The 129,727-nt window shown below is 44.5% G+C and overlaps 2 protein-coding genes and 3 pseudogenes across 2 annotated transcripts; 4 read left to right on the top strand and 1 right to left on the bottom strand.

Annotated features, from left to right (window-relative positions):
• The first annotated feature begins 8,160 nt into the window (after positions 1-8,160).
• Positions 8,161-71,142, top strand: Smad9 (SMAD family member 9). The gene is made up of 6 exons (XM_045154923.1): positions 8,161-8,211; positions 47,892-48,499; positions 51,806-52,063; positions 59,984-60,205; positions 63,850-64,106; positions 68,084-71,142. Exons 2-6 carry the CDS (start codon positions 48,088-48,090, stop codon positions 68,225-68,227), a joined length of 1,293 nt encoding a protein of 430 aa, XP_045010858.1. The 5' UTR covers positions 8,161-8,211; positions 47,892-48,087; the 3' UTR covers positions 68,228-71,142.
• Positions 28,561-28,668, top strand: LOC123462392 (annotated as a pseudogene).
• LOC123462479 lies at positions 50,854-50,949 on the top strand (annotated as a pseudogene).
• Positions 58,909-59,528, bottom strand: LOC105944103 (annotated as a pseudogene).
• A 24,247-nt stretch (positions 71,143-95,389) lies between the features above and the next one.
• Ccna1 (cyclin A1) lies at positions 95,390-112,814 on the top strand. Its single transcript, XM_004660014.2, has 9 exons — positions 95,390-95,474; positions 95,917-96,111; positions 106,090-106,336; positions 106,507-106,631; positions 107,831-108,054; positions 109,405-109,609; positions 110,740-110,853; positions 111,808-111,941; positions 112,663-112,814. Exons 2-9 carry the CDS (start codon positions 95,944-95,946, stop codon positions 112,712-112,714), a joined length of 1,269 nt encoding a protein of 422 aa, XP_004660071.2. The 5' UTR covers positions 95,390-95,474; positions 95,917-95,943; the 3' UTR covers positions 112,715-112,814.
• The last annotated feature ends 16,913 nt before the right edge of the window (positions 112,815-129,727 follow it).

Below are 129,727 nucleotides of genomic sequence, written 5' to 3'. Positions count from 1 at the left end.
GTTTCACTTTTGCAAAATGAAAAAATATAGAGATCTCCTGCTGGGGATATAGACTGCTGAGATGTATGTTTGACAGGCTTAAGATGAATCAATCTCTTAAGAATGAATTTGAAGGCTGGAGAGGTGGCTTAGCAGTTAAGGCACTACTTGCCTGCAAAGTGTGAGGACTCAGGTTCAATTCTCCAGTACCCATGTAAGCTAGATGCACAAGGTAGTGTGTGTGTCTGGAGTTTGTTTGCAGTAGCTAGAGGCCCTTGTGTGCCCATTTTCTCTCTCTCTCAAATAAAAAAGAATATATTTGATTAATTCTAATAATAATTTAAAAATAACAAATAGGTCCTTCAAAAAGTTGAAAAGAACAGTCATATTCATGCTTGAAAGTCACTGGTGGCCTCTAAGAATCAAGCAACAGGAGTAGAAGATAGAAGCCATGTGCAGGAGTAAAACCAAGAAGGGCCAGGTGCAGGGCGAGAAATGAGGATTCCACCATCGATGTGACACGCTCGGTGGAGGGCACAGGTTACTGGGCTCTGGGAGAGGGGTTGCTGCCATCACCATAGATGAGGACGCGCTGGCTTGACTGAAGCAGTGACCTTAGGTGTTTCCCTCAGAGAACAGGAGAGATGCGGTGTAGTGAAACCCAAAGAAGATAAAACACAGTGAGTTGTGCACTGCTAGCCAAGTTTAGGTACACTATTTTCTTTGGTCTACACTTAAAAAAAAATTCTGGAGGCTGGAGAGGTGACTTAGTGGTTAAGAGCTTGCTTGCAAAGCCAAAGGACCCAGGTTCAATTTCAAAGTACCTACGTAAGCCAAATGCACAAGGTGGCGCATGTGTCTAGGGTTTGTTTGCTTGCAGTGGCTGGAGGCCCTGGCATACCCATTCTTTCTTTCTATCTATCTATCTATCTATCTATCTATCTATCTATCTATCTATCTATCTATCTATTATCTATCTGTCTATCCATCACCTATCTATCTATCCATCCATCACCTATCTATCTATCTCTCTATCCATCTATCTATCTTCCTCTCTTTCTTTCTAATAAATAAATAAATAAAAATTTTGGAGGATCGTTGAGTTCAAGGCCAGCCTGAGGCTACATAGTGAATTTCATGTCAGCCTGGCCTAGAGTGGGACCCTACCTCAAAGAAAAAAAAACAATGAAAAAAAATCTAGATTAGTAAATATTTTTTCTTTGCAAATTTTTTTATTAACAACTTCCATGATTATAAAAAATATCCCATGATCATGCCCTCCCTCCCCCCACTTTTCCCTTTGAAATTCCATTCTCCATAATAGCCCCTCCCTCTCTCAATCAGTCTCTCTTTTATTTTGATGTCATGATCTTTTCCTCCTATTATGACGGTCTTGTGTAGGTAGTGTCAGGCACTGTGAGGTCATAGATATCCAGGCCATTTTGTGTCTGGGGTAAGCACATTGTAAGGAGTCCTACCCTTCATTTGGATCTTACCTTCTTTTCTGCCACCTCTTCCTCAATAGACCCTGAGCCTTGGAAGGTGTGATAGAGATATTAGAGTATTAAGCACTCCAGTCACTTCTTTCCAGCACCATGATGCCTTCTGAGTCATCCCAAAGTCACTGCCATCTGAAAAGAGAAGATTCTCTACCAAAAGTGAGAGTAGCATTAATATAAGGGTATGAACATTAAGAGAAGTGCTTACTAGGTAGTTTGATAAGCATAGTATATACATTTAACCAGGCAGCAGCAGATGTTACACCCCTAGGGCTCATGATTATCCCTGTTTTAAGTTTTCTGTATCAGGGATGTATTCCCTCCCTTGGAGCGGGCCTCCAGTCCAATTAGAGGGCAGTTTGTTTCCACCATGACAGACATGCCACTATTACACCTGTTGGCTCATTTGGCCTGGCTGGCCAAATATAAGGCTTGCCGTGTCCACTGTTGAGTATCTTCACTGGTGATTTCTCTCTCTTCCATTGAGCTGCATGCAGAATGGCTTCTTCCAGCTTTCTATCAGCTGGTCTACATGGAGGAGGTTATCATCTCAGTTCCAGCAGGATTTCTCAGTGGACTTGCAGCCTAAGTATGTGGGTCTTACCATCTATTCCTGGTGGGAAACCAAGGGCCTTGGCAATGGCCTATAATGTTTTGGGGGCATCAGGGACCTCCCTGGCCAACAACTCACTGGAAGGTTGGATTAGTAAATTTTTTAACTTTAAGAATTTCTATAGAATTCTGGATGTCTGTTATCTCTCGAATGCCTATCACCCTTCTCACCGGGCAGCAGCTGTGACACAATAGCTTCTTATAGAAGAGTCAGGAGCGCTCAGTCCCCACACTTGCACACTGGCCCTCCTGATCTGGTCCCCGGCCATTTACCTCTGGGAAGATCCCTGCGTTGTTTTTTCTTTTTAAGTGCTGAGGATGGAACTGGAACGTGCTGGGTAAGGACTCTACCACTGCGGTACACCTCCAACCCCCCTCAACCCTTTTTGAAGACTTCACTTTCCCTCCTACTCCTCTTATGGATGTGACCTCATCTCTCCATGCCTCTGCCACATTCTGCCGTCTTCTGCTGTCACCCCCATGGATACATCTCAGAGCTCCATCTCTCCTTGAGTCGCCTTCCTCATACTCGTTACCACACAGAAAACCAGCATTCACTCAGCAACTCTGCTGAGCTTTTCCTTCATGTCGGGCACCATTCAGGCCTTGCAGGCATGGTTTCGACTGGCATTCTTACAGAAGACACAGCCCCGACAGAACTGGCTCATATAATCTCACGTAGAGATGCTGTTACAGAGGGAGAGGAAAGTAGCCAACACATTTGGGGGACAACTCTGGAGAGAAAAGGGTGATTTTATCTTGTTAGTTTCCCCCAAAGCAGTTTCTTGCTTTACAGTGTACATTTCTTCCCAAACCAGTATCTTCTCCCATTCTTGATTTCTCCACCTACCCCCTGCCCACTTTCTATTGATTTTTCCCATCCAAGTGTCCAGAAAATGCAGTGCTCTGGGTTTTCTAGAATTCCGTAGACATTGTTGTGGCTAAGGTTCATTACCTTAACTCATGCACAGCTTCCTCTTGGTCACCTTTCCTCATATTTTGACCAGCTCCCCGGATGTCCACTTAATCCAGGAATGTCTGAGCCCTGTCACATTCTGCTCAAATGCTTTGCAATCCCCCAGGAGTTCCAGATACTCAGGTGTGCAGATTTGGTACCTGAGCTCTGGACTCAGGGAGACTAGAGCATGAATTCCGAGTCAACCACCTGGGGATCTGTGGCCCTGATTCTTCAGCTGTAAAATGGGGATTGTAGTCCTCATCCCATGACACAGACCATGCTGGTGGAACTACAGATGTGTGTGCAGCACTGGCCTGATTCGGGGCCACGGAAAAGTTCCAGTAGGTGCCTGTCTGCTCTCTGCCGCTAGAGCAGTCAAGGCGACCAATTGTTTCCTTGCCCCAGCCCCTTAGCGTTTATTAACGGTGAACCACTGTGTAATATTATTCTTACTGATAGAGGTAGTTTGACAGTTCTCTCAGAAAATCTGAGGTTGCCATTCTCAAATCCTCATGGAGTTATGCACATAGTAGGCATTCTGAACTTGAATTATTCTGAATTGCATTAGAGTGCCTGACCCAGGGGCAAGAAGGGCTGACATGTAGCCTGCGCTTGTTTTGAGGCCAACAACCGCAGAGCTGCACCCAGTCATGTGGGGTGGAGACAGAAACCCTTGATGTAGGCATTCATGCTCATTTCTCAAGGTGTGGCTGAAATTTCACCTCTGTAACACTTTTTTTTTTTTTTTTTTTTTGGTTTTTCAAAGTAGGGTCTCGCTGTAGCCCAGGCTGACCTGAAATTCACTATGTAGTCTCAGGGTGGCCTCAAACTCAGTGATCCTCCTACCTCTGCCTCTCAAGTGCTGCGATTAACGGTGTGCCCTACCACGCCCGGCCTCTGTAACATTCTTTCTGACAGCATCTCCCTGTGTCCACTCCCTGCTACAGTAACACTGCATCTGTGTGACAGTCATGGATATGTGAATGTCTCCCAATCAGAATGAGCGTAATATAATGCTTTGTGTCCGTGGGGTCCAAGTACCAGGTGCTCAAGGAAATTAGCAATCCTGGGTAAGGAATGAATGATGGCTTCCAAGGAAATTTCCAGGGGAAGCAGAAGTCCAGAGTTAGGTCAAAGTTTCAGGAAAAAAAAAAAAAAATGTAGGAAGGAACCGGGCCTGGTGGTACACGCCTTTAATCCCAGCACTCAGGAGGCAAAGGTAGGAGGACTGAGGCCACCCTGGGACGACACAGTGAATTCCAGGTAAGCCTGAGCTAGAGTGAAACCCCACCTCGATAAACCAAAAAAACCAAACAACAACAACAACAACAAAAAAAACAGTAAGGGAGCCCTTAGTGATTGACTGCCATGAGTTTGAACATTTGGCCCCAGCTGGTGGTGCTGTTTTAAGAGGCTCTGTAACCTTTTGGTTAAAACTTCTGACTGGGGCTGGAGAGATGGCTTAGCAGTTAAGCGCTTGCCTGTGTGCGGGGCTCCTTCCCGCTCAGGTAGTGCCCAGGGAAGGACCAGGCCTGCTGGTTCCTCCCTAGGTGTTGAGGGGATGATGAGCATCAGACGACTCAGAAACCTCTCCTGGCCACGGGAGAAAAACCACACTGAGTCGGGAGTCTTTTCCACGCAGGAACAACTCGCTTTATTACTCTGAGCAGTTGCCTATATCATGTTGGGGGCGAAGGTGGGGATTTTAGGGTGGGAGAAGAGGTAAGGGCCAATAGTAAACTTTAACTATTGAAATGGTAATTACAATTGCCATGGGGAGGTAGCAGGCCAGAAGCCATTAGTCCTAGCTGGCCAGAGACAGGTCGCCAAACTTTAGCTAGACTCGGGAAGTTCCACTAGGCCTCACGCCTGGGCCTTTTAGGGCCCAACATCTGTGAAGCTTGTGGACCCCGGTTTGAGGCTCGATTCCCCAGGACCCATGTTAGCCAGATGCACAAGGGGGTGCACGTGTCTGGAGTTTGTTTGCAGTGGCTGAAAACCCTGGCGTGCCCATTCTCTCTCTCTCTCTCTCTCGCTCTCTGCCTCTTTCTCTCTTTCCCAGCCTCTTACTCTCTGTTGCTCTCAAATAAAACAACAACAACAAAAAGAAAAAAACCCACTTCTGACTGGCAGAAGTGCCTTGGGGATGAAATGAGAGGGCTTTGGACCACTGCTTTTCCTGCCACAGTTCTGGGCTTCCTCGCTACCATCAGCTGTCTTGTGCTTTGGCTGGCGCGGCCACACTCCTTCCACCGCGCATTAGCAGCTTTGCCCTCCCAAACCCTAAGTCTCAACTTCTTCCCGGGCATTTGGTGACAGCAATATAAAAGTACTGGAAGTGGGTCAGCTGTGAGTCCTGGCTGTGACTGAGTGGCACCACTGCAAAGCCAGTCATATATAAGCTCCAAGAGATGGACACTCAGAATCTTGGCATGGACTGGTGACTACAGGCCTCCAGCCTTGTTGTATGCTGAGTCTACTAATCAGCTTCCATTACTGTGACAAAATAGCTGAGATAATCAATTAAAGAGGAGGAAAGATTTGTTTTTGTTCCTGGTCTCTGAGGTTTAGAGTGCTTGGCCCCCTTCTCTTTGAGCCTGAGGAGCAACATATTTCATGGTGGACGCCCATGGCGCAGGTGGAGTGTGCACGTCATGGCTTCTAGGAAAGAGAGAGACAGGAAGGGGCTGGGAAACTAATCTCCTCTTTTAGGCCATGCCTCCTTGACCTAGCTTCCTCTAGGTAGGCTACGCCTCTTAAAAGTTCCACCAACCTCCAAATCACTTCAATTTGGAGGCCAAGCCTTGACATATATGGACTTTGTGGTGGTGGTTGGGGCAGGGGGGTTGGTGGTGTCATTTTCTAGTCCAGCTATAGAAGTGTGCGTGTGGCAAGTTGAATAATAATAATGGGACGCCCACCCGTTGCTCTTTGATGGGTAAGAGCATGCATAGTCTGCCAAATTCTTAATCTTTTGGAAAGGGTGGCCTTCTGTTGTCCTCTTCAGGTCTTGAACCAAAATAATATTGGAAGTTCCACCAAATCACAGATGCTGACAAGGCTGTCCTCTCATGCAGCTCCCATAAGCACGCATTGACAGTTCTATTAAGCAGTAAAACGGCGCTCAATCAAGAAATCACAGAGGAAAGACAGAGCAGATCCGGGTATTCTCATAACTGGGGCAGTTGCAAAGGATCAGAGTCAACGCAGCTTTCTTCCTCCAGGCTGGTGTTTTCCTCTTTCTTGAAAATCCACTAGATCTCCTTGTTCTCCAGTGAAATTAATTATCTTTCTTTGCTAGCTTTGAGGAGCTCGTGAGGATGGAGACTGCGTCAGCGAATTGTATCAGGCGTTGTATGTAGCTCCCTAACATTTAGGGGAGGAAAAGTCACCCCAGTGCAAACAGTTCCTGGTATGTAAGTGAGGTTACACAGAGACGCAGAGGACGCGCGCCCTCGTGGTGACTGTAAATCAGAAGTCCTGCCAAGAGCAGAGAGAATTCCGTGAATTTACAGCCGCCCTGCCAGCAAACACGAGCCAGCACTGCGGACGGTACTTTCTGTCTTTGCCTTGCGTCCAGCGCCTTGTGCTCCCACAAAAGAATAAGAATGATCGATTGGGCCATTTCTCAATATCATCTCTGGAAAACAAAACACAGAACCCTGAGCCACAAGGCATCCATTCAGAACCCCCGGTTCTCTTTCTTCCGGTCAAGTACACACAAAGCACAATCTTTGCTCAGATACACTCTGCAGCTTTTAGCAGTCTCCACCATCAGAGGGTGCCCCCCACCCCCCCAATCACCCGGGTCACTCCCAACACTGCCTGGAGCCTAGATGTATGGGCCAGGCGTAGAAAGATTATTCGAATTTCAGGTTAAAGACTGGTTAGTTAAGCTTCTGCGACGGTGTGTTTATTTAAACAAGGTCATGTTCAGCTATCACAGTATAACAACACAGAAATACGATGTTCCTGAAAGTTGTGCTGTTGAGAACCGGGAAAAGCAGTTCTACTGAAGAGTTTTCTGTTTGCCTCTCTCTGAAGTTCGTGCACGTGTGAGCATAAGCTGGGCCTTTCGTGTGTGTCCTCCTCTGCAAGAACTGTCTCTTCGGTGAAGAGCTCTGAGGGTTGGTGGGGGAGTCAAAGACACGGGGGAATGGGGTTGCCATTTCCCAAGCAGCATTTCCTAGTGAGGTCTGGGAGCCCACAGTGACCGCAAGAGGCAAGCTACCCAGGGGACAGTCAGTCCGCTAGGCAGGAAGGTTGTACGCATTAACATGTGCTCCCTCGGAAGGTTGCATCTTTATTAGATAGATGACATTACATATTATCCGCTTGGTAAGGAAATTACAGCCCACATAATGCTAGGACTAGTTTGAACCACTCACTCCCTGACACTTCCTTCTCTGCTAGTGCGAACCAGTCACAGCGGTATTGTCGTGGGTGGACGAATCTCATTCAACCCCGGGAAGTAAATTAATTCAATAATTATTTTAAAGAGGAGCTCGTAAGCACCAGGGTCCCCCACTGGCTGGTGATCTTGGATGCTCTTTCTGGATAGAGCCATCGGCCCTGTCTTTTCAGCCTCAAAGCTCCAGGTAGAGGCCAGAAGTGTCTGGCGTTGCAAGTGAGCAGAGAAGCTGGGGAGGGCGGGGGGCTTCCCCCACTCCCCCGAGGCGCGCCCCCTTACAGGGCGTGATGGAGGGCCAGGGAGTTACTGGGGCGGGCGAGGGCGGCGGGGAGGAGGGAGCAGAGCGCGGCCCGCGGAGACCAGGCGCACACCCCTCCTCCTCTCCCCTCCAGGGGTCACCCCGAGGGGGACTCGGGGCGCACGTGGCAGCGCTGGACGCGAGGGGAGGAGAGGGGCGGGGCGGGCCGCGCGCTGGGCTCCCTGGCGGCTTTCCAGGTCGGCGCACTAATACGGGCGATGAGGCTTCGCGGCTCCAGTCTGGCTGACGCCGGCTGGGGCCGCCGCCACCGCCGCCGCCGCTGCAGCCGCTGTCTCGGTCCCCGCCGCCGCCGCCGCCGCCGGGCTCTGCAGGGGCCGTGGGCGCGCGCGGCCGGGCGGAGAGTGCGCGGCGCTCGGAGCGGGCGGGCGGGCGGCCGGGGACCCTCCGCGGGGGGCGGGGAGGAGGTGGCGTGCGTGACTGTCCGCCGGCCCAGGTAAGCGATGCTGTCCCGGGAGCCGGTCGTTGGGGCGCCGTGCGTGCACGTGTGCGTGTGCGTGCATGCGCGCCTGCGGAGCCAAGTTTTGCTCCCTGCGGGGAAGTCTTAGAGGTCTTCGGGCGTGTGTGGGAGGGGAAGGGGGGGGGGTGGCCTTTGCTCCGGGCACTTCGGGGGTGGGCGTGGGGTCGGAGGCTGCAGCCCCGGGGACCTGTCAGGGGACGCGTGTCCCTCTGGGAGGGGCTGTGGGCCCGGGGCGTGGGCAGGGATGCGCCTCGGCCGCTGGGCACGCGCGCGCGCGCGCACGGGGGTCACCGCGCACCGAGGGACAGGCGCCCCGGAGCCCAGACTCACAGCTGAGTAACTGTTTGCACTGCGTGCGTGTGTGTGCGTGTGCGTGCGTGTGTAAGGTAGTCGTTGTGACTCGCCTTTGGGGGAGATTTAAACATTCTACTGGGTTCTCTCTCTCTCTGTTGCTGTCGCTGGCTTATTTCATGCTCTGTTTTTTTTTTTGTTTTTTTTTTTTCCATTCTGCTTACCTTTCGAGGCATGCTAAGTGAGGAGAAAAAAAGTTAGGAATGCTGTTTCAAGTGTCTCTGGGCGGGCGCTGGGATTGTGTTAGGTGCCTGGCTGTTTGTCGTCCCCCCACCCCCCCCCGCGCCCGTGCGGTGCCCAGGGAGGGGGCGAGCGAGGTGGGGGACAGATGCAGGAGACTGGCTGACGCCGGCTTTGTGCCAGGAAGGAGGAGCGCGGGGGAAACCTTTTTATGGATGGCTAAATCTGACAGGTCTTACGGTTCCTGCCTCCTCCCGCTACGGACCGCTGTCGACCACCGTGGAAATTGGAAATGATAGTTTGGAGAGAACTCCTGTTGACTTGTTTCTGGGCTAGAATTGGTCCTTGTTTTTGAGAAAATCACCTACAAATGATGTAGATCTCTTTTGGGGACCAAAATTGTAGGTAACTCAGTTGGATATACACACTCACGGGAGTCTGAATTGTTTTTTAACCGACCCAGCTGACAAGTACCATGCCTTGCATGATCTGTTGGGAATGGAGTTTAGCCGGGGTTAGTAGTCGGTAACGGCAGTCAAAAGACACTTAATAACGCTAGGCGGGAACTTAGGGGAGTATCTGTGGCATCTGTCTAGGAGGTGAAATGGGAAAACATCAGACAGGGCTTGGCTTAGGATGCCTGTCAGTGTGAAGCAATGGATGCCTTCGGATATGTATATTGAATAGCTAGTGATCTATATTTTAAAGTAAGTACATAAACCCCAAACACATTCTCCCACTGCAGACCGACAAGGATCCAGTGCACGCGTTTCTCTGTGCTTGCAGGCAACCGTGAGCATGATTTTGGATCACCTTCCAGCTTCCGCTTCTCCAAGGACATTGCAGATAAGAAACTGGACAAAGTAGTTAATAAATACGGACCATTTTAAATACGATAAGATGGCAGAAGTTTCAAATAATACAACTCTTCCTGGCCACACTGCCTTCCCTTGTGGCCGGACAACTTTCGATTAGACAGCCCTCACCTCCATCACTCTGACACAACCAGCCTGTATTTTCATGCTTGGCCAGCTCTCTCTGCCAGGGTTGCTTTGTGCCAGAGCACTGGGGTTTCAGCCGTGCTTAAAGGGAATGCCAGCACACTCTTGATCTGGGCTAGCTCACTTACCAGCATGTGTTTGCTAACAATCATAGACAAGTTTTAGGTTAACCCACAAAGTACTGTAATTACAAAGTCATTTAAAGTTAACATGAGCTGTTTGACATTTTCCTTCAAAATCTTTTTCTCTTGCTTACAAGACCTAGTAAATGAGCACTCAGAATCACTCCAAGGTCCCACATCAGCTCCTGCGTCTCATCCTTGGACAGGAGATGAGAAAGAAGAGTTTTCGTTTGGCTTTAGTAAGGCATTCTTAAGGACATCTCCCAGTACTAAACATGTGGTAAATATGTTTATCCTTCCTAATCATGTGCTCAAGTTGGAGGAGGAAAAAAAACCTACTTTATTTCATAAAAATGAAAATATCAGTCATGATGTCGCAATCATTAGTTGAACTTTGATGCATGAGAGTGTAATACACTTTGTCATGTTTGTCACTGGAGAGATGCTGTTTAGTGACTGGTCACTATGTCTAACACTCTCACTACCCTGAGTAAAAGCAGTTTCATCGTGTTCTGCTTTAGTTTAATATGAGTAATACTTAACCACAGGACAGACTCTGGTTTAAGGGAAGGTCAAGGTTATGATCAATAAGTGTTTTCAGTTTTTATTTTGCAAGACATATGCATTATGCTTTAAGGTTTTTTTTAAATAGAATTCTAATATATTTTTTGTTGTTTATTTTTATTTATTTATTTGAGAGCAACAGACAGAGGGAGAAAGAGGCAGAGAGAATGGGCACACCAGGACCTCCAGCCACTGCAAATGAGCTCCAGACGCATGTGCCCCCTTGTGCATCTGGCTAACGTGGGTCCTGGGGAGTTGAGCCTCGAACCAGGGTCCTTAGGCTTCACAGGCAAGCGCTTAATCGCTAAGTCATCTCTCTAGCCCATATTCCCTTATTTTTCTGCTGCAGTTAAAAAGAGTGAGTTACAGCGTTTCATGCGCACCCTGGCTTTCCCCTCCTCTGCATGTTTACTCACGTTAAGGCCCAGGATGTTTTCCTCTGTTCTCGCCTCCCATCAAATCCTCTTGTTCGCCGGTGCAAGTTCCACCTACATGGAATTTTCTAGGATGGCCTGAATGCCAGGTGTACCCTCCCGTGAGCTCCTGTGGCTCTTCGCACTTTCTCTCTGGCCACGTATTTATTATCTTGCATTAAGTTACTCACACTAATTTATTTCTTCCCCTCTGAGGATCCTCACCAGATTGGTTCAGGAGGGGACTCTGTTTCCTCTGCCTTCTTTTTTTTATTCCTTTAATCTTGACCACACTGTTCTGTAGAGCACTCAGTCAATAAATGCTAATTGAATGAAAATTCTTTTTAGTGAAGCCCTAGTCTCTTCTGAGATAAAATCTATGAAAGCATGAAGACCAGAGAAGGTCTTAAAAGTCCATCTATCAAAACACTGATGTTGAACTTGTGTTGGGGACTTGTGGAGAGGCTGTGAGAGGAGGCCTGACCCCCAACCCCAGCCCAGTTGGGCCTCCTCCTGAACATTGTGGCTGACCATTACAGGTAGGAAAGCTTCTATGGTACTTTTGTTGAATTAGCAATTTCCTACATTAGAGTCACTAAATACACAATGGGAGCGATTTAGACAAAACAAACAAACAAACAAACAAACAAACAAACAAAAATCCAGATTTTAATATGACACATCCCCAGGACCCATGTTAGCCAGGTGCACAAGGTGGCACACATGTCTGGAGTTCAGTGGCAGTGGCTGGAGGCCCTGGCATGCCCATTCTCTCTCTCTCTCTCTTTCTCTCTCCTTCCCTCCCTCTTTCTCTCTGTCAAATAAATAAATAAAATATTTTTAAAAATTGCTAACAGTTTACTGTTTCCCCCTTCCCACTGATACACACGGATTTTAGTGTGTGTGTTTCACTTGACACTTAGGAAAGAGAAAGTAGACTGTCTTTGAGATGAGCTTTCACCTTGTTCAGGTTGGATGTCCAAGATGTTGTCACTGGTCTTGTTCAGGGATTTAATTCTCTGAGCTGTGACTTGGTTGTGGGCATTACCAGTCAGCTCTATATCCCACCTTAAGATGCCCCGTGTTGTGTTCGTTGAGCATTAACAGAGTTAATACAAGTATTCAGGAATGAAACAAGTGGAACTGTGTATAATGCCATGCCTGCATAATGTTTGACTGTACAGTTTCAGCTGGGAAGCTCTAACCAATTTAAAACCAATTTCCAAGAATCAAAGATATTATACTGAAAAATTTAAATTCAATTAGGTTCTAAATGAAATGCATAAATATTGATAAATTGATTATAAATGTAACTGTATATGGTTGTGACACTAGAAATCATAAACACTGAAAAAGACTATGGCTCTCCTCATTCTAAAGCCTAAATTGATTAAAGAAAACATGCAACCCATAAATGAATATAAAGGACACCTACATAATTCTGATTTTTTTTTCCAGTGACCATTTCAGTTTTCTTGTTAAAAACCACTAAATATAAAAGTCTCTCTCTTATTCTGATGGCTGATGTTACCTGTGGGATCATCTATTTTTGTGTGCCTGTATACATGTGTGGTGTGTATGCATATTCACACATGTGTAGGCACATGTATGTGTGCATGTTCATGTGGAGACCAGAGGTTGGTGTTGGATGTCTTCCATTGCTGCTGTACACCTTACTTATTGAGGCAGAGTCTCTCGCTTGAGCTCAGGGCTCACTGATTTGGCTAGACCATCTGGCTAGCTTGCCTTAGGGATCCCTTGCCTCTGCCTCCCAAGGGCTGATGGGCTGCCATGCCTGTCCAGCAATGTATGTGGATGCTGGGATCTGAACTCAGCTCCTCACATTTGCACAGCAAGAATGACATCTCCCCAGGCCAGGATTCTCATTTTGTGAACGTCCCCTTGGAGAAATGCAATCTTTATTTTTCTAATTATTTGTTGATTGATTTGTTTAATTTGATGTAACAATGTTTCTTTTCAGGTTTTCTTTTTTAAAAAAAATTATTTATCTGAGAGAGCGATATAAAGAGGGAGGGGGGATGAATGGGCACACCAGGGCCTTCAGCCACTGTAAACGAACTCCAGATGCATGTGCCACCTTGTGTGTCTGGCTTACGTGCGTCCTGGGCAATCAAACCTGAGTTCTTTGGCTTCACAGGCAAATGCCTGACCACTAAGCCATCTCTCCAGCCCTATTTGTTTGGTTTGAGATGGGATCTTTCTATGTAGCTCAGGCTGGTCTTGAACTTAGTGATCTTCCTGCCTCAGCTTCCTGACTGCTGGGATTGTATGCATATACCACCATGCGTGGCTGAGAGGTAATATCTAATATCTGACTACTTCCTTCTTTTTGTCAAATCTAATTTTAAGGAACTATCAGTAGGAAATATATGCCCATCCATATGCAGTGGTTTGGGGCTGGGCAGTACAAGGTCATCTTTGGTTGGCAAACACTGAGGTTACCAGAGATCACCATTCATCTCAGAACACCATTTTCCGGTGTTCTGCCACTCGGCTGAAGAGTCTGTAAGTACATGTGTGCTCTTGATGTCACTCAGATGTACTGTTGACATCTAAGATCCTAAGGTAAAGTGACAACTTAGAGAAGGTTTGGGGATGGTGGATGTAGGAACAAAAAGGGAGGAAGAGCTCCTGGGAAAATCTGCTTTCAAACGCAGTTTTAATCTATGGGCTATCTTCCTCCACTCAGCCCAATATTTTCCCCTTTAATTCCTAGAAGCCTGTCTCTTCTGTGTGTGTATGTGGTGTGTTGATCTGTTTTTTTAGAATGCTGGGGTAGGGAATGTTAGTACAGGCCAACATCCTGTAGGCTGTAGAAGATACAGAACAGATTTGTTGATCTTTCTTTTTGAAAATAAAAATTTATTAGAATATGAATGAAAATGAACAAATTAATGTGGTCACACCAGGGCCTCCTGCCACTTCAAATGAACTCCAGACACATGTGCCACTTGTGCATCTGTTTTTTTGTGGGTCCTGAGGAGGTGAACCGAGGGCTGTCAGGCTATGAGGCTTTGCAAGCTAACACGTTTAACTGCTAAGCAATCTCTCCAGCTCCTGGAGAGCTTTCTTAAAGCACCTTCAGTGGGTGGTCAGTGTTCGCCTGTAGGATGCTTTTTAGACTTTTGCATCTAAGCTTAGCTGACTTGGTAGTACTATCTTTCAGAAAATAATGATACCCCAGGAAAGAACTTGAAGATTCTGTCCACTTTCTCCTTTGTGGTGGAATGTTTGATACCTTCCATCACTCATACTTCATTATAAATTCATGAGTTCATCTTTCTGTTTGCTTAGAATCGTACTGGAGAGGTCGGCTCTCTGGAGGAGCAGGTGAGAAGAGTGGGTCATTTTAAAGTTGGAACATGAGCACAGTTGAGAAGATGTGGGGTCTGAGGCATGGGGAGGAGAGCTATAGAGAGCAGGTTGGCAGAAGTCCATGGTAGACATCACCTCTTTGGCCTTGGAGTTAGCAGGGTTAAAGGCCAGCTGCAATTGCACGTTAGGAGAGTCTTAGGAGCGTGACCAGGGGATATATTCGCAGTCATTGTTTCTGTGGGAAAATGAATTCTCATCTGCAAATGATTCACAGAAACAGACTACAATATGCTCATAAATTGAGACCACTAGTGTCTAGGGGTAGACTATTATAGCTAGTTATTTTTATGTTACAGCTAATGATATTACTGACTGTTAGAAGCTAAGAATAGTGGCAGTGAATGTAGAAGGTGAGAAAATGTGCCATAGTAAAACGATTTTCAGTCCCATGTGCCTTCCTTTCTCTTCATGCACGTTTGTCACTCTTTCTTTCAAGAACAGGAGTTGGATTAGAAGTTCACCGTATACAAAGCTTTGTGTACATGAATGCTTCCCTTACAGCCTTATAGATAGATGATGTGTTGGCACAAAGCAGTCATTAGGGGTTTCCTGTGTCTGCAAACAGTGACAATTGGTACCTAGATATTATTTCAAAGAAGCAGCACCTTCCTTGCTTTCTGTTGTGATTATTTCTAAACCAATTGCAAGATATTCTATGTATACTTCTCTTTTGCTGTTTCAAAAGCATAAATGGCGGGGCTGGAGGGATAGCTTAGCGGTTAAGGCATTTGAGCGAAAGGACCCAGGTTCGATTCCCCAGGACCCATGTTAGCCAGATGCACAAAGGGGTGCACGTGTCTGAAATTCATTTGCAGTGGCTGGAGGCCCTGGCGCACCCATTCTCTCTCTCCCCCTCTCTCTCTTCCCCTCTTTCTCTGTCAAATGAATAAGTAAATAAAATATATTTAAGAAAAGCAAAAATGTGGGGACATTGAAGAAGTAGCAGTTGCTTTAGACTGTAAGTGCATGAGGATCATGCATTTAATCTTGATTTACTCTGTGACTATTGTAACTAAATTACTTATGAAGCCCCAAACTAGGCTTTGAGAACCACACGGCAAAATAAAGTAACAAAATAAAAATAACAACCTGGACTCCAGATTTCCATAGCCTAGCCCTAGATAGTGAAAGATATTGGGAAAACAGGCATGAAAATATTTCCCGGATGGTGAAATAGCCCCTCCCCACTTCATATAACTAAGTGGCTATCTTTCTGTTGTTCTGCGTTAGGATTTCTTTCTTTCTGTGCATGAGTCTTGAGTTACTGTTGGTAAGAATAGTGAAGATTGTCTCATTTGGTTTAGATATATAAATAGAGATAAACTAGATCTGTGATTTTCTGTGACCCTTTTCTGCCTCCGCAGTGATGTTGAACCCCTCCAAGAAGCCTCCTCACCCCCATCCTCTGGCTGGGGGCTGCCACACCTCTGGAGCAAACATTTCTAAGGTGCAGCTTCTGTGGGGTGCAAATAATGCATTGCAATCTGTCTGCCTCCTCCTGTAGATGGTACATTGTAGTGGAAAGGGACTGTGGTTCATCCTGAACCAACCACCCTCATCCCCCAGCATGGGTCTGGCTCATTCTTAGAACTTTGTGTTAGTTACTGCCTTCACCCACCCTCTTTCCCTTCCTTTATGGGGTTTTGGAGGCTGAGGTGGAAGGGGTGGGGTAAAGAAATTTAAATTTTTCATCTTTGGACAAAGAAGAGCTACTTAGTTTTAACCTGTGCCAAAAAGGAATTTTTCAAAGTGATGAGTAGGGAAATTTACTTTTGTTTTAAAAAAAAGGAGGGCTGGAGAGATAGCTTAGTGGTTAAGCCACTTGCCTGCAAAGCCTAAAGACTCATGTTTGACTCTCCAGGTCCCATGTAAGCCACACACGCAATGTAACACAAGCGTGCTGGGCCGCACATGCACACGAGATGATGCGCATGCACGCACACATGTCTGGAGTTCACCTACAGTGGCTGGATGTCCTGAGCCAATTCTCTCTCTCTCTTATTAAAAGAAGAAGTGTCTAGGGCTGGAGAGATGGCTCAGAGGTTAAGACACTTGTCTTCAAAGCCTGATGGCCCTGGTTTGATTCCCCAGTACCCATGTAATACCAGTGCACAAAGTGGCACATGCATCTGAAATTCATTTGCAGTGGTTGGACGCCCTGGAGTACCCATCTCTCTTGTCTGTCTCTATTCTCTCTCTCTGCTTGCAAATAAATAAATAAAAATATTTTTAAAAAGAAGAAGTGGTATCAGGAGGATGGGAAGACCATCTGAAGTGGTACACACACTTCTAATGGCCATCTTGCCACCTGGCCGAACAGGTATTTGTAATTGGCGTCCTTCTATGTTGGTCTTTGTCAGTTAAAAACTTGAGTTTTCTTGGACAGCAACCTATAACATGGCTTATTAGTGATTTGCTTGTTTGTTTGGGACAAGGTGTCCTTATGTAGCTCAGGCTGGCCTTGAACTCACTGTTTCATCTTCTCCAGGGCTGAGATTATAGGCAGATGGTACTATGCCTGGCTTATGAGTTATTTTTGTCCATTATTAGAGCATAAACTCTACCTCTCAAGCAGCCTCTGGCCAGGAAATTCAGCAACCCCCCTCCTCACATATACATCTATAGAACTTTAAAAATTGCCCACACATCATTTAAAAATATAAAACTGTGGGGCTGGAGAGATGGCTTAGTGGTTAAGGCACTTGGCTGTGAACCCTAAGGACCCGTGTTTGACTCTCCAGATCCCACACAAGCCAGACACAGAAGGTGATGTGTGTGCAAGGTTGCAAATGTGCACAAGGTACCGCAAGAGTTTAATTGCCATGGTGGGAGGCCTTGGAAATTTGGGTGACATTAGCCAAGCAATGGGCTTTGGGGCAGAAGGGAGACTCATTACATGGGACTTAATAAAGCAATAGCTGATGTTATTAATGAAACAACTTTACCTGCTTCCCATTTGTTGATGCCCCCGTCATGTGGCGTGGCTAGTGGCTTTGAGAAGATGCTCGTCATCGCTTGGGAAGCATGTAACCATCCAAGGACTCAAGCATGATGAGTGTTGTTATGGAGTCACGGGTGGGTACGCTTGGCTGGAAGTTTCCAGTAAGTTGGTTCTCAGCTCTATCCTAAAGGAAGAGCAGAAGCCTCCAGAAGAATGGAAGGGGTGGTGGGCAGAGAGAGTGAGAAGAGAAGAGGCTGGGAGTGTAGGATGGGTGGCCAGAGGGAAGAACCTTGATTGAAACAGACACTACAGACGTCAGTGTACACCCTACCCATGGTGTTTCCTGTTATTGGTTAGATGAAAATACATAAAACATAAATTCATAGAAGTTTGGGGAAATAATCTTTAAGCACAAATGTAGCCCCCGCCCCCCTTCTTTTTGGTTTTTCAGGGTAGGGTCTCACTCTAGCTTAGGCTAACCAGGAATTCACTATGTAGTCTCAGGGTGGCCTTGAACTCAGAGAGATCCTCCTACCTCTACCTCCCAAGGGCTGGTATTAAAGGCATGTGCTACCACACTCGGCCAAATGTAGCACTTTTCATCTTTCAGAAATAACGATGGTCCCATTCTGCCGCAAGGTCACACAGCGGGGTGTCATAATAGAGTATGGCAGAATGGTGAAATCTATCCTGGAATTTGAGTGAAATCCCCCGAGGGCTCCAAGGAGGAGGAAGCTTTCTGGGGGTGGCTGGCAAGGGAGCTGGCAGAGGCAGTTTCCTGGGATAGACAGGCTTATTTGGGATGACTGTGATGGGACATGTCTGTGAAATAGGCTTTCGAGCCCATCAGGGGATTTGGTGACCCACTGAACATGGGGTTGAAGACAAAAAGAAATGTGGCATGGTGGTGGGAGCCTAGCACAGCTCTGTGCTCTCTAGCTGGGCCCATGGTTCGGGTCGGCTGAGTTCCCTGCTCTCACCCCTTGCATCACGGCACCTGCCGGAGCACCGTCCTTCCTGCCCGGTCTGCTGTTGAGGAGGCTTGGAAGTCATGTGAATGCGTGTCTTTCTTTCTTTCTTTCTTTCTTTTTTTTAGTTTCATTTCTTTTTTTTAATTAATTAATTTGTTTATTTATTTGAGAGCAACAGACACAGAGAGAAAGACAGATAGAGAGAGAGAGAGAGAATGGCGTGCCAGGGCTTCCAGCCTCTGCAAACGAACTCCAGACGCGTGCGCCCCCTTGTGCATCTGGCTAACGTGGGACCTGGGGAACCGAGCCTCGAACCGGGGTCCTTAGGCTTCACAGGCAAGCGCTTAACCGCTAAGCCATCTCTCCAGCCCTCATTTCTTTTTTCAAAAAAATTTTTATTAGCATTTTCCATGATTATAAAAAAAAATCCCATTGTAATTCCCTCCCCCCCACTTTCCCCTTTGAAATTCCATTCTCCCTCATATTATCTCCCCATCTCAATCGTGAATGCGTTTCTTTATACTCAGTCTGAAATAATTGCACTAGCTATGTGGATATTTATTTTGTTCATCTGTTCTGCTTCTTAGGTTTTCTTTCTTTTTCTGTTCATTTTATTTAACTCTCACCATGAAGCATACAGTAGGAATATAGAGAAACACAGCTACACGGGAAATGCTTTGTAGTCTCAAACTGCTTGTGCCCTCCTCTTAGTACCTCTGCTAAGGTACCCTGGTTATTTGCAAGGAGAGGAAAGCACATCAAAGTGAATGACGACTTTCCTAAGAATCCCCGTCAGTGGTGGAGCTAGTACGCAGGCTGGTCCTCTTTTCGCACATCCTGCGTGGGATCCATCACATCATATCAACACTTGCTTGTGGGCCCTTCCACAGTGGAAAAAAAAATCCACCAGGGCTGGAGAGATGGCTTAGCGGTTAAGCGCTTGCCTGTGAATCCTAAGGACCCCGGTTCGAGGCTCGGTTCCCCAGGTCCCACGTTAGCCAGATGCACAAGGGGACGCACGCGTCTGGAGTTCGTTTGCAGAGGCTGGAAGCCCTGGCGCGCCCATTCTCTCTCTCTCCCTTTATCTGTCTTTCTCTCTGTGTCTGTAGCTCTCAAATAAATAAATAAAATTAAAAAAAAAAAAAACAATCCACCACACTGCAGCGATTCCAGGCACATAGCAGAATGAATACAGATTGGAATGCTAGAAATATGAGCCATGATATCCATAAGGAAATGTTGGCATATAGTTCTTCCTTATCTGATATACTCCTACTGTTCAGAGTGCTCCGTGGAAAAGCCAACAGCATTCTTCTTCTTTACTTTTTTTTTAAATTGAGAACTTTAATAATATATGAACATATTGTAAATTGATCATATTCTCATCAGGTTGTTATGTTCCCACTCCCCTGCCCCCATTCCATTGAGGACCCTCCTCAACATTGGGTTACCAGTATCCACTGTGGGAGCATGAATGCACTGCTTAGAAATAGGGAGGCCGGGCCTCAGAATGCACCTTCCCACCCTGTGGCTCTGGCATTCTTTCACCCTCTGTGCTGCATGCAGTGTTCTCTGAGCCTTGGGGGGAGTGTTCCTGTTGAGCTCTCAGCAGCCTCTGACTTTCTGCTTTGATGGGTTTTGCGTCTCCTCAGTGTCTACGGACATCTCTTTGGAAGAGGTTGTCAGGCTAGCAGTCAGAGCAGCACTCATATTTAATCCCCTGCTTCCTCTGTAATGTTTGCTGGGCCCTGGCAGATGTGGTAAAGATGACTTAATCTCAATCTAGGCAGTTGATGGATCTAGAATCTTTCCAGTATTCACTGCCATCTGTAAGAAGCAGATTCCCTAACTAAGGGTAAGAGCTGCATGGATCAAAGGAGATAGATAAAGACATTTAGAAGGCTTTTTATTTGCTTTTTAAAAAATTTTTTAAATTTTTATTAACATTTTCCATGATTATAAAAAAATATCCCATGGTAATTCCCTCTGCTTTTTTGTTTAATAGAGAGCAAGAGAGAGGAACAGAGAAAGAGAAAGAATTGGTGTGCCAGGGCCTCAGCCAGTGCAATCAAACTCCAGATGCTTGCACCACCGAATGGGTATATGTGACCTTGTGCTTGCCTCACCTTTGTGCTTCTGGCTTGTGTGGAATCTGGAGAGTAGATCATGGGTCCTTATGCTCCACAGGCAAGCACCTTAACCACTAAGTCATCTCTCCAGCCCTAGAAGACTTTCTGTCTTCTTCCCTCCCTTCCTCCCTCCCTCCCTCCCTCCCTTCTTCCCTCCCTCCCTCCCTTTCTTTCTTTTTTTCTTTTTTTGATGAGCATAATCTCTCCAGTTAGCTAATGAACAGTGAAAACTTCCCTCTAGGATTGACCTTCCAAGCCCAAGTTTCTGATTTGGTTCTCAGTCCCAGGCATGAATTCTCTCTCGCTGAGCGGATCTCATATCCAATCAGAGAACGGCCGATTACCTGCGCAGCCCGTGGCCTCTTTCGCCCAGGTGTGTATGTTTTGCTTGCGTGGTTGGTTGTGTAGCTTGCCGGATCCCCTGCGTGCTTGTGCTGCCCCCGACCGCTGTCCAGCAGCTCACAAAGCACTTCCCAGCGCTCTGAGCAGGAGCTGGTTTCCATCTCCATTCCAGTGTGATCTCTTGGTTCCTGTGACTGCAGCTTGTGGAGTCTTCAGCAGGAGGGTCTTATAAAAAGCAGGCAACATTCTGTGTCCACCTTTGAAGTGCCTCAGACTACTAGGCACACCCTCTAGATTCCTTCTTTGCTGCTTTCGAGCTGATTTCTACTTCCTTTCACTGTATATGGACATGGATAAAGTAGCACTAGACTCCTTGTGTTTCCCACACTGACCTGGAACTTTCTCTGTAGCTGATTCTAGACTCAAACTCATAGTAATCCTCCTACCTTAGCCTCTGAGGTGCTGGGATTAAAGATGTGAGCACACCGCCTAGCTGAATAAATTGCTTTTATGAAAGACTGAATTTCACATTGTGTGAACTTACAGTTGATCTGAAATCAAGGAGATTATGAGGTATTAGCAAACACAACTATAAGTATTAGAAGCATTAGTACCTAAAAAGAAATATACATATACATATATATATATATATATATATATATATATATATATATATATATATATTTTCTGCTTTCTGTCAGAATATTCATAGTCGTTGAATCTAGGAAAATTTGCTGCATTTGTACTGACAGGAGAATTGTTTTGCTTTGCAGTATAAGACTAATGGATTCAGAGAAAATGAAGCTGAGTAATATTGATTAGGGGCATACAAAATTGCTGTTGGTTGGTTCAGAGGTTGAAAATAGATCTCATTTAAAAAATAATCCCTCTAGAGATTGTGCCATACTTTCTTAGTATTGAAGCAAATGTCAAATTAAAAATAGCCCTTCCCTCTAACCCTCAAACCTCCACTATCAGAGAAAATTGATATGTTTACATGAGTCTGCATTTAGTGGAAGAAAGGGCCTAACGGCAGTCAGAGTGCCGGGGAGCTGACGACACTGTGGTCCCGGTGTGCGCTGCTGGAAGGAGATTGACTTACATACTTGCGTGGAGACTTCCCGGCATCATACGTTATCACTGATTTGTATTTCTGTGCACAAATGGCACATTATTGAAAATTTCTCTTAGTTTTCCAGGGTGGGAGGGAAGGTGGCTGGCAAAGAAAGAATGCTAAAGTGCATACTGCAGCACTTGGATTTTTCTTTACCGTTATAAACTATTGGTCAGATTTACCCCTTTGTCCATTTTCTCCCATGGGCAGCTCTGTGACATTGACCATATTCATGTGGGATAGCCATCGCTACTATCCACTTTTAGAAAATTTCCATCTCCTTTTTAGAACTAATGCTGTAAAACTATATACCCCTTACAGACTGGTTCCCGTTTCCTCTCCTTTTCCTCCAGCCCGTCATTCAATTCGCTGTCTCTGTGAGTCTCTAGCAGATTGGATCCACATCATTTGCCCTTTTGTGTCTGTCTCATGTCATGAGCACTATGTTTTTAAGGGTCATCCACATTGTGGAATATAACTTGTCCGGTTTTGTGACAATAATTTCCATCCTAAGTAAATAGCACAGTTTGCTTATCCATTCATTTGTTGGACATTCAGGTAGTTTCCACCTGCTGGCTATTGTGAAAAATGCTGCCATGAACAGTTGTCGTGAGTCATTTGGGTCATTCAGTTGTTGATGTGTGTGTGTGTGTGTTCACATGTGCACGCACACACGCACAATGTGCCATGTTGGGCATGTGAAGGGCAGAGGACACCTTCCGGTGTTGGTCCTTGCCTTCTACCTTGTTCGAAGCAGGGTCTCTTATTGTTCACTGCTCTGAATGCCAGGATACCTGGCCTCTGAGGTTCCAGGTGATTCTCCTGTCTCTGCCTCCCTTCTTGCTCTGGGTGCACTGGAATTACAGACATCTGCCACAGCATCCTGCTTTTATGCAGAGTAGCAGTCACCTTCTTATTGCATGGACAAAACACCCAACCAGAAGCAGCTTATGGGAGGAAAGGGTTTATTTGAGCTCACAGTTCAGGGGAAGGTTTCGTCCTGGCAAGGAAAGCGTGGCATGAGAAGGAAGGTGGCTCACAGTGTCACTTATCGGCAGGGAGGCAGTAGAAAGTGTGGGCTGAGGTAGCTCTGGAAAGCAAAATTCAAATCCCACAGCTAACCCCCCAGTGACACTCCTCCTCCCCAAGCCTCCACCAGGTGGGAATAAGTATGGGCTTAACTACAAACACACGAGGCCGGGGGGGATATTTCACATTCACCCCAACACATGTGGGTCCTGGGACTCTGAATTCCGGTTCTTGCCCTGGCGTGGAAAATGCGCCATCTCTCCAGCCCTGTTTAATGTTTGAAGAGCCACCAGTGGCTGAACCATTTTTACATTCTCACCCATGGTGCTGAAAGATTCTAATTTTTCCATGTGCTTTCCACACTTGTTATTTTTGTGTGTTTGTTGAAATGGCCCTTCTAATGAGTAGGAAGTCACACCTCATTTTGGTTTTGGTTTACGTCTTCCTAGTGACAGTGCTTATAATGATTTTCCCACATGATTGTTAAGGATCACTCAAGCCAAGAGCTCAAGATGGATCTAGGCAACACAGTGAGTCTATAGTTCAAGAGAAGAGGGAGGGAGGAAGAAAGAGAGAATGAAAGAGAGAGAGAATTGGCATGCCAGGGCCTCCAGCCACTGTTACTGAACTGCAGGCATGTGGACTACCTTATGCATGTGTGCAGCCTTGTGAATACATCATCTGTGTGTTTGGCTTATGTGGAATCTGGTGAGTCGAACATGGCTCCTCAGGCTTTACAGGCTAGTGCCTTAATTGCTAGACCATCTCTCCAGCACTGAAATATTGGTTTTTTAATGATTCATTTCTAAACAAATTTTATATATTTCCCTATTTATGTGTATGTATTTCCATACTTAAGAGCACTAATCCTGTAGAATTTCATAGCATATGGTGATATGAATGAAAAAATTAACATTAAAAATATTCAAATAAAATAAATTTAAAACCGAAAATACTGTTTGGGCTGGAGAAATGGCTTATAGTTAAGGCACTTGCCTGTAAAACTAAAGGACCCAGGTTCAATTCCCTAGGACCCATGTAAGCCAAATGCGCAAGGTGGCACATGTGACTGGAGTTTGCAGTGGCTGGAGGCCCTAATGCACCCATTCTCTCCCTCTTTCTCCGTCTCTCTTTACCTCATCTCTCATTAATATATAAAAATATATTTTTTAAAAAAGAATATTCATTATTTTTAAAATCACCCAATCTTTGGTCACATTATTTTTTCAAAACAAATTTGATTAGATTAGCAAGTACCTATTTTGCATAAAGAAACAGTCCAGTGGGTGATACAACATTCAGTGACTCAGCAGTTATTCTTTTTTGTTTTTTTTTTTCGGTTTTTCATGCCTGACCTGTAGTTAACTTTTCTTCAGTGACCCACATCACCACAATGACAAAGGCCATGTAAAGAATAAATGCTGAAGCCGGGCGTAGTGGCACACACCTTTAATCCCAGCACTCGGGAGGCAGAGGTAGAAGGATCGCTGTGAGTTCGAGGCCACCCCGAGACTACATAGCGAATTCCAGGTCAGCCTGGGCTAGAGTGAGACCCTGCCTTGGAAGACCAAAATAATAATAATAACAAAATAATAATAAAATAAATACAAAGAAAAATTAACTCCCATCTCCCACAGTTTTCGCTATCATTCCTGGTATCCGTATTTAAAGCTCTCATATGAGCTATGTGTTGGCAATCAAGTATATTAGTAATAATAATCTAATAATTCTAGAAACATAGAAGTTTTGTCTCAGTTCTATTTTTGAAATATTGGTTGATGTTACTGACATTCCAGCTGTGGACCCTAAACTGAAGATATTCAGGATCAGTACGACAGTTAGACTGGAATAATGGAGACTTTTATGAAGAACACGTAAGAACGGGGAAAGGTTGGGAATGGGACAGAACAACCAGGAGCCGATGTCGTGGGATAAACGTGCGCATGAGGTTTTCCTGGCCTTGATGTTGTTGGCATCTGAGGTCAGAGCGGTCTTGCTTGGGAGGCTGCTGTCAGCGCTGTGGGTTGCTCAGCAGTAGTGCTGCCTTCACCCACCAGAGCCCCGTGACACCTTCCTATTCAGACATTGCCAGCTGAACCCTGGTCGGGGGGGACAAAGTCAACCTCGTGTTCCCCCACTAAGAAGGGTGGTAAGAGTGTGGGCTGCGTTTCACGTCAGAAAGCTAATAATGAAATTGGCAAAAGAGACATCCTGAGAAAAGGAACTCAACAGAGGTAAATGTTTATGAAGCATCTACTATGGCCTGAGAAAAAAAAGTGGGGCCCATAGTCATTTCACATAAATGATAATACATACTGGTTGAGTATCCATTTAATGTGAGTAATTAGAGCTATCAAGATAAGACAGACATGAGCTGGAGAGATGGCTTAGCGGTTAAACGCTTGCCTGTGAAGCCTAAGGACCCCGGTTCAAGGCTCGGTTCCCCAGGTCCCACGTTAGCCAGATGCACAAGGGGGCGCACGCGTCTGGAGTTCGTTTGCAGAGGCTGGAAGCCCTGGTGTGCCCATTCTCTCTCTCTCCCTCTATCCTTCTCTCTGTGTCTGCCACTCTCAAATAAATAAATAAAAAAAATTAAAAAAAAAAGATAAGACAGACATTGTCCTTAAATGGTGTTATCTTTCAACAGAGAAATATATGAACAAGTTAATTATAGTCCAAAGTGGAACAGGGATTGTGTACAAGGTCCATTTGGTGACATCACAAGCACCTGTGCTGTGTGAGCTTGGTTTGAAGGATGAGAATGGTGTGCCTCCTGAGCAGATGGGGAAAGAGGCACTCATAGTCTTTTAGAGGCTAAGTTGAAGACCAACCTTGGAGCAGCTCTCCCTAGGCTGTCACCTCTGTCTTGGGAATCAGAGGTCAAAACCATATTAAAGCGGTGATGATTGCATAGACCAGCTTCACGTTTCTCTGGGGTCTGAGCAGAGTGCTTGGTGCCTGGCACATCCCATAGCGGGGCAGTTCTAGGGACGGTCTGTGTGCTGCACGCACTGTTTTAAATCATCACCAGAGCTGGAGGAGCAGGAAGTGCATGGCTAGCTTCTGCCATAATCAGGCTCCTTGCTGAGTTATATTGACAGCATCTTGCTGGGTTTTGAAAAGGTTATACAGCAAGAGGCACATTCACATCCTCTGGTTAGCATTTCCTTTATTAATCAGAAGTAGTCATGTTAAGTGGAACCCAGAAACACATGGGACCATATGGCTTCATTTGTGGAATGGCAATATATTGCTTAATCTCGTAGCCACAATATTTGCTGTCACGAAGACAAATACAATTATTCCCCGGCAGCTTATATAATACATGCTCCCAACAACGATGTGCTTCATGCTTTCGTAAACTTTTGCATTTCAAATAATCTATGCAGCAAATAGAATTTCTAGTGGATTTATTCAACGACAGCCCCTGTGCCCCGTGGCTCTGCCTTCCCTCCACTGGTGCTTGTCCTTCATCAACAATAGTGCCCAGGCTTGCTGGTGTCACTGTCCAGCTATTTAATTTGACTGAAATTGATAAAAAGTGCTTACTGGAGATTTTTTTTTCAAGAATTTTTGAAAAAGGTCATTATGGTACTTTTCCACTATAGTGTGTATTCTGATATGACTGTAAAATTATATCAACTTATCAAGAAGATTACTTATGCACACCAGAAGCTGTTTCAAATCTTAAAGATTAGATACAAAAGCTAGTTTCTCAGCTCAGAGAAAACAATTCATAGTGGCTCATTCTGTTTCCCTTTACTTGATCTTTTGCTATTGCGAAACAAAACAAAACAAACAAACAAACAAAAAATAATGAGAGAGAGGGAGAAAGAAAGAAAGAGAGAAATGAAATGTTTAGTGTAACAGTTGCTCAGTGATTTTGAGCTTTAGCCCAGTGGAGTTACTGTGCACCAGTTGCATGCAAGAATAGCTACTGGTTTTCTCCTGCCATATGGATTGGAAGGTGTTCACGGGCACCCAAGGCCTAGACTCCTCCTTCTTCCTGCCGCTTGAACTCTTCTCCAGTAGGAATTGCACCATCATGGTACCTTCCTCCATACTTCTTATGTTCTACCCCCATCCTCATCCTTAACTCAGCTGTGGATGAAGGTATCTTCTCAGGGTCCATTCATTCACTGAGCAGTGTTAAACACCTTGTGCCTGCCTGGCACCATACTAGGCGCTAGGGTACAGTGATGAACAAAATAGTCAAAAATCCACATCCTATGGTAAGAGAGAAGGCTCTGTGGGTAAGGGGCTTGACACAAGTGTGAGGAGCAGAGTTTGGACCCCCAAGCAGCCATTTAAAATTCTGAGCATGGTGGCATGCTCTTGTAATCTAAGCTCTGAGGAGGCAAAAATGGGGAAGCCTGGGGTTCACTGACTAGGAATCAGTGAGCTCTAAGGTCAATGAGAGACCTTATCTCAACAAATGAATTGGACAGCAAGTGAGGAAGACACGTGATCTCAACTCCACCCATACATACATGTGTACCTAAGCACACATGTGCTTACATACATATGAGCATGCAGATACATATGCATGCATAACACACACATATAATTTCCACATCCTAAATAAAGCTTACATTGTCATAGGGAAAGAAAGTAAACAACAAAACAGTAAGTTGTAATACAACCTTGAAAAAGTCTTTCAGAACTTACTGTAGCCACGTGTAGTGGAGCTTGCCTTTAATAACAGCACTCCAGAGGCAGAGGTAGGAGGATCACTGTGAGTTCAAGGCTACCTTTGGCAATGGGTAAAAGAATAGTGCATTCAAGAAATGGTGGTGTGTTAACAGACAGCACATGCAAAAGAATGAAGTTGGACACCTGATTCATACCATATACAAAAATCAATTATACAACTTTTAGAAGATAACAATGGGAAGTCTTCATAACATTGACTTTGATATGGATCCTTACGTGTAACATTAGAAGTACACATGACAAAAAAAAAAAAAAAAAAAACTAAACAGGACACAATTGAATTTAGTAGCATTTTTTGCACCAAAGAATACCATGGCAGTGCAAAGACAACTTATAAAATGATGTCTAGCCAGATGTGGTGGTACACGCCTTTAATCCCAGCACTTGGGAGGCAGAGGTAGGAGGATCATCATGAGACGCCATAGTGAATTCCAGGTCAGCCTGGGCTAGAGTGAAACCCTACCTCGAAAAAAAAAAGAATGATGTCTGCAAGTCATATGTCCAAGGATGTATACAGCCAGAATAAATAAGGAGCTTTTACAATGCAACAACAACAACGAAAATAAACCGACTGGTGGCACACATCTGCAACCTCAGTACTCAGGAGGCTGGGGCAGGATGATCCCAAGTTCAAAGCCAGCCTGGACAACATAGACTGTCTCAAAAAACCCAAGTCAATCAATCGATCCATCCAACAACCCAGTTTTAAGATGGGCAAGGAACTCTGGTGTCACACACACATGGGAAGGTGCTCTGGATTGTGGTATCACTTGTCACTGAGGATATGCAAAGCCACAGGGAGATACCAGTCCATACCTTCCAGGGTGGCTGCAATAAAAAGTGACTGACGGGCTGGAGAGATGGCTTAGCGGTTAAGCACTTGCCTGTGAAGAAGCCTAAGGACCCACGTTAGGCAGATGCACAAGGGGGCGCAATTCACCTGCAGTGGCTGGAAGCCCTGGCGCACCCATTCTCTCTCTCTGCCTCTTTCTCTGCCTGTCGCTCTCAAATAAATAAATAAAAATAAACCAAAAAAAGTTTTTGAAAAAGTGACTGACAATTGCTTCTTGGCCTTTTGGCTGAGGTCAATTGTAGTATTGGTTCTTGTCAGTTTGAAAAGTGACAGAAAGTAACTGTTAGTGAGGATGTGAGGGAACTGGAACTCTCGTGTATTTCTGGGAACGTATAATGGCTCAGCTGCTGGAGAAAATAGAAACAGACTTGTCCTCACACCTTCATACCTGGCAGTATGCGCCAAAGAACTTTTAAACAAATATTTCATTTTGTTTATTTATTTGAGAAAGAGAGAGAGAGAAAGAGGCAGCTGCTGCAAATGAACTCCAGACACATGCACCACCTTGTGCATCTGGCTTACGTGGCTTTTTTTACAGTCTTTTAAAAAAGGGGATGGAAGGAAGAAAAGTTTGGTCATCAAACATACTACAGGGAACACTATCCCCGGTTTTAAGTGAGAATGGTGGGATCTGCTTTGTGTTGCGGAAATCTGGCAGTCTGCAGACAAGATTTGGGGGTGTGTGAGGGAGGTCAAAGGATGAGGAAAGGGTGATAGTGCTTAAAGACTGTACATGAGCCGCGCGTGGTGACGCACGCCTTTAATCTCGACACTTGGGAGGCAGAGGTAGGGGGATCTCTGTGAGTTCAAGGCCAGTCTGAGACTACAAACTGAATTCCAGGTCAGCCTGGGCTAGAACTAGGCCCTACCTCAAAAACCAAAACAGGGCTGGAGAGATGGCTTAGCGGTTAAGCGCTTGCCTGTGAAGCCTAAGGACCCCGGTTCGAGGCTCTGTTCCCCAGGTCCCACGTTAGCCAGATGCACAAGGGGGCGCATGCGTCTGGAGTTCGTTTGCAGAGGCTGGAAGCCCTGGTGCGCCCATTCTCTCTCTCTCCCTCTATCTGTCTTTCTCTCTGTGTCTGTCGCTCTCAAATAAATAAATAAATAAATAAATAAATTAATTAATTAAAAAAAAAACCAAAACAACAACAACAACAAAAACATAGGGTTGGAAAGATGGCTTAGTAGTTAAGGTGCTTGCCTGCAAAGCCAAAGGACCCAGGTTCAATTCACCAGTACCCACGCAAGCCACGTGTACAAGGTGGCATGTACATCTGGACTTCATTTGCCCAGGCTAAAGGCTCTGGTATGCCCTTTCTTTCCCTATCTCTGCCTCTTGTTCTCTCTCTCAAATAAATAAAGAAAATACTTTTTTAAAAGACTGTACATGATCAGCCACAGATGGCCAGAGTGGAGTGAGAGAATGAAGGAGAGGATAGTCCTCTCCCTTTTATACTTGTGAATTTTAAGTGAAGTCATTTGGTTAATTTGTAAGTGCACATTTTCTTGATGGAGGCAGCATAATATAAATAGGAAAGTGCAATTCTTCCTTCTGTGTGACAGTCCAGACTCTTTGGTCCTTTGCTAAGATGGTTCAAAATAACCAGAATCAGTTTCCAGCCAGCCAGGAAAGTGCTATTTCCTTCAAGTGGATTAATATACAAATATAAAATCCATGTTCCAAATCCTTTTTGAGTCTTCAGCCTAAACAACTGCCCTGGTTAGCATTCCTTAAGTTAACTTTCAAAAAAGTGGTACATTTTTACCTAGCATTTAAAACTTAATGTTTGTACCATCATTGGTGGAGCAAGTTCTCTCTGATCTTTTAAAGCTTTTTAAAAAAGTTTTATTTATTTATTTGCAAGAAGAGAGAGAGAGAATGGGAGCACCAGGGCCTCTAGCCACTGCAATGAGCTCCAGATGCATGTGCCACTTTGTGCATCCGGCTTTATGTGGGTACTGGGGAATCGAACCCAGGTTGTTAGGCTTTGCAGAAAAGTGCCAAAACTGCTGAGGCATCCCCTCTCAGGAGACTTAAGTTCACACTAAACACATTTTTATGGAATTTGATTTCATTTTTATTGAATGATCCTAATCTAAGAGACCTTGTTATCACTACAGCATCTTAATGTATGCTAAACCAGTGGTTCTCAACGGAGGGCAATAGATATTTCATGATGTGTGAAGAGACTTTTGGTTTTCACAAGTTTTGTGGGGTAGGTGCCAGAGAGTAGAGGTCACTGGTGCTGTTAGATGTCTTCAGTGTAAAGAGCAGTTCTGCCAGGCGTGGTGGTGCACGCCTTTAATCCCAGCGTTTGGGAGGCAGAGGTAGGAGGATGGCGGTGAGTTCAAGGCCACCCTGAGACTCCATAGTGAATTCCAGGTCAGCCTGGGCTAGAGTGAGACCCTATTTTGAAAAACAAAAACAAAAACAAACAAACAAAAAAGAGTAGTTCCACACACATCCCAGATACCAGTAGTGCTGAGATTGATTGAGACCCTTTGAGGGATGGAGATGTTTGATAGCTCCCCTTTAGTAACAGATCGAGTTCCGAACAATGTATTCTTCTGTAGCAAGGATGTTGTACATATTGCTGAAGAAAGCGGAGACTTCGTTAGACAAGGGCTAACCTGGTAACAAAGTAAGGTGTAGATCTGGGGGCTGCTGAAGTGATAGGAGACTCCAGGTGACCCAAGGCTCACAGACACCACCTGGAGCCAACTGCAGGAGACAGAGTGGGTGGTGGGCAGTTTGGAGGCCCTCACTACCAGGCCATTCATGGGAAACTGATAGCCATCTTTATTATGAAAATGCAAGACAGTGTGACACAGTGAAGCCCTGATGAAGGCCAGCTAGAGTGCCCTTGTGGTAGTGAGATGCGTCAACAAGAGATGGATTCTCTGCCATTCTTTGTAACTAGTGAGCTCTGGGTTCTTAGCTGAGCTTCATGTGGGGATTAAGAAAATCATGGCCTCAGGAGAAGTAGAGATTTACTGGGCTTCCAACAAGCTATGTGAAAAATATGAAGCATCAGGCAGAAGGCAGCATAAAATAACTAGGATCAGGGCTGGAGAGATGGCTTAGCCTGCAAAGCCAAAGGACCCCTGTTCGGTTCCCCAGGACCCATGTAAGCCAAATGCACAAGGGGGCACATGTATCTGGAGTTCGTTTGCAGTGGCTATAGGCCCTGACATGCCCATTCTCTTTCTCTCTTCTCTCTCAAACAAATAAATAAAATATATTAAAAAAAATAGCACCCAGCACTCGGGAGGCAGAGGTAGGAGGATTGCCATGAGTTTGAGGCCACCCTGAGACTCCATAATGAATTCCAGGTCAGCCTGGGCTAGAGTGAGACCCTACCTCGAAAAACCAAAAAAGAAAAAAGAAAAAGAAAAAGAAAAAGAAAAAGGATCAGACTGGGGAGATGGCTGATTGGTTAAAGGCACTTTTGCTTCACAAGCCTGCCAACTCAGGTTTAATTCTCTAGCACCCAAGTAAGGCAGGGCGTCTGTGATCACACCCAAGAAAATGGGAGGCGGAGACTGCAGAATCCTAAAGCAGCTGGGGCAGCTAGATTGGCCTATTAAGTGGCAAAATGACAAGAGAGACCCCATTTCAAAAAGATTGACACCTGGGCTGGAGAGACGGCTTAGTAATTAAGGGGCTTGCCTATGAAGCCTAAGGACTCATGTTCAACGCTCCAGATCCCACGTAAGCCACACATACAAAGTGATGTCAGTGAGCGAGGTCACACAGGCACACAAGATGGCACACACACCTTGAGTTCAGTTTCAGTGGCTGAAGGCCCTGGTGCTCCAATTCTCTCTTTCATAAAAAAAAATTAAACATTTTTTTTAATTAAAAAAAAATGACTGACACCTGAAGGTTTCTCTTTGACCTCAACATGGCATTGTAGCATTCATGTGTGCGTGCGCGCACACGCACACACACACACACGCAGAGAGAGAGAATGAGAGAGAGAGAGAGAGAGAGAGAGATTGATTCTGGAGGTGAGTGACTTGGAGGAGGGGAGAAGAGATTTGGAAGCGGAAGTCAGGAAGGGTTCACAGGCCACAACTACTAGTTTAACTCTTTTTTTTAATAAGGACATTTCCATACTAGCATGAAATGTGCTTTGATGATGCTGCCTTCCCTTTCTTTAACCATTCTCTCTTCCAGCAGTTGTATATATGTACATTCATGTCATATATATGTACAGCATCCCCTACTTCCATGTCATATATACGTACATGATCCTGTAGGTAAGAGAAAACATGCAGTATTTGTCTGAGTCTAACTGAATTCACTGAACATAAACTCCAGTTGCAGTCAGTTTCTTGCAAGTGACACAATAAATTCACTCTTTATGTCTGAATAAAATTCCACGGTGCTTACGTACCATGGTTTCTTTTCCTAATCCTCTGTTGACAGACACTTACTTGGTCTCGTAACAGCTTTTGTGAATAGGTCTGAAGCAAATATTGATGTGCAAGTATGTCTAGGACATAGTGACTTACGACTCCTTTGGGTAAATATCCTGGAATAATTCTGAGGAGTATAGTGGAGTCATACAGCACATCCACGTTTCGTGTTTTGAGGAGCGTCCATGCTGGTTTCCATAGTGCCCGGCTCGCTTACTTTGCTGCTTGCAGTGTGGAAGTGTTCCTGTCCCTCTGCATTCTCCCCAGCAAGTGGTGCTTTCCTCTGCCTACCGTTCTGACTGCAGCAAGGTGGAATCTCAGTGCAATTTTATTCATTTTTGCATATGTAGGTGTGTGACATGGATACACGTGTTTGCAAGATCGTATTTGTATGGACGCACATGTGTGTGCAGGTGCATGTAAACGTGTGAGTGTGCACGTGGAGGCCAGAGGTCAAAGATGGGCATCTTCCTCACTTGCTGTCCACTCAGTGTTTTTGAACTGGAGCTCACTGATTTAGCCAGACTAGCAAGCCAGCAAGTCCCAGGGATTCTTTTGTCTCCTCCCCACCGCACATGTTGAGTTTAGAGGCACAAAGTCCCCCTCCATACCTGGCTTTCACAAGGGTGATGAGGGTCTGAACTTAAGTCCTCGTGTTTTCACAAGTACTTTTCCAACTGAGCCGTCTTCCTCAATGTAATTTTGTTAAAAATTAAATGTTTTATTTTTATTTATTTATTAGAGACAGAGAGAGGGAGAGAAAGAGCGCACACGAGAGAGAGAGAATGGGTGCGCCAGGGCCTCCAGCCACTGCAATGAACTCCAGACACATGTGCCACCTTGAGCATCTGGCTTACGTGGGACCTGGAGAATTGAACCTGAGTCCCTAGGCTTTGCAGGAAAGCACTTTAACCGCTAAGCCATCTCTCTAGCCCCCTCAATGTAATTTTAAGGTGCATTTCCTTGTTGGATAGTAATGTTGGCAGTTGATATTTTATGTTTTTTACAACTTTTTATTTATTTTACTTATTTGAGAGAGAGAGAGAATGGGCACGCCAGAGCCTTCAGCCACTGAACACGAACTCCAGAAGCATGCGCCACCATGTGCATCTGGCTTATGTGGGTCCTGGGGAATTGAGCCTGGGTCCTTTGACTTTGCAGGCAAGCACCTTAACCACTATGCAATCTCTCCAGCCCTGATTTTTTAAAAAAAATAAATTTTATTTATTTACAAGGTGTGGAGAGGGAGAGAGAGAAAGGGAGAGAGAGAGAGAGAGAGAGAGGGAGAGGAAGGGAGGGAGAGAATGGGCATACTAGGGCTTCCTGCCTCTGCAAACAAACTCCAGACACATGTGACACTTTGTGCACCTGGCTTTACATGGGTACTGGGCAATCAAACCCAGTCAGTCAGGTTTTACAAGCAAGTGACTTTAACAGCTGAGCCATCTCTCTGGCCCTTGTTACTTGATATTTGAATTCTTTACATCCCCTACATGCTAATCCTTTGTCATTAACAAAAGTGGCTTTTCTTGCTTTCTAGAGGCAATCTCTTCACTTTACTGATGGTTTTAGCTGCTGAACAGAAGCCTTTTTATTTCATGAGGACCCATTTGTCCTCATGATATTATTTCCTGAGCTCTAGCTCTTTTCAGAAGCTCTTCCCTATGCCTAGATCTTGATGTGTTTTTTTTTTTCTATTGTTTCCTCTAATAGTTTCAGAGTTTCAGGCTTTACATTAGGTCTTTGATCCATTTTATGCAGTTAAAATCTCTCTAGAGCTTCTCCCTAGTTGTTGCATGTGTTAGTTTTGTGGGTTGTGAATGATTAAGGAATACTTGTTATTAATCTTATCCATGTAATGCCATTCTAGCTAGCTATAGTACAAATATAAGAAGTTGTTAACTTAATAATAGGGACCATGTAATTAATATATATATATATTACATACATACATATATATTCTTAAGTATTCATATCATGAATTTTGTGCTTGCATAGTATTCACTTTAAAATATAATTTAATTATATACATATGTATCTTCATGATGTTCAGTTTTTAGACATTATAAAAATTATTTCATATTCTTTGTAGTCTTATAGGCTTTGCTATTTTAAGTTCATATTATGTTTCTAAGATCAAGTGCTGGGATTGCACTTGTACCATCACTCCCAGATTCCTTGCTATAATTTTTAAGGTTGAGAATGTCTAGGCTAACCCTAAGGCTGGAACTGTCTTTGTCCTTGCTAGGGTTACATTTCTGTATGCTGGCCTGGCCCTCTTGGCTCTTGCTCTTCTCTGTAGCTCCCTAGCATGTAAAGCCCATTGCTCATGTACTGTCAATGACTGTGTCTATGTAGGAAGGAGTTTTTGTTTTTTTTTTCCCCCTACAGGATAACTGACTTCCTTATTTATCGATGTTCTCATGTTGTTGGTTGATCATTCATTACTTACTTTGAGAGGTACCTGCCCTACTTCTCTCTAGGTGGTTCTAATAGGTTCTGAATTCCCCTCCAGTTTACTCTTTCGGATCAGTGGTACTCTTTTGGATCACCCAGTCATGCCCATATATATCTGTTTTTTTTTTTTTTTTCCAACATAGCTTCATTGTCAACAAAAATATCCACAGCACGGTTTGTACTCTGTCCTCCCTGTGTGTTCATCTGGCTCGAGAAGGCACAGAGCTCATGTATTCCAGGGCAGATTTCGTGTTTTGCTTTGAGAATCCAGACTGCGAGTTTCAGGAAGGGGCTCGCTTGTGCGTTGAAGCGCAGCAGCGGAAGGGGATGAGTACACTGCAGAAACCTCAGATGGCCACTGCTGTCACCTCTTTGGTTACATACCTGGTTTTCCAGGGAGGCCCACATCTGGCTTATGTGGGTCCTGGGGAATCAAGCCTCAAACTGGGGTCCTTAAGCTTCAGAGGCAACCGCTAAGCCAGTTCTCTATCCCAAGACTCTCAATATTTGAGGTAAGTTGATAGGTTGATGGTTCTGTGTCCTGACTTGGAGCTGTGATTGTTTAGGCAATGAAGATGCGACTCTAGGGAACCACTGTGCAGTTGTGGCAAACTGCATGGCACCCAATGCATTGTGGGATCTCCTGTGAATGAAATGAAAGTGTTGAGAAGTACTTCAGAAGGCTTGCTGGAAAATATGTTTAGGAGACATTTAGAAATAATTTATTCTTTAAGGAAAAACATTAAACTATTTTTTTAAATTTTAATTTAATTTATTTATTTGACAGAAAGGAAGAGGGAGAGAAGGAGGGAGGGGGGAGAGAGAGAGAGGGAGAAAGAAAGAAAGAAAGAAAGAAAGAAAGAAAGAAAGAAAGAAAGAAAGAAAGAAAGAAAGAAAGGAAGGAAGGAAGGAAGGAAGGAAGGAAGGAAGGAAGGAAGAAAGAAAGAAAGAGGGCTCGCCAGAGCTCCAGCCACTGCAAACAGATTCCAGATGCATGCGTCCCCTTGTGCATCTGGCTTACGTGGGTCCTGGGGAATTGAACCTGGGTCCTTTGGCTTTGGAGACAAATGCCTTAACTGCTAAGCCATCCCTCCAGCCCACATTAAACTATTTTTGGTAGGAAAATAGCTATTCATTCTTTTGGGGAGTTGTCTTTCTCAGAGAACTGAAATGAGAAAGAGAAGACTTGAAGTGACTTTACAATGAGGATAAAAAGGTTGAAAAGGCCTAGTTACTCATAAGACAAATTTTAAATATTTATTTAAAAGGGAGAGAGAACCGTCTATTTTCCACATTTGAGCTAAGCTGCGCTACATGGATAGCATCTGATGTTTAGAGTAATATGGCTTATCTGTTTTCTCATTCTGGGAATATTTTTAAAAAGTGGCTCATTGACTATGATAGTAAAATAATACTGCATCACTTACATAAACGCTGGGATGGTTATAAAATTCTTAATATTTTAAGGGTGTTTATTGTTTTGATGGGCAAAGAGTTTATAAGATAAAATGTCCTCAAAACTTATTTGATTTGTTTTGCAGTTTGCTGACAATGGTTCTTCAGTGTCCAACAAAAACATTCAGATAACACGGGCACAATATATTTTTAAGGTTAAAATTATATATATATTAAACATTTTATTTTTATTTATTTGGCAGAGAAAGAGGGGGAGAGAGAGGGAGAGAATGGGCATGCCAAGGCCTCCAGCCACTGTAAATGAACTCCAGACATGTGCGCCCCCTTGTGCACCTGGCTAACGTGGGTCCTGGGGAATTGAACCTGGGTCGTTTGGCTCTGTAGGCAAACGCCTTAACCGCTAAGCCATCCCTTCAGCCCTAAAATTATATTTTGAAAATAAAGTGAGATCTCTTAATTTTGCAGAAGGGCCTAAACTGGTATAAACAAAAGAACCATACCTTTAGCAGCTAAATGTTTATGGTTTAGCATCAACTCTAAGAACTGAGACATAGAACTTGGCAAATATTTGTTGAATGCAAGGATATTTATTACTCAAAAAATTTGTATGTGAATCAGATTTTTGGAGATAGAATCATACTCGTGCATGCTTTATGACTAAGCTTGTAAGATAAATAATCTTTCCCAAGTTTATATTTGTGGTAAGCCTGGATTTTCCTGGTTAGAATCACTTGAGTCAGGACACCTTGTGTTGCTAAAGATTTGTATTCTTTTTGAGGTTGCTAAGGTACAGATTTTTTTTTTTTTCTTGAAGGGCAACAATTATTCACAAATTTATAAACAACTCAGTAAAAATAGATTTCTAATTTGTAATTCATAAATCATTCAGGCTGAAACACTTGGCCTCAATTCTTATTCTCCTTGAGAATGTGGAATATTTTATAAACACAGCAAGAGTTACAAATACGCCAGTGGAGAAAGAAAGAATTGCATTGTCAGGAATGTGATGGTATAAATTCATGTACACATGGAATTTCAATCAAAACACTAATACAAATAAAGAAGCAATTTGAACGAGGTCTATATTAGGAACTCCTATTAAGGTTCTTCTTTGTGTTAAGGGCCAGTTTTGCTTCTATTACATTGTTTCTCTGTTCAATAATGGCATTTCCATTAATATTTTAAACAAATAAGGACCAGTAGAGGGGCTGGAGAAATGGCTTAACAGTTAAGGCACTTGCCAATGAAGCCTAAGTACCCAGGTTTGATTCCCCAGAACCCATGTAAGCCAGATGCACAAGGTGGCACATGCATCTTGAGTTTGCTTGGAATGGCCAGAGGCCCTGGCACATCCCTTCTCTCTCTCTGTCTATCTTCTTCCTCTTTCTCTCTGTCTCAAATAAATAAAAAAATATATATATTTTAAAATTGGTAGATGTAAGATGGCCACAGGCCACTTTCTAACTAGAAGCCCAAGATTTGAAAGTAAAGGAACCACAGTTAGGAGCAAATAGCACATTTTTGTTGAATGGATATGAAAAATCCTATTTTCTTATAGGTTATTTTATTTATTTAATTAAAATTTTTTTGAGGTAAGTCCAGCAGACTGCTCTTTCTTTAGTGCAAGAGAGGAGAGAGAGAGAGAGAGAGAGAGAGAGAGAGAGAGGGAGGGAGGGAGAGAGAGAGAGAGAATTGGTGCACCAGAGCTTCCAGCCACTGCAGTTGAGCTGCAGATGTGTGCGCCCCCTTGTGTGCATGTGCATCCTGTGCGCTTGTGTCACGGTGCTTCTGGATTATGTGGGACCTGGAGATTTGAACATGAGTTCTTAGGCCTCACAGGAAAGCACCTTAATTGCTAAGCCATCTCTTCCGCCGCTGCTTTGTTTATATTACATATATTTTAGTCATGCCTGAGTTCAAAGCCAGGGCCACACACATGCTAGGCAAGTGTTCTGCCTCTGAGCTATCCTTTCCCATGGTATTAACAAGAACTAGAAAACAATACATGGGCATCCCATAGAGATAATCCAATGAAACCACTTCAGAAAGTGTTGAGGAAGGGGCAGGACAATAATTAACCTTTATAAAACAAAATTGGGATTGTTCTGAGTTGAGAGGTATTTTCCAGTGGGTGGAGAACACAAAGTGAAATGTCTTCCCTGTTTTGTTTTCTCCTCTAGCTGCCTTTCCTTTGCCAAAGACAGCAGACGCACGTACCTTTTTAGTGCGTCACCTCAGGGATGCGGAAAGGTTGCTATCCTGTTCTTCCCACTAAGCTGTTATTTCAAAAGGGTTTGTAGTGGTTTAAATGTTAAATGTCTTTCATAGCCTTAGGTGGACCTCCTACTTAGTCCTCAGCTGATAGAGCCTTTGGGAGGTAGATCCTTGTTGGAGGAGGTGTCTCTCTTAGGGGAGATCTTGAGGTTTGTTAGTGCAGCCCAGTGGGTGGTCAGAGCTAGCTCACTCTAAACTGTGTCCCTCCTGCTGCTGTGATCAGAGGTGATGCCCTGGCTGCCTGCTCTGCCACGCTTTCCCCTCCATGATGGAAGTTCTCCAAACCATAAGGCCGAGACGAACGCTTCCTTGCCGTCAGTTGCTCCTAGTTGGGTGTTTCATCTCAACAATGAGGAGCTAACTGCTACAGGGTTCCCAGGACAATGAATTTAGTCATTGCTATCTGTGAGAACATCAGCATCATTCTTGCCATTTCTGATCTCCTCTGGCTTCTTTGCTGGTAAATAGAGTCATCACAGAAAATGGAATGTTATTTTTTTTTTCCCACTTGAGGGCGCTGCCAATTTTAGTAGGAATGTGGTGGATACACATTTTGAGATTTGATTGCTGTGACATTTTTGTGATTCATGTGCTTGGCACCTGTCTGTCTGTCTTGCTTCTTTATACAACTTTCTCTCTGTAAAGGGGCAAGAGTCTAGCCATGGGGGACTGAGGTTTTGGACTGGGGCAACCTGAAACAGCAGTATGCATTTTTGAGGGTTGGACTGAATTTTCTGAAGCCTCTTGGAGGAATGTGACCCTCATAGTGACTTTGTCCTTATCTGTGTGTGCAGGCTTCCCAACCACCCCACAGGAGCTTGCCTGTTGCTTTCTTTATTTTTAAAAATCCTTCATTTATTTAAGTGAGAGAGAAAGAAAAAGGCAGATATGTATATATAGACAGAATGGGCACACCAGGGCCTCTAGCCACTGCACATGCACTCCAGATTCACGTACCACTCTGTGCATCCAGCTTTACAAAGGTACTGGGAATCAAACCTGGGTCCTTTGGCTTTACAGGCAAGTGCCTTAACTGCTAAGCCATCTCTCCAGCCCTTGCCTGTTGCATTCTATCCAGGTTACACTCTTATTTTCTATTTCTTCCTTCTTACTTTTTCTTTCTCCCTCAAATCTTTTAGTCACCTCCTGTTAGTCTCATTCAATTCAGCGAGACCTTAGAAACTTCCTGTGACCCGTTGGATGGACTTGCTTGCATCTCTCTTGCCCTCCTCTCTTCTGTCTAGTGTCTTCTTTCCACCCCACTCCCTCCTTTTCTCTCTCCCTCTATCTTTTGCAACGTGAATCTTTATTTTAATTTCCCTTCAATCTGTAGGATGTCTTGTAAAAGCCCATCTTTAAGAAAAACAAAGCGGGAAAGTGTGGGGGGGAGGGAGGGAGGGAATTAACACGGGATTTTTTTTTATAATCATGGAAAATGCTACTAAAAATTATAAAAAGAAATAGAAATGATCAATAAATTTCTTGAGCCCCTCATAAAACAAATAGTAATTTAAACCACAATAAAGTACCAAACCAATTAAAAAAAAAAAAGAAAAACAAAGCCCCTGCCTGCCTTTCATCTGTAGCTCTGCAATGTCTGTTGGTCACTCTGTCTTGCTTCTTTCTCATTCTCTCCATCTCCACACCTGTGTCCACTGTAGTCAGCTGTTCTCCTCAGTTCCTTGTTCTCCTTTCACTTTCTCCTTATTTCAGTGAAGATTATGTATATTTAGCATTTGTGGCATGGTAGGGGGTGTCAGGTGTCACAGGCTCTTTTGAGAATTTGGAAAAATACAATCCATGGACTGTCTCTGAAAAATCTGTATTTGTATAACCACCCCCAAATGAGCAGATAATCCAGCAGTCCCCAGATGGACTGAAATCCCTCCACGCTGTGACAAGATGCTCATTAGGACATCCAAGAGTTAGTACTGTCCCTTCATAGATTGTGAGGGACTTGGGCCAGAGAAAGCATCCTGTTGGGAAAAGTTAGAAAACCATCCCTGGGGTTGTCCACAGGTGAATACTAAGTAGATATGTGTGTAAGTCATTGTTATGCATTACATTACAGCTTTCTCATGGTCACTTGGATGGCAGGCTACCGTGAGGACAAACAGAACTTGATCAAGTGTGTGTGTGTGTGTGTGTGTGTGTGTGTGTGTGTGTGTGTTTTAGGCCCAGTTTATTTTCAAGTATATAGTAATAAGACATTTATGTTAATGGTGATACTAACATCCAAGAGTTTCTTAAATGTTCTTTTGGACCTAGTTTTATTTTATTTTATTTTATTTTATTTTATTTTTGTCCATTTTATTTATTTATTTATTTGAGAGTGACAGAGAGAGAGAGAGAGAGAGGGAGAGAATGGGTGTGCCAGGGCTTTCAGCCACTGTAAACAAACTCCAGACACGTGTGCCCCCTTGTGCATCTGGCTAACGTGGGTCCTGGGGAATCGAGCCTCAAACCAGGGTACTTAGGCTTCACAGGCAAGCGCTTAACCACTAAGCCATCTCTCCAGCCCTGGACCTAGTTTTATAATTTAAAAGCACTTCTTATTGTTTCATTAATTACTGTTGTACAAAATGTGCTATTAATGTAGTGGAGGAGACAATTTGTTCCTTGAAGGGGGTTAAATGCTATTTCAGCAAATGTGTTCACATTCTGAATTTGGGCAGTAAGGTTTTTTGTTTTGTTTTTTTTTCTTTTTTCAGAAGGGCCACTGATGTATAATCACCACTGGCCATAGGGTAGAGGGTCAAAATGGATATTTGATTTTTTAAAGAAACTAAGCAGTGATATCCTGTTGTGGTGATTATGAAATCACTGTCCTTGCAAAACAGAGATGTCCCCTGACTCCCTGGGCTGACTGTAGCATGCAGTCTTGTAGGTGACGGCGGAGGCTTTTCTTGGTCACATGGACCACAGAGCAGTGCCGGGGAGGGAAGGGCTGCTCAGAGACTGCCAGTAACCAGGGGCAGAGGGAGGCGGCAGAGTGCAGGAAGACGCGTTCGTCTTCCTGTTTTAAGATTTTAGTAAGTGGACCTGTTTACTTCAAAAGCTCAGAAATGGGAGGCTGTTTTGTTCACTCAGTTGGGGCTTGTTGTAAAAGTTGGATCCCACAAAAAGAGGTGTTGTTTTTGTGTTGGATGTGTGAGAAACAGGACACGTGAGAAGCAGGCCAAAAGTGAACCAGAAACAGCACGGCCCTGGCATTTTTTTCTCTGCCTGATGTGTTGGCAGAAGGCGCTTGCAGGCTCTCGGTTTGTGTGTGAGTCTGGTCAGTGATCAAAAAAAGTCACTTCTACAATGTCACACCAAACATATACTTTTTGCTCTTATGCCTCTGTGGTAATAAACATAATTCTAGAAAGAAACAGTTGAAAGCAAAATAAAAGTTGTGTTATATGACTATATTTGTTATCCAAGGGCCCATTTGATGCCCCGGAAAAATGAGTTGTTGGTTTGCCCAGCACTCTACCATGGGGCGGCGGGGGAGGGGGTGGGCTGTGTGGTCTCATCTCCTGGTACCTGTTGTGGAGCATCAGCAGCCGTTAAGTGAGTCATGTCACAACTAGCCACACCACACAGTCTTGGAGCTGTCACTCAGTCACCGTGCTGGCCCTTGCCTGTGGGGCTGAGCCCCTTCTGATCTACAAATTGGAAGTGAGGAGCTCCAGGGAAGCCATATGACTTGTCCATATTCCCATAGTTCATCTGTAACAGGACTGCACAGTCTTCATGTAAAGTGAGATTCGAAGTACACACACCCACATCTTAGGAAATTATCCTAATCTGCTGTGGACTTTCTAATTTTTTTTATTTTTTGGAGGCAGGGTCTTGCTCTAGCCAAAAGTGACCTGAAATTCACTCTATAGCCCAGACTGGTCTTGAACTCAAGACGATCATGCTACCTCAGCCTCTAGATTGCTGGCACTATATGCATGAGCCAGCATACCCAGCTGAGTCAGTGTATTTTATGTGTGTATGTATGTATGTCTGTACATATGCAAAAGAAAGGGTGGGGGGGGAGAGAGAGAGAGAGAGAAAGAAAGAAAGAAAGAAAGAAAGAGAGAAAATGGGAGTGCCAGGGCCTCCAGCCACTGCAAATGACTCCAGATGCACACACCACCTTGTGCATCTGGCTTACATGGGTGCTGGGGAATCAAACCTGGGTCCTTTGGCTTTGTAGGCAAGCACTTTAACTGCTAAGTCATCACTTCAGCCCAAGTCAGTGTATTTTTAATCCACTTTATGTCTTTCTAAGTGCAGCTCAGTTATCCTCTCAGGAATCCTTCTAGAACTCTAGGTTGAGCTAAGAACTCTCTTCATACACTCCCGCCTACTCCTCTTCTCCATAGCTCAAGGGATAGCGTGAAGGAATTTTCTGGTTATGCTTTAGTGTGTAAACATCTCCTGTACATTCAAGGCACCTCATTTGTGTTTTTATTCCTACTTCATTAGGTCCAGGTAACTGCACTCCATCTGTTGCAACAGCAGTTTCCTTCATGACCCATGAGAATGCTCTGCTTGAGTTCAGATGGAGAGCTGGGCAGTAGCACCATCAGGAGGTCATGTGGTTGAGAGCCCACAGTCTGTTCTGCCACACTGGCAAGCTGCTGGGAGCCAGGTTGGCACTACTGAACAAGCATAGGGAAGAGGGACCTGCACCGTTGATACTCCAGCTGGAGATAAACAAGGGTCCCTTGTTCTTCTGGTGACTGAAACACCAGGGGAATGAGAATGAAATAACCTTTTCAGACCCTAAATGGCTTAGCCTGGACTAACAGAAGCTATTAGAATAGACAAGAACTTCAGTGTTCAGGAGAGTCTGAGCTTGATTCATTTTTAACACTTTTTGTAATAACACTGCATCAAGCAGCCAGCACAGAAAATAAATATTTTGAATATCTGCGTATCAGCCCAACTTACATATTAACTTTTGGATATTTTCTGTTTTTCTTCCTACTGTTATTTGGAGGCCACAGTTATGAGTTTGATACTTAACACTCAGATTCTAAATTTAAGTCTTCATGGCCTTCCTTAGCACAAGGACTTCTTCTTAGTGGGATAGGAACTGCCCTACAGCCAGGAAAGCTTAGTTGGGGAGTCACTGTGACACTACCAGGAGGAGTATTTGAAGTGTAGCAATGAGATCAGAGTATAAGGGCCAAGGCTTTGCCGATGCTGGATTCTGGATTAGCTGGGATTTTCTCAAAGGACTAGGACGGTGGCCCCTGAGGGTCACTCAATGTAAACCGTAGGTGGTTTGGGGTAATAGGTTGAGGAGCAATGCTTTTCAACCTTTCTTTTCCAAACCACTACCATTTTATTTTTATTTATTTATTCACTTGACAGAGAAAGAGGGAGAGAGAGAGAGAGAGAGAGAGAGAGAGAGAGAGAGAGAGAGAGAGAGAGAGAGAGAGAGAGAATGGGTGTTGCTAGGGCCTCCAGCCACTGCTAACATGGTTCCCGGGGAATCGAACTTAAGTCCTTTGGCTTTGGAGGCAAATGCCTTAACTGCTAAACCATCCCTCCAACCTGCTTTTCAACCTTTTAGACTGAAGGATATTATTCCAAGACATACATCTTGGAATGAAAGTTTTCACCATCTTATTATAAACACAATTATATTTTATATTTCCTCTTTGTTAGCTGCCTCTCTTGGTTGGTTTTGTTTTGTTGATTTTACCAAAGCTATTCTGTTCCAATAAGTTGGTTTCCCATGACATTAGTAGATTAGGAGCCTACAGTTGAAAACTAAAAAGCCAACCCAATTCCAGTTTAGGGAACTGTTATTTTGTTCCATGGAGCAAGAATTGTTTAAAAGGTATGTTTAGTTGAACTCTGCTGAACATCTTTATAAAAGGCTCTTCTCTGCCACTGACCTAAGAGTAAAGATTTATGTGATAAGTTACTCATAACAAATCCACAGAAAACTAAGCAGAATGCGCAACTCTTTGGTGGCTCATGTTTCTCATGTCAAGCTCTGTCTCCGAAAGCTCCTCACCACTCAGGCCACTGCTATGAGGCAGCCTGTCTAGATTGAGTAAAACCATCTTGAACACAGAGACTGAACTATATTTTAAATTCACAATTGTTAAGCCACAAACTCGACATTCCTAAATAAAACTAAGCATAAGTCAAACTGCTGCCAAGTGAAAAGGCCCAGTTTGGGGACCCTCAACTCTCTTTTGCATCACACTTGACTCCTGGACTGGCCTAAGTAAGGACCATGTGAGACATCAAGTGATGGAAAGCATTGCATTCTGCCCATTTAAGGTCAGCAATTTTGTGGCACCTGACTGCCTCCACGTTCACAGGAGGTGCTGATAATGACCACCAGAGCTGGGCCTCAAATGCTGCTCTTGTTGAAAAGAACTTTAAAGTTTGGGAGAGTAGCTCTGCAGTGGGATTGTAGCCTAGCATGCACCAGCCCTGGGTAAAAGTTATGGTTAATGCACATTACATAAGCAGCCGTTGGGGTATTTCTGAGTTACACTGATTCCAAGAGACTGGAATGTGTCACCTTGCTCCACAGTGTGACCAGGAGCCACTTCACAAGTTAACAAGGCAGCAGGTTTTTGAAATCTGGACGGAGAACGTTTTGTTTGAACCAGCATTTGAAAGAAGAGGAAATGCAGTTCTACCTCAGGAAATTCTGAAGTGTCTGATGAGTTTCAGGGAAGGAATGTATCCATTGGGTGAGCAGTTGAAGAGGAGAGCTGCTGAAGGCTGGGGAGATGGCTAAGCAGACAAAGTACAACTCTGAGTATCTGAGTTCAAATCCCCAGGCTCCACATGAAAGCTGGATGCTGTGGCAGCCATCTGTGATCCCAGTGAGAAGTGAGGTGGAGACAGGAGAATGTCCTGGAAGCTCCAGAACCGAGCAGTGAGCAACACAGAGACCCTGTCTCCAGTGAGGTGCAGGGTGAGGGCTGACCTGAAAGTGGTCCTCTGAGCCCTGAGCATGTCATAGCCTGCATGTGCCCGCACTCACACGTATGACAGGGCATGCCCACATCTGCCATGATGCATTTGCATGCCACACATACCCAATAAGTAAGTTAAATAAAAAATAATAATTTCTAACAAGGGAGTAGAGCTGATTTGGGGGTATAATAGCACATGTGTTGTTCACATTTATCTTTGGTGTTCACTGTATGTGATTAGTGGAAAATAAGTTTTTAAAATGTTTCTTTGCCGGGTGTGGTGGCGCCTGCCTTTAATCCCAGTACTTGGGAGGCAGTGGTAGGAGGATCACCAAGATTTCGAGGCCATAGTAAGACTACAGAGGGAATTCCAGGTCAGCCTGGGCTAGAGTGAGACCCTACCTCAAAAAACTCAAAAAAAAAAAATGTTGGGAGACGACTCAGTTGTGAAAGGACCTGGGTTCAGAACCCCAGGACCCACATAAATACCAGGTGGGCATGGTGGCCTGCCTGTAATGTTAGCACTAGGAAGCAGGGAGAGGGGATCCCCAAGCTAGCTAGCTAGCTGGTCTCGCTGAATTTGCAAGTTCTGGGCACTTGTGTCAATAAATAAAGTGCAGGGTGATTGAAGAAGACTCTTGTGCACCCACATACATACCAACACACACAGGCTAATTCATTAAAAGCAAATGCATCATGTATGGACACAAACATAGTTTTGTATTTAAAACCATGCTAAGGGCTGGAGAGATGGTTTAGCAGTTAGGACCCATGTTCAGTCTCTCTCCAGATCCCATGTAAGCCAGATGCACAAAGGCAAGGCAAGCACAATATTGCACATGCCCACTAGGTGGCACAAGTGTCTGGTGTTCAATTCCAGTGGCTGAGGCCCTGGAGCACTAATTTCCTCCCTCCCCCACCCAAAAAAAAGAAATTAAAAAAAAACCTGTAATGTGGTGAGAAAAGTGTTATTTGTTTCCACCTTTAAAAAATTTATTTATTTATTTATTTATTTATTTGCGAGAAAGAGAAGAAGAGGCAGATAGACAGAAAGAGAGAATGGGTGTGCCAGGGCTTCCAGTAATTGCAGATGAACTCCGGATGCATGTGCCCCCTTGTGCATCTGGCTTATGTGAGTCCTGAGGAATCAAACCAGGGTCCTTAGGCTTCACAGGCGAACACCGTAACCACTAAGCCATTTCCCCAGCCTTTGTTTCCACCTTTTGCATATCTCTTTAAGGACTGGATGATCCAAGTTTCTCTGCTTCTGTATGTGGGATCTGTTGTTTTGCTGATGTGTGTGAATAAAATTTAGCTCATACAGCTGTAGAATTTATAGAATTGGAAAAGGGAGGACCTCATGGAGCTGGGAAAGGGTCTCAGACCCCCATGGAAACTGGGGACACACTTTGAAAACTGACTAACAGTTTAGCAGACTATATGTTGAGTGGCTCTCCCTAAATAATGAGGATTGCAAATCCTAATATTGTGTGTGTGTGTGTGTGTGTGTGTGTGTGTGTGTGTGCATATATCTACTGCAGAAAGAAATTAGGAGGAGTCCTCCTAAATCCATCATATCAACACTATATTTCCAATTCAGACGAAGCTTATATGTCTATTGAAATGATAGCATGGATTACTTACTCAAGCTAAAAATAAAGGAAGTCGTGTTTGCTGAGGGAGATGTTCAGAGGCCTTGGGAACCTGGGCAGAGTTGACATTTGGCAAACTAAGGGGTGTGATTTGATGAAAGTCGTGTTTGAGGTGTGAAGAGATTGGCTTGGGCAGAGGAGGGAAAGAAAGAAGGCACTCTGAGGTCATTGTGGTGGTAACGACGCTGGCTGGACCTTGGAGACTGGAGGTAAATAGAAAGAGAAATTCTAGGCAGAATCAGAGATTGTGAAGGCACTGGACTGGGAAAGAAAGAAAAGGGTAAGGTCCAAAAATGACTCCATTTTTCTGAGTTAAAACATTGGGAGTGTGAGTCCTTGTTTGAAAAGCTATCCTCCCTGCTCACAAAGTCTTGTCTTGTCTTCCAGAGCTGGCCAGCCCATTCAAGGGACTTGGAGGGGCTTCCCAACTTGCATCGGTCCCCATCGATTCTAGAAGAAAAGGCAGCCATGTCCCTATGACATCCCCAGACTGTCACCTGCGCCTGACCTGCCCGGGGCCCTGCAGGCAGTGAAGTCCCACGCCTGGTTTCTGTGCGCCCCTGGCACCTGTGGTCCCCCTCCTATGCACCCCAGCACCCCCATCAGCTCCCTCTTCTCCTTCACCAGCCCCGCAGTGAAGAGGCTGCTGGGCTGGAAGCAGGGAGATGAGGAAGAGAAGTGGGCGGAGAAGGCTGTGGACTCTTTGGTGAAGAAACTGAAGAAGAAGAAAGGAGCCATGGACGAGTTGGAGAGAGCGCTCAGCTGCCCTGGGCAACCCAGCAAATGCGTCACCATTCCCAGGTCCCTGGATGGCCGTCTGCAGGTGTCTCACCGCAAGGGTCTGCCCCACGTCATTTACTGCCGAGTGTGGCGCTGGCCAGACCTCCAGTCCCACCATGAGCTGAAGCCACTGGAATGCTGCGAGTTCCCCTTCGGCTCCAAGCAGAAGGAAGTGTGCATCAACCCTTACCACTACCGCCGAGTGGAGACGCCAGGTGGGTGCCCGTTGCCCTGTCTTGGCAGAGAACCAGAGGATATTCTCCAGAAAAAGACCTCTGCTAGGAGGGAGAGAGGGGTGTGGGGAGAGAGAGGAGGGGGGAGTTCGAGGTTATGGATTGAATCCAAACTTGGGTAGTCGTGAACGTTGTCTTTAGGCAGCATCATTTCAATGTACACATAAGCTTTGTATGATTTTGAAAGATGCCATTTATTCACGTGGATTTAGGGTGCTTCCTAATCTCTTCCTAGTTCTTAAGAGATTTGAAAGGTCTTAAGATGGCTTGATAATGATTAACTGTAAAATAAATAAATACATAAATAAACACGCTCTCCCTCCATCCCACACACACTGAGTGAGTGAACCTTACGGAGTTAAGGGGAAGAATGGGTTTGGGTTCCAGCTGCTAATCAGGTACATGGAAGGTGGCCCAGTTTTGGTTCTGGAAACAGCCAGTGAAAGCTGTTGGAAGTCAGTTCAGGACTAAAATAATAGAGTGGGGAAGATGGGCCATTGCTCTTAAATAAGGGTTTGATTTGTTTTGTTTGAGGGGATGGAAAGCAGACCTCCACACACTAGGCAAGTGCTTAGCCACTGAGCTACAGCCCAGCCCCTACCTTACATTTATTTATTTATTTATTTATTTATTTATTTATGAGAGAAAGAGGCAGATAGAGAGACAGAGACAGAGAGAGAGAGAGAGAGAGAGAGAGAGAGAGAGAGAGAGAATGGGCACATCAGGGCCATCAGCCACTGCAACTCCAGATGCATGCACCACCTTGTGCATCTGGCTTTCATGGGTCCTGGAAAATTAAACCTGGGTCCTTTGGATTTGTAAGCAAGTGCCTTAACCTCTAGGCCATCTATCCAGACCCACGTTTCTTTCTTTCTCCCCTCCCTCCCTCCCTCCCTCCCTCCCTCCATTCATTCATTCATTCATTCATTCATTCATTCTTTCTTTCTTTCTTTCTTTCTTTCTTGGTACTGGGGACTAAACCCAGGGCCTTTCACATGCTAGACAAGGTTTCTCCTTCTAAGCTACAGTCTTAGTCCTTAAATACTTATATTTTTAAGTTTTAAATATAGAAAAGAGGGCTGGAGAGATGGCTTTGTGGTTAAGCGCTTGCCTGTGAAGCCTAAGGACCCTGGTTTGAGGCTCGATTCTCCAGGACCCGCGTTAGCCAGATGCACATGGGGGCGCACGCGTCTGGAGTTCATTTGCAGTGGCTGGAGGCCCTAGAGCACCCATTCTCTCTCTCTTTCTCTCTGCCTCTTTCTTTCTATGTCACTCTCAAATAAATAAAAATGAACAACAAAAACAACATTTTTTTTAAATATAGAAAAGTACTGCTTCAAAACTCTTCACACACCAGTACGCCTGCGTGCGTCCATTTAGCCCCACCCCCTTTGTGAGAAGTCTGCTTGGTTTTGTTTCTTCACACTGGTGCCACAGTTTTACTGAGATTCTCTTTGGATAGAGACCATATCAGATACTAAATTTGTAGGAACAGATTCCACACTTGCTCTTAGCCAAAAAGCTGAGGAGCGATGACAGCCTCTTTGGATTGAGTGTTGTGTGGCTTTCCAGGCAGGGGCAGTGTTTATAGGAGCCATCTCTCTCTTATTGGCCATGTGCCTGGTTCCAAGAACTCAGGACACATTTGCTCAGAGAACTCATCCATGTCCTGTTAGGAGACAGACACTTCTGCCACTTGTTTGCATCTGGCTTATGTGGGCTGCTTGAGATGAGCCCAGGCTGGTGGGCTTTGAAAGTAAGCACCTTCAACCATTGAGCAATCTTCTTAGCTCTGCTCCTTCATATTGTTATTATTTACTTTTAAGAATGAAGAAGCCGGGGGTGGTGGCACATGCCTTTAATCCCAGCACTCGGGAGGCAGAGTAGGAGGATCACCATGAGTTCGAGGCCATCCTGAGACTACATAGTGAATTCCAGGTCAGCCTGGGCTAGGATGTGACCCTACCTCAGAAAACCAAAAAAAAAAAAAAAAAAAGAAAGAATGAAATAGAAACAAGGCTCAGCCTGATGGCACAGTTTTATAATCCTAGCTGCTCAAGAGGCGGAGGTGAAAGCATTTCAAGTTGTAAGCCTGCCTGGGCTAGGTAGTCAGTTAAAGGCCCGGCTTGGTAACTTAGTGATATCTCTGCCTCATGGTAAAAGGTAAAAAGAAGCCTGGGGTTTAACTCACACGTAGAGTGCTGGCCTAATGTGTGAGGACCCTTGATTCCATCTCCTGTACTACAAAAATAAATAAATAAGTAAATAAATAAGGAACCCCTGAAGGGACCCACTAAGATGAACAAACTTAATTTTAAAAAAATATTCTATTTCTTGTGCTCACTTCGGCAGCACATATACTAAAATTGTAACAATACAGAGAAGATTAGCATGGCCTCTGTGCAAGGATGACATGCAAATTCCATATTTTTTAAAAAACAAAGAAAAAAAATTTTTTTATTTAACAGAGAAAGAGGAAGAGAGAGAGAGAGAATGGATGTGCCAGGGCCTCCAGCCACTGCAAACAAATTCCAGATGTGTGTGTCCCCCTTGTGCATCTGGCTAACATGGGTTCTGGGGAATCGAACCTGGGTCTTTCGGCTTTGCAGGCACATGACTTAACCGCTAAGCCATCTCTCCAGCCCCAAACTTAATTTTTCTTCTTTACCTTTCCACCTTCACTATGACTTAGCACTTGTGTTTTACTTCGTAACTTTTGGCTTCTTGCTTTTAGATCATTCTGATGAGGGCAATAGAACACTATTGCTTCAGGCATCAGCAATGAGTTTGAACTTGAGGCTAGTCCTCTACATAATTAAACATGATCTCTGACGAAAAACATTCTGGACCCCACTTAGGATTTCACTGTAAGCCATAGAAGCCGATTGTGTCTTAAAAAAGAAAAGACTTGATTGGTAGAATTAAAGAAAGATGCAAACACACTGGTCCCCATAAAGTCAAGGATTGGGTCATTACAAGTGAACAGGAAGTCTTAGTGACACAAAACAAAATCCAATTCTGAACGTTGTCATAAATTGTGATCTTCTGCTTGAGATGCAGGTGGCAAGGGAGACGGTGGTTGATTCCACAAAGTTCACATAATCTTCTTGGGTGGAGATGGGATGTTCACGGACAGGTTCACCAGGAGTAGAGGTAGTGGAGAGGCAGCTCCCACAGGGTGAGCAGTTCTGTCATCAACAAACGGCCCAGTGAAACAAATCAGCTACCCTTCTGTCTGTCCCGATGGGCAAAGTTCAGCTCTGCCTCTCTCCCTCTCTCTTTTCCTAGTGTTGCCTCCAGTGCTGGTGCCAAGACACAGCGAATACAACCCCCAGCTCAGCCTCCTGGCCAAGTTCCGCAGCGCCTCCCTGCACAGCGAGCCACTCATGCCGCACAACGCCATCTACCCGGACTCTTTCCAGCAGCCTCTGTGTCCCACGCTGCCCTCCTCACCCAGCCACGTGTTCCCGCAGTCCCCGGGCTCTGCCGGCTACCCCCACTCGCCAGCAAGTCCTTCTGAGCCAGAAAGTCCATATCAGCACTCAGGTCAGTGGGCGCCATGGTCTCTGGGAAGATGGGAGCTGCGGTGGACAATCGTAATTGAGGTCACTGCAGCTAATGCTCCCATCGTGCTTTACGGTGTATGGATCGGAGTCCTCTGGACTGTGGGAGGCACACCCCCCTCCCCAGCCTGATCGTGGCTGGACCCATTTTGAAACAGGTCCGCAGATGAATGTTTTCACTCTTTGTTTCTGGTTATGAGCCTCTGTCTTAGAAACTAAATGGATTTCAACTCCATCCCTAGAAACTTCTAAAGTCTTTTTGTAAACTTTTCAGTTAGCAGTTTTCATACATGTGCATAATAAAGTTTGATCCTCCTCTCCTCCCCTGTCTCCCTTTCACTGAATCCCCTCTTCTAACTAATCCTTTTGTATTCTGAGGTCATTTTTTTGTGGCCCTCTATCCATGATGACATACTGATGGGTCCAATATTGTGCAGGTCATGACAACTGCTATGAGATCATGCATGTGACTGGCCATTTCATGTACAGAAGACAATAGTCCAAAGCTCTCCTCCCCAACCACATTGCTTCTATGATGTTCCCTCAGTCTTAGAGGGCATGATGGAGTACTTCCAAAGTATTTTTTTTCCTTAGATTTTTATTTTTTTTTAACAGGGTCTTGTCCCTGAACTTTCAATTCCCTTACCTCAGCTTTCTGAATGCTGAGGTGACAGGTATGTGCCACTTTGCTGAGTGCAAAGAAATAAGATTAAATTGTTCTAATCCGAGAAGGGAGACTTGGCCGGAGGGCAGACAGTAATGAGGAAGAGCTGGGCCTCTGATGAGCTGCCTTGTTCCAAAATGAAAGGGAGTTCTGGGCCATGACAGATGCATGCATAGACGCCCTCTCTGTGTGCTCTGATGCCCAGAGGGCAGGGGAAGAGAGCTCTTCAGGTACCGTTCATATGGAAGAGGAGGGGAGAACCTCACACACGCCACTTGCCGTATGGGCCGCAACGCCTGTGAAGTTGGTTGAAGAGACACGAAGAACACATTTATATAAATCTCTCCAATGTGAGATAAATAAATATCTGGAGCTAACGAGCTCCCAGAGGCCTTGCCTAAGTACAGTTGGTGCCAGCAGTTACGTTCTGCCTCCTTTATTCATAAATCCCTAAACTGTTACTTGTATGCAAACCCTGCCCTAGGTTTCTGAAAAAAGTAAGTATCCCTGCCCTCAAAGAACTTTTAAAATGTGGGACCGTAGCAAGCATCTTTCTTTCAGGTTACTTAGTTCCTCTTTCCTTAACAAGATACATCCATACCCATTCTGACATCGATCACATGGGGTTACGCAATCCCTCCTCTTCCCTACGAGCCGCGCGGTGCTGGAAATGTGTTGCTTGCTCATTATGTGCTCGCCGCATGGAGACATTGCTCTGCAGGTGTTTGGAACATGGTGTCAGAGTCCATAGCTTACCCATGCAGTTTTCTGGGCTCAATGAGTCACGGCTGCGAGGTGTCCAACAGTGCGCCTGCGTGAGGAGCTGGATGCCTGAGCCTGTGGCTGTCTGTCGAGAGGCAGTGGGGCTAGAGAATGGTCACGGGAATAGCAGTGCAGGACTTGGGGGTCCAGGAGGGGTCCTCCAAGTTTATGAACCCCAGTTTTGGGTCCTGTCCTACCTTTAACAAAGAATTGAAAATGACGGATTCAAGAAGGATAAGTTATGGATTACTAAGTTTGTTTAGGGAGAAATCACAAATTGCGGGGTTTATTGAAGGGAAATTGGGACTGAGGACGAAGGCCAGAGCAGAACCATAAAGCATGTGGGACGTAGCAACCGCACGCTCAGGGGGAAACACTGCCTAGTTCATAAGGTTCATTTAGGAGAAACTGAGGTTTTTAGGGAAAGACTGGAGTAGAGCCACAGCATGTGAAAGAGAGAACTTAGGTGTGTATTTAGAAGAAACACATGTAGCACTCACCGTGTGCTTGTTTGGGAAGTAAGTTATGAGGCCAAATTGTGAGAGCTTAAGGAAGAATAGCAGAGGGAAAATATCAAAGCAGAGACCAAAAACATTCAGATGACAACTGAGTACTAAAGAGAGTTATGAGCCACGCGTGGTGGCACATGCCTTTAATCCCAGCACTTGGGAGGCAGAGGTAGGAGGATCGTCGTGAGTTCGAGGCCACCCTGAGACTACAGAGTGAATCCCAGGTCAGCCTGAGCTAGAGTGAGACCCTACCTTGAAAACCAGAAGAGAGAGAGAGAGAGAGAGAGAGAGAGAGAGAGAGAGAGAGAGTTGTACCCATGACAATCGCAGGTTTAGAGAAGTTACACAGGTCGCAGGTCTAGAGTTAGTGAAAGTATCCCCATGGTAGATCTGGAGTATATAGGGAAATACACAGTTGGTAGATTTAGAGACAAAAGGAAAATCATACATGTGATTAAAGTGAGAAGTTACCCCAAACTATAAAGCAGAGGTGAGCAGAAAAGTTCCCTCAGACCAAGCGAGAAGCCAGACTCATATATATATCCCTGTGGCCATAGCAAGGAGAGGGAGAGGGAGAGAGAGAGACAGGGATGGAGGGAGAGTGGGAGGGAGGGAGACTGGAAGAACGCCACAGCCTTTATAATGATCAAAACTGTGTTCTTTGACAGATTCAGGTATGCAAGGGGAAGACCCGGTTGGTTTGTAGATCTGGAGGGAGGACTCTAGAGCCAGCCCACCTAAGTCGTATACTAGACTGTGGGAAGCAGGGACCACTGTGGCTGGTTGTAGATGAGCCTTGATCAGACATGAGTTCCGTATAATGACTCCCGTTTATACCAGTGAGGGTTGGCATCTCCTGGTTCTCCCTCTCCAACTGAAACTGCCTAAAATAAGCTAGCTTTCTCCTTATTTCTCCTTCACTAGAACCACAAGTGGAGCAGTGTCAGGCCGATGATACAAGGACTTGAACTAAAGTGAGATGTGAGGTTGTAACGTTGTTGGGACTTGATTCTCAGGAGTCATTACACAGGGTGTCAGCCGATCACTGAAGTCTCGCAGGTGGCTCAGAAAGAGGCCTGCGTGACAGGCGTGGCATGGTGGCATATACCTGCAATGTCACGCGTAGCCTGGGCTACACAGGGTATTCTTGGTCAGCTCTAGGCTGCATACAGACCCTGTCCCCCGAAGCAAAACAAAAACAGAAAAAGAAAGTAGCGTGACAGAAAGTCATTTGAGGGCAGGACAGTTATGCCACAAGGCATATATTGGCATAACATCAATGCTGTAAAAGGTTTCCCGTACTGACCTTGTGTTCCAGCCCTGCTTACACTGACAGGTCAGAATTCTTTCTCTCTTTCCACCCACAAAGCCTGGACACCAGCAAGGAGGAGAAGCTTGCCAGCATCTTGGGCACGGCATAGCCATGCTCATTTTGAAGAAAGCAATAGCAAAATGCCAACCTGAATAAAGGACCCATAGAAAAGCAAGAGCAAAAGGAGCTTTGAGATTCACTGGTTCAGCCTCTGATTTTAAAAATGTCTGAGATATAATTCGCAAACCATAAAATTCACCCATTTTAAGTATATAATCCAGTGATTTTTAATATGAGACTTATTTTCCAGGTTGAGGTAAATGTATCTATCATAACCATTTTAGACATGTTAAGAGTTTTTTTTTTAAATTTTTTATTTATTTCTTTGAGAGCGACAGACACAGAGAGAAAGACAGGTAGAGGGAGAGAGAGAGAATGGGCGCGCCAGGGCTTCCAGCCTCTGCAAACGAACTCCAGACGCGTGCGCCCCCTTGTGCATCTGGCTAACGTGGGACCTGGGGAACCGAGCCTCGAACCAGGGTTCTTAGGCTTCACAGGCAAGCGCTTAACCACTACGCCATCTCTCCAGCCCATGTTAAGAGTTTTAATACAGTGGTATTAAGCTCATTCACAAGGTTGTGCAACCTTTGCCACTATCTATTTGCAAAAGTTTTAAATCCCCAGATAGAAACTCTATACCAATTAAACATCAGCCCCATTTCCCTTACCTCCAGCCCCTGGTAACCTCTGATAACTTTCTGTCCCTATGAATGTGGTTATTCTAAGTACCTCTTCAAGGTATGCATGCAATCTTTGTACTTTTGTGCCTGCTTATTCCAGTGAGCAATGTTCCCACAGTATGTTATAATATACATCACTATTTCATTTTTTGTGACTAACAATATTCTATTAAATGGATATACCCATTGAATAAACCCCTCATTGGCTGTTGGATATTTGGAATGTTTCCACTGTTGGACTATTGTGAGTAATGCTGTTGTGAACCTTAGTAGGCAAGCATGTGTTCAGTCTGACTTCCTTTTCTTTCTGGTACATAGGAGTGCTATGGTAAATCTCTACCTAGCCCCTTAATATTCTAGGTATATCTATTCAAGGACCTGCCAGAGGGCCACCTTGCCTTATAACTTTTTCACCAGGGTCACAGTCTTACTTTCCACCAAGGAGACACCTTACCCCTCGTGCTTCCTAGTGTGGTCCATGAACCTCTGACTTAGAATTGTGGCCCGGTCTGTTATGCATGGCTGCATCCAACTCCTCATCTATCGCACCAGACTTGCTGAGGGTGAGACCAGGATCCTGCTTTTCTAGCAAGCTCCCCTGGTGACTTTTGTGTGCCCCTGCATGTGAGCTGCTTGTCTAGACAGTCCAGCTCAGCCGGAGCCGATCCTTCTGACCCGTTAGGCTGCTAAAGAAAGCAGCTACTCTGAGATCTTCCCCTCATGGTTTTCTCTCCCTTGCAGTTATTACACTACGTTTTGCTTTCTGAGCGCACACCATGGAGTGATCTAACCATGGTCGCTGTTTAATCACAGAACTAATCTCTGGGGAGAAGGACACACGGGTATAATTAAGTTTCACTTGTTCTGTTTTGAGGCCATATCTTAAAGTATCTCCAGAACAGGTCATCCTTGTGGCCGTTGTTTAATCCACAGCAACATGGGAACTGAATGTTAAACTCATTTGGAAGAAGTCAGGCTTCTCTGTGTTCTGCAAGCCAGATAAAAGAGAAGGACTCAGAGACTACCTCGCAGATGTGAAACTATTGTCATAAAGCCATTTGTGCCAAGTAGTTACTCAAGTCAGAGAGAAAACTGACTGAGCCATTAGTGGGGAGCGCGGAGCAACCAGTTTCCTTGGTAGGACAGAGGCCGTCCTACTGTCCTTTCAGAAAATGGCAGTTCATTACTATGAGTTCTCGTTAGCATGATGCTGTCCTCCAAGCCCTGGAGTTTAACAGTCAGTAGTTGGAAGTCACTGTGGAGCCGCCGGAGTGACAGTTTCTTTGTTCTGATGCTTTTTTGTCGTGGACTGTTATCGTGCCCTGAATCTCTAGGCACTAGAATGGCAGAGGCCACAGCTGATGTCATCAGTCATTAGTGCTATCAGTACCTAGCAGAGGTAAACGGCAAATGAACAGCTAAATGTAGCTATTCTCCTATTGTCCTCGCTAAACAACCAAACTGCGCTGGGCTGCTATTCTGTGTGTGGTTTAGGAGGTGGGAAGCAGGGCTTGTGGTGGAAGTTTGGCATTCGTTTCTTTCTTTCTTTTTCTTTTTTGGTGTTTTGAAGCAGGGTCTCACTCTAGCTCAGGATGACCTGGAAGTCACTATGTAGTCTCTCAGGGTGGACTTGAACTCTCAGTGATCATCCTACCTCCGCCTCCTGAGTGCTGGGATTGAAGGCTTGCGCCACCACAGCCTGGCTGAAGCTTGGCATTCTTTAATTCTTTCCTTTTGTTTTGGTTTTTGAGTCAGTATCTTGCTGTGTAGCCCAGGATGCTCTAGAACCTTCATTTATCCTGCCTCGCCTCCTGAGTTCAGGATTACTAATGACTTATAGTGGTGTCTCTCATTTATGTATATGTGTGTGTGTGTGGCATGCATGCATATCTATGCATGCTTACATATATCTGTGCACGTGGAGGCCAGCAGTCAACATCAGGTGCCTCCCTCAATTGCTGGGCACCTTATTTTTTGAGACATGGTTGTTCCCTGAACCTAAGAGTCACAAACTGAGCTAGACTAGGTAGATAGGGAGTTCCTGTCTCCACCTCCCCAGTGCTGGGATTATAGCTGTGTGCAAACATGCCCTGCCTTTTTGTGGGCACACGAGATCCAAACCCAGGTCCTCATGCTTTTATGGTGAGCACTTTATCCAGTAAGTCATCTCTCTTTCCCTACAGTAATGTCTTTCAGTTAGCTAGAGGAATGCTGTTAGAAAAATATAGAAATAGGGCTTTGTAATATTTTATTTTTATTTCATAATAGGCTGGATAAGTATTGCTCATCTTTAATGTTCCCCTAAGCCACTCATGTAGATGTAGGTTTTGATGGAAGATCTGGAGTGGGTTCTAAGAACTGCCATCATCAGGCTTCTGGCTGATGCAGAGATGGATGCTGTAAGGCCATGTGTGAGCCAGGTCTAAAGGAGCTTGTTCTTTGGAGTATGCCTAAGCAAACCCCACTCCCCCGTAAGTCAGGTCCTTTATCTGCTTCATAAACTGTTTTAATGCTTGTTGGGGCACATTCTAGATACAAGAATTACTGGCATATTCAAGGAAAAGAAAATAATATACTGACTAGAAAAGTAGACAGAGTGTAGGTGTCAAGAAGGAACGGAACTGACTTTAGCTTAAACATTGTGGACGAGAACATGACATTCTTGACTTCCCTATCTCTTCCTTTTCTCTCTTTAAAATCCTTATACCACATGGAACTATTAGATATTCTGTGTGCACACAGAAATGTGACCCCTCTATGTAAAGGTGTGTTTTTTTTTCTTTTTAAAATAAAATTTGATTCAGTACTTTTTAAAAAAATCACATCTATTATTATTTTGTATTATCTCAAGTGGTCATATTTCCAAATGGGGGGAAGGATCCGCTTGGTCTTCTAGTAGTGAGTCAGTTGGTGAATTGGGTTCTGTATCAGAATCAGATGGGACCTAGCATCCTTATTCAGTCTATTCCTCTCAAGATGCTTGCAGACTGCAACTGCTTTCTTTTATTTATTTATTTTTTTTTTTGTTTTTCGAGGTAGGGTCTCACTCTGGTCCAGGCTGACCTGGAATTCACTATGTAGTCTCAGGGTGGCCTCGAACTCTCAGCAGTCCTCCTACCTCTGCCTCCCGAGTGCTGGGATTAAAGGCGTGTGCCATCACGCTCAGCTGCAACTGCTTTCTTAATGAAATGCAATGGTAGGTGTCCTTAGGAAGACAAGGAGCGAGTCCTTTGGACTTTAGGATTGGCAAGATTCTTATTGCCTATCACAAAACACTCTTCTGCGATGCCATGTGAGGCCCTCAGGATCACACCAGTTTGTAAGGGAGTCAGGCCTTTCCTGGCTGCTCTGTAAATTTATTCTTTCATGCCCCCTGACATCAACTTCAGCCACGTGGGGACACTGGCATAGGGCAGAGCCAACTGAGATGGGCCCGTCCCAGGAGCGTGCATGTGACCCATGATGACAGCCATCTGGCGACAAAGAGCCCGTTATGTTTTTATGGTTAGTTTGTTAGTTTTGGCATAGAGATTCCATTTAACTCAGTTATGGTAAGATATTATCACTCTCATGCAGATGAGGTGATCTGCCAACCTCCTGCTAGCACTGTTTACTTTGGGGGTCACGATGTCTTCTGTCAATCTGCTCATGTTATCTTTCCCTGGGCTCCTCATTGCTAACAAACATATTTATAAATGCCCTAACCTTGGGGAATTAGCAAAGACCATGCCATGACCAAATGAGCTGACCCCAGGCGGCTTCCATTAAAGACAGGTTTAAAAGACTGCAAAGGAATGAACCTGCTCTTACAGCCAATTTTTTTGGTTAAAAAACATTCATCTCTATCTCCTGCTCAAAGCATAATTTTTGACACCTGGAGTAGTGATGTAGTGATGGCTGTTTTGGTTTCTTTCAGACTTCCGGCCGGTTTGTTACGAGGAGCCCCAGCATTGGTGCTCAGTTGCCTACTACGAACTGAACAACCGCGTTGGGGAGACGTTCCAGGCCTCCTCCCGGAGCGTGCTCATAGATGGCTTCACTGACCCTTCCAATAACAGGAACAGGTTCTGCCTCGGACTTCTTTCGAACGTAAACAGAAACTCGACTATAGAGAACACCAGGAGGCACATAGGAAAGGGTAAGGACCTCCGTGGCATGCCCCGGTGTAGCCTTCTGAGCTGAAATGCAGAAACGAGGAGCCAGCCACACACTGACCTTGGAGCCTGTGGAAGGACCCCAAGGCTGCTGAGCCACTGGACAGCCATGATGTCACTGTTAGAAAGTGATATGGATTTGCAGGGGCCTGGTCTCTTCCCCCCTGGTCAGTAGGTCATCTTCAAGGCTGGCAAGGGGTGAGTGTCATGATGGCAGGACCCAGTAAAGATGCAGGTGTTAGTGCATGCTTGTAATGCCAGCCAGCACTTAACATGGAGAGGCAGTAGGTCCAGGCATTCAAGGCTAGGCTTGACTACATAGTGATTTCAAGGCCAGCTAGCCTAGGTTACTTGAGACTCTGTCTAAAAATAACAAGCAAAAAAAAAAAAAAAAAAAAAGTACAATAAATAAGAAAGTCAAGTGAGGTTATTCAGTGAAAGTATCAGCTATTATTTAAAAAATATTTTACTTATTTGCAGAAAGAGAAGTAGGAGGAGGAGGGGAATGGGCTTACCAGGGCCTCTTGCCACTGCAAACAGATTCCAGACGCATGTACCACTTTGTGCATCTTGTTTTCCATGGGTACTGGGGATTTGAATCAAGGCCTCCAGGCTTTGCAAATAAGCACCTACTACTGAGCCATCTCTTCAGCCCAAAGTCTTATTTGTGATTGCCTCCAGAAGTTAAGATGACTTCTGAAGAAGAGGAGATCTGCTTGGATCATTATTAACCATGGGGGATATGAGCTCTGAGGTTAAAATAAGGTCTGACTGGGCTGGAGAGATGGCTTAGTGGTTAAGCACTTGCCTGTGAAGCCTAAGGACCCCGGTTCGAGGCTCGATTCCCCAGGACCCACGTTAGCCAGATGCACAAGGGGGCGCATGCATCCGGAGTTCGTTTGCAGTGGCTGGAGGCCCTGGCGCACCCATTCTCTCTATCTATCTCCCTCTTCTCTCTCTGTCTGTTGCTCTCAAATAAATAAAAATAATTAAAAAAAAAAAAGAAAAAAAAAAGGTCTGACTTATGGTTGGATGACTTGGTAGGTGATGGGGTATTATCCTGTGTCAGGTTGCTCAGGGGGTCTCTGTGATTGGACACAGGCCTGACTGGTCCCTCCCGAGGGTGCTTTTGAAGACAGGTCAGCTGTGCGAACAGTGGTAGTATTGCTGAGTAAAAGGCCAGGTGTTGGGTGTTTACCTGACATGCCTCAAGGGTTCCAGGTGGAAAGAACCTTTAGAGTTTTGTCTTTCCTACTCCCGCCTACCAGTAGGCTTCAGACCTTGAGATTGCATTGGGAGATTTATTATTTCACTGGTTATGATTTCTGATATCCTTCCCAACACAGTGCCTCATCACCTCCCACTGTAGGAAGCCTGGAACCTGTGAGTAGAGGCTGCGCCTTTTGTATGATAAGCAAGTGCTCCACCGTTGAGGTATAGCCCTTGTTGAACTGAATTCTTTTTTTTTTTTTTTCAACATTTTTATTTATTTGGGAGAGAAGGAGAGAGAGGTGGGTAGGAGGCAGATAGAGAGATAGAGTATGGGCATGCCAGGGTCTCCCACCACTGCAAACAAACTCCAAACACATGTGCCACCTTGTGCATCTGGCTTATGTGTGTCATGAGGAATCCAACCAGGGTCCTTTGGTTTTGCAGGCAAGCACCTTAACCTCTTAACTGAATTCTTAAACAAATTTCTCAGGTATGGTTTTACTTGCATTATATTTTATAATAATCTTCAGTGAAATCTGAAGACAAAAGTTATCCCCTGGCGTTTTGTAGCTGTTTGTTAGGGCTGTTTGTTTATATAGCACCCTTTGGCTGGTGTTAGTGGATCCCAAGATGTAATTAAAATGTGAGTAGCCAGGTATAGTGGTGCATGCCCACAGTCCCAGCACTTGGGAGACTAAGGCAGGAAGATTACCACGAGTTAGAGACTAACCTGGGCAAGCCTCTGCATCAAAAAAAGGGGCGTCTGGATAAGGTGGCTTAGTGGTTAAGGCATTTGCCTGCAAAGCCAAAGGACCTCAGGTCAGTTTCCCAGGACCCATGTAAGCCAGATGCACAAGGAGGTGCACGCATCTAGAATTCATTTGCAGTGGCTGGAGGCCCTGGCGTGCCCATTCTCTCTCTCTCACTCTCTCTACCTCTTTTTCTCTCTGTCTCTCAAATAAATACATAAATACACAAATAAATAAATAAATAATATATTTTTTAAAAATCTACCAAACAAAAAGAAGAAAAGAAAGGACTCAGGTTTAGTTCCCCAGCACCCATGCAAGCAAGAGGCACAAGGTGGCACACTCATCTGGAGTTCGCTTGCAGTGGCTGGAGGCCTTGCTGTACCCATTCTCTCTTTCTCTCAAATAAATTTTTAAAAAGAAGTACAAAAAAGGCTCGAGAAAAATTATTCTGGTACTTAATATTCAGTAAACTAGAACTTCTTCATTTTACAGGACTCCCAGCCCCTTGCTGTAAATTTAGTTGAATCTCAAACCAAATTTGGAAAAAAAATCAACTGAAACGAAACGAAAAGAACAATTAGCAGGAGCAGCAACACTCTCAGGATTCTCTTTCCTGAGCATGAGCCCTGTTGCCATTCCCGACCTCTTGCTGGTTCCTCTTCCTTTCCCCAAATAGCTCCTCCTGCCTCCATGTCACATAGATTCAATTGCTTGCTGTTGTTCCCACCCTTCCTTTAGACTTCTTCCTCCTCTCATAGTCTCCTTTCTATGTTAATGCCACACACACACACACACATTTCACACACTTAAATCTAGATCCTGAGCATGAGAAAGAAACATGCTGTTTGTCAGTCATGCTATTTTGCTTACTGATCACCAGTTCCATTCATTTTTTTTTTGTGTAGAGATCATATTTTTGCACTTCTTTATGCCTGAGTAAAATTCTATTGTGTATATATACCACATTTCCTCTATTCAGATGCCATTTTGAATCTTAATCCCAAGAATGTTAGGCGAGCTGATGTTAGCTACCTTTTGCTTGTGCGTTTTCACTGTTTGAAAAAGTGTTAGGAATGTCACTCTTCACCATGGTGGGAATGTCACTGTTCACAAGAGCCATATGATTTGATTTATAGTCATGAATGTTAAACACCTTAAATGGAATAGGTGTCATGGAAATATTTATTTAGAAAAGTAGATTTATAACCTGATAAAATAAGCTTTACTTGTTGGCTCCTCTGCAGTGGGTTTAGAGTACACACTCGTGTAACATTTTTATGATATTACCTGAGTCATTCAACTCTAATTTTTTTTGTTTATATATGGACGCAAAGTACTATATTTAATGTGTTTCTAACATTAGCAAACCCAGTGGTGAAATTAATGAGATTGAAAGTTATGGGAACAATAACATACGTAAACTCACTGACTGGTTCTCGAGAATGCCCATTCACAGGGGTTGCGTGTTTTAATGAAGTTGTGGAGAAAACAACAACAACAACAAAGATGATAAGGAAAACATGTGAGCATTTGGGGCATCCATGCTACTCACCTGTGACCACGGTTGTGAGAATGAACCCGATAGCAGAGAGCCCCGCGTTGGCATGCTGAGTCGCCGAGAAGGGAATGCGGGCTGCAGGAAGACTGTGTTCTTGTGTCCACAGGTGTGCACTTGTACTACGTTGGGGGAGAGGTGTATGCTGAGTGTGTGAGTGACAGTAGCATCTTTGTGCAGAGCCGCAACTGCAACTACCAGCACGGCTTCCACCCGGCCACCGTGTGCAAGATCCCCAGCGGGTGCAGCCTGAAGGTCTTCAACAACCAGCTCTTTGCACAGCTGCTCGCCCAGTCGGTTCACCATGGCTTTGAAGTTGTTTATGAGCTAACAAAGATGTGTACTATCCGCATGAGCTTTGTTAAGGTAAGGCGTGCTAACTTTTGGGTTATAGTTGGAAAATGAAGTGCTAGAGAGGTTACCTGGTCATCAAAGGCACTTGCTTGCAAAGCCTGATGGCCTGGATTTCATTCCTCAGTATCCACGTAAAGCCAGATGCACAAGGTGGCTCATGTGTCTGGAGTTCAGGTGCAGGGGCAGAGGCTGTGGTATGCCCATACTAACTCTTTGTGTCTGCCCCCCACCTCTCAAATGAGTAAATAAAAATATAAAAGAAAGACAATAAAAGCAAAATGCAAAAGCACGCTTTGGTGGGTGTGACAGTACAGAAATTCAGGAAGATAATAGAACACTTTTTTTGGAAAGTAATATTTTTAGGTAGATATAAATATATATAAACTGTCAAATATATAAAACAATTCCATGAAAATTCTTCAGTATTGGAGGAAACCCAAATGAAAGCAGTTATTTGATTGTTTTTTCCATGCAGAAGATTCAGCAACATTAATGTCTTTATATGATAAAATACTTTTTTTTTCCATCTCTTAATTGCCAAACACTATGGTAACCCAGTCAACATTGCTAGATTCATCTGAATTAAATAAGATCTGCTCAGTCTGAGGAGGTATTCAGACAAGTGGAAGAAATACATTTATAGATGAATAACAAAAGAAAACTGGCTCTAGTGTAAGACAGTATAAGTTAGTGCTGGCCTAAACACATTAGGTTAGAAACATTGGGATGGGCATGATGTACTCGGGTTGCAAGTATCTGTTATCCCAGCACACTAATGACCAATTACAGATAACCAAACCAAACAATGGTGGTTACTACAGGAGATGAAAGAGCAGATCATCTTTTTGTTTTTGTTGTTGTTTTTTTCTTGGTTTTTTGAGGTAGGGTCTCACTCTTGCCTAGAATAACCTGGAATTTACTAACTATGTAGTCTTAGGGTGGCCTTGAACTCATGGTAGTTCTTCTACCTCTGCTTCCTGAGTGCTGGGATTAAAGGCGTGTGCCACCACTCCCGACCTTTTGTCAATTTTTAAAAATATTTATTTTTATTTATTAGAGACAGAGAGAGGGAGAGAGAGAGATAGAAAGTGAGAATGGGCACACCAGGGCCTCTAGCCACTGCAAGCGAACTCCAAGCGCATGCGTCACCATGCGCATCTGGCTTACGTGGGACCTGGAGAATCAAACCTGGGTCCTTAGGCTTCGCAGGCATGTGCCTTAACCGTTAAGCCATCTCTCTAGCCCCATCTTTTTTTTTTTTTTAATATTGTATTTATTTACAAGGAGAAAGAAAGAGAGAGAATGGGCATGCCAAGGCCTCTAGCCACTGCAAACAAACTCCAGATGCATGCACCACTTTGTGCATTGGCTTTATGTGGGTATTGGGGAAACAAACCTGGGTTTTAGGCTTTGCAGGCCTTAACCACTGAGCAATCTCTCCAGCCTGAGCCAGATCATGTTTATGGTGTGTCTGTCAGCTCTGATTGTTGTCAACTCTAACATGCCTTCATTTGTTAGTCAAGACATATCTATTTAGCATATGACAGGCCAGGCATCGTTGCAGGTATGGGGATGCGCCATTGAAGGTCACTCACAGGCCTCTGACTCATGGGACCAGCCAGTTCCCAAGAGACAAGCCATAAACTGCAGCTACGATAAAGTAAGGGAATCCGAGGGCTGAGGTGGGGGTGGGGGGCTGGGGGGGGGCTTCCTGTGCTGCAGAGAACTGAAGGTGAAGACTTAGGGCCCGGACGTCTTGGGGAAGGAAGCAGGAAGAGGGTAGATGAGGCTTTGAGGGCTTTGAACAGAGAAGTTTCGTGGTCTCGTGTTTTCTGGTTTGGAACTGTGTAAGCCAGGCTGACTGACCTCACTGGGTTACCCTTGTCCATCCTCCTGTTTCAGTGTCCGAGGTGCGGGGTTACAGCCATACCCTACCTGAGTTAAGAGTCTTAACGATCACCCTGGCTTGCTGAGTGGAGAACAGACCCACCACAGGGGAGCTGGGAGCAGGGATGCCCTTGAGAGAGCACCGCAGTGCTCAGGTGGGAGATGCGGCTGGCTTTCCCCAGGGAGCACTTGCCAGGCTGCGAGCCGCAGAGGGGAGAGGGCATGAGCACAGCTTTGAAGTGGAGTGAGGGAAAGTGAGTTTAGGAAGGCGGCGGCATTGCTTTCAGCAGGATGGAGGAGACGCAGGTGGGCCCGACTCGCAGGTCGTGTGGGGGTTGGCTCCGTTGTAGTTGTGGCAACTTTTCAGCATCTGTCCCAGGTTCCAACCGAGATGCTGGCTTGGCAGTTAGATTTAAGAGTCCGTTTGGGGAGAGAGGTCAGGGCTGTGATGGAAACTGGGGAATGCCCCTTATGTGGATGGTGCTGAAGTCCGTGGGTCTGGATCGGATCACCCCAAATCTGAATTCAGACACAGAGGATGGGGTCTGTGACTGAGCCCTGACACCCCTCAATATTAAAAGATGAAGGGAAGAGAAACAGCTCCATAAGGAAGCTGAGAAAAGCCAGTGTGTGAGGCCACAGTGGGAACAAAGGTCCGAGAACGCAGTAGTGGGTGGAGCCACTTATTAGGAGAGACAGACAATTATGGCTGAGTAACTGGGTTCAAGTGTGTCAGAATTACTTCCAGTAACTTTATATTTTGTCCACACAAAAATAACAAACATAGCTGGGCATGGTGGCACACGCCTTTAATCCCAGCACTCGGGAGGCAGAGGTAGGAGGATCGCCATGAGTTCGAGGCCACCCTGAGAGCACATAGTGAGTTCCAGGAAGAGGAACAAGCATATAGCGGTCAGCTAGAAAGGGGAGGGGCCTGACCGGAGGTGTGTGTCGCAGATGGCATCGCAGGTCCACGGGAAGTCCATGGTCCCGAATGTAAAGTGGGACCAGGAAGTGTGGTTGTGTCTAAATCCACTTTTTGCACAACTCCATGGAGATTCACTTCCCCCAATAAGAAAATTTATCTGCTTGGCTGTGAACTGCCTTTACCCCTTTTCTTTTCTTTTCTTTTCTTTTCTTTTCTTTTTTCTTTTCTTTTCTTTTCTTTTCTTTTCTTTTCTTTTCTTTTCTTTTCTTTTCTTTTCTTCTCTTCTCTCTTCTTTTCTTCTCTTCTCTCTTCTCTCTTCTCTCTTCTCTCCTCTCTCTTCTTCTCTTCTCTTCTCTTTTCTTTTTTCTTTTCCACTTTAGGGAGAGAGAGACAGACAGACAGACTCACACACACAGAATTGGCATGCCAGGGCCTCAGTCACTACAATTGAACTCCAGACGCTTGAGCCACCTAGTGGGCATGTGTGACCTTGCGCTTGCCTCACCTTTGTGTGTCCAGCTTATGTGGGATTTAGAAAGTCGAACATGGGTCCTTAGCCTTCGCAGGCAAGCTCCTTAACCACTAAGCCATCTCTCTAGCCCCTGCCTTTGCTGCTTGATTAACTTTCCACCAATGCATACCATATTAGAGATACATATGCAAATCTGTCACCTATCTTCTTACCTACGTCTCCTACCAATGCAAATAAATGATAAATTGTTAAACAAGTCAGGAAGGGAAACGAGCTCTGTCAACCATGGAAATCCAGAGCCACCTCAAGGTTTACCCTGGCAGTGTTCAAATCCAGTCTCTGGGCCTGTACTGAGTAGTGATGTTGTGAGACCGTCTTTTATGAAGTGGGCAGGCAAACATGAGATCGAGTTCCTTCTCTTGCCAAGGGGAGATGACTTGCCAGCCTCTCCCATGTGTTGGGACTGGAGCCCCAAACCACCTGTAGGTGGGTGTGTAGTGAGGGAGAGTGCCCTGACTGACCTGGCCTCCTCTCTGGTGTGGGCTCCATATAGGCAAGCATCTTCTATTTATAGGAAGGTGGAGTCCACACTTACTCCCAGGGGTCAGGAGTGGCCAAAGTGTATGGGCTTTGCATCAGGCAAACACCCAAGGCTGAAGTAAAGTGACCCAATTCACTCTACTCTCCTTTCTTACTCTGCAGGGTTGGGGAGCCGAATATCATCGCCAAGATGTCACGAGCACCCCCTGCTGGATTGAAATTCATCTTCACGGACCGCTGCAGTGGTTGGACAAGGTTCTGACTCAGATGGGCTCCCCACATAACCCCATTTCGTCAGTGTCTTAACACTGGTGCCATAAGCTACGTTTCCATAAAATACAAGCTGTTGCAGATAGTGGCTTATACCCTTGCAGATTTGCAGCTAACAGAAGTTTGTGAGTACACATGGAAATACATATAATGTGTAGTATTCATATTTTTGTCACCATGTGTCTTGTGCTACCTGGATAACCTGGGGCCAGTACCGTGAGATTGGAAGAGCATGTTTTTCTGGACTAGTGCTATGTGGGAGGAAATTTTTTGGTGGGGTCCCATCAGCATATCCCTGTACAGCATGTTTTGTGACCCAACAGAAAGACTCAAGCTCCTTATGTAGCAAAAGGTCAGGTATGTAATCCAGGAACAAGTCACAGTTTCAGACGAAACAATCCAACACCTGGAGTTAAAATGTTACTGGCAAGAGAGAAAATCAGCCTTGGTCACTGACATAGGAGATGAGCTGCAGACACTTCTTGCGTGTAGCTCAATGACTGTGCCGTTACTGACGGTAGGTTGTAAAGAAATTTAAACTGTGATTGGAAAAGGAAGAAACTGTGAACCTTAGAGTCACACTGCTTCAATCTAATAAGGGAAGACAAATATGAAAATAGCATGAAACGACCTACATCCCCAGGGGCTGCAGCCTTCCACATTGGAAGCCAGGCTGGGGTCTTCCTGGTTCCTCCTGTGGCCGCCGAGAGCACCTGTGTGCACGACACCATGTGCAGAGCCTGTGCACCAGGAAGCTGCGCCATCCAAGGCTGCACAGAGCATCGCGTGGTTACGGCCGCCGTCTCACATTCCCTCCGTGCCGCCTCGGCAGGTGCTGCTTTGCCATGTTTCCTTCCTGTTGACAGACCCCGGCTACTTACAGGAGACTGCGCCACTGTAGTCAGCACGCTTTGTCAAATATAACCTGCATTGCTGAAGTTCCCAGCGGGGTAAGTCCAGCAGCCTCTTCTAAAGCTAAAGACTTGGAAATGAAAGAAAGGGAGAATATTTCATGTTCCCTGTTGATTTGGGAGAAAAGTGATGGTGAATAACCGAGCAGCTGTAAAATATACATGTAATTAAAAACCTGTTCTTTCTTTGGATGATAAAGGGGAACCCCCCCCCCCCCCGGACTTCTGAGCACTTGCCACTCACTAATCACTGCATTGCTTGGAAAAACATCACACACCCTTTGAAAGAGGTATAACTTAGGATGGCACCTCTGCTTATAAAAGACAGACCTACAGTAATCCAGCAGTTTTCTTAATTTGTCCATTCTGTCTAGCCTTGCTGCACATGTAGCTGTCTCTCATTTGGATCATATTTGGTAGAAATGATCATGTAGAAAAGACGTGAGTGAGCTACTACTGACACTTGTAATGACTAGTCCTATCCCATAAAACCTTCACATATGTGTATGTATATTGTAGCAAGCACTTATTACATTTTACATTAACACCTGAGTGTGTGGAACAAACCATAGTTTGTAGGTTCTTCAACTGTATCTATGAGTGCCAGGTACAATGTCAAGTTACCATGGGATCAAATGTAATCTAGAGACAGTCCCAGACTTCATGGAGACAAGCCTGTAATACTCGTCTTTCAGAACTTTAAAAGTGAAACATGCAAACTTTCCTTGGTTTGAAAATATGTAACTGGCTTATCTGTATCTTGAAATCTCATTTCTTCTCAGAACAATCATGTGAATCCTTGGGTAAATGCTACTTCCATGTCTCAAAGGTTTTTTCTTTTTCCTCCCACCCATGCATCCCTGTTGTCTGATAATTCTCCAGTTCCCTTTTCCATAGACGTCCTTAATATGGTAGCTTTCATCTGAGTACCAGTTAATGGGAGAGCTTCAAAGACATAACATTTGCTCCAGAGATCACACACACTGCTCTTGACTCTCCATAACTTGTCAACATCATCCCTCTGGTCATCGGTACTTTTATAGAACTGTTCAGAAGTAGTGACATAAAAATACCATAAACTACTTGGATTTCTCTGCAGCTTTAGGAAACCGGACAAAATACTGCAGTGTGATTTCTGTGAAAAGGAAATCATTAAGCTAGCACATACCATATAACTTTCTCATGCATGTCTCACCAAAAATCTTCATTCAGTTACCTGTGAAGTTCAGAAGAGAAGTTGATCCTCTAGCTTTGGCTGATAACAGTTCTCAAGAGTTGTAATGCAGTATTTGATTTCAGACTTCTGAATATGGCCAATTAGCTTTAAAAGAACTGAATAATATCGTTTTACATGTTAAAGATGAAAGGGGATGAAAAACCAGGGCTGCAAACACGTTTCACATATGTTTTCCTGAACCAGGGTCAGGAGACAGAGCACAGTTGTCCAGGTGCCTGTGAAGATTCATCATCTCAAGTCAGTAATTGGTGTGGAACAAAAATGAGACATGATTCAGTCAGCAGAGACTCTGGGAGCCATCAGGGCTTTTCATCCCCAAACTCATCATTCTTAACGCATACCTTTTACTTTTTAAGAATTCAGCATAAAGCAGGAAATGTTGGCCAACTACCTACTTCCTACCACTTAGGATCCTGTTTTTCATAGTCTTCTAAGTATTTTGGTATCCCCATAACAGCCACAAAACAACAGCAACAGCACATGTTATAAATAGCGCTTGCTTAACACTGAATGTGTCCCAAATACTTGATGTATATATGTAGTAAATAAAAATATATGTCATGCATTCCAACTTTTCTGACCTGCTATGATTCAACAGCTAAACTGTACAAGGTTAGGTGACCTTGGCATACATTAAAAATGAATTCAATAAATGTAAAGCACGCAAAAAAAAAAAACAAGGTAAAAACCTCTCTATTTGATTGAAGTAATGCTTTTGATTATAACAACCTTGCCTTCTTATCCCTTTGCTGCACACATATATTGTCATCCAACTGTTTATAATAAACAATACTGCACTGAGATATCTTCTGGCTTGTTTTTTTTTTTTTTCTATACATTGTATAGAGAGACTCAAAGCATAATGTCAGTGGCTTCTTAAGACACTTAAATTGTTCTGATTGGAAAATAGGATTAAAAAACAATTACCATGCAGGTGGTGGTGCATTTGAACACATTGGACTGGCATTAAGCATGGAAGATACTGGGAATCAACTTCAGAGACATACAGCTGCTCCCTAGCTTATGATCAGCTCATGTCCCATTAAACCTTTTGCAAGGTGGAACCATTGGAAGTGAAAAATGCATTTAATGCAACTCTCCTTATGTAGCTTCATGGTAGAGCACTTGCTAATATGTGCAAGGCCATGGGCTCAATCTACAGCACCAAAAACAAACAAAAACAACAGAAAAACCACCACCAACAAATGAACAGAATAACACAACCAATGCAAACAACAAAACAAACAGTGGTAAAATAGTCTTTGGAGAAAGACCAGCAGGTAGGTCGTATTTCTCTTTGCACCTCCCCATGGTTTTGGTTTGGAAATTTCCAACACTAACTTGCAATCTATTAAAGACAATATTAAAGACAATATATGCTGTCTGAAAACATTAGCCAAGTTTTCAGAAGGGGCATTTTTTGTTATGCCCAGTTCTTGGCACCCCTAGTGACCACCAAGGAGAACCAAACACATATGCAAAGGCAAGGAGCTTTATTTCGGGTTTAAGCTTGGACTCTTGACTTCACCAAGGCAATGGGTCCATACAAGAGCCCTGGATAGCAGGAGGGTAGGGTTTTTATGGGGATTTGAACAAAGAAGAAGGAGTTGGGTACGTGATTAGTTGATTTAAACAGTAGCTGCACTTGTACTCTTCTGATTGGCTTAGGATATTGGTGGCAAAGTTGGCTGGCAGGAGCTAGGGGAACTTCAGGCAGATTAGGTAATCTCCATTGTGATTGGCTAAGCAAGCAGTGGTAACATTTGTATGCTTCTGATTGGCTGGGGCAGAAAGGCAGAAGGGACAAGTCTTGGGCAAGTCTCAGGCATGACTAGGGGCTGACTCAGGCCCTTGCTCCCGTATCTTTCCTGTCCATATGTCAGGGCGGTTGCCCTGTGATCAAGCAGGAACTTGAAACTTAGGCCTAGCCAGGGCAGTGTCCTACTGAAACCTGTCAAGGTCTCAGTTTAGTTTCTGGGTCTTTCATTTTTATTATCTTAGATCTTCTACATACTCACTTATGAGATGGTCCTGTGCAGACACAAGGGCGGTAGATTCTGTCTTTGAGGAGGTTAGCAAGATTGTGCCAATATACGCATAGACCAGGTGTCCCCCTTAAACTCAGGGGTTGGTTCCCAGATGGTGGGAATTTGAGAAGTGGAGCCTTGCTGAAGGAGGCCTAGGAGGCCTGTTGTTGGGGGCCAGCTTAGGGCTGTTGCAGCCAGGTGGCCTTGTTCACTTTCTCGCTGCCTCTGCACTGACATCTTTTCCCTGCCCTCGCGGAGCTTACTCACTCAGGACCGTAAGCTAAAATAAACAACTCTCCTCCCATCAGCTGATTTTGGTTGTGTTCTGTCCCAGGAACAAGAAGCTTACTATCTCCTGTTAGAGACTGCTGGCGGTGGGGGGTGGGGACTAAGAAGTGACTTTGTCATCAGGCTTGGGGCAGAGGTGATGTACTTGGGGGACTTCCGGGATGATCCAATCTGCCTTTCTTCTGGTCAGCTTGCACAGGAAGTCATCTCATTCATAAGCCAGGTTAGGTTCCTAGTCTCTGCTCCCATGGTAACTGGTGCCCATATACGTTTAGTTTCTAGGTCCTGCCTGTACCACCATGATTATTTGTCCGTCCTCTACCAGCTAGTTTTTCAGGGACAAAAGGTTGTCTCCACTCATTTTCACCAGTTTTTTTTTTTTTTTTTTTTTAGCTTCATAATGTCTAGACAAAGTTATTTTAAAATGAGATATAAAATGTGAAATTTGTTAAGAAAGGCACTTGGAGTCCCATTGTGAAGGCAGGACTATTTGCTTCCAGTTCTCTTTTTAAAAAAAAATCCATAGCTTGTGTTGATAAATTTCTTCCTCCCATACATGGTGCCTGGCTTGGAGGTCCATCCCAGCAGTGTGGAGCTGACTACAATGATCCATTTGAGAGAAGATTCCATGAGCTTCTGAAAAGGTATATTCTGTGGTGTTGGATGAAATATTCTGTAGATGTCTATTAAGTCTATTTGATCTACAGTGTTGTTTAGCTCCATTATTTCTCTCCTAGTTTTCTATTTAGATCACCTGTTTATTGACAATAATTGGTTATTAAAGTCACCCAATATTATTGTGTTTGATATAGGAAGGGAAAAGACTTCCTGATAAAACCCCAGTAGCTCAGGAAATTAAACAATCACTTCAACTATTGGGATTTCATGAAGCTGAAAAGTTTTTTCACAGACAAACATACAATAAGCAGAGCCAATAGATTACCCACAGAATAGGAGAAAAGTTTTGTCAGCTATGCAACTGACAGAATGCCTAATTTCTAGAATCTGCAAAGAACTCAAAAACCTAAACAATAAAAGTCAAACAACCCACTCACCAAATGGGGCAGAGAACTGAACAGGGAGTTCTTAGAGGAAGAAATACAAATAGCAAATGAACACTTAAGAAAATGTTCAACACCCCTAATCATTAGGGAAATGCAAATTAAAATAACTGTAAGATTCCACCTTAACCCAGTAAGGATAGCAAACATTTAGAAAAATCAAATGAAAACAAATGCTGGTGAGGATGAGGAGAAATAGGAACCCTTACTTACTATTGGTGGGAATGTAAGATGGTACAACCACTATGGAAAGCGGTATGGAGACTCCTAAAAAGGTTGACTAGAGAGTTACCAACAGACCCAGTTATTCTCTTACTGAGCATTTACCCTAAATGCTTCAGCTCAGAGATATTTGCTCAACCATGTTTATAGCTGCTCAATTCATAATAGCTAAGAACTGGAATCAACACAGATGCCCATCATCAGACGAATGGATAACCAAGATGTGGTATATCTACACAATGGAATTCTACACAGCAGTAAGGAAAAATGATACAATGAAATTTGAAGAAAAATGGTCAAACTTGGGACAGATCATTCTTAGGAAACTCACCCAATCACAGAAAGACAATCGTAGCATGGTTTCACTCATCTGTGGCTCCTAATCTGAATCTGCCCAAGACACTGACATACCTAATAGGCATCTCGAGGACTGGACAATAGGGAGGGTGGGGCAGGAGAGGAGGGTAATGGCGGGGGGGGACACAAAACTGGACCCGAATGGAAGTGGTACCATAAAATCCTATATCCTGAAAGACAGACTAAGAGGTTGAATCTTCATCAGGTCCTTAGAAGGAACGCCTGAATCAAAGGGCCTGTAGAGGGTATGATGAAGACTGACCTTACTCTTCTGTTCTCTCCCTCTCTCTTCTTTCTTTCTCTTTTATATTACCTATCTTTTTCTTACTTCTTTTCCCTTGGTGCTGGCACCAGGATGTGGTTAACATCTACAATGAGCTGTTGACCAGAGAGACCTAAAAAGTTTCCCAAAAGAAGATAGATTTCTGTCAGAGCACTTGATTACCTACCAAAGGTTAATGGTAAAACGCTACTTCCAAAGATACCATATGCTGTTGGTATAGAACATGGAGTGACCTGGCTGGAACCTGGAAGAGAGTCAGTTAGCTTGCCTATGGCCAGAAAGTGCGACATGAGCAACTGGGGGAAAATGACCAGCATCTGTCCAAACAACTCATGGTCTAAGCTACTCAGCAGCAAACAACCTGAACTGATGCTCAGCCAAGTGCAATAGTGGTACACAGCCATGGTGGGTAACCAACTGCTCTTGAATTGGATAAAAAATCCACTCAGTGGAATGGAACTGATAGCTGGAACTGGGAAACAAGTCAGAATCATTTCCAAAAATCAAGTCTGCTCTCCAATATCAAGCTTCCACCAATATTGGGCTACAGGAGGGCCTAAAACTATTAAATTCCCTATAAAATAATAATAGTCACCTCATTTATCCAGTGCTGACTTCACTCTTCATTGGAGAATCTGCTTCTCTTTTTCAGATGGACGCAGAACCGGGGGAGAGATTTTAGCCCATTGCACCTGACCAGGGCGCCAGCTGAAATCATAAAGTAATTGGGGAAATAAGCAAGAGTGCTGCTTTCTTGGTGAACCTGGTACCAGAACAAGGATGAAGGAGATAGACACAGAACACTCAACTCCTACCAAACCAGATACCCAGAGACACAGAGGCTCCCAAGACCTCATCACTGCAGTAGACATAAAATGAACCCAACATGGCTCAGGGAAATTCACAGAAGAGAGGGTGGAAACATTGTTAGAGCCACAAGTTGGGACATTACACACAGAGACATTGCCTCTTCCCCATAACTGATGACTACCCCCACAATGCATCACCCACATTTCCCAATGAGGAGCGTCCCTTCAGAGGAAGGAGGACAGAGAAGAGGCTAAAAATACCAACATGGCTGTTTATACGCTGAGTATATACATAACAAATAAAGAAAAAATCAAAATGAAAATCCCACAAACACACACACTCCAAACCAATGTGAGTATATGGGCATGAGGTTGTTAATGAAGCAAATTAAAAAGTCAACACTTACTAAACTGGTTAGCATGAATTTGGCTATATTGAAACATGTTGAAATTAATAAAATATGTTGAAAATAATAAAATATATCAACTTAGAAGTATTTTCTCATTTATTTGTTTTTACTGAAATTCTTCCTTTATATCTTGACAACAGGTCCTTCATATTAAAGGTTGATGACCTTTGACCCTCCTAGTACTTTTCCAACTTGAAATCTTTTATATAAAAATCTTGGTCTGGAAGGATGGCTCAGCAGTTAAGATGCTTGCCTGCAAAGCCAAAGGATCCAGATTCATTTCCCTAGAACCCATTTAAGATGGATGCACAGGGTGGCACGTGCATCTGGAGTTCGTTTGCAGTGGCTGGAGACCCTGGAAAGCCCATTGTCTCTCTGTCTCTCTCTCAAAATGAATAAATATAAAAAATTTAAAGCTGGGCGTGGTGGCATGTGCCTTTAATCCCAGCACTTGGGAGGCAGAAGTAGGAGGATTGCTGTGAGTTCAAAGCTACCCTGAGACTCCATAGTGAATTCCAGGTCAGCCTGGGCTAGAGTGAAACCCTACCTCGAAAACCAACAACAACAAAAAAATTTTAAAATTAAAAAAACTTTAAGTTGTTTGAGATAGTTTTGATTGGGATAGGATACAACAAATGGAAACTATTCCAAAAAACAAAACAGCCAATTGTGAAGTAATAGAACAATTATTTGTCATTTTTATAAAAGACGCACTTTGGGCTGGAGAGATGGCTTAGCGGTTAAGCGCTTGCCTGTGAAGCCTAAGGACCCCGGTTCGAGGCTCGGTTCCCCAGGTCCCACGTTAGCCAGATGCACAAGGGGGCGCACGCGTCTGGAGTTCATTTGCAGTGGCTGGAAGCCCTGGCGCGCCCATTCTCTCTCTCTCTCCCTCTATCTGTCTTTCTCTCTGTGTCTGTTGCTCTCAAATAAATAAATAAATAAAATTAAAAAAAGACGCATTTTATAAATTTTTAATTTTTTTAATAAGAGAGAGAGAAAGGGAGAGAATTGGTGCACCAGGGCCTCTAGACCCTGCAGTCGAACTCCAGACATGGTGGGCCTGTGTGACCTTGCGCTTTCACCACCTTGTGTGTCTGCCTCACGTGGGATCTGGAGAGTTGATAATGAAATGGTTCCTTAGGCTTAGCAGGCAAGCACTTTAACTGCTAAGCCATCTCTCCAGCCCTGAAAGTTACATTTTTATCTTAACGAGATAGACTGTATATTGAGTAGCTTTACTAAAAAGTGATCTTGGACTGATGCTGTATGACCTCTGAGGCTTTATGTGAACGGGTGACAACGTGTCATTCTTTCTGAACCAGCTGCCATGTTGTGAGGAAGTCCAGGCCCTGTGAAGAGGTCATGTGTCCATGTGCTAGTGAACAGCTTAGGTCTAGGTCCCAGTCAACAGCCAGCATCACCTCCCAGGTAGGTGAATGAATGAGCCAATAGATGATTCTGTCATCCAGCCTTCGAGATCTCTCAACTAATGTCATACAGAGACCTGACAGTTACAGACTTGGGAGCAAAATAACCCAGCTATTGTTTTAAGTCACTAGGTTTGAGGTGATTTAGGATGCAGCAAAAGATAATCAAAATAGACTGGCTGTGGGTGGAAGGTTACATAAGTCATGGTGCTTGGGAAATGGCCCTGTTGGCAATGTGTTTGCCATGCAAATTTGAGGGCCAGGGTTTAAATCCACAACACCCACCAAGTGCTGGGTGGGCATGGTGGCCTGCCTGTAATCTCAGCACTTGAGAGGCGGAGATGGGGGATGCCCAGGGGCAAACTAGCTGGCTAGATCAACTGAACCGGTGATCTCTGAGTTCAGTGAAAGGTCCTGTCTTAACAAAATAAGGCGGAAAAATGATAGATGCTGCCACCCAGCCTCGACCCCCCGTGGCCATGCACCCATAATCCTATAAACATGCATGCACACAATGCAAAATAGAACACATAAAGCTAACTCTGAAAGGAATAATGATGATGATAACACAGGTAAATTATTAAGAAGGTTAAATTTCTGTTAAAATTATACAGATAAAAAGATGTCTTAACTTTTGAAAGATGTCCTTTATCAAGAAAAGTCACATGTTTTCTGTTTCATTCTGCTATGCTTGATGTTAGAGAAGAATAAGTTAGTAGAAAGAGAAATTTTAGGAACAAAATGACAAAGAAAAGGTAAGGGTACTGTGTGACAAGCCAGAAGACGACATCTATTTCTTTGACATATGGTACTGCATGCTGTTTCCCAATTGATGTTCTAGGTGTACAAAATACAGTATCCAACACAGTAGATGTTTAATAAAGAATTTCTGGGACTGGGCTGGAGACATGGCTGAGCAGTTAAGGTGCTTGCCTCCAAAGCCTAAGGACCCAGGTTCAATCCTCCAAGACCCAGGTAAGCCAGGTGCACAAGGTGGCGCGTGTATCTGGAGTTTGTTTGCAGTGGCTAGAGTCCCTGGCACATCCATACTCTCTCTCTTCATCTCTCCCCCATCTCTCTATCTCAAATAAAAATAAATTTAAAAAACCCAAACAAACAGAATTTATGGGGCTGGAGAAATGGCTTAGCAGTCAAGATACTTGCTTGCAAAGCACAAGGACCCAGGTTTGATTCCCCAGTCCCCACGTAAGCCAGATGCACAAGGTGGCACATTGGTCTGGAGTTTGCTAGAGGCCCAGGCATGTCCATTTTCTCTCGCTCTCTCTCTCAAATTAATTAATTAATTAGAAAAGAATTTCAGAATTAATACATGAATACAAGTCACACTAAATCAAATGGAATAGGATCCCCCCCCCACACTTTTTTTTGTTTTTGGGTTTTCAAGGTAGGGTTTCCCTCTAGAACAGGCTGATCTGGTAATCACTATGGAGTCTCAGGGTAGCCTCAAACTCATGGCCATCCTCCTACCTCTGCCTCCTGAGAGATGGGATTAAAGGCATGCGCCACCATGCCCGGCTGGGATTCCCATTTTTGAATGACAATTTTGATGTATTTTATCAATATTTATGAAAATACCAGTATTTTTCTAAACAGGCTTTTATGGTTTGAAATATGTCCCCTGAAAATTACTTACGTTGAAACCCTTAACCCCAGTGTGACAGCATGTGGCAATAGATCCTTAAAGAATAAATAATTAGGATTAAATGAGGTCAAAAGATGGGTCTAAAACCAAGTGTGTGGGGACACATCTTTAATCCCTAGAGACGGCGGAAAGGAAAGGGGCACTGCCGTGGGCTGGAGGCCAGCCTGGGACTACAAAGTGAGTTCCAGGTCAGCCTGGGCTAGAGTGAGACCCTTCCTCGAAAAAAAAAAAAAAAAAAAAACCAAAAAAATTAAAATTAAAAAGAAAGGAGCATGAGGCAGCAGAGCTAGCCATGCACCGGGAAGCGGTCCTGTGAGGACACAGTAAGAAGACAGCCATCTGCAAGCCTAGCAGAGTGCCCTTGGGAGACACCAAACTCGCCAATGCCTTGATCTTGAGTTCGCAGCCTCCAGAGCTGTGAAACAAGGGTCCGTGGTTGAAGTCCCTTGGTCTGTGGCATTTTGTTGTGGCAGCTGCAGCAGGCGGCGCAGGCTCCTTCCTGGAGCTTGTTGCAAGCGCTGCCTCCACACTTCACCTGTCACCTGACAGAGGCTCCCCATCCCTGGTCACTTTACATCTTTTCATACTTCTGATCACTGCTGTAATAGTTCCCAATGGATGAGCCCCAACACGTTCAGGAGTTTTATTCCAGCTTGTAACTTGGTGTCACAGTGGGCAGATCCCAGGGTCCAGCCCCAAGGTGTGGGGATGAGTTTGGATTTCCACTGTAAAGGTGTGCAGGTGATGGAGCTCGGCCTGGGGTCTGGGAGTGCTTTTCTCCCTGCATGGATCTGTGTTAGGGGGCTGTCGCAGTCAGGTTCACAATGCTGGCAGAAATCACCTGACCAAGAGTAGCTTGTGGGAAAAAAGGGTATATTTAGGCTTACAGACTCGAGGGGAAGCTCCATGATGGCAGGGAAAACAATGGCATGAGCAGAGGGTGGACATCACCCCATGGCCAACATAAGGTGGACAATAGCAACAGGAGAGCATGCCAAACACTGGCAAGGAAACACTGGCTATAACACCCATAAGCCCGCCCCCAACAATACACTCCTTCCAGGAGGCGTTAATTTCCAATTGCCATCAGCTGGGGAACCTAGCATCCAGAACACCTAAGTTTATGGAGGACACCTGAATCAAACCACCACAGAGGCCAGCTTCTTCTGCTATTATGGAACTTCCCCTGGATCTATAACCTTCAATAAATGTCATTCCACCCATAACTTGTGCCTGGTTTAGAAGTTCATCCTAGCAAAGGAAAACTGACTGCCACATCTGCTTCCCATTGTAAGATACGTTTCTCTGTCTCTTCATCTTTCTGTTTCCCCAAGTGGAAGGTAAAGTCCTTGGGGACACAAAATGTTGCCCTAGTTCCTGTAACAATATCTGGCACACAGTAGCAATTCACCAATATTAAATATATATATATATATGTTTTTTTTAATTTATTTATTTGAGAGGGACAGACACAGAGAGAAAGACAGAGGGAGAGAGAGAGAATGGGCGCACCAGGGCTTCCAGCCTCTGCAAACGAACTCCAGACGCGTGCGTCCCCTTGTGCATCTGGCTAACGTGGGACCTGGGGAACCGAGCCTCGAACTGGGGTCCTTAGGCTTCACAGGCAAGCGCTTAACCGCTAAGCCATCTCCCCAGCCCAAATATATATATTTTTAATTCCCTACTGTACATTCATGAAAAGTAATCTTATTTTTTTTTTAAAAAAAGCATCCTTGTAAAATCAAAAGTGAGATCTTCTTATCCTATATTCTGCAAAAAAAAAGTCCAGTTTTTTTTTTTTCTTCTTCTTTTGTACAAGTGTTCTAAACACCATGGGACATTTGGGTCTCCCACAGGCAAGGGAGAAAGAGGTGACGAGCAGAGAAGGGATCCTGGAGAGTTCTTCCTGGAGGGTTTTGTCATTGCTAACCTTCTGGGCTAGCTCAGGAGTGCTGAGCTGTCACACCACTGCGATTCAAAGTGTCCGTGGCTAACACTAATGAGACCGATAACAGAAGCAGCCTAAGGATGCAATACTCATGGTCCTGGGAACCAGACTACTCCAGAGGGATCGGCACGGGCAACTGAGCAAGAGCAACGGTCACTTTAAAAAAGGTACTGCTTTGGGCTGGAGAGATGGCTTAGCGGTTAAGCGCTTGCCTGTGAAGCCTAAGGACCCCGGTTCGAGGCTCGATTCCCCAGGACCCACGTCAGCCAGATGCACAAGGGGGCGCACGCATCTGGAGTTCGTTTGCAGAGGCTGGAAGCCCTGGCACACCCATTCTCTCTCTATCTGTCTCTTTCTCTCCCTCTCTCTCAAATAAAGAAAAAAACAAAAAATAAACAAAAAATATTAAAATAAAAAAAAGGTACTGCTTTAAATCTAGAGTTGAACAAAGAGCAGTTGTTAAGATGGATTCAGTGTGGAGATCAGGCTGCATCCTGCCCTCAGTTACTCCACATGGTGAAACACTGTGGTCTTCCTCACTGTGCATCGCCCGAGACACTCCACTTTACCAGCAGGTTTTGACTCCATCTTGAGGATGCAGGATGACTTTCACTCTCTCTCTCTCTCTCCCCTACCTCATTCTCTGCCAAATAAATAAATGAATAAAAATAAAATTTTTTAAAGAAAGAAAGAAAGAAAAAAGAAATTTCTTGAATTCTGCCGAGTTTTGTGAAGACACCACTTTATTTCTGTAGGTGAGGTTCTGGAACGTTTCTTCTTCATTGTGCTCTGTTCTTTGAAAACAAGAGATGCTTGAATGGGAATTTCAAAATTGTCTGGGTGGGAGAGATGGCTCAGTGGTTAAGGAATTTGCCTGCAAAGTCAAAGGACCCAGGTTCAATTCCCCAGGACCCATTAAGCTTGATGCACAAGGTGACACGTGCATCTGGAAGAGTTCATTTGCAGTGGGCTGCAGGGCCTGTCAAACCCATCCCCTCTCTCTCTCCTACCTCTTTCTCTCTTTCAAATAAATAAAAATAAGATATTTTTTAAAAAATGTCTTTATTGGTCAATCCTATTGCCTTGCCAGCAAAGATAATTTCTACTATGTATTTTGTTCCCTTATCTATTTTTTCAACCAAAGAATCAAAGCCTAGTTCTTATAAAACACAGATAACTTAATTGTGGTTCACTATCTGTTTATGGTGGGGGGTAAAATACTGACTGTATCCACAGCAAACAAAGAGAAAATATGAGAATATCATTTAATCATCTCATGTTGCTCAGAGTGTTCTCTTGTCTCCAAATCCTATTCATAAAATAAGCATTACTTCATTACTGTTTATTTGGACTTGTTTTAATTGAACAGATAAATAAAGTTTCAGGTTGTTTTCCAATGAATTCCCATAGCAATAAGCGATTAAACTCCACTCTCTCTAACTCCCTAGCCTGCACTGCAAATCAGGGTGAAGTCATCGTTTCTCAAAGAAATTCCACGGAGTATATGATTTTATACTATGCGCTTATCATAAATTATGGCATGAGAATAAGAACAGTAAGCTAGTCATAAAACATATACATTTATATAGATAATAGCAGGACTAGATTGACTGTGATCTGTGTTAATGTGATGTGTCTTTTCTTTACAAACATTCTACCCTGCTTTGACCAACATGATAGTCACTAGCTACATATGTTAATCTGCTGTAAACATATACATATATAACTAACTACTACATGAGTTAAATAACTATCCAGATGTTTAGTTACCCTATCTGCATTTCATACACTGAATAGTTCCATTAAAGCCTATCATCACTATAGTCAACAATGTAGAGGACATTTTCAATTGGAAGTTTGAGTTTGTTTTGTTTTTAAATGTGGTCTCATACTGTAGCCCAGACTGACCTTGACCTTAAGATCTTTCTGGGCTGGAGAGATGGCTTAGCAGCTAAGGTGCTTGCCTGTGAAGCCTAAGGACATATTGTTTGGCTCTCCAGTTCCAATGTGAGCCAGACGTATAAGGTGACACAAACATGCACGGTCACACACGCACACAATGTGGCTCATGTGTCTGGAGTTCGGTTGCAGCGGTGGGAGGTCATGGCCTGTCAATTCTCTCTCTCTGTCATTAAAAAAATAAAGCTCTTTCTGTCTCAGTCTAGTGAGTTCTGGGATTACAGGCATGTGCCAACACACCCACCCACACAGCTTTTGCAGAAAGTTCTATTGTATAACACTGTTACTCTGATCCTGAAACTTGACATAATAGTTTACTCCTTAAATAATACCTTTTTATTATACGATTAATATTCTTAATATATAGCATATGGAAATTTAAAGATAAGCTGAGCAAATTCCATAACCATCAGCAGCTATGATGCACAGATGACTACCCAGTATTGTGTATTTATTTTGGTTCCTCCTTATATAAAATTGGAAACAAAATGCAACATACTGCACTAACCATGTCTTAATATATCTCATCAAATATATTATGAATATTTATGTCATTTTCCTCTACATTATTTTACATGGATAAATGCTCAGATTATTGCTATGTGATTATCAATACAGACCACTATCATACTTCATTCAATTATTTCCTGGAATATTTTTATGTGTTTCTGTTGTGTCTTTCCTGAGGAGGCATTAACAAATGCCTTTCACCACCAGATTGGGCACCATGACTGACCAAAAATCGATTCCACCCAAGTCCAGATTGGTGTTTTATTTATTTTTTATTTTTTGTTTATTTTTATTTATTTGTTTATTTGAGAGCAACAGACAGACAGAGAGAGAAAGAGGCAGAGAGAGAGAGAGAGAGAGAGAGTGGGAGAGAGGGAGGGAGAGAGAGAATGGACACACACTAGGGCTTCACTCTAAATAAGCTCCTGCTGCATGCGCCACGTTGTGCCTCTGGCTAATGTGGGTCCTGGGGAATCAAGCCTCGAACCAGAGTCCTTAGGCTTCACAGGCAAGCGCTTAACCGCTGAACTGATGAGTTTATTGGGGTTACTTACAGGAGCATGGGGAACTAACTTAAAGGTAACTGCCATTACTCAAAGGGCCTTAGAGTTCCCTGCACACCCTGCAGGCTCCTCCACCATAGAGTCCCTTCTTGCTCTGTGATTTTTTTTTTACAGCCTTTTTAACCTTGGGGAGGAGCACTCTGACTGTTTTAACTTTCTAAGCATCCTGAGCCTTGTAGGTTTCACTACTTCCCTGAGTCTCACACCCCTTCCATCTCCCTCCCAAACACAATGTTTCATCCCAGAAATGAGCTACCGAAAGTCTCTCTTAGGAAAACGTCTGTAGGTGAATCTTTGAAGCTACCTATTATTTTGTAGTATAAATCTTTGAATTAGAATTATTAGCTGTTGATTTACTTCCAAAGCATCACTTTCATGGTGCTTAGGGGTTGAATCTAGGGCCCTTCACGTGGTAGGCAAGTGCCTACTATTGAGCTATAAGTGGTAGGAAAAATCTAATCAAGAAACACCTCCATATTTTTTAATTTTTGAGACAGAATATTACTAACATATCCTGGTTGTTACTGAACTTGGTGTGTTTTCCAAGCAAGCCTTAAATATATAACCCTCTTCTTAGCCTCCTGAGTAACAGTCTGAACTCAAGTGTCTTTCCTTTTTCTTTTCCTATCTTTCTTTCTTTCTTCCTTCCTTCCCTCCCTCCCTTCCTTCCTTCCTTCTTTTCTTCCTTCCTTCCTGCTTTCTTTCTTTCTTTTTTTCTTTTTTTTGAGGCAGGGTCTCACTCTAGCCCAGGCTGACCTGTAGTCTCTGGGCGGTCTCGAACTCATGGTGATCCTCTACCTGTGCTGGGATTAAAGGCGTGTTGCCACCACGCCCAGCCCTCAAGTGTTTTTTATATAGAACAGGATTTGGTGATGTAACATCCAGGTACCCTCCTAGCTATCTGTGTTCAGGAATTTCTCAATGAATGACAAAATTTGAATTTTCTCAGAAAAAGCGGGGAAATTGTTAAAAACTATGTAGGCATGCGAAAGCCCGCAAAGAATCCAATTCCCGTGGTGCACATGCGTTCAGCAGCTGAGAGCTGGCCACTAGGTGGCAGTAGCACACAATGCACTTTCTTGGGAGGCGCTGTGATAGATTTACGTGACCTGATGGAGGAAAGGGAAAGGGACCCTTCCTGCCAACCCTAAGGGGAGGGGGTAAGGCTAAAGAGAACAGAGAGGGAGGCTCAGTGGCTAGTTGATGCAGGACTAGGGAGTGTCTGGTCAGAGAACTAGCAAAGGCAACAAGGTTTAGGAAGATTTGCGTAGCTCCAGAGTTCGTCTTCTTCAAGGCTAAATGGATATGGGTTGTAATTCTTGAAGTAGGAAGAACGGGCATGGCTAAAAATGATCTAAAAGTACGCTTATGAGCTGGGCATGGAAACACATGCCTGTAATCCAAACATTGGGGAAGCAAGTTTCAGGCCAACCTGGCTACACAGAAAGTTTCATTCCAGCCTCAACTACATAGTGAGTCACTAAAAAGCACAACAAAGAAGTAAAGAAATAAGTTGATGAATAAATAAGACATTTAGGAGTTTATGTACAATCTGATGTGCACAAATTGGAGCTTCTGAGCTAATAGGCCTATCCTTTACTGAAGGAATCAATGATATGGGGCCAGTACACAGGGCCATCTGGAGGTTTTTTTGTTTGTTTGTTTTTTTGTTTTTTCGAGGTAAGGTTTCATTCTAGTCTAGGATGACCTGGAATTCACTCTGTATTCTCAGGGTGGCCTCGAACTCACGGTGATCCTCCTAGCTTTTGCTTCCCAAGTGCTGGGATTAAAGGTGTGTGCCACCACGCCCAGCTGGACTGTTTCCTGTAACGAGTATAACTTACATTTTATTGTTCAGCACTTAATCAATGGATATTAATTAAGTGACTATATAGGTCCTATGCACTGTACCAGAAAATAAGCTTACAAAACTTAGAAAGATGCAATCTTTGATGTTGAGATTTCTCCAACGGGAAGACCCTTCACTGGGAGAGAGAGACCCTGAACCCACAGGAAGCTAGTGATTGCTGCCTGCTAGTGTCTGCTCCTCCCCAGAATAACAAGGTCACTACTGATAATTATTTTGCAGTGGCAATGCCAGACAAACACACGTGAAAATATTCTACAATCAGTTGACTTTTTCCTCCAACTCCGTAGTTAACCACTGAAAGCAGACCCAATCCATCGTAGTCATTCACACATATCCAAGGGGGGTGGGGGCTGAGGGAAGCGTTGGCTGTACATAGTTATCAGTTGACGTCTGTCATTAGCATGAAGAATTAAACCTGTTCTTCATTTCCCGTTGGAGTGGAATCTAGCTAGCTCTGTGGCATCTTTATTTCTGTCAGTCCTTCTGTTCTCCACTAACCTGACCTAGAAATTGAAGAAGTATGTTTGTCATCTTCTCTTTCCAACCCAACATAGAGTGAGTCACACAGTCGCATGGTCAATGACCTTTGTGTCACTGTAACGTTATGTGCCATGGCCTGGTTCTGGTCTGCATTTCCGCTAACAGTTGTTTCACCAAACACTTCCTGTTCTCAAATCTCAGGCTCCCCTTCACTGTTGTTGAAATGATGTTCCCGTGTCGTCATTTCTCCCTTCCAAAGTGCCCTAGTAATCCTCCTGTGACACTCAGATCCCGCGAGACTTTAGCACTGCGCTCGCTTGTTCCCGCTGCACCTTCTGCCTCACATGTCACACAACACCAGTGTTCACCGTAACACGCTTGACATGTTCATCTCCTGTACTTTCCTTCCAGAATAGGTTCCTTACAGGCTGCTTATCGAGTGCAGAGATTTCAAGGCTAGCCCTGACACACCCATCCTCTCTCTGCCTCTCTCAAATAACAACAACAAAAACAATCCAAGGCTAAACATCAGAATATCATCTTAAATAACCATTTCCAAATGTCCTTAGCTGGCTGAAACATACCTGGTCTCTAACCAGAACTTTAACTGAACTTCTTTTTAACTTATTTATTTATATTTTTTTAGCGAGACAGAGGCAAACAGAAAGAGAGAGAATGGGGGGGGGGGGGCGTATCAGAGCTTCCTGACACTGTAAACAAACTCCAGATGCATGTGACACTTTGTGCATCTGGGTTTATGTGGAAAATGGGGAATCAAATCCAGGTTGTCAGGCTTTGCAAACAAGTGATTTGACCAGTGAGCCATCTCACCAATCCCTGAACTTCTTTAAAAAAATATTTTGGGGGCTGTGGGAGATGGCTCGGCAGTGAAAGGTGATTGAATGGAGGCTGTGTTTACCCAGATTTGATTCTGCAGTAGCAACGTAAAGCCAGATGCATTTATAGTAGCAAGATGCCACAAGCCTCCCTTATTCTCTCTTTTTCCTTCCTCCCTCCCTCTCTCTCTCTCTCTCTCTCTCTCTTTCTCCTCTGTTAATAAATAACTACAAATATTTTTTAAAAGTTATTCATTTATTTATTTAAGAGAGAAAGAGAATGGGTATGCCAGAGCTTCTGGCTGCTCCAAATGAATTTCAGACATATGTGCCACTTTGTGTATCTGGCTTTACATGGGTACTGGTGAATTGAAACTATGTCAATAGGCTTTGCAAGAAAGTGCCTTTAACCACTGAATCATTCCTCATTCCCAAGCAAACTCCCCACTACTTTTCAAGGCAGGCTCTTACTCTAGCCCAGGCTGACCTGGAATTCATTCTGTAGTCCCAGGTTGGCCAAGGACTCTCAGAGATCCTCCTACCTCAGTCTTCCGAATGCTGGGATTAATGATGTGAGCCACCACACCTGGCTTTTTTGAAATTTTTCAGAGGTTTTTCTTAGTTAGTCTTGGGTCTAATCATTTGTGTCCTTATTTCTCTTATGCTGTGTCTAAAATGTAATTCAATGGCATATTCCAGAAAGACAAGATCTTATTTTTACCTTTAAAAAAATGGAGGACTCTTCTTGGTCACTTAGAGATGGTTCCTTTTTGTCCTCCTGAGTGGCTCAGTTCCTCTTTAAGTGGATGATAGTCTTGGTGTTTTAAACAGCAGAGTGCCCAGAACAGCTAGTCTAGTGGAGGGGATTCCTCCCAAGGGAATCTCTGTCAACCCGAACTCCAAATGGCCCTTTGGGATCGACAGGCTCCAGAGACCATTTCATCTTGCCCAGCAGGACTCACGACTCGAGGGCATGCCTCTCAGAGTCACCGCTCTTTGACCCAGGCTCTGGGCCAGTGAATCAGCGCCTCCTCTTTGGCAAGTCATAGTGCCACAGCTTGCACTGGGCTCTTGCAGAAAGTCCTGGTCACTTAAAAAAAAAAAATTAGAGAGAGAAAGAGAGAATGGGCACACCAGGGCCTCTATCCACTGCAAACGAACTCCAGATGCGTGTGCCACCTTGTGCATCTGGCTTACATGGGTCTTGGGGAATTGAACATGGGTCCTCAGGCAGGCAAGTGCCTTTAACCAGTAAGCCTTCTCTCCACCCCCCACCCCCCAGCATCTTTTTAATGTGGATACTAGGGATTGGACTCAGGTCCTCATGCTTAAAAGACAAACACTTGACTGATAATTTTTCCAGTTATTTTAGTATTAAGTTTTAATATTTTACTTATTTACTTGAAGTGAGAAAAAGGGAGAGAATGGATGTGGCAGGCCTTCCAGCCATTGCAAATGAACTTCAGATGCATGCACCACCTTGTGCATCTGGTTTCATGTGGGGACTGGGATCTCAAACTAGGGTCCTTAGGCTTTTCAGGCAAGCACCTTAACTGCTACACCATCTCTCCAGGTCCAGTATTAAGAATTTGAGTTTAAAATTTTCTAGGTTTGGGGGCTGTTGAGGTGGCTTAGCAGTTAATGCGCTTGTCTGTGAAGTGGAAGAACTCATGTTCAAATGTCCAAATCCCACATATCCAGACACAGTGACGCAAGCATGCAATGTTGCACGTGAGTCAGGAGTTCATTGGCAGCAAGCTGAAGGTCCTGGTGTGCCTGTTCACTCTCTCTCAAAATAAAAATATAAATCAATCGGGCTGGGGAGATGGCTCAGCAATTAAGTCACTTGCCTGCAAGGCCTAAGGACCTAAGTTCAATTCCCAAGGACCCATGTAAGCCAGATGCACAAGGTGGTGCATTCATCTGGAGTTCGTGTGCAGCAGCTGGAGGCCCTGGTTCACCCATTCCCTTTCTCTCTCTCTTAAATAAATATAAATACTTAAAAATATAAACAAATGAACTGGGTGTGGTAGCGCATGCCTTTAATTCCAGCACTCGGGAGGCAGAGGTAGGAGGATTGCTGCGAGTTCAAGGCCACCCTGAGACTACAGAATGAATTCCAGGTTAGCCTGAGCTAGAGTGAGACCCTACCTTGGGGGAAAAAAAAAAAATATATATATATATATATATATATATATATATATATATATATATGTGTATGTATAAATAAAATTTTCTAGGTTTAGAAGAGTACCTAATATTGTTTGCTGTGACCACCATTGATACAATAAATGGGACAAATTTTATATTATGTGATTCACTGATAAGATGTAATTACTGAAAAATTGAATAGGTGTATAATATTAATAAGTGGTGGTTGTAGTTAATAGGACATCAGTATGGTTTTCATCTCCATCCAATCACAGACCCAGGCAGGTGACATGGACATTCCATAGCATTTTAAGTTGACAGACTGAAATGGACATAGGTCTAGAACACACAGAGATCTCTGTCACAGAATCCACTTTGTCACAGAACTAATGGTAGAATAACTAATGAGCACAGAAATATTGATATGAGCAGGACTATTAGTTAAAATCCATGTAACCCCAATGTGTGTCAGCTTTCCTTAATGATGCACTTACCACATATGAATTTGTCAGATGAATATTAGCTTCATGAAAGATTGTATAAACCTATGTTGTTTATTTCCATTCAAAAATATTTCAAGTCTCCCAGTTCAAAATTTTTCCAGTTTTTCCCAATTTATACTAAACATTTTATACTAATAAAATGGTTACATTGTTCCAGAGAAATTGTTTTTCCCTTGGAGCAGCAACTTTGGAAGGCTTCAACTCCATAGTTAGAGAAATATGATTTTAATAGTGCATTTGTAGGTAAACACATTAGGGATTGACTCACAGTAGCTAGAGTCACTAGAGTTTTCTTCCTTTCACCAAGTTCTGGGAAGATTGCCTTCTTCATGAGACAGTTGTCTGTGGAACTGTACTAGGGCTGGGACAAGCAGTTGAGAATTAAAAAAAAAATCTAAATGTTTTATTTATTTATTTATTTGAGAGAGAAGGAGGGAGAGAGAGGAGAAAGAGACAGAGGGAGGGAGAGAAAGTGGCACGCCAGGGCCTCTAGTCACTGCAAAGGAACTCCATTTGACTATTTTTCTCTCTTTTTTAAAACAGGCTCACATTCTAGCCCAGAATGACCTGGAATTCATTCTGTAGTCCAGGCTGGCCTCAATCTCAAGGCAATCCATCTACTTTAGCCTCCTGCTGAATGCTGGGATTAAAGGTGTACACCTTATTTTCTTTCCTTTCTTTTTTTTTTTTTTTAATTTCTTTTATTTGAGAGAGATAAAACAGAGAGAGAATGGGCACACTGGGGCCTTCAGCCACTGTAAACAAATTCCAGACATATGTGCCACCTTGTGCATCTGGCTTACGTGGACCCTGGGGAATTGAACCTGGGTCCTTTGTCTTCACAGGCCTTAACCACTAAGCTATCTCTCCAGCCCCTTATTTTCTTTTTTTACAGGACAATTTCTGCCTTTGCTTTTTGCCTTATTTTGTTTTCTGTAGTCCCGGACTGGCGTCCAACTTAAACAGATCCTCCTAACTCTGACTCCTCCCCAACCTCCATTGCCCTGCAGTGTTGGGATTAAAGGCATGGGCTGGCATGTCCAACTTTGCCTGTTCTTTTAAAAATGATTTATTTGATTATTTATTTAACTGAGGATGTCTGAGAGCCCTCTTTGTAGACTTACTGGAAGGAACACCCATGTTCAAAGAGCTTCAGGTGGGAGTTCCCCTTCTCCCTTCCCTGACTCGCATGTTCTCCTTAAGCTTCAGGCCTATATCTACACCAGAGGCTGGAAGGACAAGCTCTCTCTCTATATATACGGAATTAAGGCATCAATGAAGTACTTTATACACACACACACACACACACACACACACACACACACACACACATTCTTTTCATTTTATTTTTTCTGATTTATGATTTGAGACACAGAGAGAGAAAGAGAGAGAGACATACATATTCTTTTCATTTTATTTTTTTCTGATTTATGATTTGAGACACAGAGAGAGAAAGAGAGAGAAAGAGAGAGAAAGAGAGAGAATGGGCATGCCAGGGCCCCTAGCTACGGCAAACAATCTCCAGATGCATGCACCACCATGTGTATCTGGCTTACATGGGACCTGGAGAATTGAACCCAGGTCCTTAGGCTTCACTGGCAAATGCCTTAACCGCTAAGCCATCTCTCCAGCCCTCTTTTTTTAAAAATATTTTTTTTTGTCCACTTTTAAAATTTGTTTATTTGAGAGTGACAGACACAGAAAGAAAGACAGATAGAGGGAGAGAGAGAGAATGGGCGCGCCAGGGCCTCCAGCCACTGCAAACGAACTCCAGACGCGTGCGCCCCCTTGTGCATCTGGCTGACGTGGGTCCTGGGGAATCGAGCCTCGAACCGGGGTCCTTAGGCTTCACAGGCAAGCGCTTAACCGCTAACCCATCTCTCCAGCCCCAGCCCTCTTCATTTAGTCACCAGATCAAAGGACAGAAGGGTCAAATCTCTAGAAATCACTTTTGCCCCCTCCCAGGCAAGTCAAACTATTCTCAGGATGTGCTGACAATCCCAGGAGTTAGCCACTGGAGCCTTTAGAGGCCCCGATCACGAAAGTGACTTCCCAGGTGGAGAAGGGCTCCTGGAACGACTTTTTCAAGAGCAGAGAACAGCCTTGGAGGTCAGAGAAGCCGTTCCTACATCAGACGGAGTCACCTTGCAAACCAGGACCTTTGATCCAACTGGATCTGATTTATCTGTTAGCAAAGCTCCTGTAATTGCCTTCATATTCAAGGTCGCAAGAAGGCTAGGCATTGTAGCACATGCCTTTAATTCCAGCAATCAGAAGGCAGAGGCAGGAGGTTTGCTTTGAGTTTCAGACCAGTTTGGGGCTACAGAGTAAATCCCAGACCAGCCTAAGCTAGAGTGAGGCTCTACCTGAAGTGGTGGGGGGACCCAAAACATTAGTCATGGGAATTACAGGATGTAATTAAAAGTCTAAACATGCCAAATGTGTAGAAATTTGTTTCATGCTGAACAAAATGAGTTTCTGTACTAGTGCATTCAGCCCTGATTCCTGAAATGAAATGCTTCTGAAAGCCATCTTAACATAGAACTTAAGCAAGTAATTTTTTTCATAAAATATTTTTATTTGCCAGCAGAGAGGTTGAGAGAAAAGACAGAGAGAATGGATGTCCTAGGGCCTGTAGTCACTGCAAACCAACTCCAGATACATGTGCCACTTTGCACACCTGGCTTTGCAGGGGTTCTGGGGAATCCAGTCCAGGTGGTTAGGCTTTCCAAGCAAGCACCTTAACTGCTGAGTCATCTCTCCAGCCCAGCAAGTGACTTTTAATCCGCTTTTGTTAGAACAGTTACATTTTGTCATTAAGATGATTCATCTCCCCTGTCTTATTTGCTAGTTGTAACATTAAATAAAGCGCACATAAGTAGACTGATAAGTAACCATTGCTTAAAGTTTGACCAACCTTTGGGTCTGCTTTGGGGAGGTCTAGATGATGCAGGATTGTGGAGTTGAAGAGAGGTCTCCCAAACTTACAAATCCCAATTTTGGACCTTTATTCCATTTTTAGCAAAGAGTTGATAAAAACTAGCTCAAGAAAATTATGAATAGTTGAGTTTATTTAGGGAGAAATCACAAATTGTGGGGTTTAGGTAAGCAATTCAGATGGAGGAAAAGCCTGGAGCAGAGTCACAAGCGTGTGGAAAGGGGGAGACCTGCACTCACGTGGAAAGCACAGTGTAGTCCATGAGGTTCATTTAGAAGAAATGAAGTTCTTGGGGCTGGAGAGATGGCTTAGCGGTTAAACGCTTGCCTGTGAAGCCTAAGGACCCCGGTTCGAGGCTCGATTCCCCAGGACCCACGTTAGCCAGATGCACAAGGGGGCGCACGCATCTGGAGTTCGTTTGCAGAGACTGGAAGCCCTGGCGCGCCCATTCTCTGTCTCTCCCTCTATCTGTCTTTCTCTCTGTGTCTGTCGCTCTCAAATAAATAAATAAATAATTAAAAAACAAAACAAAACAAATCAATCTAGAGAATAGAAGAGAGAGTGCCAGGCAGTGAGATATGAGCAGTTAGGAGAGTTATACCCATGGTTGCCCTGAGTTTAGAGAAATTACACAGGCCCAGAGTTTAGGAGAAATGCTAATCTGGAAGATCTAGAGTGCAAAGGAAATACACACGCGGTACATTCAGACAGAGATCAGAGGAAAATCATACATGTAACTAAACAGATAAATTAATCTAAAGAATAAAGCAGAGGCCAGCAGAAGATTGCCTAGGCCAAGAAACAGTGCTCTCCTTTTCCACAGTACCCAGCCATGGTGGGTGGAGATGGGGAGGGAAACACACTTAGATGTATGCAGGCAGCGATCACAGGGCAGAGAGAGAGCAGAGACAAGCCTTTAGTCAACTGAAAGTGGATTCTTGGGCTGGAGGGATGGCTTAGTGTTTAAGGCGCTTGCCGGAGAACCCTAAGAATGCATGTTCCACTCTCCAGGTACCATGTAAGCCAGACACAGAGATACAAGCACTCAAGATCTCACATGCACAGAAGGGGGCACATGCACCTGCAGTTTGCACACACATCTGGAATTTGATTGCACTGGCTGGAGGCCCTGGCACCCAATTCTCTCTCACTCTAGCATTAAAAAAGGGGGGGGAGAGGGACAGGGCGTGGTAGCACACGCCTTGAATCCCAGCACTCAGGAGGCAGAGGTTGGAGGATCGCCGTGAGGAATTCCAGGTCAGCCTGAGCTAGAGTGAGACTCTACCTCCTAACCCCCCCCCTCCCAAAAAAAAAGAATGTTGAATTTTAAGTCAGATTCAGGTATGTAAAGGGAAGAAGACCTGATTGGTTTTTAAGTCAGATTCAGATATGTAAAGGGAAGAAGACCTGATTGGTTTGTGGATCTAAAGGGCGGGCTCCAAGACCAGCCAGCTCCTCTAGGTAGTGTGCCGGACTGCGGGCAGCAGGGGGCACTGCAGCTGTCCTAAAGAAACTGGATCAGACACTCCTGCCGAGGCGGAGGCCTTACTGAAACTGCCTGAAAGAAGACAGCTTTCTCCTGAGTCCTCTTCATAGATACGGATTGCTTTTTAAGCCAAAGCAGTAACAGATTACACACGTGAATGCACGTAGGTATGTACACACACACACACACACACAGACACGCTTTGTTTTCAACGGAAGGTACAGGTTAATTCACCCACCGCTGCAAGTGCCAGGTTAGTTCCCCCGCTTTGCAGACCCCCTTATCGTTGCTCGACCACTCCCACCCCCCCTTCCAGGGGCTTTAGGCTCCCCACGTGGCCAGGGCACCTGCGCAGTGACCCCCCCAACTCGGAACCTCTCCACTTGTGCCCCGCAGCGTCCCGAGTCCCCTGCGCCACGCTGCGTTCCTTCCTCTTCCCGCGTGGGTGGCAGTGTGGCGACCCGCATGGGCTTCCCACGGCGGCGGGAGCCCGTCCAGCAAGATGTCATGGGGGGGGTGACATCTGCCACAGCGCGGTGGGGCCCCTCCGGCCAAGCCCCGGCTCCCGGCCGCCGCGCCCCGCCGCACTCCCGGGAGGCCGGCGCCCCAATGTTTCCGCGGAGGACCGCGGGCCCGGGACGAGCCTGGGACCTCGCCGCCGCCGGCCGCCCGGCCCGGCGCCCCGGAGGACGGAGGGTGCGAGGCGAGCGCCGGGGAGCGAGCCGCCCTCGGGCCGGCGTGGAGGGCGCAGGGCTGGGTGGGGGAGGACGGCCGCGGCCGCCCGAGCCGGGGTTCTCGGGAGCGGGCCGCGCACGGACGTTGGCGGCAGGAGTTGGCGGCTGTTGGGAGCTCGGGCTCCGGGGCAGGGAGACGGTCCTCGCCGGGGCGGGCCGGCGGCCGGGCTCCTTCCCGGGCGGGGACACCGGCCAGCAGGGGGCGCGGGGGGCGCCGTGCGCGGCGGGTCCCGGCTCGTCCCGGCGGCTGGGCGGTGGCGGCGCCGCGGGAGGACCCAGCGTGGGGACCGCCGCGGCCCGGGAGCCTGTCAGGTGAGGCGTCGCCATGGCGATGAGGCCGCGCGGTTGCCATGGAAGCGGCGGCCCCTCCCGCGGCTGGGCCCGGGGAGGCCGCTGATTGGTGGATTCAACAGACGCGGGAGGGTTGAAAGGGATGAGTGGCAACCGCTGGGAGCCCGGCGCCTGGGCTGGAACCTCGCGCGCCACCCGGGCCGCTCCCTCCGCGCCCCGCCCGCCCCGCCGGCCCCTCACCCCGCCAGGGTTGCACCTGCTCCGAGGTCCAGACATAAAGAACTTTACCACCCCCTCCCCCAGAAGACCCAGGCCCGCTGTGGGTTCAGAGCAGGTTTGGGACCCCTGTCTGGCGAGGAGCACCCTTTTGTCTGTCACTTGGGGAAGGGACCCGCTTTCTTCGCCATCAGGGGGTCCTGGATCTTTAGTGTGGGTCAGCGGAGATGCGTTTCATAGGCGGGAAGACCGGAGATCCGTGGGTTTAACTCCCAACGAAAGTGGATTTATTTAGAATCCCAAAGTGGAGGTTTGGCAGGATTTCCCCCCCCCCCCCCCTTTTCCCCCAGCTTTTAGCCAGGTCCTGGATGAATGCTGTGATTGCCTTCAATCACGTTGGTGTTGGTTCAGAGCAGCTCTCACGATTTCCCCTTCCAAGCTCAGTAATTGCCAGGGAGATCAGAAATTGCCGCGCCTCCTCCCAGAGCTGCCCGGTGGGGAGAGGTCATCGAGTTTCACTTGTCTCTTTCTCTTTCCCCCCGTAGTAGCAGCAGCTTGTGGGGGCTCAAGCTATGCGTCGCAACAGTTCCAAGAGTGCACTAGTCCTGCCTGCAGGGGCTCGAGGTCCAGATGACTCTTGTCAGATGCTCACCAGAGCCCAGCTAGGACAGGATCCCTCGCAAAGGACAGTGCTCGGGGTTCTAACTGAGAATGAGCAGTACAGGAGAGCCTGTGGCCAGGTAATGATTTAGAAGCACCGGGGGAGGTGCTGTGGAAAACGGCTCTCAGGGCGTGGTAAGGCACTGGGGAGGCAAAGGTAGGAGGCTGGCCTCGAACTACACAGTGATATTCAGGCCACACTGGCCTAGAGTGAGACCTTCCCTGAAAACAAAACAAAACAAAAAGATAGAAAAAGAAGTATATAGAGAGAAGAGAGAGAGAGAGAGAGAGAGAGAGAGAGAGAGAGAGAGAGAGAAGGAGGGAGAGAGAGAGAGACGAAGAAGAAGGAGGAGGAGGAGAAAAAGGAAGGAAAGAAGGGAAAGGAAAAGGAATGAAAAGAAAGAGAAGAAAATGGGTCTTCCCTCATGGTGGGTGTAGGGGTAATGGGGGTGTTTTTCTGTTACAACTGGCCTTATATATTACCACGCTATAGATTGTGGGATATAGACAAGTTGCTTTAAGATCACTTTCCCCTTTTCAGGTAGAAATCGTGATTTTCCTTATTATTTCCCCAATGTCAAGGAAATAACTGTTTGGACGAAGTGTATGCAAGTGTGACTTAAGGGCTGGTGGTCTGAAAGGAAATGAGATTGCTCAGAATAGACTGTGGGGCTGGAGTTCCTCTGGGTCAGAATGGTGGGCAGTGTGATCCAGCCTAAGCCACTAGCGATCCTGCAGAGCCCGTGCTGTGCTCACTGGGGACAGGCCATCCTAGCATGCTTTTCAAAGGTTGCTTTGAGAGCAGCATCTCCCCAACAGGAAGAGCACCAAGGCAGACAGGTAATGGCGACTGAAATGACTTGTATGCTCTTAACAGATTATAGAAGCTTCCTGTTCAAAATTGAAAAGAAAACCAGTTGTTTAAATACAAAATAGATTTAGCTTCAGTTTTTTTTTTTTAATATTTTAGTTTTTACTTATTTATGAGAGAGAGAGAATGGGCATGTTAGGGCCTCCAGCTGCTGCAAACAAACTCCAGACATATGTGCTGTCTTGAGCATCTGGCTTGCATGGGTCCTAGAGAATCAAATCGGGGTCCTTTAGCTTCACAAACAAGTGCCCTAACCATTAAGCCCTCTTTCCAGCTCCCCCACCCCGCTTTTTTTTTTTAATTTTTATTCATTTATTTGAGAGCGACAGACACAGAGAGAAAGACAGATAGAGGGAGAGAGAGAATGGGCGCGCCAGGGCTTCCAGCCTCTGCAAACGAACTCCAGACGCGTGCGCCCCCTTGTGCATCTGGCTAACGTGGGACCTGGGGAACCGAGCCTCGAACCGGGGTCTTTAGGCTTCACAGGCAAGCGCTTAACCGCTAAGCCATCTCTCCAGCCCTCCACCCCGCTTTTTTTAAAAGAAAAATTTTATTTATTTATTTGCAAGGGGAGAGGAGGGCAAACCATATTATTGTTTGTGCCCAGTCCCGGAGATTTAACTTTCTTTTTCTTTTTTTTAAACTTTTAGTTTTGTTGTTGTTGCTTATTTTTATTTATTTATTTGAGAACGACAGAGAGAGAAGGAGGCAGAGAGAGAGAGAGAGAATGGGCGCGCCTGAGCTTCCAGCCACTGCAAATGAACTCCAGACGCGTGCGCCCCTTGTGCATCTGGCTAACGTGGGTCCTGGGGAATTGAGCCTCGAACCGGGGTACTTAGGCTTCACAGGCAAGTGCTTAACCGCTAAGCCATCTCCCCAGCCCAAGATTTAACTTTCTAACTAACAATGGGTCTTTGGGAAAGAAGAAAAACCTTCCCTAACACTGTTATCAGGTAAGTCCTCATAAGCATGCCTTAAGGCTGTACTGCGGATGGGTGGACCTGATGGTCACAAGTGTCTATATAAGTAGTAGTGAGTAGACAGGTCCTCTTCCTGTTTTCTAGGTGAGACAGATGCTTTGACTTCTCATTTACTGTCTCTTCACATCGTCATTTGCTTTCTGGTGGTGAAACTGGAATTTTAGGGTTTCTCACCAATGGATATATGCCTACACATTGATAACTTTGAGTATTCCCAGATTTTTGCCTTATGAATTCAAAGAATTAAAATCCACAGGTCAGAGCCAGGTCTGGCGGTGCACGCCTTTGATCCCAGCACTGGAGAGGCAGAGGTAGGAGGATCACTGAATTTAATACCACTCTGGGACTACATGGTGGATTACATGTCAGCCTGGGCAAGAGTGAGACCCTACCTCAAAAAACCAAAAAAATAAAAAAATAAATAAAATAAATAAAATAAAAGTCGTCCAGTCAGAGGGTAAAGTTTAGAGAGGCGTTATCAGCTTAAGAGAAGGAAAGAGGAAATAGTATGAAGAGCTCTACCCATGAGATGGCGGGAGGGGGATAAATCCCACCTAGAGACCCAAACTGGGGTCATTTGTAGATTCTGAATGGGGCCTGCGCTAGCCAGTCTTGATGCCAAATTTTGGGGCTGAGCTTAACCGAGCACAGTGGTTTAATCCTTCCAGAAATCTTAACTCTAGGAAAAGAGAATTTCTTCCTAGGGAGGTCATTTATGGGTGCAAACAGTTCTAGAGAATAAACTCTAGAGATAAAGAGAAACCAAGTCCTTCTCTGGCCTCTAGCAAAATGGACACTTCAAGGGCAGGGCAGGCTCAAGGATATTCCCTGCTTTTACTTTTTTTTTTTGGTGAGAGTGTGGAGTGTGAGAGGGAGCAAGAGAGAGAGGGAGAGAGAGAGACAGACAGACAGAGAGAGAGAGAGACAGACAGAGACACAGAGAGAGACAGAGAGAGAGAGAGACAGGCACTGGGGCCTCCAGCCTCTGCAATCAAACTCCAGACACGTGTGCCACCTGATGTGCATGTGTGACCTTGTGCGCTTATGTCACTTTGTGCATCTGGCTTATGTGGGACCTGGAGAGTTGAACAAGTGTCCTTAGGCTTTACAGACAAGCGCCTTAACCACTAAGTCATCTCTCCAGCCTCCCCACCTTTTATTTTTATTTTTATTTATTTATTTGAGGGTGATAGAGAGAAGGAGGCAGAGAGAGAGAGAGAGAGAGAGAGAGAGAGAGAGAGAGAGAGAGAGAGAGAATGGGAGCACCAGGGCTTCCAGCCATGGCAAACAAACTCCAGATGTGTGCACCCCCTTGTGCATCTGGCTAACATGGGTCCTGGGGAATTGAGCCTCGAACCTGGGTCCTTAGGCTTCATAGGCAAGCACTTAATGGCAAAGCCATCTCTCCAGCCCCTCAACCACCTCTTAAGAAAATAAATATTTATTTATTTGTAAGAAGAGAGAGATAGAAGAAAGACTGAAAGAATGGAATGCCAGAGCCTCCAGCCACTGTAAATAACTCCAGATATGTGCACATACACTACCTTGTGCCTCTGGCTTTACGTGGGCACTGGGGAATCACACTCAGGTTGTTAGGCTTTGCAGGCAAGCACCTTAGCCACTAGACCATCTCTCCAGCCCACCCGTCCTTTACTTTTGAGAGCCTGGTCACCCTAATCTGCCTCAACCCACCTTTGAAGAAGCAGCCCTAACTGTCCTTAGGGAATCGGGGCACTGGCCTGTCTTGGCTTCACCTTATCTCTGCTTTTTATTGTCTACGTCCTGATTGTAATACACAGAAATTGCAGCTTGGACCAACTGCTCTAAGTCTTTGCCTGGTGTTCAGCTACCAATATTTATAATTTTCTGCGAATATAAGATACCGGTTTGGTTAAAATTTTCATCGTTAATGAGAACTTCTTAAGCCTCTGTAGGAAGGTAATGGGGGGGGGGGCATGTTCTCCCTGACCGATAGCAGAGAGCTGAGTTATACATTAGGGCTTTGCTCTGGCGCCTTGGATCCCACAGAACACAGTAAGTGCTGTGTCTGCAGTTCCATGCCCCTGTGTACCCTCTTCACTCCAGTTGGGGTCATTTAAGGAGACTGACTCAGCCCCAGTGGGAACGTTGAAGTCGGAACTTGGGAATGGACCATATACTCTTCGTTTTACACTGCTACATCCTGGCTTAGCTCTCTTTGCTTTTCAATAGAGATCAAAGTCTGATTATCTGTTCAACCCAGGTCCTATTGCCTGCTAAGCTGGTGGAAAACCTGACGGTGCTGGTCTGGGTCCCCAGTGAACCTGCCTGGCTCCCACGGTGTCTCCTTTGGCTCACTTGGGGGAGAAAGGGTGGTAGACATAAGTCCCCATGATCTCTTGGAGGGGGCATAAACCTGAAGGGGCTGTGGGAGTGTCCCTTATCGAAGGTTTTGGTCTCTGATGGTTAGCTTCCTTGGGATCTGGAGAGCAGGGTCCAAAGGGAGTCTATGTGGACAGCCTGGGTTATAATACCTTAGGGGACGTGTGGGTCTCAGAAAGAGAAGCCCTGAGGTCAATAACTGTGGCTGGAGGATTAGGAGTTGTTGAGCCACAAACAGTAACTGGAGTGATCAGTTCCAGCTGGCATTTGGTGGCCAATTCACTATGGTCACAGAGGTAAAAGGATAACTGCATTTAAGGAGCCTTCATGTATTTCTCTTCCCTTCTGAAAAAAAAAAAAAAAAAAGTTGAAGAATTGTGCTGGATTTAAAACTGCTCTGTGGCGCCTATTGCTCTTCACTCTCTAGAGGGTACTTGGTCCGGGATTTCTGGCAGTAAAAATTTAAAAGCCTTTTTTGCTGAGGCTGCTTGAAGCTAATTGAGCCTTATTTTTTTTTTTAAATATTTTATTTATGTCGGGCATGGTGGTGCAAACCTTTAATCCCAGCACTTGTGAAGCAGAGGTAGGAAGATTGCCGTGAGTTTGAGGCTAACCTGAGACTACTGAGTGAATTCCAGGTCAGCCTGAGTTAGAGCGAGACCCGATCTCAGAAAACCAAATAAATAAATAAATAAATAAATAAATTATTTGGGAGATAAACAGAGAGAAAGATAGAGGGAGGGAGAGAATGGGTACTCCAGGGCCTTCAGCCACTGCAAACAAACTCCAGATGCATGTGCCACATTGTGCATCTGTCTTACATGGGTCCTGGGGAATCAAGCCATCCCTCCAGCCCATTGAGCCTAATTTTTAAGGATGCAGTCTAGTGATGACTTTGGAAATATCTTAAAGGCAGATTGTCTGATCTGGAATGAGATGGAGAAGGAGACAGCAGAAGAAACTTGGGTCAAGATGTGCCCAATCCTGTCCTTCATCCTTTCTTGGAGGCAGGCATCCCCCCAAGACCAGGATCTGAGGGAGTATGTTTTCCCTCAGACCATCAGAGTACACACAGAACTTGGAAACATCAAGACTCCAAGTGTAGGCTCAAGAACTTATCCTGTTCAGCCACCCTAAACTGCCTCAGTGGGATTGAATCCATGGGTGAAAGTAGTCAAAATGATGTTCAGGGCTTTAAAAAAAATTTTTTTTTGATTTCTCATGGTAGGTTTTCACTCTAGCCCAGGATGACTTTCTGTTGACTCAGGGTGGCCTCAAACACATGGTGATCCTCCTACCTCTGCCTCCTGTGTGCTAGGATTAAAGGTGTGTGCTGCCATGCCTGGCTGTCTAAGGCTTTTTATAAAATAGTTTTAATATGGGCTAGAGAGATGATTCAGTGGTTAAGGTGTTTGCCTGAAAAGTCTGAGGACCCCGGTTTGATTCCCTAATACCCATGTAAAGCCTGCAATGCACAAGGTGGCACATGCTTCTGTAGAGAGATTGAGAATGGGCATGCCAGGGCCTCCAACCACTGCAAATGAACTCCAGGTGCATGCACCACCTTATGCACCTGGCTTACGTGGGTCCTGGGGAATCAAGCCTTGAACTGGGGTCCTTAGGCTTCACAGCCAAGTGCTTAACCACTAAGCAATCTCTCCAGGCTCCAATACTTCAATTTTTTTTTAAAAAGAGCTTTAATAAAGGTAACATGCTCAGCTATATTTTCTTCTTCTAATGTGGTCTAAGCCCAGCACATAAAAATTGGCAACTTTGGGCTTAGTGGAGCTGTTTGCCATTCAGTCCCATCTCACATGGTCTGGTGCTCAGCACCACCTGCATATTACCCAGCTCCACTTTTCTACAGCCTTCTCAAACACCAGCTTTCTCTCTCCTTCCCCACTTTCTCTTCAGATCTCCATATTTCTGCTGTATCTTTATTTTCACAGCAAGCAGAGACAGAAAGAGTGAAAGAGAGCTGGAGGGATGGCTTAGCCGTTAAGGCATTTGCCTGCAAAGCCAAAGGACCCAGGTTCGATTCCTTAGAACCCATGTTAGCCAGATGCGCAAGGGGGCGCACATTTCTGGAGTTCGTTTTCAGTGGCTGGAGGCCCTGGCTCACCCATTCTCTCTCTCTCTCTCTCCTTCTGTCTCTGATAAATAAATATAAAAAATGTTTAAAAAAAAAAAAGAAAATGAAAGAATGAAAGAGAGAGGATGCATGCATCTGGTTTTACATGGATACTGGGTAATCCAACCTGAGTACTTTGGATCTCCAGGCTTTTCAGGCAATTGCCTTAGCCTCTAAGCCATCTCTCCAGCCCATAACCAGAATTGTTAATGCTCCTCTGTGCTATGTACCGGGTCATCCCCATCTTGTTCTGTGCTGTGATCTGTGTGTCTCGGCCTTTATGCAAGGTGGGCCTCCAGATGTGTAGGAGGTCTCATGCCCTCTTAGGATTTTGAGGCTATCTCTCCAACAGCTCTTTTCTCTTAAGTTTCCTCTTGTCTACTGGATCAAACAAATAAGCATATAAATACCTTGTAACTTGTTCCATCTTCAAAAACTTTTAGCTGCACAGCTGTTTGCAGCTACTGTCCTATTTATAGCAACAATCCTTCAATGTGAAGAACTGCGGGGGCCCTCTCTACATCACTAGCATGGGACGACACATGGAATACACTCTTGTCTTTCTTGTCTTGTCCAAAAGAGTGTCATTCATGCCTGGCCAGAGTATCACACAGGGATTTTGTGAATGAATGCTCTCTGTTTCTGGTTCTCTTGTTCTCTCTGAACTCATTTTTCTTCTTGAGTCAGGGTCTCACTGTAGCTCAAGCTGACATGGAACTCACTCTGTAGCCCAGGGTGGCCTTGAGTTCTTGATCCTTCTGCCTCTACCTTCAAGTGCTGGGATTATATGGCCATACCAACCTTTCAGAGCTAGTCTTTTGTTGGAATCTTGTATCCATTCACTCTGGTAGCAATTTCTCAAGCCTGCTAGCATTAAGTGCAAACTCTCTGTGAGAATTCATATACTTACCTCTGTCCTCTAAATTGTACTGCAGGCTCACATATCCAGCAGTCTTTTCGATATCTCCACTTGGACCTCATAAGGTATCTATCTATACCTTCTAGGGATGTAAAATGGAGCCCTAACCCTTCTTCTTCCTCAATTTTCTCTTCTCTATATCTTCTTCATCTCATTAAATAGAAAGTCAAAACTTCCTGTTATCAGCCCTAAAACCTTGACTCTTCTTTTTCTTGCATCTCCCATCCAATCTACCTTTTAGAAATGTGTAATAGACTCGGGAGTGATGGCTTATACACACCTTTCATCCAGCACTTGGGAGGCCGAGGTCAGAGGATCACTGTGAGTTTGAGGCCAGCCCGAGACTACGTAGTGAATTCCAGGTTAGCCTGGGCTAGAGTGAGACCCTACCCTGAAAAACAAAACAAAAGAAATGTGTAGCAAAATACTACCATAGTTTAAATGTCTATTATGTCTGACTTGGGATTTACAACGGTTTTATTGACAGGGTTTTTTTTTTTTTTTACCATTGCTGTGGTTTTCTGAGGAAGGGTCTTACTCTAGCCAAGGTTGGCCTGGAACTTACTCTGTAGTCCCAGGCTGGCCTCTAACTCATAGTGCTTCTCCTCCTCCTTCTACCTCTGCCTCCCCAATGCTGGAATTAAAGGTGTGCACCTCCATGCTCAGTGCTGACAGAATTTCTTTTGTGAAGCAGGGTCTCATTCTATCCTAAGCTGGCCTCAAACTCATGGCGATCCTCATACCTCAACCTCTGTAGTGGTGTGATTAAAGGTGTGCATGACCACATGGGGCTTTAAAAGATTTAGAGCTGGTCATTTTACTCTTATCTTGTTCTCTACACATGGCCCTAGAATATTTTCTTAAAGTATAAATCATTTCGTATCATTCCTCTGACCAAAATCTTTCCATGGCTCCACTTGCTGAATAAAAGCCAATCCCCAAGTGGCTTATTGCAAGGCCTCCATAAACTAGCTTTTCTTTCTGAGCCCATTCCCCATACTCTCTTCCTCACTGTGCTCTGCTCCTACCGTGTCTTTTCTTGTTCATCTTTGCCTCCTCTCCCTCTCCTCTGGGTTGAACTAGCTTTTTTCTTTGGGGTAGAGTCTCACTCTGGCCCAGGCTGACCTGGAATTCACTATGGAGTCTCAGAGTGGCCTCAAACTCACAGCAATCCTCCTACCTGTGCCTCCCGAGTGCTAAGATTAAAGGCATGTTCCACCACACCTGGCTAACGTTTGTTTATTACTAAATCCTAGGCGCCTAGAACAGGATCTGGCACATGGTAGGTGCTCAGCAAATACTTGAAAGGATAAACATCTCAAACCTATATACATATATCTATGTAGCAGAAGTTAAACTTTGAGTTTCACCTGGAGTCATGGCTGTTGGGTTATAGTAACTTGTGACTATGTTCCTTTGTGGTCTCTGAGAATGTTTCTTTAATTCTATGTCATAAGCTTCTTTCTTATTGAGCATATGCTATATATTTAGCTGACCAAGTGGAGAGGAAATTTACAGAGCCACATATGAATTTGGGATTGGCCTTAAATAGTAAATACAAAAGTAACTTGTAATTAAAATGTTTATATCATGTATGGAGCTGGCATTTGAATAAACATAATCCCAGTGCATAAAACCCACCTATTTTCCCTGGCTCACCTGCTCACCTGACTTTCATGTCATCCATGTCATCCATATGGCTCATTTTACAATGTTTGATGCATTGTGCTTGCTTAGGGTCATGATACCCCAGCTCATGGTATGAGAATAAAGAAGTGATTTGAGAAATTTCTCCAAAAGTACTTAAAAAGCATTTGACAGCTTACAAGAATAATTAGTTGTATGAGTTTCCAGAATCATCAGCCTACAAATCACTGGACACAATGTGAAATTAAAACAAATGTTTATCTATTTTTGAGAGAGAGAGAAAGAGAGAGAGAGAGAGAGAGAGAGAGAGAGAGAGAATTGGCATGCCAGAGCTTCTAGCCACTGCAAATGAACTCCAGATACATGTTCCCCCTTGTGCATCTAGCTTACATGGGTCCTGGGGAGTCGAGCCTGGGTCCGTAGATGACTTAGGCAAATACCTTACCTAACACTAAGCCATCTTTCCAGCCAACAGCATGAAAAATTTTAAGGGAGTTTGCAATTAAAAAATAACTATTCAGGGCTGGAGAGATGGCTTAGCGGTTAAGTGCTTGCCTGTGAAGTCTAAGGACCCCGGTTCGAGGCTCGATTCCCCAGGTCCCACGTTAGCCAGATGCACAAGGGGGCGCACGCGCACGCGTCTGGAGTTCGTTTGCAGAGGCTGGAAGCCCTGGCGCGCCCATTCTCTCTCTCTCTCCCTCTGTCTTTCTTTCTGTGTCTGTCGCTCTCAAATAAATAAATAAATAAATTAAAAAAATAACTATTCAAGAAGAAAACATATAGGAATTCAATAACTAAGCATCAAGAACTATGCCGATTCTTATAAAAATCTTCATTTACATAAGCATGAAGGCCATTTTGCTATTTTTCCATATGTTGTACCTATTTCATTTTGTAGAACTACAGTTTCTCTTTTGATAGTTTTGCTTTCCCTTTAATACGCATGGAAAGAGTATGACAAATTTAGGTAGAATTCTTTCTATTTACTAAATGGAAAGGCAAGATCAAGGCAAAAGTTACACTTTCAGAGCTTTATTCTCTGGAATTAGATGGCCGTCTTAGAGTTTGGTCTTACCACCCCAGGCACTATGAACTCACATTACCTAGGTGACCTTGTGGGTGACAAGACATGTCACTTTGTTTTCGTAGGAGATCACAACCATCAGATGTTTCTCTGGATCAGAGAATGTCTTCCCTCCAGCTGGAAAGACACTGCTCGCTGACTGCGTGGTCCATGAGCCAGGCAAACAGGGACTTGATATTTACATGGAGGAGCCTGAACAGGGGGACAAAGACAGCTGCCCAGCGAGAGAGGCACTAGCATTTGAGGATGTGTATGAAGTAGACACCAGCACGCTCAAATCAGGCCTCCACTTCCTGCTGGATTTCAACACAGGTATTCTGGCTCACCTGTGGTTTCTGGTGCCCTATGGTCCCAGGCCCCTGTACTGTGATTGTTTCGGTGGAGAGTAAATGGCAAGAGTTTTCACACCTGCCTGTGGAGGGTGAGTGGATGTGAGACGTTTTAGCCCACATGACTTATCTCACAATGTTGACCCTCCGCAGTTTCCCCCATGCTGGTAGACTCATCTGTCCATTCCCAGTCTGAAGCAGCATCCGATTTTGGCACAGATGTGATAAATGTGACCGAGTATGCTGAGGAAATTCATCAGTATCTTAGAGAAGCTGAAGTGAGTTCTCCCAACTTCTACTTCTGTCTCCAGGACCCCACGCTCTGTGGAAAGTACTGCACGTTGACCATTCCCAATCTGACAGTCCTGTGTGTGACCTGCTGCAGAATTTGGAACTTTTTGAGCACCAACACAGTACCACACATGGAAAATACCAATGCGAAACTTTGTTTCATGAGAAAGACTATTAAAAATATTGTTTAAGCTGGGCGTGGTGGTGCATGCCTGTAATCCCAGTACTCGGGAGACAGGGATAGAAGGATTGCCGTGAGTTCAAGGCCAGCCTGGAACTACAGAGTGAGTTAGTTCCACGTCAGCCTGGACTAGAGTGAGACCCTACATCAAAAAATATTGTTTAAAATTACCCCCAGGCTGTATGTATAAGGTATAAATGAAACAAATAAATTTGTGTCTAGGCTTGGGTCATATCCCCATGATATCTCATTATGTATATGCAAAATGTCTCCACATCAAAAAGAGAAATACTGATCTCAAACACGGGATAAGGGACACTCAGCTTGTAGTTGTCATGGTGAGTAGCAATTACATGAATGGTTTTTATAATTTGAAGAATTTCCATATTCAGTGTTTCACTCTCAGGATTGACATATGTTACTATTTCCTCCTTCCTTATGTTGTTGTTAACTATAGAACCAGACTGTCATGCTTTTCTGATTGTCGTAATTATGCTACATATTTGGCTTTGAATCAGTATCCTGCTAACTTTTTTTTGTGAGATTATAAAACAAAAAAAATTTTTTTTTCAAGGTAGGGTCTTCCTCTAGCTCAGGCTGATCTGGAATTCACTATATAGTCTCAAGGTGGCCTTGAACTCATGGCGATCCTCCTACCTCTGCCTCCCAAGTGCTGGGATTAAAAGTGTGTGCCTGGGCCAGAGTGAGACCCTACCTCGAAAAACCAAAAATAAATAAATAAATTAATTAATTAAAAAAATAATATTAGGTGGGTGTGGTAACACAAGCCTTTAATCCTAGCACTCTGGAGGCACAGGTAGGTGGATCCCTGAGTTCGAGGCCACCCTGAGACTACATAGTGAATTCCAGGTCAGCCCAGGCTAGCGTGAGACCCTACCTCAAAAACCCAAAAATCACTAAAATAAAATAAAAATGGGAACAATAGTGAGGAATGCTCTTTCTGCCCGTGTAACTATTTGAAGATGGAAACTCTTTCCTCAACAGATGAGACACAGACCCAAGGCTCACTACATGCGGAAGCAGCCCGACATCACAGAGGGCATGCGCACCATCCTGGTGGACTGGCTCGTGGAGGTTGGCGAAGAATACAAACTTCGCACAGAGACCCTGTACCTGGCTGTCAACTTCCTGGACAGATTTCTTTCCTGCATGTCAGTTCTGAGAGGGAAGCTGCAGCTCGTGGGGACAGCTGCTATTCTTCTGGCTTCGTAAGTGCTCTTTCACTTGAATCATGTGACATTCCTCCTGCCAAAACAGTTGTCTTTTTTTCTCTCCAGTTATTGAAGAAATGTAGTGCTTGTAATTAAAATGATTCATACATCTTTTGATAAAAGATCACCATCTTTGCAGTATTCACCAAAAAACTGAATCTTCCCCACTCTTCAATTCAGATGTTATAATTTACAGCAAAAACATTGTGTGTAAAGTAGCCATCAGCTCAAATTTAGGATGGAATCTAACTATTTTCTATTTTACACTATGGTCTTTTGGCTAAACACTAGTACAAGTAAAATTGTTATTTAAGGAGATTTTGATTACACAAAAGCTATCTTCATGATTTAGCAAATAATGTCTAATGGCATAGTTTATTTGGTTAAACTAAGTAAGCATGTTTCACTGGTTCTTATTACTTTTTTATTTATTTGTTTTTTTTATTCATTTGAGACAGAGAGGGAAGAAAGAGAGAGAGATTGAGAGAGAGAGAGAGAGAGAGAGAGAGAGAGAGAGAGAGAGAGAAGAGAGAGAGCGCCAGGGCCTCTAGCCACTGCAAACAAACTCCAGGCACATGTACCACCTTGTGCATCTGGCTTATGTGGGACCCAGAGAATCGAAGCTGAGTCCTTAGGCTTCACAGGCATGTGTCTTAACAGCTAAACCATCTCTTCAGCCCTGGTTCCTATTACTATTAGTCATTGATTCATAACAATATCCAATTGTGTGAGAAAAGAGCTGAGTTGTGGTCAAACTGGCTCTATGTAACCCGTTGCTGAATAGTAGTTTCCTTTCTATTCTGGTCTCAAATGCTCTCATTATTTATACATAGAAACCTGCTAATAGTTCCCTAAAGAAAGTGAAAACAAAAGCATAAGGAAAGAAGTGATGGTAGTGAAATGTTATCATAGCTATTTCTCAGTTGTCCACTAGACATCATTTGCCAATTCAATAGAGAAAGTTGAATATGATATTAAAAAAATAAAAATGGCCTGTGGTGTTTTCTTCTATTATTGTGTTCATCAGAACATTGTTTTCCACAAAATGATATGGGGTCTATGGCATCCATAGGAGCCCACCTGTAGTCTCTGTTCATGATCTTTCATTGTGTCAGAGATGAAGACCTGTGTGTCTCGGTTGAAATGGAAATGCACCCACCTTGTGATACTTGTTTGATTGGATTGGAAAGAAGCTCCTAATATTTTCATAGCCCTATGTTGTTCTGTGATATTTAGGTAGAAATGGGGGAATAAAGGGAAGAAGTCTTCAGTGTTATGTTGAGGGAAAGGGGAAGCAGAGGCATGGGCTCCAAACATTTCTCCTAAGAATTATTTTATTTTTCTCAGAAAATATGAAGAAATATATCCACCTGAAGTGGACGAGTTTGTTTACATAACTGACGATACCTACACAAAAAGGCAACTGTTAAGGATGGAACACCTGCTCCTGAAAGTCTTGGCTTTTGATCTGACAGTGCCAACTACCAACCAGTTTCTTCTTCAGTACCTGAGGCGTCATGGAGTGTGCCTCAGAACTGAGAACTTGGCCAAGGTATGCCACACGCTGCCTGGATGACAGGTGCTAAGGAGCATGAAAAGTTGCCTTTCCTAGTCACCCTTCCATTGTTTTTGCCTTCCAAGATTTCACCTTGGACCCCAAACATCTATTTTAATTAATTAATTTATTTATGAGAGAGAGAGAATGGGCATGCCAGGGCCCCTCACCACTGAAAACAAACTTTGGATGCATGCACCACCTTGTGCATCTGGCTTATGTGGGTACTGGGGAATTGAACCTGGGTCCTTAGGCTTTGCAGGCAAGGCCTTGAACCACTAGGCAATCTGTCTAGCCCCTCACTCCAAAACATCTTTTTAACATTTAAACACATCTGACTTAAAGAGCATGATATCTAGTTAGAAGACTTTACTGTTGAGTATCTTTGGTAGTCACAGCTCACCTAAACCACCCAACTATTAAAGAAATTTACCCTTGGATGCCATTCCCCTATTAGATTCATACCATATGCAAACTATGTATTTCATGTGGGAACAAAGTGAATGTAGGCTAATTTGGTTTTAATCTCATTCTAACTGATTAAGTGAGGAAACATTTCTCAATTACTTGAAATGATAGAGGTTTAGTTAAGTAGTACAACCATGTTGATTGTCAATCACTATGATATTTGAAATATATGTGTATATATATTGCAGAGTCATAATTATATCTACAGTATACTTCAGAAATGTTCCCATTGGCATTGCTATAAATCAGGAGCCATATTCATTTGTCTAGTAAATTAGTAGTTTTACTATGGTCACATTTCAGGCTTTTAACTGAAGACTCTGTTCTTATTCCCAGTGCCAGAGGAACACTATTTTGTCTCACTGCCATGAGTCTGAACTACTGGCATAAGATGTGTTAACTTATCTCATGTACTATGTGGGTGGGTGCAAATCTAGGACACTGAGGTTTCATCCAACACAGGCGTTACTCTGGTTAAAGGTAGGCACATCAATTATTAACCCAATAAGGATGTTTAATTTCTGTGCTCATAACCAGATACTAGTCAAACAAAGAAAAGACACTGTTCATTCTTTTGTCGTTTCTAAGTTTACCCGTTCAGTTTGCCTCTGCTTACATTTCTTCCTAACACTGAGATTTACTTTCTGTCTTGTGCGTAGTATGTAGCAGAACTGAGTCTACTCGAAGCTGACCCTTTCTTGAAATATCTTCCTTCCCTGATAGCTGCGGCAGCTTATTGCCTGGCAAACTACATTGTGAATAGGCACTTCTGGGTAAGGCCCTCTCTCCCCTCTCGATGAAATCACTTCAAGGCTCATGTAAAACCTGTTGAATTACTTTCAAGGCTTTGAACGGGCATGCCTCCTGTGATTGGTTGTCTAGAGAGCAGACCACAACCTGCCATGAGTCTCCCAGACCAGCGTCTGTGGCTGCGACTCCACGACTTCTCTTTATGGGGAGCAGAGATGGCAAAAGTCAAGGGAACAGCAAGGCATGCCTGCCAACCTTGATGCTCACTGCTAGGCATGGATGGCCCTTACACTTTAGTCATTGGCCACTTAAAGCAAGTTGACCCTAGCTAAGAGTGGTGGCTCATGCCTGTAGTCCCAGCACTTGGTGGATGAGGTAGGAGGATCATGAATTAGAGGCTGGCCTGGGCTAGAGAGGGAGACCCTGACTCCTCCCCCACAAAATGTTGTTGATCTTCCCGTTTTGTTAAATAAAGTCCTAGACTACTCAAAGGCTGTGCCAAGCTCTCAGAAAGTAGACCTTTTCCTATTGTCTCTTCCCTGAGAAGGTGACAAGATCAGAAACAGGGTGTTTATGTTTTGTTGTTCCAAAATAAGTGCAGTGTTGACCTTTATTTTCTAGAATATTAAATGAGTATATTTATTCCTATGCCATATTTGGACTAATAATATTTTATGTCCAAGAAATTCATTAAGAACTCATGAAAGTCTCACTCATGAGGGAACAGGGAAAGGGACCAACCACCGACAGCGAATTGGAAATAAACAGCGTGAGCGACTTGGTAATTTATAACTCAGGCTGTCTTGTTAACAGTTCATATCTAATGTGTCTAAAGAAAGTGGCTACAGATTCTTTTGAGCAAATATGGATATATAATCAGGAATTAATTCGCTTAATGTTGCTATCAGTTATATTCAGAGTTCTACTCTCTACTGGAGTCACATAAAGCAATTTTTTTTCCTTTTTATCTCATTTAGCCAGAAACACTTGCTGCATTTACAGGCTATTCACTGAGTGAAATTGTGCCTTGCCTGAGTGAGCTGCATAGAGCATGCCTCAATATACCCCATCGGCCTCAGCAGGCCATCAGGGAGAAGTATAAAGCTCCCAAGTAAGTGACTGACATTTTCTCCTCTTGGGTCTTCATTTAAAGCTTCTTGCATCACTGTAGAGTCAGAGTGAGAAAGAGAATAAATTTTATTTTATGCTAGGTTGGAAATGTAAGATTGCACATTAAATCAAGGGAAGGAATTTGGGCCGGGCATGGTGGTGCATGCCTTTAATCCCAGCACTCTTGAAGCTGAGGAAAGATGATCACTTTGAGTTTGAGGCCAGCCTGAGCTACAGAATGAGATTCAGATTAGCCTGGGCTAGAGTGAGACAGATCACATCTCAAACACATTAAAAAGAAAAGAAGGACTGGAGAGACAGCTTAGTGGTTAAGGCACTTGCCTGCAAAGCCAAAGGACCCAGGTTCAACTCCCCAGGACCCACGTAAGCCAGATGCACAAGGGGGCGCACACATATGGAGTTCCTTTGTAGTAGCTGGAGGCCATGTCATGCCCATTCTCTCTCTCTCTCTCTACCTGCCTATTTCTGTATATCATTCTCTCTCAAATAAATAAAACAAAAACAAAATATTTTTAAAAAAGAAAAGAAGAAACCAAAAATGAAAAGGAACTTGGAAAGGTCTAGCCTGACAGCTTTTCATACTACAGTTAACCAGCTTCCAGTCTGCTAAGACCATTTGAGGGCGTTCTGTAGCCTAGCTGAGATCGTATAAAACTGACATCCTTGGCCCTGGGCTGACCTTGCTGTGGCTCTCATTCCAGGTACCTGCATGTGTCCCTCATGGAGCCACCTGCAGTTCTTCCTTTGCAGTAGGTGGCAGAAGTGAAGCTCTTCTGGGACTCAGCTTTCAGACAGAAGACTTGCTCCTTCCTTGTGTTGGTTTCTGCAGTTTGTGTCACCTGATGACATGGATCCGCTCATGACATTTTTAAACTATGTAAATGCCTTTAGGTTTTCTTAGACTTTAGTAGCTTATAGTGTAGATTAGCATTTTAAAACAATAAACAACTTGCCTTTTGACCATGTGTTAGGCCTGTCTACTAGTTCACATAGCTGATATCCTTGCCTGAAATTTCAGTTGAGTGTACTGTGTCACTGCTATTTAACCATTATTCAGAGTTGCTTTTACAGATGTTACACACTCCTTGGCTCAAGTGCATTGAGGCATCCAAAGACTTTCAAGTTTGTTAAATAGCTTTTTTCCTTTTTCTTTTTAATATTTTTACTTATTTATTTGAGAGAAGAAGAGGCAGAGACAGAGATAGGCATAGAGAGAGAAAGAAAAAAAATAGGTACACCAGAGCCTCCAGCCACTGCAAACGAACTCCAGACGCATGTGCCACCTAGTGTATCTGGCTTATGCGGGTTCTGGGGAATTGAATCTGCTTCCTTTGGCTTTGCAGGCAAGTGCCTTAACCACTAAGCCATCTCTTCAGCCCCACATGCCTTTTTCTGTTGTAAGACAGATTGGTGACAGGAAACAAAGGAAGGCTAGGTCAGGCAGAATGGTAAGGGGACCAGTCTGAGTGAGCACTGTGTGTCTCAGTTGCCTTCCACAACCCAGGTCAGTAAGACAGGGCTAAGGCTTAAGTATGTGCAAGCATATCTTGAGGGTGACACTTTTCTCTCAAACTCAGAGATGCCATGCTCCTTTGTAACGGATTGCATTCATGGGTATATTCAGCTTGGATTGAGTTAGTCATCAAGTATGTATTTCAATCTTAGCAAATACTTTGGAAGGGGTATTTTTGTACCACAAGATGGCTAGAATAGGACTTGAGGATATGTTAAACTTTTCCACGTTTTCCTTTGGATAAACCCATCCTAATCTTCACTGTGGTTTATGGCATCAGCTATTCATCACGGTGGCCAATTTCCTACGGAAAATACCTTAAGGGACGAGGAGATGGCGCAGGGGATAAAGTGCTTAGCTGTGCCAGAATGAGGACTGGAGTTCGAATACTCAGCACCCATGTAACTGTAGGGTGGGCATGGCGGTCTGCCTGGAATCCCAGTAATTGGGAGTCCAAGGAACAGGACACCCAGGACAAGCTGGCTAGCTAGAGTAGCAAATTGGTCAACCCTGGATTCAGTGAGAGATCCAGATGAGTAAATAAGGGAGAGAGTGACTGAGAAAGAGGAAGACACCCAATGTCAACCTCTGGCTTCCACATGTGTAAATGTGCATGTGCATGCACATGCAACACATGCACAAAACACGCACACGTGCACATACAACCTAAGAGTGAAAAGCCTTGTTTTTGGGCTCATGGTTTCAGTCCATATGGCGGGGAGAGTGCGGTGGAGCAGAGCTGTTCACATGACTGTGGCCAGGGAGCAGAAAGGAAGGGAGAATGTCCGAGGCAGTTGGCTGTCTCATGTATCCCTCTTATCCTATCTGGTCCTCAGCCTAGTGATTACCTGATGGTGCCCACATATTCCTCCGTGAACACCTTCTCAGGTATTCCCAGGGGTATGCTTTATTGATCTCATAAGCACTTCTCAATCCAGTGAAAGTGACAATCAAGACAAACCATTAAACTTCTGCTGCCTGCGTCCCTACAGCTTACTTGATTATACATTCACAGAGGGCACTGCAAAATAGCACTTATGTAGGATTCCACATGGGGAAAATTGAAAGCAAGACAAAAAATAATTGTTTTGACCATCTTTTAAAGATTGGAAGGAGCTGGGCTTAGTGGCTCATGCCTTTAATCCCAGCACTTGGGAGGCAGAGGTAGGAGGATCGCCATGAGTTCAAGGCCACCCTGAGACTACATAGTGAATTCCAGGTCAGCCTGAGCTGGAGTGAGACCCTACCTCGAAAAAAAAAAAAAAAAAGATTGGAAGGAAAAATGGGAATAAATTTGGTTTTGAGGTTGGGTGGTTCTTATTGAAGATTTCATGTGAACTTTAGATTTGTGCTATTGCTAAGTCAAAAATTAGTAGTTGTAGGCCACTAGATGTTGGAAACACACAGCCTTTTTGCCTGTGTTCTGGGGAGACACCTGTGCCTCTGGACCTGCCCCAGGCACAGTCCACGTGGTCCACAGGAGTGCTCTCTGTGTTCCCACATAGAAATGATTAGATGAGGTAGGTTTTGGAAAAAAAAAAATGGTAGTAGATAAAATTCACTCCAAATTTCGCACATTTTAAGTGCTAATGAAATTATAAATACAAAAATTAAACATAATTTACATATTTTGTGAAGCTACTTTTAATGACTTAGCCTGCTTTTAGAAGGTTTATCATTGCCCCAGTCCCCCCATACAAGGGCACATTCTCAAGATGTCAGCATTTCTGATTTCAATGGAGAAACCAATATCTTCTTAAGTATGGTGATGTTTCTTACACAGGTTTCACACTGCTTGTGTCAATATTGAGTTAACTGTGTTTCTGTTATGTAATCTGCAACTGTTAGTTTCACATCCTAGTTTGTGCTTGATTATGTTTCCTCCACTTCAAGTATATGATGAATTTTCCAGCTTTTTTTTTAAAAATTATTTATTTATTTGAGAACAACAGAGAGAGAGAGAGAGAGAGAGAGAGAGAGAAAATGATGCACCAGGACCTCCAGTCACTGCAAACAAACTCCAGATGCATGCATCACCTTGTGCATCTGGCTTACATGGGTCCTGGGGAATTGAGCCTCGAACAGGCAAGTGCTTAACCACTAAGCCATCTCTCCAGCCCTTCAGCTATCTTTTAAACAATATTTATTTATTTGACAGAGAGAAAGGGGGAAAGAGGAAGAGAAAGAGAGAGAGAATGGGTGAACCAGGACCTCTAGCCATTACAAATGAACTCCAGATGCATGTGACACTTTGTGTGTTTATTTGGCTTTACGTGAGTACAGGGGAATAAAATCAGGTTCCCAGGCTTTGCAGGCAAGCGCCTTAGCCCTGCTGAACCATCTCTGCAGCCTTTCAGCTACCTCTTTGCATGTGGCAATGTGACAGGCAAATTGCCCCTTCCTGGGTGATAGGGGAGGGGAACAATGGAAGAAGAGGCTGATTTTGGTGCTTAAAGTGCTGGGTTTGTCCCTTTCAAGAATTAAAGATTTGAATAACTCTGCTAGGGATGGTTCCTTTCAACACTACCTGTTTGCACTGCTGACCACCTACTGGCATGTGGCATGTGTCTTGAACAACCCCCACATAATAACACTGGGACCCCTGTGAACCCGGACACAGTGACATTTTCTTCCACAACAATGTTCTTGTTTTAAAATGCTTTGCTTCAGATAGAAGGTAATTTGTAGAAATAGGTCATCTACTGTGAATTCTGAAAAGGCAGTTTTTGGCTCTAAAATTGGATCCAAAATGTAGCCTTGACAGTGGGCCACAAAGCCACACACATACGAGACTTAGAGGCCTGGACTTGAACTTATGTTCTTGGCTGTCAGCGGTTTGTACACACCCATTCCTACTCCTGCAAACACACCCACTGATGGCAAAGAACTGGTCCTCCCTGTGACTTCCTTTCCTTTTTGCTTTGTTTTGTCCCTGAAATACTTTATTTAAAAATAGAAATATAGGGCTGGAGATATGGCTTAGCAGTTAAGCACTTGCCTGTGAAACTTAAGGACCCTGGTTCGAGGCTCGATTCCCCAGGACCCACGTTAGCCAGATGCACAAGGGGGCGCATGCGTCTGGAGTTCGTTTAAAGCGGCTGGATGCCCTGGTGTGCCCATTATCTTTCTCTCTCTCTCTCTCTGCCTCTTTCTCCCTCTGTGTGTTGCTCTCAAATAAATAAGCAAATTTAAAAACAATAGAAATATAGGCTGGAGAGATGGCTTGGCAGTTATGGCATTTGCCTGCAAAGCCAAAGGATCCTGGTTCTACTCTCCAAAACCCATGTAAACCTGATGCACAAGGGAGCACATGCATCTGAAGTTTGTATGCAGTGGCTGGAGGCCCTGGCGTGTCTATTCTCTCTCTCTTTCTCTCCCTCTTTCTCTCTCTCAAACAAATAAATAAATAAATAAAATATATTTCTTTTAAATATAGAAATATAGGGGCTGGAGGGTTGGCTTAGCAGTTAAGGCACTTGCCTGCAAAGCCAAAGGACCCAGGTTCGATTCCCCAGAACTCACATTGCTGGATGTACAAGGGGGCGCATGCATCCAGAGTTCATGTGCAGTGACTGAAGGCCCTGACATGCCTGTTCTCTCTCTCTCTGCTTCTTTCTCATAAATAAATAAATAAATAAAATAGAAATATAGCTAGCACCTGTGTGCCTCCCACCTAGCTTAAGCAGGAACAGCAGCTCTCCAACTGACTCCTTTTATAACATGCTTTTTTTTTTTTTTGAGGTAGAGTCACACTCTAGCCCAGACTGACCTGGAATTCCCTATGTAGTCTCAGAGTGGCCTTCAACTCACAGAGATCCTCCTAACTCTGCCTCCCGAGTGCTGGGATTAAAGGCATGTGCCACCACGTCCGGCTTATACCATACTCTTCTTTCCCGAATTTGGTGTTGATCAAATCCGTGGTCAGTGTTGCTGTGTAGCCATGGGTGCTCTTCATGCTTAGACTGCTATGGTCTTACAGAATTCATAAACCCACGATGTACCTGGTCTCATGGATTTCCGCCATTGCAACCCTACTACGCATTACTTGTAGCCCAGGAAAATGACATGGCCGGGGCTGTGTCTGTCCTTCATGAACACGAAGCTTTCCAAGGTAACTCGGCACTGGCTAGGGCAGGTTTGGATCCAGGCCCACACTACTCCCTCCTTCTCAGCCAGAGGCCCTTCACTATGCCTGGCTTCCTGGTAAGCGTGTCCATGGTTAGCTAAGGCGCGGCTATAGGCATCGAGTCATCTGCCGAGTACAAACTTGACAGACTACCGGATGGAGGTAAGAGCCATTTCTGGTTGCAATAAACACAGTGGAGTAGGTTGGTTGGTATGTGGTCTTGGTTTACCCTTCGTGCACATAAATACTCTCCAATGACAGTCGTATTTGCCCTTGACCCTGAAAGCCTACAACCTCTTTCCATGTCACATTGGTTGGTGTATCTCTGCATTATCGAGCATTGCCCTTAGGAATAAGGACGTGATGCTCATCACTGACATCCATGTTTATGTCAGTGCTCCCGCTATCATGTTCAAAGACAGCTGACCCTTCCCCACCCCGTCCCACAGCTCCTTGTCCAGCAGAGCATCTGCTCGCGGGCACACGTGTGGTGGTTCATCCCGCCCCTGTTCCACGTGCACGTCCTCATCATTGCATGGCCTAAGGTCCAGCAGTGACGGAGACCACGGAGACCGCTCCGAGGCAAAGGTGGAAGCTTTTATTCCGGGAAAAACATGAGCTGCCAGGACTGGCGGAGCAGTCGGCTTGGGGTTACAGAGAGTGGGCTTTATAGAGCTCTTCAACTGGGGGCAGGTGAGGAAGGGGAAGTTAAAAAAAGGTTTCTTTAGGGGAGATCTAAGATAGCCAGGGTGTGACACCAGACCAGTAACCAAGTGACCTGGGAGATACGGGTCGGGGGAGGAAACCTCGACCTGGGGGCATTGTTAGTGACGGCTGGGTGGTTCCTGGAAGAATGTGCATGACCCACTTCCCGGTATTGGTTGCCACGCTGCTGTCATTGGCGACTCCGTTTTGGGGAAGCCCCTCTTGACCTAACTCGTGGCACTTGCAAAGCTGCGCATGCAGAACCCAGGTCCACGGCAGCTGAGCTTGAGCCTGACCCTTTACCAAGCCCAGACTTCGCTAGTGGAGACGCCAGTCGGAGTAGAAACCTGAATTCTGCGCTGACAAGCAACAGAACTGTCTTCAGGCACACCCTCCCCGCTGTGAGCAACTCAGGCCAGCTAGACTCAAGAACAAACAGAAGTGCCCTCTGTGCCCTGCGTGGATGCCCAGCCTCAAAGCGAACTGGATACCCCTGGCCAAGTAAACATGTAAGATGAGGGGAGAGGGTCGGGTGATTTGAGTTAATGTGAGTGTGCTTAACCCTGCTGGAAAAGATTTTTATATTCTTGGCCTCTTATATGCGATGAAAAAAATAGAATAAGATTTATATACCAACTTGCTACACTGAGTATCTCAGTTGTTAGAATACTCATTTCCAACTTATGCCTTCTCCCATGTGTGAGTGGTCCATTCTGCCCTTTGTCACTCAGGGATTTTTCTCTAACAAAGACCCCTGCACAGGAGACCAGGGTCTTCATTCCAATGTGGGCATCAATTGTGTGAGGCTGGGTGTATTTGGGTAAGCTGTTACACTAGCTTTCCCCAGATGTCCTTGGCTCGCCATAACTAGTTAGAGATGCATCTCTAATGACACCCAATAGCTTGTGTTATTAGGATGGGAGCTTTTGTTCCCACATGAGCAATTTTCCTTAAGGGATTCCCCATGCAGTCCTAATCTACGACAGGTGAAGCTCTTGAAGGGAACAAGGTCAGCACTGATAATGAACACATCTTTGACACTGTGGGCATTAATTTTTTTTGTTTTTCTTTTGTTACTTTTTTTTAATTCAAATTTTATTTTATTTATTTGAAACAGAGCTAGATAGAGAGCAACAGAGAGAGAATGGCTGCACCAGGGCCTCTAGCCACTGCAAATGAACTCCAGCCTCATGTGCCACCTTGTGCTTCTGGCTTGCGTGGGTTCTTGTGAATTGAACCTGGGTCCTTAGGCTTTGCAGGGCAAGCACCTTAACTGCTAAGCCACTTACTTCTCCAGCCTTTTTTTGTTCATTCATTTGTTTGTTTGTTTTGGTTTTTCAAGGTAGGGTCTTCCTTTAGCCCAGGCTGACCTGGAATTCACTATGTAGTCTCGGACTGGCCTTGAACTCACAGTAATCCTCCTACCAATCCAAGTGCTGGGACCAAAGGCATGCACCACTATGCCTGGCAGAGAGAGAGAGAATGGATTTGCCAGGGTCTCTAGCTATTGCACACCAATTTATGTTGCATGCACCACTTTGTGTGCTTGGCTTTACATGGGTACCAGGGAACTGAGCTCGGGCTGTAAGCTTTGCAAGCAAGTGCCTTTAAACTGCTGAGCTGTCTTTCCAACCCTACCATGAATATTTAAGTGTCCAGAACTTTATTCTCACCGTAAGTGATGAATTTGATCAGTGTTTGTCAGTGTTTTCAGTTATACTATCTTTGCTGTCTCCAGAATACCTCCATTAAAACTTTTGAAATAAGTTACTTTATAAAATTAACTTCCTCTAAGCAGCATATTCCTGAAAGAATAGATTGATGTGTTAGCTATATATGTTTCCTCATATGCATTATAATATTAAACTATTGAATGTGGGTCATTTAAAATTCTGTGTCACATCTAATATATGCATCACCCAGGAAAATCAATGATCTTTGAGTGAACCAATTTTGTGAAAAACTAAAAGAAATTTAAATATTTTATTTGTATTTATTTATTTGAGAGGGGGCCAGAAAGAGAGGGACAGGGAATGGGCACACTGCAAACGAACTCCAGATGCATGCACCACCTTGTGCATCTGGCTTATGTGGGACCTAGGGAATCGAACCTGGGTCCTTTGGCTTTGCAGGCAAGTGCCTTGACTGCTAATCCATTTCTCCAGCCCTGGAAAACAATTTTAGAGGTTAAAAAGTAGATTACAACAAGAACTTATTTTATTATATGCATTATACTCTAGGGCACTTGGGCAGGAAGTCAGAAGTTTGGGCATGAACTGCATTCTTTGTGGAGAATGAGACTACCTCAAGATAATTACGGACAACAGAAAGGAGTCACAGGAATGCAGACCTTTAAAATAATGGAATAGCATTTCATGTCAGCCTTATTTCCCTTCCTCCGTCCCTCCCCAGGCACAAAAAGCCAGAGCTGGCGAAGAGGAAAGAGTGGCCGTCTGTTGGGGACAGACAATTTGATGTGGCAGTTGTGACATTTAGGGCAAGAACAGCACTGGGGAAGGTGCTTAAAACTGACATGTTGCATCAAACTAGTATTTCTCTTGGAAACAAAGCATAACAGAGCACTGCCCCCTGCCCCTGCCCCGCCGAAATCCATCTTTGTCTTCATTTAACTGCTGTCACAGCTCTGGCTGAGTCGCTTGTCATTTCTCATCTGGATGAGTTTCGCCAGCCACCTCTTCTCTCCAGGTTCCCCTTCCCTCCCAGCTCCAGGGCTTCTAAAATGAAACTGCTGATGACACTTTTCTTCATTGAATTCTTCCACGTCTTACCACCGCGGTTATAAATAAGGGGCACACGGGTGGGTTCTTCATTGGTCATGCATGCTGCTTAGCCCCACCAAGCATCCAGCTTCCTCCTAGAGTCTGTTGTCCTTTGAGGAAAGACCCTTCCCCCTTTTCTGCCCTACCTGGCTATCTCTGAGGTGGCTCTTCATAACTAACCTTTGGCTTCAGCTCCTGTGTCAGCCTCAGATAAAAGCCTCTCAGGAAAATGGGTTGACAACTTAGCTGTCTTCCTTTCTAAATCACCAGGGAGGCACATTTCATCTTGTGCTCCCTGTATCGTTTAGTGGGAAAATGAATGGATTATGCTTTTTATAGACAACTGCTTGCCCTTGGTTGAATCAATTCTAAAGTGATATACCCAGGGCATATCTGACCGAGAATTAATACCTAGAATGTTCAAAGAACTCAAGAAACTGAACATAATGAAAACACACAACACACTCAAAAACTGGGGGATGTAACTGAGCAGAGAGTTCTCCAAAAAAAAAAAAAAAAAAAGGAGGTGAAATGGCTGGAAAACATTTTACAAATTGTACAATATCCTTATCCATCAGGAAAATTAGCATGAAAATTAAAATTATTTTGAGATTCCATCTCACTCCTGTAGAATCGTTATCATCAAAAGCAGTGACGACAAGCGACAACAAATGCTGTTCAGGGTGTGGGGAAGGAACATTCTTATCCCTAAGGTGGGAATGCAAGCTGATGTAGCCTCCATGGAAACCAGGGTGGAGATCTCACATAAAGCTAAAACTGTAACTACTTTATGAGCCAGATATACCACTCCTGTGCGCATACCCCAAGGATGGGGCACTTTACTCTAGAGATGCGTGCTGTGCCATGTTTACTGCTGCTGTATTCATCATAGCAAGGAGATGAAGTCATTCTGGAGGCCCATCAACTGATGATAATGAGAATGTGGTACCTGCACACAATGAAGTTTTGTTCAGCTGCAAAGAAAAAATGAAGTAATAGCCGGGCGTGGTGGTGCACGCCTTTTATCCCAGCACTCGGGAGGCAGAGGTAGGAGGTTTGCCATGAGTTTGAGGCCACCCTGAGACTCCATAGTGAATTCCAGGTCAGCCTGGGCTAGAGTGAGACCCTACCTCAAAAACCAAAAGATAATGATAAATAAAGCTGGGCATATTGGCGCATGCCTTTAATCCCAGTACTCGGGAGGCAGAGGTAGGAGGATTTACTATGAGTTCAAGGCCAGCTTGGGACTACAAAATGAGTTCCAGATCAGATTTGGCTAGTGTAAGACCCTACCTCGAAAAAAAAATGAAATTTACAGGAAAATGAATAGAATTTGAAAAGTTCATACTGAGTGAGGTAACAGAAGCTCAGAAACACAAACATCGTGTGTTCTTTCTCACTGAGCTCCTAGTTTCAAATTTCCAGGTTAGTGGCAGTAAGTGTGAGTGTCTGTGCATGCCAGGAAGCTAGCAAGGGGGTGTAAGGCAGGTTGTTTTGTGGAGTAGGGTGTATAGAGGAATACATTGAACATGAACGTAAAGGGGGTAATAGTGGGAGGGAAAGGTTTAAACAGGGATGGGGTATCAAGGAGATAAGGGGGTTGTGGGAGGGTGCATCAAAAGTAAAGATGTATGAATAGGCCACGTAGAAACTTCCTAGTTGGTAGGACAAGTAAAATATAATTTTTTAAAAATGTCTTTGGATGAAGGTCCCCTGTGTGGGCAGATAAAGCTGCTCCCAGAAGCCTTAGGCTATTATTTGTTATTATTTGCAAATTCTAGCACTGGCAGAGGGCTGGAGAGATGGCTTTGCAGTTAAGGTGCTTGCCTGTAAATTCTAGCACCAGAGATGAGTTGTTATTCAGGGAGGCTACAGAGACCCCCCAAAAAACAAATATAGGCTATTGCCATCCGTCTTGGCTATCTACCAGAACTGGACGGTAAGTCCCTATTGCTGAAGAAACGACACGTTTCAGTTTCAGGACATAGAGAAAGCAAACTGGAACTGAGCTGGACACTCCCTCCCCGACAGCTGGCTTTCTTCATACCAGAAAATGCTATGGAAGCTGCTGTGGGGAAAAAGCTATCAACAGTCCTATGCAGCTGTGGACCCTGTGTACCCCACTTCTGACCTTCCAGGTAGATACTGGTGCAATATTAACATGAATGTTAAGGGAGTAACCAGCTGCTTTCTGATTGGATTTAAAGCCTGCTTCACAGGAGAAAATTTGTGCCTGGCACTGTAAAACTGGCCAAAAACCTATGGCTGGAGACATAGAGGCTCTAGTGGGGAGGGGATACCTACTACCGTGACTGTGGTAAATGGATATCATGTCAAATTGCCTTCTAAATATCTACTTTTGGGGGTGGGAGAGGTGGCTTATGGTCATTTTCTTTCTGTCTGTCCTTCCAGGAGATGCAACCCAGGGCCTTGTTCATGTTAAACTTCATGTTCCATCATGGTTATAGTACTTTAAGAAAATTTTGAATTGCATGCAATCTTCCTTCTTTTCAGATACAGTTATAACTTTTCAGCCTATACCTTTACTGATGAGCCATCTCTCCAGTATAGTTCTACCTTGTATTAAATATTTATTTATTTGTGATAGATAGAGGGAGACAGACAGACAGAGAGAAAGAGAGAGAGGGAGAAAGACACACACACACACAGAGAGAGAGAGAGAGAGAGAGAGAGAGAGAGAGAGAGAGAGAATGAATATGTGCATGCCAGTGTCTACTTGCTCCTGCAAATAAACTCCAGATGCACGTGCCACTTTGTGCATCTGGCTTTATGTGGGTACAGGGAATTTGAATCTGGATTGGCAAGCTTTGCTAGGAAGTTCTTTTACTGGATGAACCATCTTGCTAGCCCCTGTTGTACAATTTTAAGTGACTGTTTGTATCAGGGAAAAGGAAGATTGAACAAATGGCCTAGTGGTTAAAAATGCTTGCCTGTGAAGCCTGAGGACACAGGGTCAATTCTTTAGGACCCACGTAAGGCAGATGCACAAGGTGTCACATGCATCTGGAGTTCATTTGCAGTGGCTGGAGTCCTTGGAGTGCCCATGCATACTCTCAGTCTCTCTTTCCTGTAAATAAGGTATATTTTTAAAAATGTGTTCACTGCTGGACTTGGGGACACCCCCTCACGTGTCAGGGCTCCTAGTTAGCTCTGCCAGTGTGCTCTGAGAGGTTAGACACAGCAGAATCTGGCTTATTATTGTCATGATTTCAAAAACACAAACAGGGTCTCAGTTTATAGCCAGAGCTGGTCTTGAACTCATGGCAGTTGTAACTCAGCCACCTGGACAGGTGACACGTGATGGTATCAGCCACCATGCCTTGCTGGGCCATTTTTACTTCATAAGATATACTGACCTGGTTAATAGCAGTCAATTAGAACTGATTTTATTCTGGAGTTGTACCTTTTTAGTCTTTTTATTTGGTATGAGGATATTCTGGGCTTCTTGATGAAAACACAGCAAAGAAGACACTCTGAAGGACTGGGGGTACATGTGGCTCGGGGGTAGAGCATTTGCTTGGCACGCATGACCCCCTGGGTTGCTCCCATGCACCTGAGGGTGAGTAAAGTCCTGTAGTGTTTTAGTGCTTGGTTTTTCTTCAACAAAGTCTTGACAGCACGGATAACTGTTTATTACTGATTACTCTGACCAGGGTGGTAAGCACTGGTGGACAAACTGTCTCTTTGATTCTCTTAATCACACCATGAGAAAAAACCTAGCATCATTTCTTTCTTTCTTCTTCTTCTCCTCCTCCTCCTCCTTCTTCTTCTTTTTAGTATTTTGAGGTAGGGTCTCACTCTAGTTCAGGCTGACCTGGAATTCACTATGTAGTCTCAGAGTGGCCTCAAACTCATGGCGATCCTCCTACCTCTACCTCCCCAGTGCCGGGATTAAAGGCGTGCGCCACCATGCCCAGCTCATTTTTTTTTTTTTTTTTTAGCATTTATTTATTTGCAAACAGAGAGAGATAGAAGAGAGACAAAGAGAATAGGTATCCCAAGTCCTGTAGCCACTGAAAATGAACTCCAGACGCATATGCCACCCTGCATTTGGCTCTACATGGGCACTGGGGAATCAAACCTGGGGCATTATGCTTTGCAGGCAAGCACCTTAACCACTGGGCCATCTCCCCAGCACGCTCTTGTCATTTCTAGTTTGCGTCTTGTCTGAGCTTCGGGTGTCGGTTACCAGCTCAGACTGTGAAAGCGGACTACCGGGCAGTGGCCTTGCTGCGATGCAGACTTGGCTGTGGCCAGCACTTCAGTGATGGTGCCGTGTCCTTGGGACAGAACTGGCCAATCACAGGAGTAACCGGAGGGCGCTTTCCTGTCCACTGCTCAGCAGAAAACCACATGGATTGTGCTGCTTCATGGGAAGCATGGGTACACTTGTTAGAGAATCTTCAAGAAGAGGCCCGGGGACAGGGCTCAGTGGTTAATGTGCTGGCTTGCAAAGCCTAACAGCCTAAGTTCGGTTCCTCAGTACCCCCTTAAAGCCAGGTGCACAAAGTGGCACATGCATTTGGAGTTCGTTTGCAGTAATTCTCTCTTTCTCCCATATTCATTCATCTCCCTTCCTCTCCATCACAACTACATTTATTAAAACTTAAAAAAAATTGTTAAAAAAGAAAATCCTCAGGAAGAGCCTGCAGTCCCAGCTCTCAGGAGGCTCATGAGGTCAGATCGAGTTCATGGCTGCCCTGGGCTACATAGCAAGACCCTGTTTCAAAATAATTCTTATTTCAGTACTCTCCATGCTATTTTCACAAGTCTCATTTCTCCTTCTTTAATATTTTATTTATTTATTTACAACAGAGAGAGAGAGATTGAGAGAGAGAATGGGTGCACTATGGCCTCTAGCCATTGTAAACAAACTTCAGACACACGCATCACCTTGTGCCTCTAGCTTTATGTGGGTACTGGGAATTTAACCTGGATCCTTAGGGTTTGCAGGCAAGTTCACTAACCGCTGAACCATCTCTTCAGCTCTGTTTGTTTGGTTTTAGACCTGTGACAGTCCGTGGCTACTTTTTGTCCACACTGATAGTCTGTAGGTTTTTGAAAGTGGTGAAAATTCATAAGTAATCAATGTATAGAGTTTGTTTAGTGAATCTTTTATCTGGGATTAAACTCATGATTCACCATGTCTGGCATCTTCTTATCTTTTGCACATGGATATTCTGTCGTTCCAGCACCAGTTAAGAAGAAAAGCTATTGGACTAGGTATCTGTTGCTGTGTAGCCGCTTGTGCCATGGATTGTTTTGTTTGGATGGTGGAACTAGGGGTGGAATGCAGGGCTTTGCACATGCTGGACAAGCACTGTGTCATTGAGCTACACGTCCATTCAACTTGCTGCTTTAAACCACAAAGCAAGAGTGTTCATTAACTCCACATCTCAGTCACGCCTTATTCATTTAAATCGCTCTTTCCTTTTCTGTTTCTTATCTGGGCTACTTTTTTTTTTTTTAAATTTTTTATTTAGTTATTTGAGAGCGACAGACACAGAGAGAAAGACAGGTAGAGGGAGAGAGAGAGAATGGGCGCGCCAGGGCTTCCAGCCTCTGCAAATGAACTCCAGACGCGTGCGCCCCCTTGTGCATCTGGCTAACGTGGGTCCTGGAGAATCGAGCCTCGAACCGGGGTCCTTAGGCTTCACAGGCAAGCGCTTAACCGCTAAGCCATCTCTCCAGCCCCTACTTTTTTTTTTTTTCCTTCAAATTCATTAATGTTTTAAAGGAATGTGTGGTATGCTCTCACTCTCATCCAGTGTATTTTTTCATCTCTAATATTGTCATGGATGAACTTTGGGCCTTTTTTATAATCTTGCAGTCTCTACATAGCTTTTGGAACATATGAGATACAAACTCTCTTTAATTTTCTTTTCTGCACGCTGTCATTTATGTTCAATTCTGAGTGGATTTCAGTTGATACTTTTCACCATCACAGGTCATTTCTGCATATCTTTGCCTGCCTGATTCTTTGTGGTGACAAGGTGTGAATGTCACCTTGTTGCATGCCAGGTATTTCCTTTTCTCTGTAAATCTTCTTGACCTGTGTTTTATGGTACAGTTGGCGTTCTTGAACTTGGTTTGGTCTTGAGTCTTGATGTGGTAAGACTAGATAATTAGTTAACTCCTCTCTACTGAATCAGTCAGGGCCCAGGGTTCCAGTGTCTGGTGAGGGGAAAGTCCTTCCAGTCTGGTGGGAACATGTCCTCCCCTAGGCCACATGTCAGCATCTGGCCATATTGTTCCAATGCCTTTGGATGGTTTTTCCACAGCCTTGGGTCATTTCCTTACATATGTGCGCTTAGGAACATTCTGCTGAGCACGTGGGGACCTTCAGCAGGCCTCCAAGTTCTGTGTGCACAGCTGTCCATTGTGGCAGTCTGACCTTGCAAATTCTATGTGCCCTGGTGTCCTTGGATGCTCAGCCCTGTCAAAAATGTCGGAAGTCTGTTTGGTTTGCCCATGTTCCTCCTCCTGTGCTGTGTGTGACCAGGACGTTCTCTCAGGCAGTAAGAGCGGCAGTTCTAAGACTACTAATTTTATTTTTTCTTCTCTTAGAAAGATGGCGAATTTATTACTGATCTTTCCCTGAATTTTTCAATATTTTGTGACTTTAAAAATAGCCCCCCTTTGAGCTGGGAGTGGTGGCACACACCTTTAATCCCAGCACTTGGGAGGCAGAGGTAGGAAGATTGCTGTAAATTCAAGGCCATCTTGAGACTACATAATTAATTCCAGGTCAGCCGGGACCAGAGTGAGACCCTACCTCAACCCCCCCCCCAAAAAAAATAGCCCTTTTGGGGCTGGTGAGTTGGCTCAGTAGCTAAGGCACTTGCCTGCAAAGGCAAACAGCCAAGGTTTGATTCCCCAGGATCCACATAAGCCAGATGCACAAGGTGGCACATGTGTCTGGACTTTGTTTCCAGCAGCTGAAGGCCTTGGTATGCCCATTGTTTCTCTCTCCCTTTCTCTCTCTCTCTCTCTCTCTCTGCCCCTCTCTCAAATAAATACTTTAAAAAAGAAAGCTCCTTTAAAAATAGTCCTTCTGGGCTGGAGAGATGGCTTAGCGGTTAAGCGCTTGCCTGTGAAGCCTAAGGACCCCGGTTCGAGGCTCGGTTCCCCAGGTCCCACGTAAGCCAGATGCACAAGGGGGTGCATGCGTCTGGAGTTCGTTTACAGAGGCTGGAAGCCCTGGCGCGCCCATTCTCTCTCTCTCCCTCTACCTGTCTTTCTCTCTGTGTCTGTTGCTCTCAAATAAATAAATAATAGAAAATTAAAAAAAAATAGCCCTCCTGGGAGCTGGAGAGATGGCTTAGTTGTTGAGGCACTTGCCTGAGAAACCTAAAGGTCCAAGTTCAATTTTCTAGTACCCATGGGAGCCAGATGCACCTAGTGGTGCACTTGTGTGTCCAGTGCATTTGCCGTGGTTAATGCTGGCGTGCCCATTCTCTCCCTCTCTCCCTCTCTTTCTATCTGCTTTTTCCTCTCTCTCTCAAGTAAGTAAAGTAATTTTTTTTAAAAAAAGAACAAAAGGAAAAAGCAAAATTAGGTATAATTTTAAAGGGACTTTTTTCTAATATTATTTTTTAGTATTTTTATTTATTTGAGACAGAGAGAGCAAGAGGGAGAGAGAGGGAGAGAGAGAGAGAGAGATAGAGAGAGAGAGAGAGAGAGAGAGGGAGTGAGGGAGAGAATACGGGCATGCAGGGCGTCCTGCCACTGTAAGCAAACTCCAGATGCATGTGCCTCTTTGTGCATCTGGCTATATGTGGGTACTGGGATATTGAACCCAGGCCATCAGGCTTGGAGTCTTTGTTTAAAAATATTTTTATTGGGCTGGAAAGATTGCTTAGTGGTTAAGGTGCTTGCCTGGAAAGCCTAAGAACTCACGTTTGTATCTCCAGGTCCTGCGTAAGTGACACAGGTGTGCAATGCTGCACATGCACACAAGGGGGCGCACATATCTGGAGTTCATATGCACCGGCTGAAGGCTCTGGCATGCCCATTCTCTCTTTCTCTCTCTCTCTCCCTCTCTCACTCACTCAAATAAAATTTAAAAAATCATACATTTAATCCAAGTAAGAAGGTACAAAGCATGACACAGATAGAAGGCAGGCAGAAAATACCCTGGTGGCAGTGTATTGTTGGGGGTGGGCTTGTGGGGGTTACAAGCAGATTCTTCTTGCCAGTGTTGGGCACTCTCTCCTGTTGCTGTTGTCCATCTGAGGTTGGCCAGGAGGTGATGTCCACCCTCTGCTCATGCCATCATGGAGCTTTATCTTGAGTCTGTAAGCCAAAATAAACCTTCTATCCCCTCCACAAGCTTTTCTGCCAGCAGTGTGAACCTGACTGCAACAATGGAAAGGGTCGGGAGATGAGAAAGTATTCTTAACGGGGGATAAATCAGTGTACATTATGTAAAGAATGAAAAGAAATACAAATCATAAAGTTAAAAAGCACAATGAAAAATAAAGATATATAACTAACATATTGTTCAAAGTTCATTCCCTTCACATAATAGTTACATTTCAACATACTGTACAAAGTTCATTCTCTTCACATAATTTGTGCATAAGATGTGAGAAAATAACTGAAAACCTTCAATAGATGCT

The sequence above is a fragment of the Jaculus jaculus genome, chromosome 7 (assembly GCF_020740685.1).
Source record: "Jaculus jaculus isolate mJacJac1 chromosome 7, mJacJac1.mat.Y.cur, whole genome shotgun sequence".
Lineage (NCBI taxonomy): Eukaryota > Metazoa > Chordata > Mammalia > Rodentia > Dipodidae > Jaculus > Jaculus jaculus.
The sequence above is the reverse complement of the archived record's forward strand: the minus strand, read 5'-3'. Positions and strand labels throughout refer to the sequence as shown.

What these genes read in the sequence shown, in the direction of transcription:
- Smad9 (XM_045154923.1), top strand. Translation starts at nt 48,088, where the DNA reads ATGCACCCCAGCACCCCCATCAGCTCCCTCTTCTCCTTCACCAGCCCC. An exon ending in CAGGAGGCACATAGGAAAGG is followed by an intron (nt 60,206 to 63,849) that starts GTAAGGACCTCC and finishes TTGTGTCCACAG; the next exon opens with GTGTGCACTTGTACTACGTT. An exon ending in TCCGCATGAGCTTTGTTAAG is followed by an intron (nt 64,107 to 68,083) that starts GTAAGGCGTGCT and finishes CTTACTCTGCAG; the next exon opens with GGTTGGGGAGCCGAATATCA.
- Ccna1 (XM_004660014.2), top strand. Translation starts at nt 95,944, where the DNA reads ATGCGTCGCAACAGTTCCAAGAGTGCACTAGTCCTGCCTGCAGGGGCT. An exon ending in GCTGCTATTCTTCTGGCTTC is followed by an intron (nt 108,055 to 109,404) that starts GTAAGTGCTCTT and finishes TATTTTTCTCAG; the next exon opens with AAAATATGAAGAAATATATC. An exon ending in TTGTGAATAGGCACTTCTGG is followed by an intron (nt 110,854 to 111,807) that starts GTAAGGCCCTCT and finishes TATCTCATTTAG; the next exon opens with CCAGAAACACTTGCTGCATT.